This window comes from Coregonus lavaretus, assembly GCF_964263955.1.
Source record: "Coregonus lavaretus genome assembly, chromosome: 24".
In the NCBI taxonomy this organism is placed as follows: domain Eukaryota; kingdom Metazoa; phylum Chordata; class Actinopteri; order Salmoniformes; family Salmonidae; genus Coregonus; species Coregonus lavaretus.
The window spans coordinates 12634033-12778211 of record NC_140011.1 but is presented as its reverse complement, the minus strand read 5'-3'; the positions used below and the strand labels follow the sequence as shown (position 1 = coordinate 12778211).

The 144179-nt window shown below is 43.9% G+C and overlaps 6 protein-coding genes and 1 long non-coding RNA gene across 8 annotated transcripts; 4 read left to right on the top strand and 3 right to left on the bottom strand.

Annotated features, from left to right (window-relative positions):
• Window positions 1–33207: 33207 nt before the first annotated feature.
• On the bottom strand, window positions 33208–34971 carry LOC311099921 (alpha-2B adrenergic receptor-like; the record flags this gene model as incomplete). The annotated part of the gene is made up of 1 exon (XM_084140639.1): window positions 33208–34971. The coding sequence occupies one exon, from the start codon at window positions 34969–34971 to the stop codon at window positions 33298–33300; it is 1674 nt and encodes a 557-aa protein (XP_083996765.1). The 3' UTR covers window positions 33208–33297.
• A 20690-nt stretch (window positions 34972–55661) lies between these two features.
• Window positions 55662–56271, top strand: LOC311099328. The gene is made up of 3 exons (XR_014609719.1): window positions 55662–55746; window positions 55831–55965; window positions 56076–56271. It is a non-coding gene; the product is annotated as an uncharacterized lncRNA (long non-coding RNA).
• Window positions 56272–66549: 10278 nt separating this feature from the next.
• On the top strand, window positions 66550–70434 carry zcchc9 (zinc finger, CCHC domain containing 9). Its single transcript, XM_084140931.1, has 6 exons — window positions 66550–66622; window positions 67058–67548; window positions 67700–67850; window positions 68951–69043; window positions 69137–69205; window positions 69810–70434. Exons 2-6 carry the CDS (start codon window positions 67069–67071, stop codon window positions 69920–69922), a joined length of 906 nt encoding a protein of 301 aa, XP_083997057.1. The 5' UTR covers window positions 66550–66622; window positions 67058–67068; the 3' UTR covers window positions 69923–70434.
• Window positions 70435–70527: 93 nt separating this feature from the next.
• On the bottom strand, window positions 70528–75965 carry LOC311100150 (acetyl-coenzyme A thioesterase-like). Its single transcript, XM_084140930.1, has 12 exons — window positions 75600–75965; window positions 74954–75023; window positions 74812–74872; window positions 74470–74713; window positions 73866–74043; window positions 73160–73279; window positions 72790–73060; window positions 71823–71906; window positions 71578–71708; window positions 71288–71416; window positions 70867–70993; window positions 70528–70742 (listed from the first exon to the last, which is right to left on the bottom strand). Exons 1-12 carry the CDS (start codon window positions 75943–75945, stop codon window positions 70602–70604), a joined length of 1902 nt encoding a protein of 633 aa, XP_083997056.1. The 5' UTR covers window positions 75946–75965; the 3' UTR covers window positions 70528–70601.
• Window positions 75966–77822: 1857 nt separating this feature from the next.
• On the top strand, window positions 77823–87738 carry atg10 (ATG10 autophagy related 10 homolog). 2 transcript variants are annotated; one of them, XM_084140377.1, is made up of 6 exons: window positions 77823–77905; window positions 85344–85450; window positions 86077–86350; window positions 86507–86604; window positions 86768–86865; window positions 86967–87738. In XM_084140377.1, the coding sequence occupies exons 1-6, from the start codon at window positions 77878–77880 to the stop codon at window positions 87103–87105; spliced, it is 744 nt and encodes a 247-aa protein (XP_083996503.1). In that variant the 5' UTR covers window positions 77823–77877; the 3' UTR covers window positions 87106–87738. The 2 variants fall into 2 exon arrangements, with proteins under 2 accessions (XP_083996503.1, XP_083996504.1); XM_084140378.1 differs by lacking the exon at window positions 77823–77905 and adding an exon at window positions 84645–84681.
• An 18919-nt stretch (window positions 87739–106657) lies between these two features.
• LOC311099588 (protein kish-A) lies at window positions 106658–115554 on the bottom strand. Its single transcript, XM_084140282.1, has 4 exons — window positions 115471–115554; window positions 114775–114884; window positions 107850–107884; window positions 106658–107668 (listed from the first exon to the last, which is right to left on the bottom strand). Exons 1-4 carry the CDS (start codon window positions 115471–115473, stop codon window positions 107598–107600), a joined length of 219 nt encoding a protein of 72 aa, XP_083996408.1. The 5' UTR covers window positions 115474–115554; the 3' UTR covers window positions 106658–107597.
• xrcc4 (X-ray repair complementing defective repair in Chinese hamster cells 4) lies at window positions 115544–137528 on the top strand. The gene is made up of 8 exons (XM_084140281.1): window positions 115544–115697; window positions 117101–117294; window positions 117392–117582; window positions 121396–121562; window positions 122191–122322; window positions 123496–123629; window positions 128069–128213; window positions 136316–137528. Exons 2-8 carry the CDS (start codon window positions 117153–117155, stop codon window positions 136416–136418), a joined length of 1014 nt encoding a protein of 337 aa, XP_083996407.1. The 5' UTR covers window positions 115544–115697; window positions 117101–117152; the 3' UTR covers window positions 136419–137528.
• Window positions 137529–144179: the final 6651 nt, after the last annotated feature.

Below are 144179 nucleotides of genomic sequence, written 5' to 3'. Positions count from 1 at the left end.
TTTGGTTTGGATAGGTTTTAATTGTCACAGTGGGAACAACATCCCCTATACACTTCTGGCTGAACTCAGTCACTGTGTCAGTGTATACGTCAATGTTATTCTCAGAGGCAACCCGGAACATATCCCAGTCCGTGTCATCAAAACAATCTTGAAGCATGGATTCCGACAGGTCAGACCAACATTGAATAGTCCTTTCCATGGGTACTTGCTGTTTGAATTGCTGCCTATAGGCAGGGAGGAGCAGGATGGGGGCATGATCTGATTTGCCGAAGGGTGGGTGCGGGAGGGCCTTGTAGCCGTCCCGGAAGGGAGAGTAGCAATGGTCGAGAGTTTGGTGCAGACTTCGGTAGCGTTTTCCTTCGATTTGCTTTATTAATCTCCCCAGCTACAAGGATCCTCAGGATATGCGGTTTCCATTTTGCACAAAGTCGAGTGTAGTTCCTTGAGAGCCGTCGTGATATTAGGATTACTTTTATACTATCCCAGGTATTCCTTAAAGAGGTAGGGTTTCAAGTGTCTCCGGAAGGTGGTCAGTGACTCCGCTGACTCCACCAAAAATACTCCACTAGTTGTATCTGCTTGGTAGGGGAATTAGCCTACCTTTTTTATGAAGCCGGGTATTTTTCAATACAACTTCACATAACACACATTACCTGTCATTGTTGATGAAGCCTTCTGTGTAATCAGGGCAGTAACTCGGGTCACTATCAGAGGCCTCCTGATGGCATGTCCTTTTCGAGGTAGACTCTGGCAACAATGAAGGAGGTGTCACAAGGGTACTTGTGTCACATGACACACTTTTATTCTGAGGTCTTGCCTGACAAGTTGTGAAAATAGCAAGTGAACAGTGAATTCAATTATTTTTGGAGGTCACTATACCATTTCAATTACATTGCTGGACATGTTATGATTCCCACCTTTGCTCCTTCTGGTAGGTCCCGACATTCTTTCATGACCAGGAGAACAGTCCGGCACTCAACCGTGCACTTTGTCTAACAGAAAAACAGGGTCAACCATTGTCATCATCCCTCAATTATAAACATAGCTCAAGAAATAATGTAATCTTGTTTGGAATTCTATGCTTTACAGATGTAGACTGACTGGCTCCAGATTGAATTAGTTTCAGGCCGGTGATGCTGTTACACTATGTAACAAACTGTGACATGTTTTGCGATGGCCCTGGGTTGGTTTGAGTTTGTTGCTGCTAGTTAGTACACTGTTGTAGTCAGACATGAGTTAGCTAGTACCACCATAGCTGCATCCAATATCTATTTGTGCCCTAGACATGGGTTGCACCTCGGAGGCTAATGTGAATGTTTCGTCTAAATTATACTAAGTAGGCAAATAATGATGTCATCAAATTTACTTTAGAGAGATGGCAATGTTGCCATTACTGTTACTAGCAAAGTTAATCAAAAATAGCTAGCTGTGCTAATGTTAGCTAGCTAAAAAACAGTGGTCCCCTCAATCATAGCTAGCTGGCTAAAGTAATACGGCATGTAAAGTCAATCTGGCGACATCACAATCATGACTAAAGGTTTTCCTACTAATTATTTGCCTTCTTTTGAAATGTTATTGTGTTTCCAAGCCAAATCCGAGTTGTATTGAGGTAGGCTAACATCGGCCAGCTAGCTAGGTAGCTAGCGAGCTAGCTAGGTTGTAGCCTGCTAGCTAGCGTCAGCTATGCTAGCGATGATAGTGATAATGATTATCAAAATATACATAACCAGATACATAACCAGCAGTCTATGGTCTAGCTACAGGTATACTCACCACCACTGGGGACCAATGAACTCCAACGAGGTATTCTGCATTATAGTGTCCTTCGGCATGGCATGCAAACCATAGTTGGTGGCCATGCATCCTGCTGGCAGCATGCATTTTGGAATTGGATCTTGGCAAAAGGGGTTGACAATGAGTAAACCTTCATTTACTCGTTGAGACACACTGAGGTTCCAAACTTCGTTTTAGACGAGACTGACTTTATGACCAAAATTATACTATTTACACTTTGTAGTCAATTTTGACACTAGAATAAATGTTTCTGACTCATATCGTGCAACATATGGCGTTTTCAAAGGGATTAGTTGGTTTTTAGGGGCAGTCGCTCTTTAAGTTACTGTTACATCATACACTCTCTTAAAGACAACCTCTTATGCGTGTGTATAAAGAACTGTGTTTGACAGTGTGATAATGCTGTGTGTGTGTGTGTGTGTGTGTGTGTGTGTGTGTGTGTGTGTGCATGCTTGAGTGCGTGCGTGCGTATGTGCATGTGCGTGCGTGTGTGTGTTCTGTGCAGTGAGGTGTGTCAACTGAACAGATGAATAATGCAGTAATAATCTGGAGACTCCAACACCCTCCAAACAAACACACACATCCTCCATCACGCCATTCAGAATCCTCCAGTGCCAGCCCCAACACGATCACTGTAGAATGTGCAGCATTTACATAAAAGACAGAGCACTGCTTTATCTTACTGTGGTTATGGAGCCATTGTTTGTTTGTTTGTTTGTTTGTGTGTGTGTGTGTGTGTGTGTGTGTGTGTGTGTGTGTGTGTGTGTGTGTGTGTGTGTTACAGTTACCAGCTAACTGTGGTCTTACAGTCTTTTTTCACACTTAATCTTTGAGCTATAACTATAACCATGACTAAACAGCTACTGTCCACTGTATATATTAGTCAGCTATAATTATGACTGTAATGGTCTGTGGCAGACATAACTACTATATACCTATCACATGGTGATGCCAGTGGAATAGCTTTGTATAGGAGCGGTGCCACTGGTAAAATAATAGGAATCTTACTTATGCAGCCTGCATGCTTGTGGTGTGTGCTGGAAGGAAATGAACACCCAATCACCTTACAGAATGAGAATGACAGAAAACAGGTTGTACACAAGAGAGAAGCACAAACGAGACTCAGAGGATTCTCTGTTCTAACTGTGTACCAAAAAACTGTAACGTCCCTTAAAGAGCCACTGAGCCAGTATAGCTCTCAGCTAGCAGATGTTGTGCAGGCCCCATGATGGCTCCTACAGTCGCATCGCTCTAATGCGAACAATTCACTATGACAAGGAAACAGAAACATAATGGCAGCCCACATAGGAGACAGACGCCACAGCACCGACATACCCACACACAGAGATTGAAACACAATGGAGGAGCTATGTGGGCAATGACAGTGATTATAGTGTGGTCTTCTCACACTGATTTTTTATTCAGGGGCATCAGGGGTGCCTCTACAGTAGATTCACTGAGACCGAATATCAAGAAAACGGATTGTTTTCAAGATTTCCTTCAGAGAAAGACTAAGGCTAGGATTCAATCCAAGGCTCGTAATAGAGCAATGGACTATAACAGACTTTTAAAGGTAATGTATGCTTGAGCCGACATTCGCAGCATTTACCATGAATGCATTCTATGTGAACTTGCCTTTAAAAAGTGCATTGTCGGCTGTATAGTGTGCTGCCCTATGTAAATGAGCCCCCAGTGCAATTGTGTCAAAGGTGTAATTAGTTGCCTAATTAAGTAATGAGCACTCCCATCGGACAATTAATGTATCATGTGGTTTCAGATGTGTGTATTTAAACCCCCCTCTTTTTGTGTTCTAGGCCAATAGGAAGTGTATGCAGTGGATCCCTGTTTGTAAAGAGCACATGGCTACTGAGGAAATGTGTGAGATTAACTTTGAAAGAAAGACAGATGCCTGCCTCCTGGGCTGCACCACTTTCTGTGCCCCTTTGTGTTTGATTTTGGTATTAGTTTTGATATTTATTTATTTGCATTTGCTGAAGAAACTTGAATTGAACTTCTAAGATGTAACCAACTAAGCCGTTCCCTATTAAATGTGTTATTTGTTTGATATCGTTGTTTGGTCTCTACTTCACTCTGCCTGCTCAACCCAGACTCCAAAGAACCTGTCAATTTTCCACATTTTGACAGCTCCATACAGTAAGCACTAAACCTGGTTTGTTGGTTACTAATGTCCAGAAAGATACAAATCATACGTGAAGTTTACAACTCAAATGGAAGAGAAGAGACTCTGGGCTCTGCAAAACTGTTCTCACAGTCAACAGCACCATTCACTGTTATAATATATTGCCGGGTTATTATAAGGGTATTATGGTTTAATACACACTAGGAACAGACCATTAATTCATGCACATTAGACATATAGCAGCCTAGTCAGAATATTTGCAATAAATCAAGGACCAACATGTACAAAATCTATCAACAACCTTTTTTCTCCTTTTCACCTTTATTTATACAGGGAAGTCAATTAAGAACAAATTCTGATTTACAATTACGACCTGCCTCTGATGCTTGTCTACTAATGAGAGCTACTGAAGGTAACTTAATAAAACCCTGAATGTGTTATCACCACAAGAATTGACATGTGAATGCATCCGTGTGTGCTTGTGCGGGTTAACTGTTGACATTTGTGAGTGTGAGATGTGCTCTTACGACTTGTGTGTTAGCTGTGCATTGATAAGCTCTTACCACCAACCAGGCAGCCAGGTAGATACTGTGTATTTATACGGCCAGCCCAATTCAGTTTTTTTTTCTCCCAGTAATTGGTCTTTTGACCAATCACATCAGATCTTTCACATCAGATATTTTTCAAAGCTGATCTGATTGGTATAAAGACCAATTTGTGAAATAATTATCAGAATTGGGCTGCCTGTGTAAATGCAGCCATAGTGAGATCATTGTCTGAGCTATTCTATTATCAGGTCAACTGTAGTCAGGTGGTGTATAATTTTAGATGTGATAAAGTATCACCTTAAATTGGAGCCACAGTGTCAAATCACAGCTATTAACAACTATGCCTTCCTTAGCATGGCAGCATGGCAGCAAGGCAGCAAAAGCTAACACACAGTCGTGGTTAAACGTTTTGAGAATGACACAAATATTACTTTTCACAAAGTCTGCTGCCTCAGTTTTTATGATGGCAATTTGCATATACTCCAGAATGTTATGAAGAGTGATCAGATGAATTGCAATTAACTGCAAAGTCCCTCTTTGCCATGAAAATGAACTTAATCCCCAAAAAACATTTCCACTGCATTTCAGCCCTGCCACAAAAGGACCAGCTGACATCATGTCAGTGATTCTCTCGTTAACACAGGTGAGAGTGTTGATGAGGACAAGGCTGGAGATCATTCTTTCATGCTGATTAAGTTAGAATAAGAGACTGGGAGCTTTAAAAGGAGGGTGGAGCTTGAAATCATTGTTCTTCCTCTGTTAACCATGGTTACCTGCAAGGAAACACGTGCCATCATCATTGCTTTGCACAAAAAGGCCTTCACAGGCAAGGATATTGCTGCTAGTAAGATTGCACCTAAATCAACCATTTATCGGATCATCAAGAACTTCAAGGAGAGAGGTTCAATTGTTGTGAAGAAGGCTTCAGGGCACCCAAGAAAGTCCAGCAAGCGCCAGGACCATCTCCTAAAGTTGATTCAGCTGTGGGATCGGGGCACCAACAGTGCAGAGCTTGCTCAGGAATGGCAGCAGGCAGGTGCACTCAAAGTGAGTTGAAGACTTTTGGAGGATGGCCTGGTGTCAAGAAGGGCAGTGAGGAAGCCACTTCTGTCCAGGAAAAATATCAGGGACAGACTGATATTCTGCAAAAGGTACAGGGATTGGACTGCTGAGGACTGAGGTGAAGTAATTTTCTCTGATGAATCCCCTTTCCGATTGTTTGGGGCATCCGGAAAAAAGCTTGTCCGGAGAAGACAAGGCTAGCGCTACCATCAGTCCTGTGTCATGCCAACAGTAAAGCATCCTGAGACCATTCATGTGTGGGGTTGCTTCTCAGCCAAGGGAGTGGGATCACTCACAATTTTGCCTAAGAACACAGCCATGAATAAAGAATGGTACCAACACATCCTCCGTGAGCAACTTCTCCCAACCATCCAAGAACAGTTTGGTGACGAAAAATGCCTTTTCCAGCATCATGGAACACCTTGCCATAAGTCAAAAGTGAAAACTAAGTGGCTCGGGGAACAAAACATCGAAATTTTGGGTCCATGGCCAGGAAACTCCCCAGACCTTAATCCCATTGAGAACTTGTGGTCAATCCTCAAGAGGTGGGTGGACAAACAAAAACCCACAAATTCTGACAAACTCCAAGCATTGATTATGCAAGAATGGGCTGCCATCAGTCAGGATGTGGCCCAGAAGTTAATTGACAGCATGCCAGGGCGGATTGCAGAAGTCTTGAAAAAGAAGGGTCAACACTGCAAATATTGACTCTTTGCATAAACGTAATGTAATTGTCAATAAAAGCCTTTGACACTTATGGAATGCTTGTAATTATACTTCAGTATACCATAGTAACATCTGACAAAAATATCTAAAAACACTGAAGCAGCAAACTTTGTGAAGACAAATACTTGTGTCATTCTCAAAACCTTTGACCATGACTGATGCCCTAAATAAGTAAATTGCAACTGTATATTTACTTCCCCCTTAACCACGTCTCAGAGCTACCTGTTGGTGTGACTATGCCTTTGTCTGTACATGCTTGTGTGTGTGTGTGTGTGTGTGTGCGATCATGCTTGATTAGGCATCATCCTCTCCTCTCAGTGTGTGTGTGTGTGTGTGGTTAACCCTGTGTGTCCCATCCTACTCCCACACAGCCACAGAGAAAAAAGTAAATAATATGGTTCTCTATTACAGGATGACTCCAAGTCGAATCAAATCAATCAAATCATGTTATATTGATATTAATGGCCATCTACGGAATGTATTACAGCCATGCCAATGATATTAAATTAGAGGACTGGCAAGACTCAATGTCTTTCTCTCACATTCAATCTTTCCTCGCTCTCTTTGTCCTTCTCTCTCTGTCCTACATCTTCCTATTTTTCACAAGTTTAAGGACCAGACATCAAATGGGTTTAGAATACTTATTGAGTAAATGGAATGGATGTGAGGATGAGGATTCAGTGGGGGAATAAGAATGGACCAGATGAAGCCAAGGGTTGCAGATGAAGGATCAAGAAAGGAGGGAGTTGACTATATAGGGTTTGGCTTGGAGTCTCAGGCAGACATCACCATCAGGCTGAAGTACTTTGGCTGCTGTGGTGAAGGCAATCCCGAAGATCCTTGATGGAACCTAAGTAAAAGGTGAACAAAGATTGCGGCGGAGGGATGTGACACAAAACAGAAGGGAGGACTGACTGTTTGGTCAGGTTTAAATATGGTGGTAGTGGTGATTAAGGAGGGTGAGAACAGGTGTGGAGGCTGATTAGCAGTTAATAGCATCTGAAACTTGTTTGAGGAGCTACGTTCAAGGCAACTAGTTAAGTGTTGCAAACAGTAGGAGGCTGATTGGCAATGGTTAGCAGCTGGTGCTTGTTGAGTTGTTAGGGAGCTGCATTCAAGGCAACTATACTGAAGAAAAAATATAAACGCAACATGCAACAATTTCAAAGATTTTACTGAGTTACGGTTCATAGAAGGAAATCAGTCAATTGAAATAAATTCATTAGGCTACCGTCCTGTAGGTTTTCACTCCAACCCTAATCTAGCACACCTGACTCTAATAATTAGCTGGTTGATAAACTGAACCAGGTTAGTTACAACTGGGGTTGGAGCGAAAACCTACAGGAGGGTAGCTCTCCAGGAACAGGGTTGGAGACCCCTGCCCTAAACTATGGATCTCACATGACTGGGCGCAGCCATGGGTGGGCAAGGGCGCAGCCATGGGTGGGCAAGGGCGCAGCCATGGGTGGGCAAGGGCGCAGCCATGGGTGGGCAAGGGCGCAGCCATGGGTGGGCAAGGGCGCAGCCAATCAGAATGAGTTTTTCCCCACAAAAGGGATTTATTACAGACAGAAATACTCCTCAGCGCACCCCCTCCTTAGACGATCCCGCAGGTGAAGAAGCCAGATGTGGAGGTCCTGGGCTGGCGTGGTTACATGTGGTCTGCAGTTGTGAGGCCTGTCGGATGTGATAAAACTGCACAAGATGCACCTGTGTAATGATCATGCTGTTTAATCAGCTTCTTGATATGCCACACCTGTCAGGTGTATGGATTATCTTGGCAAAGGAGAAATGCTCAGTAACAGGGATGTAAACAATTTTGTGCACAACATTTGAGAGAAATAAGCTTTTTGTGCGTATGGAAAATTTTGTGGATCTTTTATTTCAGCTCATGAAACATGGGACCAACACTTCACATGTTTATATTTCTGTTCAGTATAGTTAAGTGTTGCATTCACCAAGTACAGGTAACTGACAAAATAAAGAAAACACAAACATAAATGTCTTAAATGGGAATTGGGCCACCACGAGCCAGAACAACTTGAATTGGCATAGATTCTACAAGTGTCTGGAACTCTATTGGAGGGATGCGACACCATTCTTCCACGAGAAATTCTATCGTTTGGTGTTTTTTGGTGGTGGAAAACACTGTCTCAGGCGCCGATCCAGAATCTCCCATAAGTGTTCAATTGGGTTGAGATCTGGTGACTGAGACGGCCATGGCATATGGTTTACATAATTTTCATGCTCATCAACCCATTCAGTGACCATTCATGCCCTGTGGATGGGGACATTGTCATTGTCAGCTCAACATTTTTATATACATGACCCTAAGCATGATGGGATGTTAATTGCTCAATTAACTCCGCGGCCTGCTTTAAATATAGCACCTCCTTTCAATACACTTTGTTTTTCCAGTGTTTCAATTATTTTGGCAGTTCCCTGTATCTCTCTTTCTATCTCTCTCTCTCCATTTATCTAGTGAACTACCAAGAGCACAGTAAAATGGAATGTCCTGAAGATCTCCATGACATCAGCCATGGATGATAGTAATCTTTATTCTGCTCCAGACCATTATAATGGATCAGAGTGCATCTCAGTCTGTCTGTTAAGGATCCAATTCTCATAGATGATATGTGAGATTACATAGAACCACTTGCCTCATATTGATCTTATTCTCAAGCATCAATATGGCATGCATACTGTAACATCTTATCAAAAGAGAGATTGATACTATGAAGACCTGATCAAACCACGTTCCGTCATACGATTGAGAGGATAAGATGTAGCGGTCATATGTTTCACTATAAAACGTCAGACGGATAGTTTACAGATGGTGGAAATCTTCCAACTCTATTCCAAGGATATCTTCCAATATCTGCATAAAGAGTAGTTGCTGTTTTAGTAGGAACTTTAATCAAAATGAACGTCAGCTATCAAAACTCTGAACTCTTTGGATTAATCATTCTCAGCAGTTAGCAGTCACCGATTTCACAGTGGGGGTCTGTATCTGGGCAGTCCAGTCTAAATAGGGTCAGCCACCCCACAGAGATACTGTAGCTCAATATTAAAACTGAGATACTGTACAGTAGCATCCTGTTTAATCAGTGCCATTAACCCTAACTGCATGTCCTCTAACATGGGTCTAAATGCTATAGTGATGCCTTCCTCTGTGTGATTGTAATACAGCCCATGTGTTTTAAATACAGTGACTTGCAAAAGTATTCATCCCCCTTGGCTTTTTCCTATTTTGTTGCATTACAACCTGTAATTTAAATGGATTTTTATTTGGATTTCATGTAATGGACATACACAAAATAGTCCAAATTGGTGAAGTGAATATGGAACCACAATAAACCTGCCAAGAGAGGGCCACCCACAAACTCACGGACCAGGCAAGGAGGGCATTAATCAGAGAGGCAACAAAGAAACCAAAGATAACCCTGAAGCATCTGCAAAGCTCCACAGTGGAGATTGGAGTATCTGTCCATAGGACCAGTTTAAGCCATACACTCCACAGAGCTGGTCTTTACGGAAGAGTTGCCAGAAAAAAGCAATTGCTTAAAGAAAAAAATACGCAAAAACGTTTGGTGTTCGCCAAAAGGCATGTGGGAGACTCCCCAAACATATGGAAGAAGGTACTCTGGTCAGATGAGACTAAAATTGAGCTTTTTGGCCATCAAGGAAAACGCTATGTCTGGTGCAATCCCAACACCTCTCATCACCCCGAGAACACCATCCCCACAGTGAAGCATGGTGGTGGCAGCATCATGCTGTGGGGATGTTTTTCATTGGCAGGGACTAGGAAACTGGTCAGAATTGAAGGAATGATGGATGGCGCTAAAGACAGGGAAATTCTTGAGGGAAACCTGTTTCAGTCTTCCAGAGATTTGAGACTGGGACGGAGGTTCACCTTCCAGCAGGACAATGACCCTAAGCATACTGCTAAAGCAACACTTGAGTGGGTTAAGGGGAAACATTTAAATGTCTTAGAATGGCCTAGTCAAAGCCCAGACCTCAATCCAATTGAGAATCTGTGGTATGACTTAAAGATTGCTGTACACCAGCAGAACCCATCCAACTTGAAGGAGCTGGAGCAGTTTTGCCTTGAAGAATGGGCAAAAATCCCAGTGGCTAGATGTGCCAAGCTTATAGAGACATACAACCAAGAGACTTGCAGCTGAATAGCTCAAGTTTTCAGTTTTTTTGTCTTATTTCTTGTTTTTCACAATAAAAAATATTTTGCATTTTCAAAGTAGTAGGCATGTTGTGTAAATCAAATGATACAAACCCTAAAAAAATCAATTTTAATTCCAGGTTGTAAGGCAACAAAATAGGAAAAATGCCTAGGGGGTGAATACTTATGCTAGCCACTGTATATTTCCACACTATGAGGTTGGAATAATACTGTGCAAATTATGATAATGCCCATTTAGTGTAAGAGCTGGTTGAAAAGACTGCCTGAAATGTATGCCTGTTTTGGTGGGATGGAGTTTTGGTCTGAACATTAGCATTAATGTTTTTTGTATTGTTTGGTCACTCAAATTACTTTGCCGTGATCTGTCAACAAAGTTTCTGCGTGTGTTTGAGGTAGTAGCTGAGCAAGGAAATCCAACACTTCTAAATAAAGATCTACACAGAGCTCTACATTACAGAGGGTGACAGTGGAGAGGTCAACGATGAACATGAGGTGAGACAGCATCAAAGAAACCAGCAACACAGGTACAAATAAACTACAATTATCTTTAAACCCTTACCTGGACAAGACAAACCAATCAGAACTGTGCTGACAAAGGGAGTCACTGGCATTGGGATAATAGTCCCTGAGCATAAGTTCATTCTGGACGGGCAGAAGGAAAAGCCAATTCATATTTTCACTTTATTTTCGGGAGATTAACTTGAAGAAAGGGGGACAATACAGTTTGATGGGACTTCTTAAAGGCCCAGTGCAGTCAAAGATGTGATTTTCCTGTGTTTTATATATAAACTCAGCAAAAAAAGAAACGTCCTCTCACTGTCAACTGCGATTATTTTCAGCATTCTTAACATGTGTAAATATTTGTATGAATATGACAAGATTCAACAACGGAGACATAGACTGAACAAGTTCCACAGACATGTGACTAACAGAAATGGAATAATGTGTCCCTGAACAAAGGGGGGATCAAAATCAAAAAGTAACAGTCAGTATCTGGTGTGGCCACCAGCTGCATTAAGTACTGCAGTGCATCTCCTCCTCATGGACTGCACCAGATTTGCCAGTTCTTGCTGTGAGATGTTACCCCACTCTTCCACCAAGGCACCTGCAAGTTCCAGGACATTTCTGGGGGGAATGGCCCTAGCCCTCACCCTCCGATCCAACAGGTCCCAGACGTGCTCAATGGAATTGAGATCGGGGCTCTTCACTGGCCATGGCAGAACACTGACATTCCTGTCTTGCAGGAAATCATGCACAGAACGAGCAGAATGGCTGGTGGCATTGTCATGCTGGAGGGTCATGTCAGGATGAGCCTGCAGGAAGGGTACCACATGAGGGAGGAGGATGTCTTCCCTGTAACGCACAGCATTGAGATTGCCTGCAATGACAACAAGCTCAGTCCGATGATGCTGTGACACACCGCCCCAGACCATGACGGACCAAATCGATCCCGCTCCAGAGTACAGGCCTCAGTGTAATGCTCATTCCTTCAACGATAAATGTGAATCCGACCATGACCCATGGTGAGACAAAACCGCGAATTGTCAGTGAAGAGCACTTTTTGCCAGTCCTGTTTGGTCCAGCGACGGTGGGTTTGTGCCCATAGGCGACATTGTTGCCAGTGATGTCTGGTGAGGACCTGCCTTACAACAGGCCTACAAGCCCCCAGTCCAGCCTCTCTCAGCCTATTGCGGACAGTCTGAGCACTGATGGAGGGACAGTGCTTTCCTGGTGTAACTCAGGCAGTTGTTGTTGCCATCCTATACCTGTCCCACAGGTGTAATGTTCGGATGTACCGAACCTGTGCAGGTGTTGTTACACGTGGCCATATCTGCAGTCCTCATGCCTGCTTGCCTCCTCCGCAAAAGTGGCACTGGAGAAGATGGCTGCCGTTTTACAACCCTCTAACCAATTGTACTATTATGTGTGTTGTTTTTTTCGTTATTTGTAATTTATTCTGTACATAATGTTTCTGCCACCGTCTCTTATGACCAAAAAGAGCTTCTGGATATCAGGACAGTGATTGCTCACCTCGTATTGGACAAAGATTTTTTCCTCAACGAGCCGGACACGAAGGATATCCTACAGACACCCGACAAGGCCCAAATCCCTGTCATTCGCATGAGAAAGTGACGGAGATATCGTGGACGTAGGTCGGTGTCACGATCGTCCAATGAGGGAGACCAAAGCGCAGCGCGTTGAGCGAACATGACTTTATTAAATTAAAGTACTCACTACAAAAAAACAACAAACAACGACGAAACGTGAAGTCCTCCGTTACAATGACTGACAAGGAACAAAAACCCACAACACTAAGGTGAACACTGACAGTTTAAATATGGCTCCCAATCAGAGATAACGAGCCGACAGCTGACACTCGTTACCACTGATTGGGAGTCACACGACCAAACAATGAAACACAACCAAATACAACACAACCAAATGAACACACCCTGGCTCAAAATACACAGTCCCGGAGCCAGAGCGTGACAGTACCCCCCCCTAAAGGCGCGGACTCCGACCGCACCTACACCCCAAATAGGGAAGGGCTGGGTGGGTATTGCTCCTCGGAGGCGGCTCCGGCTCCGGGCTTGACCACCACCCTACTACAATCCCCCCGTAGTGCCCCCAGTCCGATCTGACCCAGTTAGCTGGATCAGGACTGCCGACGCGCACCCCTGGCTTGGCGCGTGAGGCAGGAATGGACCAGACCTGGCCGACGATACGCACCCTTTGCATGGTGCGTGGAGCCGGAACAGGCCTCACCAGGCTGAAGACTCGCATCCCTGGCTTGGTGCGAGTAGCAGGAATGGGCTGAATCCGGCTGACGACTCGCACCCTTGGCTTGGTGCGAGTAGCAGGAATGGGCTGAATCCGGCTGACGACTCGCACCCTTGACTTGGTGCGAGTAGCAGGAATGGGCTGAATCCGGCTGACGACTCGCACCCTTGGCTTGGTGCGAGTAGCAGGAATGGGCTGAATCCGGCTGACGACTCGCACCCTTGGCTTGTTGCGAGTAGCAGGAATGGGCTGAATCCGGCTGACGACTCGCACCCTTGACATGGTACGAGTGGCAGGAATGGGCCGGACTGGGCTGGCGACGTGCACCACAGACCTGGTGAGGAGAGCAGGAACGGGCAGAGCCGGGCTGACGAGACGCACCACAGGCTTGATGCGGAGAGCAGGCACGGGCCGTGCCGGACTGACGACGCACACCACTGGCTTGGTGCGGGAAGCTTGGATGGGCCGGACTGTACTGGGGACACACACCACTGGTCCTACACCGGGATCTGGAACGGGCCGGACCGGACTGGCAACACACGCCAGTACCTCTCGCCGTGCCTCTACTTCCTCCATCCCCTCTTCGACCAGTGGCCCCCGTAACCCGGCGGCCTTCTCCGGCAACCCACTGGGCCGCTCTATCGCGGCCTCCTGCTGGTCCGACGTCGTGAGCCCCCCCCTAAAAAATTTCGGGGCGTCTCTCCTACCCGTGGACCAGGTCTCCATGTCCCTCGCCAGCCTCTCGCCCTTCTGCCATAATGTCAAGCCCTTCTCTTCCTCACTCGGCTTGACCCAGTCCAGGAGGCGAAGGAGATCTGTGAGGGATCTCCCTGGCGATGGCTCCTGGACACGCTGCTTGGTCCCATCTTGGTGGGTTTTTCTGTCACGATCGTCCAATGAGGGAGACCAAAGCGCAGCGCGTTGAGCGAACATGACTTTATTAAATTAAAGTACTCACTACAAAAAAAAAAAAAACAACGACGAAACGTGAAGTCCTCCGTTACAATGACTGACAAGGAACAAAAACCCACAACACTAAGGTGAACACTGACAGTTTAAATATGGCTTCCAATCAGAGATAACGAGCCGACAGCTGACACTCGTTACCACTGATTGGGAGTCACACGACCAAACAATGAAACACAACCAAATACAACACAACCAAATGAACACACCCTGGCTCAAAATACACAGTCCCGGAGCCAGAGCGTGACAGTCGGGGTGCCTTGTAAGGATCCGACGGCGAGAAAGTTAACTGCCTCTTCCATCAATCCTATTAGCCAATGTTCAATCATTTGAGAACAAATTGGACAACCTAAGATTACAGTTATCATACCAACGGGACATTAAAAACTGTAATATCTTATGTTTCACCGAGTCGTGGCTGAACGACGACATGGACAACATACAGCTGACGGGATATACGCTACATCGGCAGGATAGAATGGCTGACTCCGGTAAGACAAGGGGTGGCGGTCTGTGTATATTTGTAAACAACAGCTGGTGCACAAAATCTAATACTAAGGAAGTCTTGAGGTTTTGCTCACCTGAGGTAGAGTATCTCATGATAAGCTGTAGACTACACTATTTACCAAGATACTTTTCATCTATATTTTTCGTAGCTGTCTATCTAACACCACAAACCGATGCTGGCACTAAGATTGCACTCAATGAGCTGCATAAGGCCATAAGTAAACAGGAAAACGCTCATCCAGAGGCAGCGCTCCTAGTGGCTGGGGTCTTTAATGCAGGGAAACTTAAATCTGTTCTACCTAATTTCTACCAGCATGTTAAATGTGCAACCAGAGAAAAAAAAAACTTTAGACCACCTTTACTCCACACACAGAGACGCATACAAAGCACACCACATCAGTCACTGGCTTCATCAATAAGTGCATCGATGACGTCGTCCCCACAGTGACCGTAAGTACATACCCCAACCAGAAGCCATGGATTACAGGCAACATCCGCACTGAGCTAAAGGGTAGAGCTGCCGCTTTCAAGGAGCGGGACTCTAACCCGGACGCTTATAAGAAATCCCGCTATGCCCTCCGACGAACCATCAAACAGGCAAAGAGTCAATACCGGACTAAGATTGCATCGTACTACACCGGCTCTGTCACTCGTCGGATGTGGCAGGGCTTGAAAACTATTACAGACTACAAAAGGAAACACAGCCGCGAGCTGCCCAGTGACACAAACCTACCAGACGAGCTAAATCACTTCTATGCTCACTTCGAGGCAAGCAACACTGAAGCATGCATGAGAGCACCAGCTGTTCCGGATGACTATGTGATCACGCTCTCCGTAGCCGATGTGAGTAAGACTTTTAAGCAGGTCAACACTCACAAGGCCGCAGGGCCAGACGGATTACCAGGACGTGTACTCCGAGCATGTGCTGACCAACTGGCAAGTGTCTTCACTGACATTTTCAACATGTCTCTGACTGAGTCTGTAATACCAACATGTTTCAAGCAGACCACCATAGTCCCTGTGCCCAAGGACACTAAGATAACCTGCCTAAATGACTACCGACCCGTAGCACTCACGTCTGTAGCCATGAAGTGCTTTGAAAGGCTGGTCATGGCTCACATCAACACCATTATCCCAGAAACCCTAGACCCACTCCAATTTGCATACTGCCCCAACAGATCCACAGATGATGCAATCTCTATTGCACTCCACACTGCCCTTTCCCACCTGGACAAGAGGAACACCTACGTGAGAATGCTATTCATTGACTACAGCTCAGCATTCAACACCATAGTGCCCTCAAAGCTCATCACTAAGCTAAGGATCCTGGGACTAAACACGTCCCTCTGCAACTGGATCCTGGACTTCCTGACGGGCCGCCCCCAGGTGGTAAGGGTAGGTAACAACACATCTGCCACGCTTATCCTCAACACGGGGACCCCTCAAGGGTGCGTGCTCAGTCCCCTCCTGTACTCCCTGTTCACCCATGACTGCATGGCCAGGCACGACTCCAACACCATCATTAAGTTTGCTGACGACACAACAGTGGTAGGCCTGATCACCGACAACGATGAGACAGCCTATAGGGAAGAGGTCCGAGACCTGGCCGTGTGGTGCCAGGATAACAACCTCTCCCTCAGCGTGATCAAGACAAAGGAGATGGTTGTGGACTACAGGAAAAAAAAGTGGACTGAGCACCCCCCCCATTCTCATCGACGGGGCTGTAGTGGAACAGGTTGAGAGGTTCAAGTTCCTTGGTGTGCACATCACCAACGAACTATCATGGTCCAAACACACCAAGACAGTCGTGAAGAGGGCACGACAAAGCCTTTTCCCCCTCAGGAGACTGAAAAGATTTGGCATGGGTCCTCAGATCCTCAAAAAGTTCTACAGCTGCATCATCGAGAGCATCCTGACTGGTTGCATCACCGCCTGGTATGGCAACTGCTCGGCCTCCAACCGCAAGGCACTACAGAGGGTAGTGTGTACGGCCCAGTACATCACTGGGGCTAAGTTTCCTGCCATCCAGGACCTCTATACCAGGCGGTGTCAGAGGAAGGCCCTCAAAATTGTCAAAGACTCCAGCAACCCTAGTCATAGACTGTTCTCTCTGCTACCGCACGGCAAGCGGTGCCGGAGCGCCAAGTCTAGGTCCAAAACGCTTCTCAACAGCTTCTACCCCCAAGCCATAAGACTCCTGAACAGCTAATCATTGCTACCCGGACTATATGCACTGACCCCCCCCCCACCCCCACCCCACTCTTTTACGCTGCTGCTACTCTGTTTATTATTTATGCATAGTCACTTTAATTCTACCCACATGTACATATTACCTCAATTACCTCGACTAGCCGGTGCCCCCGCACATTGACTCTGCACCGGTACCCCCCTGTATATAGCCTCCCTACTGTTCTTTTATTTTACTGCTGCTCTTTAGTTATTTGCTTTTATTTATTTTTACTTAACACTTTTATTTTTTTTTATCTTTTAAAAAAATGCATTGTTGGTTAAGGGCTTGTAAATAAGCATTTCACTGTAATGTCTACACCTGTTGTATTTGGCGCATGTGGCAAATAACATTTGATTTGATTTGATTTTCAGCATGCCTAAGGCACGTTCACCCAGATGAGCAGGGACCCTGGGCATCTTTCTTTTGGTGTTTTTCAGAGTCAGTAGAAAGTCCTAAGTTTTCATATCTGTGACCTTAATTGTCTCCCGTCTGTAAGCTGTTAGTGTCTTAACGACCGTTCCACAGGTGCATGTTCATTAATTGTTTATGGTTCATTGAACAAGCATGGGAAACATTGTTTAAACCCTTTACAATGAAGATCTGTGAAGTTATTTGGATTTTTATGAAATTATCTTTGAAAGACAGGGTCCTAAAGGGACGTTCCTTTTTTTTGCTGAGTTTATTTCTACACTATGAGGTTGGAATAATGCTGTGAAATTGTGAAAATTATGATAATGCCCTTTTAGTGTAAGAACTGTTTGAAAAGACCGCCTGAAATTTCAGCCTGTTAAGATGAGTTCAGCCCGGTGGGATGGAGTTCTTGCCTGCCTTGTTGCGGTAAATTAGTTAATAGACCAATAAGAAAGAGAGTTACAAACTCTCTGCCAATAACATCGAATTTTCAGTTTTCCCCTCCCCACTCCCAGGCAGTCCTAGTTAAATTCTTGCTTGAGAAATTGCCCTTTGCTAAGAAGCTATTTTTGTTTATTTTTGACCATTTTAATTCAGAAGTGATTTGATTTTGAGACAAAAAATGGTTGCATTGGACCTTTAATGTTACACCAGCTACTGTAAGACCTTACCTGAGGTTGGGTAAGGACTTTCTGTTATGTGGGTTTCCATAGAATTGGCAAGTAAGTCTTAGAAAGGACAGGATATAGCTGCATGGTTTTGAATGACAATGTCTATTTGATTATACAGACCATTGTATATAGATTTTGATTGATCTATATTGGAATTCAGATGTATTTATAATTTGATGCTCTTCCTGAGTACTTGCATGCGTGCACGGGCGTGTGTGTAAATGTGTGTGTGTGTGTTTGCATGTAGAGGGCAGTCCCAGGCTCCCAGACCTTGTTCTATCCCTCATTAGTTTTCACGGTGATGTGGGTTGACATTTAAACTTATCACAGCGGACCCCCGAGCAGCACTTCCCCTCGATAACCACAGTAACAGGGTAATTTGTTTTAATCAGAGAGAATTGGTTTAGAAACCCCAGCAGACCTGAGCCCTATCGCCTATTCAGGAAACACCTTCAAGGACGTAGAAGGATAGAGAAGGACAACAGGAATGAACACATGCAAGTACGCACACAGACACACACAAACACACTCACATGCTCACTCACACACACATACACACAAACACACTTATACACTCACACACGCACAACAATTAAGGATGCTCTCTCTCTGAAAGGACAATATGTACAGTTGAAGTCGGAAGTTTACATACACCTTAGCCAAATACATTTAAACTCAGTTTTTCACAATTCCTGACATTTAATCCTAGTAATAATTCCCTGTCTTAGGTCAGTTAGGATCACCACTTTATTTTAAGAATGTGAAATGTCAGAATAATAGTAGAGATAATGATTTATTTCAGTTTTTATTTCTTTCAACACATTCCCAGTGGGTCAGAAGTTTACATACACTCAATTAGTATTTGGTAGAATTGCCTTTAAATTGTTTAACTTGGGTCAAACGTTTCGGGTAGCCTTCCACAAGCTTCCCACAATAAGTTGGGTGAATTTTGGCCCATTTCTCCTGACAGAGCTGGTGTAACTGAGTCAGGTTTGTAGGCCTCCTTGCGCGCACACGCTTTTTCAGTTCTGCCCACAAATGTTCTATAGGATTGAGGTCAGGGCTTTGTGATGGTCTCTCCAATACCTTGACTTTGTTGTCCTTAATCCATTTTGCCACAACTTTGGAAATATGCTTGGGGTCACAGGAAGACCCTTTTGCGACCAAGCTTTGACTTCCTGACTGATGTCTTGAGATGTTGCTTCAATATATCCACATCATTTTCCTTCCTCATGATGGCATCTATTTTGCCAGGCCCTCCTGCAGCAAAGCACCCCCACAGCATGATGCCGCCACCCCCGTGCTTCACGGTTGGGATGGTGTTCTTCGGCTTGCAAGGACCCCCTTTTTCCTCCAAACATAACGATGGTCATTATGGCCAAACAGTTCTATTTTTGTTTCATCAGACCAGAGGACATTTCTCCAAAAAGTACGATCTTTGTCCCCATGTGCAGTTGCAAACCGTAGTGTGGCTTTTTTATGGCGGTTTTGGAGCAGTGGCTTCTTCCTTGCTGAGCCGCCTTTCAGGTTATGTCGATATAGGACTTGTGTTACTGTGGATATAGATACTTTTGTACCTGTTTCCTCCAGCATCTTCACAAGGTCATTTGCTGTTGTTCTGGGATTGATTTGCACTTTTTGCACCAAAGTACGTTCATCTCTAGGAGACAGAACGCGTCTCCTTCCTGAGCGGTATGACAGCTGCGTGGTCCCATGGTGTTTATACTTGTGTACTATTGTTTGTACAGATGAACGTGGTACCTTCAGGCATTTGGAAATTGCTCCCAAGGATGAACCAGACTTGTGGAGGTCTACAAATGTTTTTCTGAGGTCTTGGCTGATTTCTTTTGATTTTCACATGATGTCAAGCAAAGAGGCACTGAGTTTGAAGGTAGGCCTTGAAATACATCCACAGGTACACCTTCAATTGACTCAAATGATGTCTAAAGCCATGACATAATTTCCTGGAATTTTCCAAGCTGTTTAAAGGCACAGTCAACTTAGTGTATGTAAACTTCTGACCCACTGGAATTGTGATACAGTGAATTATAAGTGAAATATACTGTCTGTAAACAATTGTTGGAAAAATTACTTGTGTCATGCACAAAGTAGATGTCCTAACGGACTTACCAAAGCTATAGTTTGTTAACAAGAAATTTGTTGAGTGGTTGAAAAACGAGTTTTAATGACTCCAACCTAAGTGTATGTAAACATCTGACTTCAACTGTATACGTGTGTGAGCGTGTTTGAGTGTGTGTTTATGTTACCCATAAAGATTGAGAGTTCTGTGTTGTCCTTTTCCTTTGTTCCTGCTCTGACATTTCTTTATTTGAACCACACACAAGTGGGTCACACACAAAGATGTACCATTTTTGTGTTTTGTGCTCAAACACCACACAACTTTTGCATCATTCTATAGAGAGAGGACAAGAGGGGACTATCACAACATAATATAAACTTGAAACTGCAATGAGAAGACAAACAAAACTAAAAGCAATAGAAATAAACAGGAATGTATTATTCATGTTCAAAACGGATGAAAACACAGTCCTCAAAGTGAGCAACATAACTGGATCTAGTGCTGTTCTTGTGTGGACCACAAAATGATAGTCTTCATTTTGAGCTCTTGGTCTCGAGACCACACACTCTAAGGACTCTATTCAATCTGTATCGCTGAAGCATTACAGATTGCATGATATACATTTTTATTTAATATCCGATTGAGACGACATATGCAGCACTTACTGTGAATGCAGTCTCCGCTAACACTGGAACATTGTCTTTAAATTTCAATCACGCTGAAACGCTGAACTTCCACGATACGGATTTAAAGAGCCCTAAATGCAGCCTTGGACAGGGTCCCGAGGGATCTAGTCTCAGAGGAAATTTCAGGAGTGCATGGTTAGAGGGCCCACACACACACACAGCCTCCTGTGCCATAAAGGTCCAGACCTCTTGGCAGCCTGGAGGCTTCCATCTAATACACTTAGATAACAGGAGGCTACAGAACGTTGTCGACTCACATGGCATGTGTTGATGTGATGAATAACATAGAAGTGTGCTTGGGGAGCTGTGTGTTAGACAACATTAAAGAGTTCCATACCTCTGCTGTGTTTAGCACATGATAGCAGCAACAGTGCCTAGTGAAAGTCTACACACCCCTTGCACAGTCTTCACATTTTGCTGCTTAAAAGGGATTACATTGGATTTTTTTTCCTATAGATCTACACAATCTCCTCCACATTTTAAAAGTGAAGATAATATATGTATATAGAACATTTTCCTAATTAATAAGGAAAAATAAGAAGTCTTGATTGCGTATGTCTTTACACCCCAGAGTTAACACTTAGTGGAAGCACCTTTGGCAGCCATTACAGCTGTGAATCATTTTGCATAAGATTCTACCAACTTTGCACAACTTAGGTCAACATACTGTAATAGTTTTTTTCAAAATTGCTCAAGCTCAGTAAATTTGTTTGGGAGTCATTTGTGGACATCAATATCCTAACCACTCAGGAACACTTAACTGGACCATTCAGGAACACTTAACACCTCTTGGAAAGCCATTCTGATGTGAGCTTTGGCATTTAAATGTCTGTCCCGCTGAAAAATAAAACTCTATCCCAGGGTTAGGTTTTCAGAAGAATGAGGCATGTTTTTGTCTAACTCTTTGCCTGGGCTTTGCTCCTTTCATATTTCTTTTGATCCTGACAAACTCCTCAGTCCCTGCCGGTGACAAGCATACCGATAACATAATTTTGCCACTAAAAACTTGAAAATACAGAGGGTTTCACTCTGTGTTGTATTGGATTTGACCCACACCTGTAGTTTTTAATTAGGCCAAAAAGTAAATTTCTTTGCCGTGTTGTCTTCTAGTATTACTTAACGGCCTTGTTGCAAACAGATTGTATGATTTGGCGTGGATTTTTTTAAACACAAGCTTCCTTCTTTTAACTTTGTCATACAGGCCAGTGATGTGGAGTGAATGCAGTGTTCTTGGTTCTCTGTATTTTCAAGTATTGTGGTGGCAGCATCATTTTATGGGTATGCTTGTCATTTATACACATTTAAATGCCGAAAACATACCAGTGACTTTCCAAGAGGTGTTGAGTGTTCCTGAATGGTCCAGTCTCAGTACTGACTTAAATCTGCTTGAAAATCAAAAACAAGGTTTGAATACCGCTGTCCATCAATGATTCCCAACCAAATTTACTGAGGTTGAGCAATTTTGACAAAAACTATGGATATACACTCACCGGATATTATTAGGTACACCCATCTATACTGAACAAAAATATAAACGCAGCATGTAAAGTATTGGTCCCATGTTTCATGAGCTGAAAGAAAAGATCCCAGAATTTTTCTAAACACACAAAAAGCTTATACTCTCAAACTTTGTGCACAAATTTGTTTACATCCCTGTTAGTGAGCATTTCTCCTTTGCAAGATAATCCACCATCCTGTTGAACGCGGAATGAGGAAGAGCTCGGATTTGTTGTTTTGAAAAGTTTGTTGTTTTGAAAGTGTATTGGGAAGTTCTTAGTAGCTAGCAAATGTTTTGTTTGGATCCCGCAACACAGTTGGCATCAGTTGCTGGGATTGCTAGTCTCTGTCCAGTGATCCTGCCGACCAAGGACGGGTCTGAGGAGCTATTTGGCATTGCAGCTAGCCTCGCTGCTAGCTAGCAGCATATCAAGCTAGCAGGGTTTTCTTAAGGGCTTGAATGCAGCCCGCGACGTGGTTAGTCATTGTGACTGGGACTGCGGATTATCTCGGGTTTGTGGCTGTCCAGATCCCTGCTGTTTGTTGTTTTCAATCTTCCCTGTGACCTGCCCTGTCTGGAACTGTGAGGAGTAACAGCATAACCTACGTTGCTAGCTACCATGACAAAGACCAAAGCCGACGGGAGTACCTTTGTCGAGGACAGTGGTGTCTCTCTATCACACGTGAAGGATATTTTAAACGAACAAAAAAAGTTCTACAAGCAGTTGTTACAACAACAAGAAAATAGCTTCATGTTCTTTGTCCAAATACTGGTGGATTCGACTAATAAAAGAATGGACCTGACCAGAGAGGTCCAGGACCTAAAGAACAGTTTGCAGTTCTCCCAGGGTCAGCTCGATGAGTTGAAACAGGAGAACGGCAAGATTACAGCAATCTGTAAGTCATTGAGAGAGGACATCAGTTCTGTGTGTGAATCCATGATAACAATGATGGATAAATCAGATCTCGAGGGACAATCAAGGCGTAACAACATGGTTGTGTACGGAATTGCAAAATCTCCACATGAGAACTGGGCGGAGGACAAAGTGAGGGAAATTATCTCTGAGAAATTGAAGATGGACCACAGGAAGATTGAGGTGGAGCACGCCCACAGGACTGGAAAACCCACCACCGGCCCAGGTGACAGGCCCAGGCCGATAGTGGTCAAGTTCCCTGAGATTCAAGGACAAGGTAGCTGTTCTGGAAAGAGCCAAGAACATGAGAGGAACGTATATCTTTCTCAACGAGGTCTATCCTGAAGCTGTGCGCCAGAAGAGGAAAGAACTTATCCCAGCCATGAAAGCTGCCAGAGCACGTGGGGACATTGCTTACATCCACTATGACAGGCTCATTGTCCACCCTCCCTCCCAGAAGCCTGTAAGGGATGAGAGAGCCAAGCCTATGGGTTCGTAGCTTCAACCCCGCAGCACACACACACCAACTGATTAATGGACTGCTGAATGTATATATTTTTCTCTTGCTTTGTTTGCTCTTTTCAGTATTGTCTATCTCTGATAATCTACCCAGGAAAGGGCTGAAAATAGCCCATATTAATATATATAGCCTTAGAAATAAGGTTAATGAAATCAATAACTTGCTAACATCAGATACCATTAATATATTAGCCATTTCTGAGACTCACTTAGATCATTCATTTGATGATACAGCAGTAGCAATACAAGAATATAACATCTATAGAAGAGACAGAAATGCTTATGGGGGAGGTGTTGCTGTATATATTCAGAGCCATATCCCTGTGATGCTTAGAGAAAATCTTATGTCAAGTGTTATTGAAGTGTTGTGGTTGCAGGTTCACTTGCACATCTAAAGCATTTTATTTTGTGGTGTTGCTATAGGACACCAAGTGCGAACAGTCAGTATCTAAATAATATGTGTGAAATGCTTGATAGTGTATGTGATGTAAACAGAGAGGTCTACTTTCTTGGGGACCTGAATATTGACAGGTTTTCATCAAGCTGTCCGCTCAAGAGGAAGCTTCTTACTGTAACCAGGGCCTGTAATCTGGTTCAGGTTTTTAATCAACCTACCAGGGTGTTTACAAACACTACAGGAACATGATCATCCACATGTATCGATCACATTTTTACTAATACTGTAGAACTTTGTTCTAAAGCTGTATCCGTACCCATTGGATGCAGGGATCACAATATCCTGGAAAGCCAAAGTTCTAACAGCTGGGCCTAAAATAGTGTAAAAGAGATCATGTAAAATATTTAGCTGTGACTCATATGTGGATGATGTAAAAAAATATTTGTTGGTCTTATGTGATTAATAAGGAGCATCCAGATGCTGCACTTGATGAATTTATGAAATTGCTTCTTCCAATTATTGATAAACATGCACCTGTTAGGAAACTGACTGATAGAACTGTTAAGGCTCCATGGATTGATGAGGAATTGAAAAGCTGTATGGTTGAAAGAGATGAGGCAAAAGGAATGGCTAATATGTCTGGCTGCACCTCTGACTGGTTGACTTACTGCAAATTGAGAAATTATGTGACTAAACTCAACAAAAGGAAGAAGAAACTGTATTATGAAGCCAAGATCAATGATATAAAGAATGCTGGAAAAAAAACTTTTGAGTACTTTAAATGGAATTATTGGCAGAAAGACAAATTAAACTCCATCTTTCATCGAATCAGATTACTTATTCATCACAAAACCATTTGATGTTGCCAATTATTTTAATGATTACTTCATTTGCAAAGTGGGCAAACTTCAGCAGGAAATGCCAACAATGAACAGTGAGACATCGTATTCATGCATAAAAAAACAAATAATGAAACAAAAGCATTGCAAGTTTGAATTTTGTAAAGTTAGTGTGGGAGAGGTGGAAAAATTACTGTTATTGATCGTTAATGACAAACCTCCTGGCTATTGAGGATGGTAGCTGACTCTATAGCCACTCCTATCTGTCATATCTTTAATCTGAGCCTAGAGGAAAGTCTTTGTCAAAAGTAATTCCGCTACCCAAGAATGGTAAAGCGGCCTTTACTGGTTCTAACAGCAGACCTATAAGCTTGCTGCCAGCTCTTAGCAAACTGTTAGAAAAAATTGTGTTTGACCAAATACAATGCTATTTATGTGTAAACAAATGAACAACAGACTTTCAGCATGCTTATAGGGAAGGGCACTCAACATGTAATGCACTGACACAAATGACTGATGATTGGTTGAAATAAATTGATAATAAGAAGATTGTGGGAGCTGTACTGTTAGATTTCAGTACAGCCTTTGATATTATTGACCATAACCTGTTGTTGAAAAAACGTATGTGTTATGGCTTTTCAACCTCTGCCATATCGTGGATTCAGAGCTATCTATCTAATATAACTCAAAGGGTTTTCTTTAATGGAAGCTTCTCTAATGTCAAGCGTGTAAAGTGTGGTGTACCACTGGGCAGCTCTCTAGGCCCTCTACTCATTTCTATTTTCACCAATGACCTACCAATTGCATTAAACAAAGCGTGTGTGTCCATGTATGCTGATGATTCAACCATATACGCATCAGCAACCACAGCTATTGAAGTCACTGAAACCCTTAACAAAGAGTTGCAGTCTATTTTGGAATGGGTGGCCACTAAAAAACTGGTCCTGAACATCTCTAAAACTAAGAGCATTGTATTTGGTACAAATCATTCCCTAAGTTCTAGACCTCAGCTGAATCTGGTAATGAATGGTGTGGCTGTTGAACAAGTTGAGGAGACTAAATTACTTGGCTTTACCTTAGATTGTAAACTATCATGGTCAAAACATATAGATTCAGTGGTTGTAAAGATGGGAAGAGGTCTGTCCGTAATAAAGAGATTCTCTGCTTTGGGCCAGCTTCAGCTTAACTAGGTTCTGCAGGCTCTAGTTTTGTCTCATCTTGATTATTGTCCAGTCAAGTGGACCAGTGCTGCAAGGAAAGACCTAGTTAAGCTGCAGCTGGCCCAAAACAGAGCGGCACGTTTTGCTCTTCATTGTAATCAGAGGGCTGATATAAATACTATGCATGCCAGTCTCTTTTGGCTAAGAGTTGAGGAGAGACTGACTGCATCACTTCTTCTTTTTATAAGAAACATTGATATGTTGAAAATCCCAAATTGTTTGCATAGTCAACTTACACACCGCTCTGACACACACACTTACCCCACCAGACATTCCATCAGGGGTCTTTTCACATTCCCCAAATCCAGAACAAATTCAAGAAAGAGTATTATATAGAGCCATTATTGCATGGAACTCCGTTCCATCTTATATTGCTCAAATAAACAGCAAACATGTTTCATGTTTTGTGTGGACCCCAGGAAGAGTAGCTGCTGCTTTTGCAACAGCTAATGGGGATCCTAATAAAATACCAAATACCAATACCAATACCTGACAGGTGTGGCATATCAAGAAGCTGATTAAACAGCATAATCATTACACAGGTGCACCTTGTGCTGGGGACAATAAAGGCCACTCTAAAATGTGCAGTTTTGTCACACAACACAATGCCACAGATGTCTCAAGTTTTGAGGGAGCGTGCAATTGGTATGCTGACTGCAGGAATGTCCACCAGAGCTAATATCAGACAATGTAATGTTCATTTCTCTACCATAAGCCGCCTCCAATGTCGTTTTAGAGAATTTGGTAGTACGTCCCACCGGCCTCACAACCGTAGACCACGTGTAACCATGCCAGCCCAGGACCTCCACATCCGGCTTCTTAACCTGCGGGATCGTCTGAGATCAGCCACCCGGACAGCTGATGAAACTGTGGGTTTGTACAACTGAAGAATTTCTGCACAAACTCTCAGAAACTGTCTCAGGGAAGCTCATCTGTGTGCTCGTCGTCCTCACCAGGGTCTTGACCTGACTGCAGTTTGACGTCATAACTGACTTCAGTGAGCAAATGCTCACCTCCGATGGCCACTGGCACGCTGGAGAAGTGTGCTCTTCACGGATGAATCCCGGTTTCAACTGTACCAGGCAGATGGCAGACAGCGTGTATGGTGTCGTGTGGGTGAGCGGTTTGCTGACGTCAACATTGTGAGCAGAGTGCCCCATGGTGGCGGTGGGGTTATAGTATGGGCAGGCATAAGCTACGGACAAGGAACACAATTCCATTTTATCGATGGCAATTTGAATGCACAGAGATACCGTGACGAGCTCCTGAGGCCCATTGTCGTGCCATTCATCCACCGCCATCACCTCATGTTTCAGCATGATAATACACGGCCCCATGTCTCAAGGATCTGTACTCAATTCCTGGAAGCTGAAAATGTCCCAGTTCTTCCATGGACTACATACTCACCAGAAATGTCACCCATTAAGCATGTTTGGGGTGCTCTGGATCGACATGTACGACAGCGTGTTCCAGTTCCTGCCAATATCCATCAACTTCGCACAGCCATTGAAGAGGTGTGGAACAACATTGTACAGGCCACAATCAACAGCCTGATCAACTCTATGCGAAGGAGATGTGTCGCGGTGCATGAGGCAAATGGTGGTCACACCACATACTGATTGGTTTTCTGATCCACACCCCTACTTTTTTTTAAAGGTATCATTGACCAACAGATACATATCTGTATTCCCAGTCATGTGAAATCCATAGATTAGGGCTTAATTTATTTTTTTCAATTGACTGATTTCCTGATATGAAATGTAACTCAGTAAAATTGGCATCACAGAGTTGCTGCAGATTGGACGGTGGCACATTCATGCTGGGAACAGCCAGTTCCATCTCATCCCAAAGATGCCTTATTGGGTTGAGGTCTGGGGACTGTGCAGACCACTCAAGTCAACTGAACTCGCTGTTATGTTCCAGGCAATGTATTTCCACTCCTCAATTGTCCAGTGTTGGTGATCGAGTGCCCACTGGAGCCACTTTTTCTTCTTTTTAGATGATAGGAGTGGAATCTAGTGTTGTGCAATAGCCTATCCCTGAGAAGGATCGACGAGTTGTGTGTTCTGATATGTTGTTCTGCACACCACTGTTGTACTGCACCGTTATTTTTCTTTGTGGCCCGCCTGTTAGCTTGCACGATTCTTGCCATTCTCCTTCGACCTCTCTCATCAACGAGCTATTTTCGTCCACAGGACTGCCTCTGACTGGATGTTAGTCGCACCATTCTCGGTAAAACCTAGACCCTGTCGTGCATGAAAAGCCCAGGAGGGCGGCCATTTCTGAGATACTGGTTCCGGCGATCATGCCACGCTCAAAGTCGCGTAGGTCACTCGTTTAGCCCATTCTAACGTTCAATCAAACAGTAACTGAATGTCTCGATGCCTGTCTGCTTGCTTTATATAGCAAGTCACGGCCACGTGACTCACTGTCTGTAGGAGCGATCCATTTTCCTGAACGGAGTGGTGTACCTAATATGTTGCCCTAAGAGTTGTGCAAGATTGGTAGAATCATTCAAAATTATTCACAGCTGTAATAGCTGCCAAATGTGCTTCCACCAAGTGTTAACTCTGGGATGTGAATACATACGCAATCAACACATATTATATTTTCTTTCTCTTTTCTATTTGGAAAGTGTTCTATATTTCTTCTTTCACTTTGAAAATGTGGAGTAGGTTGTGTAGATTGGCAGGAATAAAAATCTATGTAATCCCTTTTTAGATTTATTTTTTAAGGCAGCAAATGGTGGCGACTGTATGCATTATTTAACCAGGTTTAATAATAAAAAACCCATCCTGTGAGATACACACTTTTCAACTGGCAAGGTGATCAAGGGACAGTGTCCACACAGACACACACACACACACACACACACTTTGCCATCTGGTACATTCACACACACATAACATTGAGGCGATCTTGGGCATGTCCTCTTACCCTAGCATCTAGGTCACTGATGCAGAACAACCCTCTGGTTGCTGGCCCATCCTCCTTTTGAACCACACACACACACACACAATTGAATATACTAAGTATTGATGCAGTAGTGAGTACTGTGTAGAAACCAGTGGAGGGAGAGAGAGAGTGATGCTCCTCACGTTCTCATCCCATCAGCACTGTTATTAATATTACAGCCAAATTAAGCATATACATCATGTTTCCACAGCACTGCCAAGACTGAGATGACCATACACCCATGTTCCTAAAAACATGCGCACACACACACACATGCCTATCCCAAAACACACACGCACACTCCTGTCTCTGAACATAAACACACATACCCTTGTCCCAAAACACACACACACCATTTCACACCATTTCAATTCAAGTCTATTCCACGTTGGTTCAGTGTAATTTCATTGAAATGATGTGGAAACAACATTGATTAAACCAATGTGTGCCTAGTGGGTTGCAGTAACCCACACACTCACCTACCATTTCAGTCTTAGTGTAACGTACCCATACTAAGGGATTCAAGGAAATACTCCATAGGTCTTAACCTAAAGCAGAGAGATTTGTAAGATGCACTGAGGCATGGTACTGCTTGACACACACTTAGTGAAACACATTAAATAAACACCTTCAGAGCATTCATTTCTACAAGAATCTGAAAGGCCACACACGTCAAATACAGAACAGCCCGAGACCCTCCCTGACCTATGTCTGAGGGTCGAGAGAGACAGAGGAGAGAGAAAAGAGAGAGAGAAATAAAATTAACAATTTTCCTCATTAATCTAAACACAATACCCCATAATGAAAAAGCGAAAAAAGGTTTTTAGAAATGTTTGTATTAAAAATAAAAAACAGAAATACCTTATTTACATAAGTATTCAGACCCTTTGCTATGAGACTCGAAATTGAGCTCAGGTGCATCCTGTTTCCATTGATCATCTTTGAGATGTTTCTACAACTGTGGTAAATTCAATTGATTGGACATTATTTGGAAAGGCACACACCAGTCTATATAAGGTCCCACAGTTAACAGTGCATGTCAGAGCAAAAACCAAGCCATGAGGTCGAAGGAACTGTCCGCAGAGCTCCGAGACAGGATTGTGACGAGGCACAGATCAGGGGAAGTGTACCAAAAAATGTCTGCAGCATTGAAGGTCCACGAGAACACAGTGGCCTTTATCGTTCTTAAATGGAAGAAGTTTGGAACTACCAAGACTCTTTCTACAGCTGTCCGCCCGGCCAAACTGAGCAATCGGGGGAGAAGGGCCTTGGTCATTGAGGTGACCAAGAACCCGATAGTCACTCTCACAGAGCACCAGAGTTCTTCTGTGGAGATGGGAGAACCTTCCAGAAGGCCAACCATCTCTGCAGCACTCCACCAATCAAGTCGTTATGGTAAAGAGGCCAGACGGAAGCCACTCATCAGTAGAAGGCACATGACAGCCCACTTGAAGTTTGCCAAAAGGCACCTAAAGATTCTCTGGTCTGATAAAACCGAGATTGAACTCTTTGGCCTGAATGCCAAGCGTCATGTCTGGAGGAAACCGGGCACCATCCCTAAGGTGAAGCATGGTGGTGGCAGCATCATGCTGTGGGGATGTTTTTCAGTGGCAGGGGATGGGGGACTAGTCAGGATCGAGGAAAAGATGAACGGAGCAAAGTACAGAGAGATCCTTGATGAAAACCTGCTCCAGAGCACTCAGGACCTCAGACTGGGGCGAAGGTTCACCTTCCAACAGGACAACGACCCTAAGCACACAGCCAAGACAACGCAGGAGTGGCTTCGGGACAAGTCTCTGAATGTCCTTGAGTGGCCCAGCCAGAGCCCGGACTTGAACCCGATCGAACAACTCTGGAGAGACCTGAAAATAGCTGTGTGGCGACGCTCCCCATCCAACTTGACAGAGCTTGAGAGGATCTGCAGAGAACAATGGGAGAAACTCCCCAAATACAGGTGTGCCAAGCTTGTAGCGTCATACCCAAGAAGATTTGAGGCTGTAATCGCTGCCAAAGGTGCTTCAATAACATACTGAGTAAAGGGTCTGAATATTTTTGTAAATGTCATATTTCTTTCTTTTTTTTTTTATAAATATGCAAACATTTCTAAAAACCTTTTTTTGCTTTGTCATTATGGGGTATTGTGTGTAGATTGATGAGGGAAAAACAATTTAATCAATTTTAGAATAAGGCTGTAACGTAACAAAATGTGGAAAAAGTTAAGGGGTCTGAATACTTTCCGAATACAGTGTATATACTGTAGATGTTTTATTTATTGAATTTTGTACAATACACCAGCCCGTTCAGTCAAGGATATGTATGAAAAACACATGATAAATAAAGATGTTATTATGGGTTTGTCGGTTCACAAAGAATTGAAGATTGTGCATTCATAGGCATGCATTCTGTAAAACATGCAACCACACACTTCCGCACAGAGAGAGAGAGGTAGAGAGAGAGAGAGAGAGAGAGAGGACTCAGCATTGTCTTGTCTCCAGGTAGTGCCTGGGCAATAGTCTGTTTTGCATCTTTCATCCATTTCACAGAATAGCTTTTACATTTTTTCCTGCTGTAATTTTCCCATTACGGTTTTCCCATTGTAGCCCGAGGAGTGCACAGTGCTACCATTATGTTCCCAGAGGGAGGCAGAACGTTCCTGGAATCACAGCAGAGGATACTCTCCTCCTCATTGCTCTGGGTGGTGGTTAACTCCACAGGGAATAAAGAAAGGAGAGGACACTCCATACATCACAACACAGAACACACACCCCAGGCTAAAGAGACAGAGAGGGAGATGGAGAGGGAGAGAGAAAGAGAGAGAAAGTGTGTGTGTGTGTGTGTGTGTGTGTGTGTGTGTGTGTGTGTGTGTGTGTGTGTGTGTGTGTGTGTGTGTGTGTGTGTGTGTGTGTGTGTGTGTGTGGTCTTGTGAGTTCCTCATGCTCTCATCTTTATCTCAGATATAAAACACCATTAGTGATTTCCTCTGTTCCAGTAAAACCCGTAGGCCATCACACAATAAACACACACACACACACACACACACACACACACACACTGTATTTAATAACCACTACTGCAGACCTACTCTAACCCAACACATTACATTACGGAGGCCTTGGTCATATTAAAAACCCATGTTTCACTTTTCATGTGTTTATATTAATTTCATACTTATATTAAAACGTAAAGGTGCATTTCTGAAACTGAAAACAAGACACAAATACAGCTGGGAGTCCCCTATAAAACATGCCCTTCAGTGTATGAGTTTATGACAGAGGCCAGTCGTCATCCAAGGTGTAAAACAGCATTTCCCAAACTCGGTCCTCAGGACCCCAAGGGGTGCACATTTTGGTTTTTGCCCTAACACTACAAAGCTGATTCAAATTATCAAAGCTTGATGATTAGTTGATTATTTGAATCAGATGTGCAGTGCTAGGGCAAAAACCAAAACATGCACCCCTTGGGGTCCCGATGACCGATTTTCAGAAACCCTGGTGTAAAGGATGTAATATTCTTTGTCTGTCTGTCCTTGGACAGCTGGACAAACTGCCTTCACACACTACAAGTTCTAGAACATAGAGATCTCTAGGAACACATTCTACTGCACACATTCTACCGCACATTCTCCTGCCCAATCTGTGTCCTTGCAGTGGACAGTACCTGGGAAAGTCTTAAAACATTCTCCCAACACTGTGTCCTTGTAGTTCATAGTGGCCAGTCACAAGGCTAGAGGTAATGGCTGTGGGAATCCAGTTTTACAGCCAGCCAAATTATTCATCAGAGAGCAGCCTTGGTTTCCTTATAGAGAGGAACAACACGAGCAGTGCTCTACTGTCATTTGAGCAACATGTCCTCATGACTGATGGCCCTGTTTTGTTCCGATCACTAAATAAGCTGTAATGATGTTTTCTTTCTTTCAGGTAGATTGCGTCCCTCCCTCCCTCTTCTCCCACTACCCCCCAATGTGAACATCAGAGCATCTTGATCTATTCCAGAATTCCATAGTTTAGCATTTTGTTATCTGATCTAACAGAATGTTCAACAAAGGACGGACTCAGCAGTTTGTCTGTGGTTCCTTACACAGGAAAGCTAAAAGCTATCCTTACAGTTTATTCACTCTAGAAGTTATTCTCCTTGGTGTCCCTACACAGTATCCACTCTAGAAGTTTGTCCCCTTGGTGTCCCTACAGAGGATCTTCTTGAAGGCCTTCCTGAAGTCCTGGTTGAAGATGGTGTATATGACAGGGTTCAGACAGGAGTTGCAGTAGCCAATCCAGAAGAAGAACTTGAAGAGGGGATCAGGGAGAGAGCAGGTCTCAGGACAGATGGCCTGCAGCGAGTAGGAGAAGAAGAAAGGGAACCAACAGATGACAAACACCCCAATTACCACAGCCAACACAAAAGTGAAGCGCTTCTCTCGGTTCACCATGGCCTTGCGCCGAGACATTGGCGTGGCCTGGGGCTTCCCTGGCCTATCAGAGGCCAGCGCTGTGCTGGTGGGTGTGGCAACAATCTTTTTGAACTTGTGAGAGGTCAGAGAAGAGAGAGGTTGAATTTTTAACCCTGCACCCCCAGACTTTGACTCTCCATTATTCTTAACTGTCCCGTTCCCTCCCCCTCTCCCTCCCTTTCCTCTTCCCCTCGTCTCTGCCTCTGCCTCGGAGCCAGAACTGAAGCTGTCATCATTGGTGGTGTTTCTCTGTCTCTCCTCCTGTCTCTCACCCCGTCTGTGGGTCTCCTCAAGTTGGCTGTCTGGAAGGGGGAGTGTGGGGGAGAGAGCTATGGTGGGTGAGGGAGGCTGGGGTGAGGTGGGGACAGGGGTTGATAAAGAAGGCTGGGTCTGGGGTTGTGGTTGACTCTGTGGGTCAGTGGGGGTCCTGGCCTGGGTCTCGCTCTGGGGAGGAGGAGACGAGGGGGAGGAGACAGGGAGACTCTTCGAAGGTATGGCATCCGTAGATTGTCCGTCTGCTTTCCCTCCCTCCCCTCTGTTGTGCTGTGGTTGGCTAAGAGGCTTGGGTTGGGGGGTGATCACAGGTCCAGGTGCGTGGGCTGTGGGGTTGCTAGGAGTGTTGCCAGACGCGTTGCCGGGAGTTTTTTTAGGGTTGGGTTTCTCCCCTGGCGGACATCTTGTGTGTTGCTTGGCGATCTGGTAGATCCTGATGTAGACCCCGATCATGATGAGACATGGGGCGAAGAACGAACCGATGGTGGAGTAGAGAATATACCAACGCTCGTTGTTCAGCTCACACACCTCCACCCCTCCCTCGCTCTTATCCAGGGAGAGGAGGGGAGGGAAGGAGATGGCGGCCGAGAGAAGCCAGACGACCACAATGGCCGCCTTGATGCGTGCGGGGGTCCGTTGGGCACCATAGGACACGGGCCGGGAGATGGACAGGTAGCGGTCCAATGAGATGGCACACAGGTGAGCAATGGAGGACGTGCAGAAGAGGACATCCAACGCCAGGTAGATCTCACACCACAGTGAGCGGAACGCCCAGTATCCCTGAAGCTCATTGGCCAGCGAGAAGGGGATGATGAGGGTAGCTACTAGGATGTCGGCTGCGGCCAGCGAGACCAGGAAGAGGTTCTGCGGGCCGTGGAGCGAGCGTGAGGTCAGCACGGCGATGATGACCAGGATGTTGCCCACGATGGTGAGGATCATCATGAGGGTGATCGCGGTGGCGAACAACGCAGTGGCCTCTGGGGAATAGGGTAGGGTTCGCAGCACCGTCTGGTTGCAGGGGGTGGGGCCGGAGGTGATACTGATGTTCAGGTCGGTAACCCCATTCACCCCTGGCCCTGACAGGCATGTCATATCTGGGGCCATGGCCATGGTGATGGCAGCAGAAGTAGATTGGAGAAAAATCCAAAACTCACAGGGACTGTGAATTCTGTTTAGAGTGAGTGAAGGCGAAAAAAGAGATAGGTTTCTGTTATCTGCTAGCTTAATCCCTTGAGGAAGACTTGTTGTCCAGTGAGAGTGCAGTAAATGGAGGGTCTCTGACGCAAAAAGAGAGACATGGCTGTTGGGCTCAAGAGGTGTCCACTTAGAACTTTACGCACGATTGAATTTAAATGAGAGAGAGAAGAAAAGCTTGTGCTGCTTTGTCCAAGGCGTAACGGAGACTAGCAACTTTGCCAGTTGAAAATATCATTTTACTCCTCCAGTCACGCACTTTCTCTTTTCATGTCTCTTTTCAACATTTAGGTGTGGATAGATCCACGAAATCTTTATTGGATATTCAAATAAATAATTACATTAATCTCATTCAATCAGTCAATTAAATTACTAAATATCTATTAACTAACACACACACCGCTGATGCTTGGATAGTTATTCTTCTGGGGGAAATAAATGATTAATTGCTTGAACAAATGCTAGAAAAATGTGTCATCCAAACGTAGTCCTTCCAGCAGTAACAATCCTTCAGGCAATCCATAGACCATGTTCTATGTAAATGAAATTCACTGAAGTAAAACGTCCTTAATTATAGACTAACATGAAATCGGAACACTCCCCGAATCTCACCAGCGCAATGAAGGGCACCAGGGCGCAGAGAAGCATGGAATAATACTTGAGCGGATTAAATGCCTTTTAAAAAGTTGCTATTCATTCACATTCGTGGTATAACCATATCACGCATTAGAGACAGTTTGAAGATGTAAAAAGTCGCCCAACAATCTGCGCTCTTCAGCTTCCATCTGTCCAAAAGGACTAGATGCCGAAACGAGTCCCGCACTGAGCTGTCATCGTCAACAGATAAAGGATGGGTCCGAGAAGACTTCAGCCACAAACATCAAATCAGTTCAATTGCAGGAAGAAAAAAACATATTCCTTTGTCTTTCGGCTGTTTGATATAGGATATATGCTTTATAGTTCCTCTGAGCGCTGTGAAAGACTAAAAAGGACTAAAAAGGGTGATGACAACACCTCACTGATTACATGATGATAATGTCATCATAATTATCCCCATTATTTATATCTTTTTCCCGGTCTTTGATTATGCGCAACTCGACCAGGTCCACTTTCTATCAATGACGCACCGATAACAATAAAGGCGCACTTATTTTTTATTCAACTTCATTTTTTCTTCAATAGTGGTTGAATAATGGGCATCTCTTGCGCATCCAGTTGTTGTTTAAACCTTTGTCGAATTTGTAAGGATAGTAGGCCTTATAGGTTACTTTTTATTTCACAAGACGCACCTGCTTCTCTTTCCGTCCGACTGAGCCCGGTTAACTTCCCGAGCCGGGTTAATAACCGCGCCTCGATCTCGGCCCGTCTAACAGGAGTGACGTCACGCAGCGTCAGGCAGTGGACCCTGTGACAGTCACCGATACATACACTCTACACAAACACACCGCTATACATACACGCCTACGATGCCAATTCAACCAGTGCGACACAGCCTGTTGAGGTGTAGTGGTGTGATAGCTGTATTGATGGGATGGCAGCAGTGGAGGCTGCTGAGGGAAGGAAGGCTCGAAAATAATGGCTGGAATGGAATTAAATGGCTGGAATGGAGTGAATGGAATGGTATCAAACACATGTCGATACCGTTTGATACCATTCCATTTACTCCATTCCGGCTATTATTGTAAGCCATCCTCCCCTCAGCAGCCTCCACTGGATGGCAGAGGGCATGAGAAAAAACATCACTTCTCCTCACATCCCCTCACCTCTCCTGTCTTCCTCATTCGTCTCTGAGACAGAGAAGTGTGCGTGTGTGTGTGTGCGTGTGTGTGCAGAGAGTAGAGGGCAGACAGAACCATTCGTCAAACTCAGCAAACACCCAAAATCACCTAGCGTCTTTACTGGACCAGGAAATGATCAACTGACAGAAAACTCACACACAAGGTTTCAGGTAAGGATGGTTTATATTCAAAGACCAATAATACAGTGTAGTGCAGAGAAACGTCTTAATCATTAAGCACGAAGACAATGGCCATGACTAATTTCACCAAAGGGACAAAATAATAATGCCTAACAAAGTAAAATAATTTAGAATATACAGATATTATCGGCCCAAGTTATACATCCAGTTTCCATCTCTCCTCTCCTCTCCTCAAATTTCCCAATGGCAGAGAATAATATCGGATATTATGCTCAATACAGTCCATCTGAACCTTCTACAAGGTCCCCCAAGCACCTGTTCAGTTTTCCTTCGTCTGTCTATTTTCATGCTGGTGCTCCTCTGTCTCCTAGTGGCGGCAGCAGTCTCCTGCTGCCTGCGAGACAGGGTGGAAGACGTGGGATTGCCATACACTTTAAAGCTAAATTCCTTATTTGCTACATACATTTTTGGATTTATAAATTAATGATATACAGTATACCCATTGATTCTTAAATAATATAACTTATAAATACCTCATGAGCTTAGTTCAACTGTCGTACCCCATCAGAGCCCAAGATATAGGTTTGTTTTACTCCATTGTTTGTACGCAATGTAAATGAAACAAACACTGTATAGCCTCAAAACATGGTTAAAACTATACTGAACAAAAATATAAATGCAACATGCAACAATTTTAAAGATTTTTCTGAGTTACAGTTCATATAAGGAAATCAGTCACTTTAAATAAATAAATGAGGCCCTATTCTATGGATTTCACATGACCGGGAAGGAGCGCAGTCATGGGTGGGCCTGGGAGGGCATAGGTCCACCCACTTGGGAGCCAAGCACAGCTAATCAGAACAAGTTTTTCCCCTCCAAAGGGCTTTATTACAGACAGAAATACTCCTCAGTTTCATCAGCTGTCCGGGTGGCTTGTCTCAGAAGATTCCGCAGGTGAAGCCGGATGTGGAGGTCCTGGGCTGGAGTGGTTACACGTGGTCTGAGAACTTGGGAAGGTTGAACACCAGACGGGCTGCAGCGTTCTGGATGAGTTGTAGGGGTTTAATGGCACAGGCAGGGAGCCCAGCCAACAGCGAGTTGCAGTAATCCAGACGGGAGATGACAAGTGCCTGGATTAGGACCTGTGCCGCTTTCTGTGTAAGGTAGGGTCGTACTCTGTGAATGTTGTAGAGCATGAACCTACAGGATCGGGTCACCGCTTTGATGTTAGCAGAGAATGACAGGGTTTGTCCAGGGTCACGCCAAGGTTCTTTGCACTCTGGGAGGAGGACACAATGGAGTTGTCAACCGTGATGGCAAGATCATGGAGCGGGCAGTTCTTCCCTGGGAGGAAGAGCAGCTCCGTCTTGCAGAGGTTCAGCTTGAGGTGGTGATCCGACATCCACACTGATATGTCTGCTAGACATGCAGAGATGCGATTCGCCACCTGGTTATCAGAAGGGGTAAAGGAGAAGATTAATTGTGTGTCGTCTGTGTAGCAATGATAGGAGAGACCATGTGAGGATATGACAGAGCCAAGTGACTTGGTGTATAGAGAGAATAGGAGAGGGCCTAGAACTGAGCCCTGGGGGACACCAGTGGTGAGAGAACGTGGTGCGGAGACAGATTCTCGCCACGCCACCTGGTAGGAGCAACCTGTCAGGTAGGACGCAATCCAAGAGTGAGCCGCGCTGGAGATGCCCAACTCTGAGAGGGTGGAGAGGAGGATCTGATGGTTCACAGTATCAAAGGCAGCAGATAGGTGTAGAAGGATGAGAGCAGAGGAGAGAGAGTTGGCTTTAGCAGTGCGGAGAGCCTCCGTGACACAGAGAAGAGCAGTCTCAGTTGAATGACCAGTCTTGAAACCTGACTGGTTTGGATCAAGAAGGTCATTCTGTGAGAGATAGCAGGAGAGTTGGCTATAGACGGCACGCTCAAGAGTTTTGGAGAGAAAATAAAGAAGGGATACTGGTCTGTAGTTGTTGACATCGGAGGGATCGATTGTAGGTTTTTTGAGGAGGGGTGCAACTCTCGTTTTCTTGAAGATGGAAGGGACATAGCCAGCGGACAAGGATGAGTTGATGAGCGAGGTGAGGTAAGGGAGAAGGTCTCTGGAAATGGTCTGGAGAAGAGAGGAGAGGATAGGGTCAAGCGGGCAGGTTGTTGGGCAGCCGGCCGTCACAAGTCCCAAGATTTCATCTGGAGAGAGAGGGAAGAAAGAAGTCAAAGCATAGGGTAGGGCAGTGTGAGCAGGACCAGCAGTGTCATTTGACTTAATAAATGAGGATCGGATGTCGTCAACCTTCTTTTCAAAATGGTTGACGAAGTCATCCACAGAGAGGGAGGAGGGAGGGGGAGGAGGAGGAGGATTCAGCAGGGAGGAGAAGGTGGCAAAGAGCTTCCTAGGGTTAGAGGCAGAGGCTTGAAATTTAGAGTGGTAGAAAGTGGCTTTAGCAGCAGAAATGGAGGAAGAGAATGTAGAGAGGAGGGAGTGGAAAGGTGACAGGACGCAGGGAGTCTAGTTTTCTTCCATTTCCGCTCAGCTGCCCGGAGCCCTGTTCTGTGAGCTCGCAATGAATCGTCAAGCCACGGAGCAGGAGGGGAGGACTGAGCCGGCCGGGAGGATAGGGGACATAGAGAGTCAAAATATTCAAAGAGGGAGGAGAGGAGGGTTAAGGAGGCAGAATCAGGAGATTGGAGGGAGAAGGATTTAGCAGAGGGAAGAGATGATAGGATGGAAGAGGAGAGAGTAGCGGGAGAGAGAGAGCGAAGGTTGCGACGGCACATTACCATCTGAGTAGGGGCAGAGTGAGTAGTGTTGGAGGAGAGCGAGAGAGAAAAGGATATGAAGTAGTGGTTGGAGACTTGGAGGGGAGTTGCAGTGAGATTAGTAGAAGAACAGCATCTAGTAAAGATGAGGTCAAGCATATTGCCTGCCTTGTGAGTAGGGGGGGACGGTGTGAGGGTGAGGTCAAAAGAGGAAAGGAGTGGAAAGAAGGAGGCAGGGAGAAATGAGTCAAAGGCAGATGTAGGGAGGTTAAAGTCACCCATAACTGTGAGGGAAGAGCCATCCTCAGGAAAGGAACTTATCAAGGCGTCAAGCTCATTGATGAACTCTCCAAGGTAACCTGGAGGGCGATAAATGACAAGGATGTTAAGCTTGAATGGGCTAGTGACTGTGACAGCATGGAATTCAAATGAGGAAAGACAGATGGGTCAGGGGGAGGATTCCTGTGCCACCGCCGCGCTAACCAAATGCTCTCGGGGTATGCGAGAACACATGATCAGATGAGGAAAGAGCAGTAGGAGTAGCAGTGTTTTCTGTGGTAATCCATGTTTCCGTCAGCGCCAAGAAGTCGAGGGACTGGAGGGTGGCATAGGCTGAGATGAACTATGCCTTGTTGGCCGCAGAACGGCAGTTCCAGAGGCTACCGGAGACCTGGAACTCCACGTGGGTCGTGCGCGCAGGGACCACCAGATTAGAGTGGCAGCAGCCACGCCGTGTGAAGCGTTTGTACGGCCTGTGCGGAGAGGAGAGAACAGGGATAGACAGACACATAGTTGACAGGCTACAGAAAAGGCTACAATAATGCAAAGGAGATCGGAATGAAATTAACTAAGCATCTGGGAAAGCGAGAGAGCGGGGCCTCCCTCACGTTTCACTGAAACACTCAAATATAACTCTCCCAACTTCCACTTTAGATTAATAGACTTTAGTTAGTGTCTGGTCTGTTAGCGATGTTACCAAACAGACTAGTTCTGTCTCTTACCTCTAGTTAGTGTTTGGTCTATTAGCGATGTTACCAAACAGACTAGTTCTGTCTCTTACCTCTAGTTAGTGTCTGGTCTATTAGCGATGTTACCAAACAGACTAGTTCTGTCTCTTGCCTCTAGTTAGTGTCTGGTCTATTAGCGATGTTACTAAACAGACTAGTTCTGTCTCTTGCCTCTAGTTAGTGTCTGGTTTATTAGCGATGTTACCAAACAGACTAGTTCTGTCTCTTCCCTCTAGTTAGTGTCTGGTCTATTAGCGATGTTACCAAACAGACTAGTTCTGTCTCTTACCTCTAGTCAGTGTCTGGTCTATTAGTGATGTTACCAAACAGACAAGTTCTGTCTCTTCCCTATAGTTATTTTCCATGGGGTGTCGCCATTCACAGTTTCCTGTTTCCCTCCTGTGACGTTTTTCTTCCCCTCTTTGGCATCTGATGGGAAGATAGAATCAGAGGGAGGGATGGGACTGAGCCAAGGGAGGGGACTATGGTACAGACTGCTGGTTGTCAGTAGTGTGTCTGTCCTAGAGATATCTCCAACACATAGACAGACCGTAATAGAGACAGACAGACAGATGGAGAGAGAGAGAGAGAGACACACACACACCGCTCACCACAGATGTAGAACAGTCAGACTTTCTCGATGTCTAGTTCAGTCGTGTGTTCTATCAGCTAACCTACTTCCACATTTGCTGGAAAAATGTATACAGTGAGGGAAAAAAGTATATGATCCCCTGCTGATTTTGTACGTTTGCCCACTGACAAAGAAATGATCAGTCTATAATTTTAATGGTAGGTTTATTTGAACAGTGAGAGACAGAATAACAACAAAAAGATCCAGAAAAACGCATGTCAAAAATGTTATAAATTGTTATGCATTTTAATGAGGGAAATAAGTATTTGACCCCCTCTCAATCAGAAAGATTTCTGGCTCCCAGGTGTCTTTTATACAGGTAACGAGCTGAGATTAGGAGCACACTCTTAAAGGGAGTGCTCCTAATCTCAGCTTGTTACTTGTTTAAAAGACACCTGTCCACAGAAGCAATCAATCAATCAGATTCCAAACTCTCCACCATTGCCAAGACCAAAGAGCTCTCCAAAGATGTCAGGGACAAGATTGTAGACCTACACAAGGCTGGAATGGGCTACAAGACCATCGCCAAGCAGCTTGGTGAGAAGGTGACAACAGTTGGTGCAATTATACGCAAATAGAAGAAACACAAAATAACTGTCAATCTCCCTCGGCCTGGGGCTCCATGCAAGATCTCACCTCGTGGAGTTGCAATGATCATGAGAACGGTGAGGAATCAGCCCAGAACTACACGGGAGGATCTTGTCAATGATCTCAAGGCAGCTGGGACCATAGTCACAAAGAAAACAATTGGTAACACACTACGCCGTGAAGGACTGAAATCCTGCAGCGCACGCAAGGTCCCCCTGCTCAAGGAAGCACATATACATGCCCGTCTGAAGTTTGCCAATGAACATCTGAATGATTCAGAGGAGAACTGGGTGAAAGTGTTGTGGTCAGATGAGACCAAAATCGAGCTCTTTGGCATCAACTCAACTCGCCGTGTTTGGAGGAGAAGGAATGCTGCCTATGACCCCAAGAACACCATCCCCACCGTCAAACATGGAGGTGGAAACATTATGCTTTGGGGGTGTTTTTCTGCTAAGGGAACAGGACAACTTCACCGCATCAAAGGGACGATGGACGGGGCCATGTACCGTCAAATCTTGGGTGAGAACCTCCTTCCCTCAGCCAGGGCATTGAAAATGGGTTGTGGATGGGTATTCCAGCATGACAATGACCCAAAACACACGGCCAAGGCAACAAAGGAGTGGCTCAAGAAGAAGCACATTAAGGTGCTGGAGTGGCCTAGCCAGTCTCCAGACCTTAATCCCATAGAAAATCTGTGGAGGGAGCTGAAGGTTCGAGTTGCCAAACGTCAGGCTCGAAACCTTAATGACTTGGAGAAGATCTGCAAAGAGGAGTGGGACAAAATCTCTCCTGAGATGTGTGCAAACCTGGTGGCCAACTACAAGAAACGTCTGACCTCTGTGATTGCCAACAAGGGTTTTGCCACCAAGTACTAAGTCATGTTTTGCAGAGGGGTCAAATACTTATTCTGTCTCTCACTGTTCAAATAAACCTACCATTAAAATTATAGACTGATCATTTCTTTGTCAGTGGGCAAACTTACAAAATCAGCAGGGGATCAAATACTTTTTTCCCTCACTGTATATTGAAAAGATGATCCCTTATCATTGTGTTGATCTATTTAAGGAAACCAACAGCCTGGATTTTGTCCATTGAAGAAGAGGTGGTGATGGGGCCACATACCAACTTTGTGTATAGGATGGCTGCACTCTTTGCAAGCAACTACAACTTCAATCTGCAGTATCTGGAGGACTCATGCACACTTCAGTTTTTTCAAAGGTACTCTAAAACTCGAGCCAACTACTTTATGTCTGGTTTACACAGGCAGATCAGATCTTCTGCCAAATATTGGGCAAAATATCTGAATTGGGCTGCCTGTGTAAATGCTTTATATACAGTGCATTCGGAAAGTATTCAGACCACATCACTTTTTCCACATGTTGTTACGTTACAGCCTTATTTTAAAATTGATTAAATTGTTTTTCCCCCTCTCAATCTACACGTAATATCCCATGATGACAAACCAAAAACATGTTTTTAGGAATTTTTGCAAATGAATTAAAAATAAACTGAAATATCACATTTACATAAGTATTCAGACCCTTTCCTCAGTACTTTGTTGAAGCACCTTTGGCAGCGATTTGAGCCTCAAGTCATTTTGGGTATGACGCTACAAGCTTGGCACACCTGTATTTGAGGAGTTTCTCCCATTCTTCTCTGCAGATCCTCTCAAGCGCGGTCAGGTTGGATGGGGAGTGTCGCTGCATAGCTATTTTCAGGTCTCTCCAGAGGTGTTCGATCAGGTTCAAGTCCAGGCTCTGGCTGGGCCACTCAAGGACATTCAGAGAGTTATCCCGAAGCCACTCCTGCGTTGTCTTGGCTGTGTGCTTAGGGTCGTTGTCCTGTTGGAAGGTGAACCTTCACCCCAGTCGGAGGTCCTGAGCACTCTGGAGCAAGTTTTCATCAAAGAGCTCTCTGTATCTTGCTCCGTTCATCTTTGCCTCTATCCTGACAAGTCAGTCCCTGCCGCTGAAAAACATCCCCACAGCATGATGCTGCCACCACCATGCTTCACCGTAAGGATGGTGCCAGGTTTCCTCCAGACATGACGCTTTGCATTCAGGCCAAAGAGTTCAATCTTGGTTTCATGAGACCAGAGAATCTTGTTTCTCATGGTCTGATTGTCCTTTAGGTGCCTTTTGGTAAACTCCAAGTGGGCTGTCATTTGCCTTTTACTGAGGAGTGGCTTCCATCTAGCCACTCTACCATAAAGGCCTGATTGGTGGAGTGCTGCAGAGATGGTTGTCCCTCTGTCAGAGTGACCATCGGTTTTTGGTCACCTCCCTGACCAAGGCCCTTCTCCCCCGATTGCTGTTTGGCCGAGTGGCCAGCTCTAGGAAGAGTCTTGGTAGTTCCAAACTTCTTCCATTTAAGAACGATGGAGGCCACTGTGTTCAATGCTGCAGAAAACTTTTGGTACCCTTCCCCAGATCTGTGCCTTGACACAATCCTGCACCGGGAAAGTGTTGTAATAACAAAGGGTAAACAAATACGTTTGCTTTACAGACCTTTTTTTGTTGTTGTGGTTTTACAGCAAATGTCCTGCAATTCTACACATTTTGCCATGACTTATGCCATGTTAATATAATATCTGAGTGAGAGTGACTAACAAAATCAGTGGGGGGCCCCTGGAGGTCAGGGGCCCAAGGCACGTGCCCTGTGTGCCCGGTCGGTCATTTGGCCAAGGGGTCTGTGGAAGATGTTTAGAGGGTACAATACAATAAAATGTAATATTATTAATTTACAACAGGGGTCTCTGACCCTGTTCCTGGAGAGCTACCGTCCTGTTCATTCCAAACCAAATATAGCACACCTGATTTTAAATATTAGCTGGTTGATAAGCTGAATCAGGTTAGTTACAATTGGGGTTGGAGCGAAAACCTACAGGAGGGTAGCTCTCTGGGAACAGGGTTGGAGAGCCCTGATTTATATACCCTTAGATGCACAACAGGGCCTGGGAGGCTCACAGAGATCAACAGTACTCCATCAATGATCCAGTTTGCAACTCAGTTGTGTTCCCTAAAACGTTTGTTTTGAACATAAATGCACTGTAATTTTAATTGTCTCTCTGCCCCATGGGAAAATGTGTAGAGTTGCAGGAAATTAGCTTAAAACTGCAACATTTTCTCTCCGATGCCAAGAGGGGGGCCTTTAAAATGTTATTTCCCAGGGCCCAAGACTTTATTAGTCCAGCCATCAGGGCTGGTTCCAGGCTTAAGCGACATAAGCGGCCCCCAACCCAAAATGATAATATACACTACATGACCAAAAGTATGTGGACACCTGCTTGTCGAACATCTAGTTTCAAAATTATGGGCATTAATATGGAGTTGGTCTTGCCTTTGCTGCTATAAAAGCCTCCACTCTTCTGGGAAGTATTTACACTAGATGTTGGAACATTGCTGCAGGTACTTGCTTTCATTCAGCCACAAGAGCATTAGTGAGGTCGGGCACTGATGTTGGGCGATTAGGCCTGGCTCGCAGTCGGCGTTCCAATTCATCCCAAAGGTGTTCGATGGGGTTGAGGTCAGGGCTCTGTGCAGGCCAGTCAGGTTCTTCCACACCAATCTCGACAAACCATTTCTGTATGGACCTCGCTTTGTGCACGGGGGCATTGTTACCACAAAGTTGGGAGTACAGAATCGCCTAGAATGTCATTGTATGCTGTAGCATTAAGATTTCCCTTCACTGGAACTAAGGGGCCTAGCCCAAACCATGAAAAACAGCCCCAGACCATTATTCCTCCACCAAACTTTACAGTTGGCACTATGCATTTGGGCTGGTAGCGTTCTCCTGGCATCCGCCAAACCCAGATTCATCCATCAGACTGCCAGATGGTGAAGCGTGATTCATCACTCCAGAGAACGCGTTTCCACTGCTCCAGTCCAATGGCGGCGAGCTTTACACCACTCCAGCCAACGCTTGGCATTGCGCATGGTGATATTAGGCTGGTGTGTGGCTGCTTGGCCATGGAAACCCATTTCATGAAGCTTCCGACGAACAGTTATTGTGCTGATGTTTCTTCCAGAGGCATTTTAGAACTTAGTAGTGAGTGTTGCAACCGAGGACAGACGATTTTTACGCGCTACGCACTTCAGCACTAGGTGGTCCCGTTCTGTGAGCTTGTGTGGCCTACCACTTCTCAGCTGAGCTGTTGTTGCTCCTAGACGTTTCCACAATAACAGCACGTACAGTTGACTGGGGCAGCTCTAGCAGGGCCGAAATTTGATGAACTGACTTGTTGGAAAGGTGGCATCCTATGATGGTGCCACATTGAAAGTCTCTGAGCTCTTCAGTAAGGCCATTCTACTGCCAATGTTTGTTTATGGAGATTGCATTGCTGTGTGCTCGATTTTATACACCTGTCAGCAACAGGTGTGGCTGAAATAGCCGAATCCACTAAAGGGTGTCCACATACTTTTGTGCATACAGTGAATATTGATTTTTTTAGGAACTCAGTCGGGGTCTCAGCTTACTGTTGAGAGTTAGGATAGTAGAATACACAAGGTGCAAGTTCGAAATGTGGTTGTGCATCAGCAATTTTTCTCTTGTTATTTCAGTCACTAGCTAGGTTTCCATCTTACAGATTTTCATGCGAATATTCTAAAATCCGCAAAATAAAACTTGGTGCGGGTAAAAATCAGTACGTGATGACGTAGTGCACACAAAAATAAAAATGTTGCTTACGTTTTCATGTACCAAAAAACAAATCTAAAGTTCAATGTGTTTCCCTCGTATTCCACTCTACCGATAGTTTTGTCACAAAAACTGTTGCGTTAAATAGCAAATGTGTCTGGTCTTGGCACGTGCGATCTAACACAGCAGATACAGTGCGGGTAGGCTGTGCGGGTCTACATGATGAGATTTTTATGGATAGGAGAGATAATATTTTTATTTGTCAAACAGCAGTCAAGCATCGATCATCATGTCACCAGAATAAGACCCTCAATATTTATCAGAAAGTAGTATCAAGCTCATCACCGTGCACTTTCACCATCCTGTGAAGTTCATAAGTTATTTTATCTGTAGCCTAATAAATTGCATGGTTTCCCGAGTTGTAGTGGGAGGACCACACACCATATCATAGCGTGACTCCAAGTTTACTTCGATATCATGGTTATTATATCAATATTTGCGCATAAAGGCGTTTCCACCGCCATTAATTTTACAGACACAAAAAGATCCCCCCCATGTCGAACAAACATATTATCTGTCATATTATCTACATTTATACAGTTGTACCGAAAGCTGTCATGATTTTTTTTAAATACGGTATAAATGTACACGCATAAAAACTGTGGATGGAAACGTGATCACTGACAGTCACTCAATTAGCCATGTCAGCTAACAATTGTTTTATTGGTAAATTAGTCTAGCCATTTACCCAAACTTGCAGTAATCATGGCCGAATACCGACCAGTCACGCAGGGCACGCGCCCAGGGGCCCTGACCTCCAGGGGGCCCCCCATTTGATTTTGTTAGTCAATCTCACTCAGATATCATTAATATGGCATACTGTGGGTCATGGTAAAATGTGTAGAATTGCACTAAATCTCGTGTAGGGACCCCTGCCAGCCATGCACTGCAGTAGTCATAGTAAAAAAGCTTTTTTTTATCGCACTCTAAAGTCAGAGTTGTGTTCTGTTTTTGAGGGGGCCCCTGATGAATTTGCTGTCACAAAAGGGGTCTCTGGTCCCAAAACGTTTGGGAACCCCTGTGCTAATGTATTGGTGCCTATGGAAGAGCCACCCCTTAAGCAGACCGGAACTGTGACCATTTTTTCCATTGGTAAATGGCCTGAGTGGGACATCTTCATTTATCCACCATCTTTGGTACCAACTCTCCATAGTCCTGACCAGTGGTGTTGCGCAAGAGGGTATCCCCCTGATTCTCCTGCCTGCATAATATCTGAAACAATTTATGCTGCAAAAACTATTTATACTCAGAGATACTGGTAAAATTTCTAAGAAAATCCTTTAAGAAAATACTGATATCCAGATATAATTTTCGTTCGTAATTTAGAAGAAGATTTTACTTGCATTGAGTGTTGTTTTACCACTCAATGCAAGTAATACCCATCCACGACCCATTTTCAATGCCCTGGCTGAGGGAAGGAGGTTCTCACCCAAGATTTGACGGTACATGGCCCCATCCATCGTCCCTTTGATGCGGTGAAGTTGTCCTGTCCCCTTAGTAGAAAAACACCCCCAAAGCATAATGTTTCCACCTCCATGTTTGACGGTGGGAATGGTGTTCTTGGGGTCATAAGCAGCATTCCTCCTCCTCCAAACACGGCGAGTTGAGTTGATGCCAAAGAGCTCCATTTTGGTCTCATCTGACCACAACACTTTCACCCAGTTCTCCTCTGAATCATTCAGATGTTCATTGGCAAACTTCAGACAGGCCTATATATGTGCTTTCTTGAGCAGGGGGACCTTGGGGGCGCTGCAGGATTTCAGTCCTTCACGGCGTAGTGTTACCAATTGTTTTCTTGGTGACTATGGTCCCAGCTGCCTTGAGATCATTGACAAGATCGTCCCGTGTAGTTCTGGGCTGATTCCTCACCGTTCTCATGATCATTGCAACTCCACGAGGTGAGATCTTGCATGGAGCCCCAGGCCGAGGGAGATTGACAGTTCTTTTGTGTTTCTTCCATTTGCGAATAATCGCACTAACTGTTGTCACCTTCTCACCAAGCTGCTTGGCGATGGTCTTGTAGCATATTCCAGCCTTGTGTAGGTCTACAATCTTGTCCCTGACATCCTTGGAGAGCTCTTTGGTCTTGGCCATGGTGGAGAGTTTGGAATCTGATTGATTGATTGCTTCTGTGGACAGGTGTCTTTTATACAGGTAACAAGCTGAGATAAGGAGCACTCCCTTTAAGAGTGTGCTCCTAATTAGCTCGTTACCTGTATAAAAGACACCTGGGAGCCAGAAATCTTTCTGATTGAGAGGGGGTCATATACTTATTTCCCTCATTAAAATGCATATCAATTTATAAAAATTTTGACATGCGTTTTTCTGGATTTTGTTGTTGTTGTTATTCTGTCTCTCACTGTTCAAATAAACCTACCATTAAAATTATAGACTGATCATTTCTTTGTCAGTGGGCAAACGTACAAAATCAGCAGGAGATCAAAAACTTTTTTCCCTCACTGTACACCTAGAGGAAAACATTTCTGGAACATGCTTATTCCTGACATTGTCTGGAAAAAAGCTTGGTTGATGCCTTACAAATATTGTATACCAAACAAATTTAAGGAAGTGCACTTTAAGATTCTACACACAGTGCTATGAAAAAGTATTTGCCCCCTTTCTAATTTTCTCTACTTTTGCATATTTGTGATACTGAATGTTATCAGATCTTCAACCAAAATCTAATATTAGATAAAGGGAACATAAGTGAACAAATAACACAACAATTACATATTTATTTCATAAACAAAGTTATGCAACACCCAATTCCCCTGTGTGAAAAAGTAATTGCCCCCTTACACTCAATAACTGGTTGTGCCACCTTTAGCTGCAATGACTCCAACCAAATGCTTCCTGTAGTTGTTGATCAGTCTCTCATGTCGCTGTGGAGGAATTTTGGCCCACTCTTCCATGCAGAACTGCTTTAACTCAGTGACGTGTGGGTTTTCAAGCATGAACTGCTCGTTTCAAGTCCTGCCACAACATCTCAATTGGTATTAGGTCTGGACTTTGACTAGGCCATTCCAAAACTTCCAATTTGTTGCTTTTTAGCAATTTTCATGTAGACTTGATTGTGTGTTTTGGATCATTGTCTTGCTGCATGACCCAGCTGCGCTTCAGCTTCAGCTCACAGATGGATGGTCTGACATTCTCCTGTAGAATTCTCTGATACAGAGCAGAATTCATGGTTCCTTCTATTAAGGCAAGTCGTCCAGGTCCTGAGGCAGCAAAGCATCCCCAAACCATCACACCACCACGTGGTCCTCTGTAGCTCAGCTGGTAGAGCACGGCGCTTGTAACGCCAAGGTAGTGGGTTCGATCCCCGGGACCACCCATACACAAAAATGTATGCACGCATGACTGTAAGTCGCTTTGGATAAAAGCGTCTGCTAAATGGCATATTATTATTATTATTACCATGCTTGACCTTTGGTTTGATGTTCTTACTGTGGAATGCAGTGTTTGGTTTTCGCCAGGCATTACTGGAACCATGTCGTCCAAAAGGTTATACTTTTGAATCATCTGTCCATAGAACGTTCTTCCAGGAGTCTTGATGATCATCCAGGTGCTTTTTGGCAAACATGAGTCAACTTTTTGGACGAGATGGGTCCCATTATGCCTGGCGAAAACTAAACACTGCATTCCACAGTAAGAACATCATACCAAAGGTCAAGCATGGTGGTGGTGGTGTGATGGTTTGGGGATGCTTTGCTGCCTCAGGAACGGGACGACTTGCCTTAATAGAAGGAACCATGAATACTTATCTTTTTTAACACTACCCATGTTTTTGACATGAAGGATATAATGTTTTACATTTTAGTCATTTAGCAGACGCTCTTATCCAGAGCGACTTACAGTTAGTGAGTGCATACATTATTTTATTAATTTTTTCATACTGTACCCCCGTGGGAAACGAACCCACAACCCTGGCGTTGCAAACGCCATGCTCTACCAACTGAGCTACATTCCTTCCGGCCATTCCCTCCTCTACATGGACGACGCTGGGCCAATTGTGCACCGCCCCATGGGTCTCCCGGTCGCGGCCGGCTACGACAGATAGCACTGCGATGCAGTGCCTTAGACCACTGTGCCACTCGGGAGTTAATATGCAGAGCTGCCAACTCTCACGCTTTCGCCGTGTGACACACGTTTTTGCCTGTTTTCACACTCACTCATCCAATTTCTCATGCAAAAAAAAATCGGCCGAGACGCGTTCGTTCCTTTTTTCAAACTCCCTGATGGTAGATGGCACTGATGAGCGCCACTGAACCATATGCGCTGCACCCCGAAGTTAGCGACAGAAGAAGAGATACCATTGCCGCGAAAGACAACAGAAGAAACGGTCACTACCTCAAGAAGTCTGATAAGAAGCTGAGCTGAGACTAGGTATGTAACAATGAAATGTCGTCCAATTTAGTACTCACTCTCTTAAACTTTAAATCTTGAAAGAAATTATTTGTTTGTGCCTGTGAACATGATTTAGTGTGGTGAATGTAAACTCAGCTGATTTCGAACAGGTAAGATGTATTCCAAAGAATTTAACATAAATACAGGAAATGTGTGCAATAGAAGTAGTATGTTTTTGTAACTGATAGTAGAGTTATTAAACCAACATGACCATTTGAATTGTTTAAGGTTTCAAAGATGTCCTGTAAGAGACCTTTGCCAGGACAAAAGCAAAACCTTTTATTTTATTTAAAGAACCAGCCAAGTGAGAAAAGACAGACAAACACACTGACAGAACAGCCAGAACGATTGATAGAAACGGCAGGACAACAGACAGAGGAGCAACACAAAGGACAGAGAGAGCAGGAGACAGGACAGACTGACAAACAAGCAGAGGAGCAACAGACAGGACAGATTGACGCACATGCAGAGGAGCAACAGACAGGACAAACAGAACAACCAAAAGGGCAGATGGAAGTAGACACAGAGGGACAGACAGAAGAGTCCCCCCCAATCCAACAGCAGGGCCAGAAGAGTCGTGCTCTGGCTGGAGCAGCAACATATAGATCCATTTTCAAAAATGAGTGGACCTCTTCATGGCCATTTATTACCAGAGGGAGCCTCAACACGCACTACTGGTGTGCAGTCTGCCGTATTGAAAACTCATGTTGCCACCAGGGTGTGACAGATGTAGTGCGCCATATAAAAAGCAAAGGCCACCAAGATAAGCAACGAGCTCTCCAGTCCACAGCCACAATATCCCAATATGCAATGGCCGTTCCATCTGTTGGGGGTATGTCTGCACAAGAGGTTAAGGTATGATATGTGTAATGATTCTGTCAAGGTTCAGTCAAGAGTTTTGTGTTCTAGTTGATCACGGTAAAGTCATGGTTGATAGTTTTGACTAATTTGTGGTTTGTATTTCAGTGTTACACAGTCCAGTTTTCTTAATTTGAGATCTTAGTTGCTGAATGTGTTTTTTACCTGTGCCCTATTATCGCAGGCATCTATTTTAAATAAACTATGGTCTTTTGGGAGGATTAATCATTTTTCATTTCTTACAGACAAGAAGGGCTGAGGTCAAAATGACAGCTGGGTTGGTAGTTCACAACGTCCCCCTAGCCTTTGCGGACCACCTGGGGCCTCTCCTAAAAGAATGTTTCGGAGATTCGAAGACAGCGCAGGAGTACAGGTGTGCCAGGACTAAGTCATCCTGCATTACCAATGAAGCACTCGCACCATATTTCACACAGGAGCTTGTGAAGGAGATGAAAGAATCCCTGTACACCTTTGTTACGGATGGGTCGAATGACACTGGTATTTCACAAACTATTTGAGATTTTTCTCCTCTGCAAAACATGTGCTTTGTGTATTTTTAAACATCTAATAACATGAACATCTGTATGATTCTAACATTATAGGAGTGGAAAAGATGAACCCGCTTACTGTCCGGGTCTTCATGGGCAGCAAAGTTGTCCACCAGTTTTTAAATATGTGCACAACAAGTGGGACAGCAAGTGAGATCTTCACCAAAATTAACTCCACCATAGAGGAGCATGGCATCCCTTGGGAGAACTGCATTGGTCTCTCAGTTGACAATGCAGCTGTGAACATTGGACCACGTAATTCCATTGCCTCTAGGGTGCTCCAGAAGCATCCCAACACCTATATTCATGGTTGTCCTTGTCATGTGGCACATATCACCGCCAAAGCTGCAGGAGTGGGATTTTTTAAAGTGAGTTAAGGCCTGATTTATCTTTACATGTAACTTTTTATTTGTATCCTTGTTAACATATAGACTAATATGTTATAAATTGTGTTCTTACACTGGTACAGTCATGCCCTATGAGAGATGTACAACTGCGCATGTGCGAAAATAAACGAAAGGGCATTCCCGCGTTCTGGTTAAAACACCAATGATGAACATGTGTGTTTATTCCTCCGTTAAGTAAGCCGGTATTCCTGTCCTGAAGATGACAGCACCAACAGGTTATGGGCCCAGGAGGGAACATGGAAGCCGATGGAATAGATTATGTTTCGACGGAGATGAAAAAAACTACGAGTTATGGGAGACTACGTTTTTGGGGCACTTGCGTTTGCTAGGGCTAAAGGCCACCATATTGAGCGTGGATGAAGATGAAGAAGATGGAGAGAAAAATGAAGAAGCCTACGCCGAATTTATACAGGTTTTGGATGATAAAAGTATTTCCCTGATAATGAGAGAAGCAGCAGATGATGGGAGAAAAGCGTTGAACATTTTGAGGGAACATTATGCAGGTAAAGGGAAGCCACATGTGATTAGCCTCTACACTGAGCTAACTTCTCTTCAGAAAGCCGCTGATGAAAGTGTTACGGATTATATCATTCGTGCTGAGACGGCAATTACAGCACTGAGGAATGCTGAAGAGACATTAAGTGACGGGCTGTTGATTGCAATGATTCTGAAAGGTTTGCCCGAATCATTTAAGCCGTTTGCCATCCACATAACGCAGAGTGACGAGCCGACAACTTATGGCAAGTTCAAAACCAAGTTGATGAGCTATGAAAGCACCGAGAAGTTTAGCGCCATTTCCACTGACGACAACGTGATGAAGGCAAGTAACATTAAAGTTAGCTGGCCAAGAGGAAGAGATAAAGGGACCGAGATAACCTGCTTCAACTGTGGCCAGAAAGGGCACAAGGCCCGGGAATGTACCGTTACTGGAGAGCACAGAGAACGGAGACAGTGGTGTAGTTTTTGCAAGAGCTCCACTCATACTGACGCAAATTGCAGACGAAAAAGAAGAGACAATGTGAAACAAGCAACAGATGCTGAAGGCCACACATTTGCATTCAGAATAAGTGACTGTCAGGTTCGTGGACTGAAACAAAAAGGGCTGATGGTTGATACGGGAGAAACGTCACATATAGTCACGGACATCGGGAAGTTTAAGGAGTTTGACGAGACTTTCAAACCGGAAAAACATTCAGTGGAGCTTGCTGACGGAACAAGAACGAATGGTGTCGCGGAGAGGAGAGGTGCAGCGGAGGTTTACCTGAGAGACAACACGGGTCGTCGGGTGAAAACAACGCTGACGAAGGCGCTGTACGTGCCGTCGTTTCCACAGGACATTTTCTCTGTTAAAGCAGCGACAGCCAACGGAGCTTCAGTCAACTTTCGACAGGGGTGTAACAAGCTCATCCACAACAATGGTACCACTTTTGACATCGAGGAGTACGATAGACTTTACTATCTTAACACTGTAAGTGATGAAAATGATGATGGATGTCATGGGTGCTATGATATTCACACATGGCACAAAATTCTTGGCCACTGTAATTTTGAGGATGTGTCAAAGTTAGAAAATGTGATAGAGGGAATGAAAATCACAGGTAAGATTGACAAATCTACCCTCAACTGTGAAATCTGCACACAGGGAAAATTTGTTCAGAGCAGAAACAGAGAGCCTGATGAAAAGGCAAAAGCAGCTCTTGAGCTTGTGCACACTGATTTGGCTGGCCCTATTGAGCCAGAGGCAAAAGATGGGTTCAGATATACTCTAGCATTTACGGATGATTATTCAGGGGCAGTTTTTGTGTATTTCCTAAAAGCAAAGAGTGATACTGTAAAAGCTACTGAGAAGTTTATTGCTGATGTGGCCCCTTATGGAAAAATAAAGTGTGTCAGGTCAGATAATGGCACAGAGTACACAGCCAAAGAGTTCCAGTCACTGCTCAGTAAGAATGCCATAAGACATGAAACTTCAGCCCCTTACTCACCCCATCAAAATGGGACCGCTGAGAGAAATTGGAGAACAATGTTTGAAATGGCAAGATGCATGCTACTTGAGAGAGACCTACCAAAGAAATTGTGGACATATGCTGCTGCTTTATCTACATGTGAAGCAGAGTACATGGCACTGGCTGCTACTACACAAGAAAGTTTGTACCTTGTACAGTTATTGGGCCAGATGGATAGTGAGTGCCAATATGCACCAGTAACAATCTTTGAAGATAACCAAGTTGCAATTGCTCTGTCAAAGAACCCAGTATGTCGTCAGAGATGTAAACATGTCGACATCAGATATCATTTCATTCGATCTGCACTCAGTGATGGCAAAATAAGTATTGAATATTGTCCAACGGCAGACATGGTTGCAGATGTTTTGACTAAACCTGTAACGAAGTTCAAAAATGAAAAATTCTTGGGTTATATGTTTGGAATGTAAACTGACATTTGTGAGATGTATAACTGTAAGCAAAATATGTTGATAGTTAGGTTGAATACGACTTGTACAGTATAAGAGCAAGTGGGGGTGTTAACATATAGACTAATATGTTATAAATTGTGTTCTTACACTGGTACAGTCATGCCCTATGAGAGATGTACAACTGCGCATGTGCGAAAATAAAAGAAAGGGCATTCCCGCGTTCTGGTTAAAACACAAATGATGAACATGTGTGTTTATTCCTCCGTTAAGTAAGCCGGTATTCCTGTCCTGAAGATGACAGCACCAACAATCCTAATTACGTGCATTGACTGAATGTGTTATGATTGATTTATGCATTGCAGGTGTCCGGTTTTGATTTGGAGGATATGGTAGTGGACATCGGTTACTGGTTCAAGGGTAGCACAAATCGGAAAGGATACCTGACAGGTATGCATGTTTGATACTATTACGTTTAATACTGAAATGCTGAGCTGTAGAAAATATATGATATGGATTTAATGTCTAAAACAGAGTTTTGTGAGCTCCATGAAGCGGAGTACATGGAGGTCCTCCTGCATATCTCGGTCCGTTGGCTAAGCCTTGAACGTTGTGTGACCAGGATCCTGAGGCTGTATGAACCTCTGGCCAGCTACTACAAATCTGCTAGTATGGTCATCAATTTTCAATTTCATTATGCAGCAACTACATGGATTATTAGTCACATACTTGTATTAATGACAACCTCTTGTTTTGTGTTATTTATTGATTGATTCAAGATGAAAATCAGGCCAGGTTCAAGAGACTTGTGCAGACATTCACTGACCCCATGACAGAAGTGTACCTGCTGTTCTTCCAAGCCACCGTACCAACTTTCACTTCTTTCAACTTGCTGCTTCAGAGAGAGCAGTCATCAATATTTTTGTTACATGATGAGGTGGGATTGGATTTTGCTGTTTTTTTCCATTCTGTGTTTCTTGCTGATATCTGCAGTGATCCTCTAAAACAGGTTTCACCTACTATTTTTGTAAATGTCTGTTATAGATGGTGAAATTCGTACGCAAGCTATGTTCCAAGTTTATGGTTCCAGCAGCTCTGCAGTGCCATGAGGAGCCTTGTGAAATTGCCTTTAAAGAAAAGGCAAACCATTTACCAGGTTAGTATTTGACTATTATTATGATCAAACACTGTGATATGTGATATTTAGCCTTGTACCTTATACCAATATGCTGTATCTGTGACAGGAAGAAAGTTGAACATTGGGTTCACAACCAGTGCTAAATTTAACAGATTACTCGACGAGGGTGACATCACACCACAGCAGGTGGATTCATTCCATGAAGCTGTGTTGTGTTTCCTGACAAGTGCTGTGGACTATGCACTTAAGAAGCTGCCACTGATCAAGCACGCACAATTTGTAGATGTACGGCAGAGGGCTGAAAGTGACATCGAAGATGTCCTGTACTTTGTTGAAAGGTTAGTTTTTTTTCTCTAATTATTGTCTATCATCTTAGCTAAAATACCCTGTGTTTTATGATGAGGTGTGTTCACTCCTAAACTGCACATGAGATATTCTTATGTGGCTTCTCCTCAAAGATGTGTATGAACTGCTGCTGGTTGATGACTATATACAGTGAGGGAAAAAAGTATTTTCCCCTGCTGATTTTGTTCGTTTGCCCACTGACAAAGAAATGATCAGTCTATAATTTTAATGGTAGGTTTATTTGAACAGTGAGAGACAGAATAACAACAACAAAATCCTGAAAAATGCATGTCAGAAATGTTACAAATTGATATGCATTTCAATGAGGGAAATAAGTATTTGACCCCCTCTCAATCAGAAAGATTTCTGGCTCCCAGGTGTCTTTTAAACAGGTAACGAGCTGAGATTAGGAGCACACTCTTAAAGGGAGTGGTCATAATCTCAGTTTGTTACCTGTATAAAAGACACCTGTCCACAGAAGCAATCAATCAATCAGATTCCAAACTCTCCACCATGGCCAAGACCAAAGAGCTCTCCAAGGATGTCAGGGACAAGATTGTAGACCTACACAAGGCTGGAGTGGGCTACAAGACCATCGCCAAGCAGCTTGGTGAGAAGGTGACAACAGTTGGTGCAATTATTCGCAAATGGAAGAAACAAAATAACTGTCAATCTCCCTCGGCCTGGGGCTCCATGCAAGATCTCACCTTGTGGAGTTGCAATGACATTGAGAACGGTGAGGAATCAGCCCAGAACTACACGGGAGTATCTTGGCAATGATCTCAAGGCAGTTGGGACCATAGTCACCAAGAAAACAATTGGTTACACTCTACGCCGTGAAGGACTGAAATCCTGCAGCGCCCGCAAGGTCCCCCTGCTCAAGAAAGCACATATACAGGCCCGTCTGAAGTTTGCCAATAAACATCTGAATGATTCAGAGGAGAACTGGGTGAAAGTGTTGTGGTCAGATGAGACCAAAATTGAGCTCTTTGGTATCAACTCAACTCGCCGTGTTTGGAGGAGGAGGAATGCTGCCTATGACCCCAAGAACACCATCCCCACCGTCAAAATTGGAGGTGGAAACATTATGCTTTGGGGGTGTTTTCCTGCTAAGGGGACAGGACAACTTCACCGTATCAAAGGGATGATGGACGGGGCCATGTACCGTCAAATCTTGGGTGAGAACCTCCTTCCCTCAGCCAGGGCATTGAAAATGGGTCGTGGATGGGTATTCCAGGATGATAATGACCCAAAACACACGGCCAAGGCAACAAAGGAGTGGCTCAATAAGAAGCACATTAAGGTCCTGGAGTGGCCTAGCCAGTCTCCAGACCTTAATCCCATAGAAACTCTGTGGAGTGAGCTGAAGGTTCGAGTTGCCAAACGTCAGGCTCGAAACCTTAATGACTTGGAGAAGATCTGCAAAGAGGAGTGGAACAAAATCCCTCCTGAGATGTGTGGAAACCTGGTGGCCAACTACAAGAAACATCTGACCTCTGTGATTGCCAACAAGGGTTTTGCCACCAAGTACTAAGTAATGTTTTGCAGAGGGGTCAAATACTTATTTCCCTCATTAAAATGCAAATCAATTGATAACATTTTTTACATGCGTTTTTCTGGATTATTTTGTTGCTATTCTGTCTCTCACTGTTCAAATAAACATACCATAAAAAGTATAGACTGATCATGTCTTTGTCAGTGGGCAAACGTACAAAATCAGCAGGGGATCAAATACTTTTTTCCCTCACTGTACCTAAAACGTAACAACTTGTAACTCTACTTTCATAAATAGGTTTCCCCATCTCCTCCCATACCATGGGCCAGAGGAGCATGACCTTCTGGGTGAGGAGTTTCTAAATTATCAGACCATGCCAATGATATCCCTGCAGGACGAAACTGAAATGGAAAGCTTCTGGGCTGAAATGGCAACCCGGAAGCATTAGGTAACATTTTTTTCCTTTTTTGTCTTTCCTTTTGGCAGGTGTGGCTTGGCTACATCTGTTGCTTAAAATTGTTGCATGCATATATGTGTCATGCATGTTGCAAATTATGCATGTTTTTATCTGAACTTTGTTCATGGATCAACCTACAGTATACTTACAGTGTCAAAAGGGTGATGTGTACGCGGCAGTGAAGTCAGGCGCAGGACACAGAGAATCAGGATGACTACTTTACTTAATGCAAAAACGCACAAACAAAAGTCTCCACAACACTGGAGGAGAAAAACACTCTGTGCGTAAAGAGGCGAAATAGCTATGCCGAACATCAACGAGACAAATATACAATAACACACAAAGGCCAAACATAAAACAAGGGAATTTATATGTTACACAATCAACACAAATAAGCAACAGGTGTAATAAACTAGACAACACAAGACAAACACCGAAAACATCGATCGGCAGTAGCTAGTACTCCGGGGACGACAAACGCCGAAGCCTGCCCGAGCAAGGAGCAGCCTTGGCAGAATCCGTGACATACAGTATTAATCAATCAAAAATCAAGGTATGTTTTTCCATTGTGCTTTGGTGCATTTTCCAAAGGTGACAGGAGCCAAAGAATTCGAGAGGCTTGCTGCCGTCGCCAAGCTTGTCCTGGTGTTGCCCCATGCAAACGCAGATGCTGAGAGGGTGTTTTCAGTTGTGGGACTGAACAAAACCAAGAGAAGAAACAGCCTAGCATTGGATGGCACCCTGTCCTCAATAATGACCATAAAGATGGCCAATCTGGAGCCCTGCTTCAAATGGGAGCCCCCCTCCGATATCATCAAGGCCTCCAAGAAGGCCACAGGCCAGTATAAACATGCCGACAGATCATAGACAAGAGGCTCATTTGAGATGAGCCAGGTCTGCGCAGAATCGATCACCGGCGATCACCGCCCAATGCATGCTGGTTTGATTTTTTGTCCGACTTGATCCCGATTTTCTCTGACGTCATGCACATGTGGGCAACGATAACCTCATGAGATCAAGGTGGCCGCAGTTCTGAGACGCAGGCAGTGCAATTGCTTTTCACCGACTGCAGGACCCAGGCGGACCCAGGACAAAATCTCACTCCAAGGTTTTTTGAAAAGTTGGCAGGTATGAATATGTTACTATTGCAATGATAACAAGAGCATTGAAATGATTGTGAATTTGTTTATTCTTGTAGGCAAATACTTTATACACAAACAAAAATTCCAGAATTCTATACCAAATGTACAAATATTTTTGATTTCTTTTAATCATCTTGTTAAGACATTATCCACAGTGAATAACAAAAAAAATCTTCCTGAATCATTATAATTAGATTTTTTTCTGAGTGAATACAATTGCACTTACATTTTTTCATATTTAGTTTGTTTTAAAAAAAATACAGTATATTGTTTATACCTGTGTTTTGTTTTGTTAGACATGTTTGATGTAGGGATGTAAGTTGTTGATTGCTGATAATTTTGTATAATAATGAAAAAATATATATATATAAACAATTATATATAAATATATATATATTTTTAAATAAACAGTAGGAATACGTGGATAATGTCAGCACTATCACTGTGGAAAACAAAAAAATGTATGGCTTATTTGCTACGTGAGGGTTATTTGATTGAATAGAAGTTTCGTAATGCTTAAGTTAGGAGTGTACTGACATAAGTAGGTCACGTGACATCCCGGCAACTTTGCGAAAAAACACTTTCTAACGGAGTTGTCTCGAGACGTATGACTGTTGTCGATGTGTGCAGAGGGTCCCTGGTTCAAGCCCAGGTAGGGGTGAGGAGAGGGACGGAAGCAACACTGTTACATATGCATATTCATGAATTGAGCCTAGTAGCATAGCATCTCTCTCCATTGAATAAATGCGGTTGACGTCAACAACCCTCATCGAATATTCAAAACAGTATTACAATAATGAGATATATCCACCAAATCAAAGAAAGGAAAGGCGGGAAATTTTTTAATAATTCACCTTGGTGATCGAACATGATCATAAAAAATTAAATAAAAAGAGGCCTTTTAAAAAGAAAATTGTTTGTCCGTTCTGCGATCATAATTTACCTAGGCTTTCTAGGGCTTTTGGCACAGCTAGGTCAAACATTTTTTTAGAACTAACCCAAGATAGACCACAGCCCGTCCTTTACAACGGGTTCAAATTAGTCATAGTAGGCAGAACAAGCAAGAAGGGGGGCAGAGGCAAGCACGAGCTAGCGAGATTATATATTATATATTTATATATTATATCCTATTGGCGCGGTCTAGCATGTATTTGCATATTTCCGTTAGGGAACGCCTACTCTGTGAAGTACGTGTGTGCAATAACTCAATTCGCCTTTGCACTCCTAAACAATGCCATTTTTTTTTACTTTGGCACAGGGTAAAATCTACAAAACATAGTCCACTCTGTTCATAACCGATTCTAGTTTTGGAAACAGAAAACTTTGAGCTCAAATGATTCCTGTCGCTAAGACATTTTGCATAATGTCGGCCAAAATCCATCTCGCTCCGTCTTCTCCCACTGCCAGCCACTGGATTCCTCTCATCACCATATTTGGTAGTGAGTGGAAACGCCAAATGGATGCTTCACACTTATACATCCGGTAAAATATCTGGCTCATTGTTCTGTGGCTAAGATGTTCCGACCGGACCCTGGTGGCCTGGAAGACATCACGTAACTATAAAGCTCCACTCCACTTTTTTTTTACTATAAAAATTGTTTTTTGGCAGGACAAGGATTGTCCTGACTTTCAAGAATGCCTGAATTGCTTCGCCTTGCTTTTCTGGTTGGGTGAATGCAAGTTTCAACATCCAATTATTTCAGATCTACATGAGTGCAAGTTTCACCATGGAGATACATTGGCACATTAATTATTAGAATATGGCAAATTAGTAAATAAAATTGCATTCTATCCATGCTGGCTGTTGGAGACATGAAACAGATAGGTGGGAGGGAATACAGGCTGTCGCCAAATAATGTGCAATTTGCCCAAATGGGTAATGGAAACACTTCAACCACTTAATTTTTATTCAACACCGTGGTGTGACGTCATTACGTTCAGCAGTTTTTTAATCGACACAAGATACTTAAATTGAAATGCACCGTAGCAGGCAATAGTTGCATCCATTTTCTTTGTGAACTTTCTTAAATGTCGACCCCCCCCCCCCCAAAAAAAATGAATATCTCTGGACAAGTTCATGGCAATATAGCTAATGTGTTCTTGCAGACATTGATTCAGCTTTTATCTAACTTTATTAAACCAGGACAATTCGCTAGAGTAGCCTGTTCTCTAGGAGTAGAGCAGACTGTGCGTAAAGTAGAGAATACAGCACATGCGCAGAAGCCTTGGGATCTTTAGATGTCGGGAACAGGGGTCCAAAAAAGTTGTCTCCTTAGCCACTTACTTCAATACTCTGAATGTACATGTTTATTCATTATTCACATAACGTAGAAAACATGGTAAAATACACAAAAAAAGGTATTTATCGGTGAACTTTGTTCAGATCTTTGTTGAAATCAACATCACAGTAAACAGATTCATTTCAGTCCAGGTAATTGTATTTATCAGCAAGAGTAGTGCAGTGGTATAGGCCTAATGGCAGGCAGCAACCGTTACTGCCTGCAGCCAGACAGATGACAGTACATAATCATCATCATCTGAAAGCTTTGAGGCACGTGTTGTCTAACTTATTCATTGTGAAGAGAAGTGAGATGGCGGTGCTACTTGGGTGGGAAATTTGAGTCGACATCGGTGTTATCAGACCTGGAATCTTCACTGTTGGTGTCATCAGTGTGTTGTTTCTTCTGAGAAAGACGGGACAGGAACATGGTGAGAATACAGTGTGATAATAGCTGCGTTTACACAGGCAGCCCAATTCTGATATTTTGCCTGTCTGTGTGTGTGTGTGTGTGTATTTACCACAGTGGTAGAGTTCGTTAAGGCGTGTTATGTCCAGGGAGCTCAGGTCAGTTCTGTCCCATATGGACTCCACCCTTCTTGGGGACAATGGTGGGGTTCCGGTCTGCTGAGAAGAAATACCTGCCAGGAGAAACGCAACAAGGGAGGGTTAGAGGACTTGCTACTTTAACACACGGCATGCGTCTCAAATGGCACCCTATATTCCCAATATAGCTCACCAAGTTTGACCAGAGCCCCATTGGCACTGGTCAAAATTAGTGCACTAAATAGGGAAGTCATTTAGGACACAAATGGAAATGTTACTGGAACTGCATACTGTACACACAGGCCCAGGAAAACTCATATTTACTTACTGCTGGCAGTTTATAAAAACAAGGTGAGTAAAATGAGGACTTTAGCGGGAATAAGGAGAGGAATATAGGAGTGTGACTGACGGTCCGTATTGAATGATGGTATTGTAGTCATAGGGCAGGTTCTGAGTGTCTCCTTTTTTCACCTTGAAGTTCATCTCTTTTCCTGGAAGACAAAGCAAGAGTAACAGGAGGCAGATCTCAATAGTCTCCTATACGGTCTTCAATCTAGACAACAAAAAGCTGAATCAGGTGTGTTAGTTCCGGGCTGGTACAAAAGACAACACACTGCAACGCTCCATGGGTATGCAGAAGCTCATGGCACAGGTTCCCCACCTTACAGGTGCTACCGAAGTACACAGGCTGGACCCCGCCCTGAAAACCTACATACGACGCAAAGCTAGAGGGGTAAGCAAAGGAAGACAAAAAGTTAGAAGGGGAAATTAGAGGGGAAGTAGAGAAATGAAAAGGAGGAAGGGGATAGAAGGACGGGAAGAGTGAAAAAAAGAAAGGATTGAACACAGAGGAAAAGATCGGGGGAAGTTGTGGGTTAATTGTAAACTGCTGGGATGTAGAGAATTAGTTAACGATCCCATTTTGTTTCGTATCAGTCTTCTGGACTCATCCTCTCCCAGAGAGGATCTGTATGTAGTTCATCTCGTTGGTGTATTCGTGGATGCGGATACATGTCCGGTCTGAGATCATCTTGAATGCTGCTTGGATAGTTCTTTCTGCCTACTGTGTGGCTCACAGACAATCTACCATTAAACGGTGCATATCTTTCCCACTGTATTATGCAAATGTTTTTTGTTTTTTTTACAGCGTTCATCTCGCCTACTGTATTAGACACTCAACCCAGACTGTCGCAGATCTCGTATAGGATAGAGATGATGCCATCCATCTTCGGCCAGTGTGACTGCACAGCTAATCTGTCTTCCTGTAAGACAAATCAACATCTCATCTTAAATCCAGCTGTCACTAGAGAATAGGCTTCAGAGACGCATTCAATTGTTATTCTACTCTATTTACTTCTATGATAGTCCTTCTCAGCTATGCTCATCATACAGCCTGAGGTGAGATCAGAGATGTAGTAGGGCAAGAGATAGCAGGAGAGACGACTTCAATTAATGGTGATTTATACCTTTAACTTGGCCAAATAGCTAGGCAGCAGAGCAGAGGCAACAAATTCTATGGTATTTCAAAACAAAGACGCAGTAGCACAGGACCTAGACAGCACGGATCATAGACTCACCAAAATCAGAATGTCTCCCTCCTGGATAGTCACAAAACTTGGCAATCCCTTCAATTGTGTAGGCAATGCCACGCACATTGCATAGAAAAAAAACGAACCTTCCCTCATCTGTCACAAATGTTGAATAAAATTATATTTGAACTTACTCTGCCGATTGTCTGTGCCATTGGTCCTTCAGCTGGTTGAAATTTGAGAAAATATCCACAGGAAAGTATCATTAAACAGACTTCAAAACATGGGTCTGTGTGTGTGGCAATCAAGATGTTTGCTCATGACCGAAGGCACATGCACGCATACCAACAGGTGTTTACATGGTTTTGCGCATGTGCCAGATGATAGAAATTTCAACTTCAGTACAGGCACTCTAAACAGTTGGGTCAACAATACTTTCTTTCCTGTGGGTATTTTTAGAGTAAGTTCAAATGTAATTTCATTCAACATTCTGGCTTGTAAGGAAAATATCCACAATTTTGCAGTGTTTTGTTTGAGACTGTATACCAAGAATTGGTATCAGTCTGATTTATTAGGTAACCTCTTGGACAGCATGGTCAAAATTCCTCTAACAGGAAGAGTAGGTCTATAACAACCACAGACACTACGATGCGCATGGGCTGGTTTTTCTAAACTTTTGGGGATCATCATGATCCAATTTCTGTAATCCTCTTTTGCTATCCAGGGTCAGCTCAATCTGGCTGTTTGAGCTGTTTTTTCAGAAAATAAATCAGATAGGATCATTCTGATCTAGTTACCGCAATGTCAAGAATCCAGATTTTGTTGCTTTGGAAAGGTCTCTATATTGCCATCTACTGGGCGAGTTATGTTACAACATTTTGTTTAGCAAATAAGACAGCCTGGTTTTTCAAAACTTGTTATCTGGATCCGAATGAGCCGGATTCTGTAATCCTCTTTTTTTTGCCTTTTCCAGGATCAGATCAACCTGGCTGTTTTTGAGCTGTTTTTTCAGAAAATAATCGGGTAGGATCATTCTGATCCAGATACCACAATATGAAGATCACAATCGAGTTTCAGTGTATTGAACAGGCCTCCAACTTGCCATCTACTGGACAGGTTGTGGTACTACTTCTACAATGTCAGATTAACGGATAAATTACATTAATAAAAAGGTACCTTGGTTAAAAATAGAGACTGCATATCACCAATAAGCAGTGGCATCAGTTCAGCTAAACCTATACATGCAATCCTTTATTATAAAGGTGAAATGTATGGTTATAAAAAAAGTGCTTCCACAAAACATGAAACTCACACCCTGCCTATGGATGTCGGGACTCCGGTGACTCCGACAGGTGAGTGTCTGTCATCATGACATGAGCCACTTTGGGGTGGACACCCACCTGTCTCAATGAGAGAAGGTTTGAAATAGACAAGATGGCGCCATTCACATTGTTGGATTACTTTATGGAGCAAAACATGTATTTAATTTAATAAAGGCGCATTTTATGAATTCAAACGAATTCCCTATAACTAGACATTGGTTGTCTTCCAATTAGGTTTGAGTTAGTATCGACAAGTTAAGGTTGGTCGAAAATTCCCTGTGTTATGTCAAACAGAACATATTTAACAACGCCCATCAGCCAGCTGGAACAGAGTAATGTCTGACTAGGCAATCTTTTTTTATAGCTAATTACAGGCCTACCTGTGGCAGAGAGTAGCGTTTGTCGAATTGTTGGGGTTTGTAGAATTGTCCACTGAAATACAGAAATAAATGTACAGTACAATAACATGGTTTTGCAGTGGGGTTGGCCACAAATTGGAAAACTGATAATAGACCTACCTATCACATAACGAAATGACTGGTCCCCAAAGGAGGCCTACCTGTGGCAGGGAAAGTATTTGTGGAATAGTCGATGGGAACACCACCCACTGAAATACAGAAGGGAAACACTACATCAAAAGGGACTGCACAATAACATGGTGAACCAGTGGGCGTTTGCAGGGCTGGCCTACATCAAATGGAAAACAGTCAAAAGAGAGAATGTAACAAATGAATCTGGTCCTACTTTGGACAATCCAGATACAAATCAGACGCCAAAGCATGGTGCAACAACGATTGCACACCAGGATTTGGGAGAAAAGAACCAAAGCAACTGCACAAACAAATTCGTGCACTTGCTCTACTTCCCGTCAAAGAGTGGGCGGGGCAGCAATCACGAAAGAATAGGTGCAGGTGTGATCACTTGCTATTATAAGTTCTCAACCTCAACAACAGATGGCGCTAAGCGTCTCTCGAGTTATTTTCCTGTCATTTCCACCCAAGGAAGAAGAAGAAGAAGAATGTGGCTTCCGATTAAACAGTAAACACATGTCGCAGCGATAGCTTTGCGCTTTAGGTGAGTGTATAAGAGATAAATATATTATGATCACATTATTTAACTGAATTAATCAGTTTCTGAATTTCTGCGAATATATTTCGCTACAGATTTTGTTCATAACTCCGCTAAAAAGGACTCTTAGAGCAATGCTAACCACTGTCAACTAGCCATGCTAGCAACTATTCACGTTATCTAGCTAGCAAATGTATTTGTAGCCTCAATCCTATCCAATATTTTTATAGCTGAGCAGTTAATGTGTATACATGAAACTGAAGTTAAAGGTATTAGATACATATTTATATTTACCAATCTGTATTTTGAGATGAATGACCACTGCTTTTGTTAGATCAGTCTAGGGGCAATTTCACCATACTCCCGAGTCCCTAATGGTTCTTTCTCTCCTTCCATCTCTCTCATCTATCTCCCTCATATCTCTCAATATGTGTACCCCAGGTGTTCCAGCAATGACGCGATGGGCCAGAGCCAACAACGTTCAGAAACACAAACCTGCTGAGGCAACACCCTGGAGCCAGCTTAGAACAGGAGGGGGCAGAGGACGAGGGGGAGGTGGAGGAAGAGATGGAGGAGCAGGCAGAGGGAGTGGTCGTCCAGGCTCTTTTGGAGGTTCAGGAGGTGCTAGCCATGGTCCTGGGGGTTGGGGGAGAGGGAGGGGAGGAGGGGGAGACCCTCTGAGGCGAACGCAGCTTGGCGATGCTGGGATTAAGAAGCCCTGTCGGAAGAAGAAAGACTACGACAATGAGGATGTGAACGGCTTCATGGAGTACCTTCAGAGTGGCGGGGCGGGAACGTCCAGGCGAGGTGGCGGAGCAGGGATGGGGGGAGGGATGGAGGGACTCAGGGAAGAGGTAGAGACAGCCCTGAAGAAAGACAGAAGGAGAGAGGACAGGAGGATAAAGAGACAGGATGACAAGAAGAGCAACATGGTGAGTAAGATGGGCAGAGATCAAGGGTAGAGTGACTAAGTTTCCAATGTTGCTAATAATAGTGACACTCAACCTTGTGATGTTGTCTTACTCTCATATCTCTTCCTTCTTTCCTATCCCTCTCTCTCCCCCTGTCTCTCCCCCTCACCAGGTGTGTTTTAACTGTAGGAAGCCTGGCCACGGGTTGGCTGACTGTCCGGAGGCGGACAGAGACGAGGAGATGGGGAGGGATATTTGCTACCGCTGTGGATCCACAGAACACGAGATCCAACGCTGCCGCGCTAAAATCGATCCTGCTCTAGGTGTGTGTGTGTGTTGTCTGGTGTCCTGACTCCTGGTTGTGTTCTCTAATTCGATTTAGATTCGTTCCGATTGTTTTTATTTCTGTACTGAACAAAAATATAAATGCAACATGGAACAATTTCAACGATTTTACTGAGTTTCAGTTCATATAAGGAAACCAGTCAATTGAAATGAATTCATTAGGCCCTAATCTATGGATTTCACATGACTGGGCAGGGGTGGAGGGCATAGGCCCACCTACTTGGGAGCCAGGCCCACCCACTGGGGAGCCTGGCCCAGCAATCAGAATGAGATTTTCCTCACAAAATGGCTTTATCCGGGTGGCTGGTCTCAGACGATCCCGCAGGTGAAGAAGCCGGATGTGGAGGTCCTGGGCTGTGTGGTTACACGTGGTCTGGGGTTGTCAGGCCGGTTGGACGTATATTTGCCAAATTCTCTAAAACAACATTGGAAGAGAAATGAACATTCAATTCTCTGGCAACAGCTCTGGTGGACATTCCTGCAGTCAGCATGACAATTGTGCACTACCCCTCAACTTGAGACATCTGTGGCATTGGGTTGTGGGACAAAACTGCACATTTTAGAGTGGCTTTTTATTGTCCCCAGCACAAGGTCCAACTGTGTAATGATCATGCTGTTTAATCAGCTTCTTGATATGCCACACCGGTCAGGTATCCAGGCAAATGAGAAACGCTCACTAACAGGGATATAAACAAATTTGTGCACAAAATTTGAGATAAATAATATTTTTATACATATGGAACATTCCTGGGATCTTTTATTTCATCTCATGAAACATGGGACCAACACTTTACATGTTGCATTTATATTTTTGTTCTGTGTGTGTATGTATGTGTATATATATATATATATATATATATATATATATATATATATATATATATATATATATATATATATATATATATATATATATATATATATTGATTATTTGTGTACCTGTTTGACATTATACTGCATTGTTAGGAGCTAGTAACATAAGCATTTCGCTGCACCCGCTATAACATCTGCTAAACTGTGTACACGACCAATACATTTTGATTTGATGTGTGTTTTTTTTTCTCTCTCTCTCTCTCAGGTGAATACCCGTATGCAAAGTGTTTCATCTGTAGTAAGACTGGTCACCTGTCCAGGTCCTGCCCTGACAACCCCAAAGGACTGTACGCCGCAGGTACAACACACAGATGCACGCTCACAATACTGAACTCTGCTAATAAATCAAACTGAGAATCCATAACATTGTCTCCTCCCTTTCTGTCTGTAGGAGGTTGTTGTCGTGTGTGTGGTTCAGTAGAACACTTCCAGAAGGATTGTCCTGAGCACCAGGCTGCATGTGAGTAACCAGGATCCATCTCTTTATTCTACATCAGGATTGTCTGTTCAACAGACCCATTTCCCTGCCGCGTCATGAAAAGTTGCGCACGCATTACAGATTCAGAAAAAGCTTTGTTTACCTAACAGTGGATTCGATCACATGCAACTTCAAATGCAGCTCATGCAAGTTAACAAATAAGTTAACAAATCAGAGGATTTATTAACTAGCAAGCCAGTGAGGCATGGTAAAATATCACAAATAGAGCTAGATAAATACAGAAGAACAATAAACTTGAACATAGCTATAGCCATCAGTTTTATGTGTTTTCACGGTCATCATTCACTCACTGTTAAGTTTGTCAAGTTCCTGACTTTAGCGTTAGCTATCCTGCTACAGAGCTTTTTGGCCTGCATCACTCGAACGTGACGTCTGTTTGTAAACCAAAAATTGTTCAATACACTACATTTCTGTATGAACATCCCTCTTGTCATTTCCATTCAATATATTTATATCTGAACATCCTTGTATGTTCTATTTCTATCTGAACGCTCTGTACAGTTAGTCTTTTATGCGGTCCAAGATATTATTTGACTGACGTGTGTTTGTCCAATTCCCCCTGTAGCTAACCAAGTGACCTTGGGCTGGCTGTCCAATAACATGAGTGCTGACCACGAGGAAGTGCATGTGCCTGTGAAGAAAGCCCCGCCCAAACAGGCCAAGGTAGTGGTCTTCTGACCTGCCAATCCACTCAGAGGACTCACCAGATTGCTCTTTGGTTGTCAGTATTGTCCAAACTACACATCCCAAGACTTATATCCATGAAGGGCTTTCAATCTGTCATTGTTTTCTCTCAGAGCTATGAAAAACAACATCCATAGTCAGGGAAAATGGAGAGCTTCTCTTGACTGCCATATTGGAAAGCGCTCTCTGTGGTCTCACACCATGGACTCTGTGTGTAGGACTGGAAATGATTCGTATGGATGGGACTAGACTAGAATGGACTGGAGCCTAAAGATGTGTGTTTATATCTCGGTAGCCCTGTATCCTGTGTGTTTAGTGGTATACTCTATCCATCCAGCCATCCATCCTCAGGTGTCAAAGAGAAACAAAGGTAAAAAATATAGGTTTATTTGCTATTTACAGAATACGTTGTCATTGAGTATCATTATTACTGCACATTCACTCGCATCAACATCTGAAACATTTATAGCAACATTTAATAAATAAGACCTACATTACATACATGAGCTACATTTGTTGTTACATAAACATCAGACATTTTGGGTTATTCAGTAACACCGTTGTAAATTTAACACCTGTATTAGCAGCCACTAGAGACATGTTTTGTCTCGTTAGAATCATGAGTCTCCAGACAGTATCAATTCATCCATCATAGGCTCAGGGTTAGTGTGTGTCAGAAGACGCTAGTGATGAGATCTCTCTCAAGGAAGGTGGTACATGCACTAGCTGTCTCCTCCATAGACTTAGACCAGCCTGCCAGGTTACCTGCTACATACGGCAACACACCTGACGTCACCTGGTTGTAGTAACACACCTGGAACACATGTACACATGGTTAACACATTTTATATGAATTGTGAGGGCTAATGAAGACAATGAAAGCTAAAAATATACTGTGTGTATTAATGGCCTCTGCAGTGTTTGTGTGTAAGCCTCACCCTGCAGCTGTTGAGTCCCAGGCTGTGGATAAGGAACCCGGCACACTTGGCCTCGCTACGTAGGAAACCCTCCACAGGGGGAACTGTTTTCACGGTTACAGACCTCAGGGCCACCACATAGGGGTCCCTGTAGAAGACAAAACACACACATATGGTTAACAGAAATCAGAAAGATCACAGAAATCTCCACTATAGAACAGGAACACACACATTCTTCTAAAGCAGTCGTGTCGAACTCATTCCACGGAGGGCCGAATGTCTGTGGGTCTTTGGTTTTTCCTTTCAATTAAGACCTAGAAAACCAGTTCCTTACTAATTAGTGACCTTAATTCATCGATCAAGTACAAGGGTGGAGTGAAAACCCACAGACACTTCGCCCTCCGTGGAATGAGTTTGACGTGTGTTCTGAAGGAAACCTTACCCATCTTTGCAGGGTTGTCTCTTTGACAATAGGAACACAAAGTCTCGGCTCTTGCCTCCATTGATGGGGGGGCATTTAATGTGGTACACCGTCTCCTCCTCATCGGCCCTCTCTACCTCCTCGCAGCTCCTACAGGGAGAAGGGGGTGTGAAAGGTTAAAGGTTAAGTTAGTTTAATGAACATAAAGCTCTGTCACTCATACATAATGTGGCTGGTGGCACCTTAATTGGGGAGGACGGGCTCATAGTAATGGCTGGAATGGAATGGTATTGAATTTACAGGTGACTTACAGGTAGTGTGTGTCCCAAAGAGGTCGCAGTGTGAGGTCAGCCAATAGGGTGAAGGCATGGAGGGCAGAGGTCATGACCTCCATCTGAACTTGGACACAAAGCAGCTCCTCCTCATGGACATACACACAGATCTGGGGACACCAACACAAAACAGGGTAAGGAAACTAAAAGCAAAAAAAGACAGAGAATCTCCTTTACAAAATTGCCATATAATGTCTCCATTCATGCATTAGTGTGTTTCTCACCCTGTCACAGATGCTGCTGGCTTCCCAGTCTTGTTTCCCAGCCAGTACAGTCAGAGCTGCTACATTGTTATAGCCCAGATACACCTGCAGGGGACGATAGGAGACAGACAGTAGTGATGTGTGGGTTGACTCATAACCCACAGTCCCTGTGGTTCTATCCGTGGGGCGGGTGGGTTTAGGGTCATGAAATATTGTGTGGATGAAGGGCGGGCGGGGTTGTATAAAAAGAAAACAATGAATATTAAAATCCATAGTTCTTGTGTTTTTCATATCTATAGGCTATATTGAGTTCTTTCATTTTTTAAAAATCTGCCCATTAGCGCATAAGTCTAAGCTTTACGGCCTACTTTGGGCCAAATAGGCCTACACACCAATCACCAAATGCTTTTGGGAACTTGGCCAGAAAACATTAACGTCGATTCACCTAGGCAAAAAGGACAATGTCGGAGTTTAATTCAATAAGAGAAAAGCCGCAAAATTGAGTGTTGAAAATAAAGATAAAGGAGGGCCAGAAAAGCAATGTTTCAGAAAGATGTGGTGAACTGGTAAAAGAGGATGATAGCTGTGTGATGATTGTGAGGCGCTATACAAATGTGTCTGTCAGGAGACGGGGACTTCAAATATGGCAAGTCATAAAAGGGAACTGTACAGCACATTTTCTATATTTGCTGGTTAGGGTAGGGTGCGGGCCTCAGATTTTCACTTCAACACATATAGTCGGGCGGTTGCAGATGGGTTATTAGCAATAGCGAGTGGCTGCGGGTGAACAAATAGCTGACCCGCGCATCACTAGCAGACAGTCAGTGGGGAAATAATAACAATGAACTAAAAGTGTATCTCAGCTTTAGCCAACTTGTCATCTGGCAAGGCAGCAATGTGGTTGAATGCAAAAACAGTCAGGTACAAGGCTATCTTAGCTAGAATGATGAGTGCTCATAGTGTCATGTCCATTACATGGTTGTAGTACCTGGTTGCTTTTATCCCAGGGGACAGAGATAGGAGCCTCCTCCTTACAGGACAGGATGTGCTTTCCAGCCATACGTATTCTCTTCCTTACGATGGCAGACATGTATCTCCTCTCCCCGTCCTGGCTGGTGTATGTGACTTGGGGGAAGGCAGGTGCGTCTCCAGGTGTGTTAGCCAGCTGGTAGATGAGGAAGGCACTGTTGATGTGACGCGGTTTGTTCGCGGTCCACTCCTCACAGTTGTAGGCCTCCACTCGGACACCTACCTCGATACTACACACACAGGCACACACACATTTTAAATACTGTGCTAATAACATTTCCATAGGATTCCATTATCTGAAAGGGAATTCATATGACTAGACATGTTACCTGTTGTTAAATGTGTTGTTGACCACAGCCTTAAAGACCAGTCTGTCTCCTACAGAGGAGGGACCTCTGAAGCGGAACATGTCTACAGACCTCAGAGAGGGGAAGCAGCCACACAGACGACTGAAGAGAGAGAGAGACAGAGAGAGGGTTAGTAGGGTGTGTGTACCTACACTCTTAGAAAAAAGGGTTCCAAAAGGGTTCTTCGGCTGTCCCCATAGGACAGGGGTGGTCCTGGAGTGCCGCAGTGTTTTTGATTTTACCAACCTGGAAGACCAGGTGTGTTGAATTTAGGCAATCACTGAACTGATCAATTAGCTCAGTTGGTCAGGTGTGGTGCCTAGTTGGAACAAAATCCTGCAGTACCTGCGGCACTCCAGGAACAGGGTTGCCTCCCCCTACCATAGAATAACCCTTTTTGTTTCCAGGTAGCCTGGCGGGTAGGAGCGTTGGGCCAGTAACCAAAAGGTTGTTGATCGAATCCCCGAGCTGACAAGGTAAAGATCTGTCATTCTGCCTCTGAGCAAGGCGCCGATGATGTCGATTAAGGCAGCCCCCCGCACCTCTCTGATTCAGAGGGGTTGGGTTAAATGCAGAAGACACATTTCAGTTGAATGCATTTCCCTAGAACCCTTTTGGGTTTCATGTAGCACCCTCTGTAGAAAGGGGGACAGCCATAGGACCCTTTTAGGTTCTAGATAGAGGGTACCTGGCTGCCACTGTGGCTGCATTCTCCATCCAAGCCATGATCTGTCCTCCAAAGGTGTTGCCATGGTGATTAGCATGTGGAGGCAGGACCAGCTCGATGCTCTCTGCACGCGTTAACTCTGTGGACACGGCAGACAACTGGTCTCTCCTGCTACACACACCTGGGGCAGAACCGTTTCCTGGGGAGGAACAGGTACAGACATGGGGATTCAAAAAATATGCAATTACACATCTAGTACATCTAATCACCAACTCAGCTATAGCCCTCAGACAGAGATGTAAGTTGCCTCATCATGTGCATCTGACAAAGAGCATTACACGCCAGAGACCTGTAACAAACAGACTCTCTCGATCTCTCCTCTATATCAGCAAAAAATGTATTTATTTGTTTATAATTTCCCCTTGAACATGAGTCTCAATATGACAAAGATCCTTTCAGGACAAGATAAATCAAGTAAAGCTACAGATTAGGACACATAATCCTAGGCTGAGACACACACACACACACACACACACACACACACACACACACACACACACAAGATGAGAGTGAGAATGAGATGAGAGAGAAAGAGAGAGAGGGTTAGAGAGACAGAGAGACTGACCGTTGGCTAGTGCGTGGTAGTCTTGTAGCAGGGAACTGAACGTCTGTTCGTTGTAGAGGCGGAGTCTTCGTCTCTCTGTGGCCAGAGAATGCTGCAGCTGCTCCTCTGCAGAACACAGATTTTCCACTGGCTGCAACACCACCTTCTGTGGTCCCGCTGGCTTTCCAACAAAAGTGGAGTAGGCCACACATACCAACCTCTCCACACGTTCCCTCACATCCTGCACCGACACACGGATTCCCACCTACATACACACAAACACAATTTTTATATTGTACCTAAAAATGTAAAATAAACATTGTGTACAGGCATGCATGTGTAAATGCGTATGTGTAGTCTTACCTCCATGCTAGTGGTGAACGCTCTATTGACTTTGGACTTGATGGTGATCACCTGACCAACCCTGCAAACAACATTCTAAATATTTAAAACATTATATATGAATTTGATTGATTTATGTATTGATTGATTGATTGATGCGTACCTGCCAGTCTCCTCAAACTGGATGTCGTCCATGGAGAGTGTCACACACGCCATCCCAGCATGACGTTCAGCTAAGGGACAAACACATACACACACTGTTTATCTATATATTTATCTATATTTAATCTCTCCAACTGGGGCAGTACCACGATTACAGCGACATGACAATCATTAACATCCTCCATGGGGGATAACACAAATCTCTTATGTGTTAATGTGCATAGACATACACACACACACCTCTAGGAGAATGCTAGTAGGTGAGGGGTCAGTGCACTGCTGTTACCCTGTCTGTCCAGTGATGGCCACTTAAGGTCAGCTCTGTCACACACCCCTTTGTGTAATGGAGTCGGTGTGTGTGTGTGAGGTGGCAGACACTACCCCTGACGTCTTTTCCGCTTCTATTCCTGTATGTTTGTCCTCTAACACTGTTCCCGGGCTCTGTCTTCTTACACATTCACATTTACTCAGCATTTACACCAGAGAAAAAAACTCTCCACCTGATACATGTATTTAGCTAAAGATGGGAATAGCAGACCAAAAACTGTCTGAAACTTCAGACTCTCCATGCACTTTAGGTCTACTCGTCTATCTTTTTTGCAAGGCACCACAGACACACACACACACACACACACACACACACTGACCAGCGAGGCATGCGATGGTGTCCATCCATTTGAGTAGCTGCCCAGCACTCAGGTCTCCTTGGTGATCGGCATGGCATGGCTGGATAGACTGGCACATCTGGACGTCTATAGGAGCAGGGGTCTGCCCACGACATGAGCCCAGGAGAGAATCACCCTGAGCAGGTACGGTGCCAGACCAATGCCTCTGGATCTCTTGGTCCTTATGGGGCTCCACAGGGCCTGACCCCCGGCGTACACCCAGGATCTGAGCACCCTGAGCAGGCAGAGGGACAAATAGAGGCCCCTTCAGATCCTGGAGGTAGCGGTTCTCCAGACTGAAGCCATTCTGGAGGGTTTGGGTCATCATTACCCTGTTGCTTCTGTGTGCAGAGAAAATGAGTAGCCTATGTACAAGCCTAATTGAGTCCCTGAGTGTGAGCAAGTGAGTGAAAGGGCAGTGACAATCACATACACTTTAAGTAAAAGTAACCCCACCTTGTCCCTCCCTCCCTCCTCCTCTCTATCTGTAAACCTTATCTGTGGCTTAGAGCCCTATAATGATGTAACACACACACTGGTTCACAGTGTGGCAATGAGTTCTGATAATAACCTCTGTCTGTTTGATGACACACACCCCGGCATTGCGGGGTCTGGCAAGGGGGATGGAAAACTGGACAGGACACTGTCAACAAACAATGGCAAACTCAGTCATATGATATGACACACAATCCTCTACATTCCTGACACTTGGCTGGTACACACACACACATACTGCAGGTGGACTCTAACTGGCCAGTGTGATGATAGTACTCGCGACCCCAGAATAGACCAATAATATCTATCTGCAGACTGCAGTAACTACAAGAGATTATTAAACAGTATCAAAGCGTTTTAGGAGTGATAGATAAAATGTTATCATAAAATGTTATCATACAGCTTCACAAACATTTTTAATTTACATACAACTTTTGAAAGCTAGCTAGCAAACAAATCTCCTTGAAGATAGGAGGATTTTGTAATAGGTTTGAAAAAATTGAATCTGACTATCTGGTTTGTGAGTGGTGTTTTTCTGCATTCATATACTTTTTTTTTTTATTTAATCAAGCCTAACCCAGCTACGGACAGAAGTGACTTTACATAGGAGGTTACTTAGGAGAACTAACGCAGCAGGTTAGGAGAATTATCATAGCAGGTTAAAAGAATGAGGTGAAGGTTAGGATCCAGGGTTAGGGTTATGCTTAGCTAAAATGCTACAGTTGTCAACTGTTATCACCCAATGCGACAACTAGATGGACATATACCGGTAGCCACAACCGTACAAACCATCACAGTCTCGACAAACCATCAGTATAACCACTGAGGTAGAATAAGAATTGTTTGAGCCCTGAATGCGTCTTTGCGTCGTGCCTAAGAACAGCCCTTATAGCATATACCACACCTCCTCGGGCCTTATTGCTTCATTATAAACCAGGTAGTTTGGCTCCTGGATGCTGATTGGCTGAAAGCTGTGGTATATTAGACATTATAAACTGGATGGTTCGAGTCCTGAATGCTGACTGGCTGAAAGCCATGGTATATCAGACCGTATACCACAGTATGACAAAACATTTATTTTTACTGCTCTAATTACGTTGGTAACTAGTTTATAATAGAAATAAGGCACCTCGGGGGTTTGTGGTATATAGCGTTGCATCGCGCTTAAGAACAGCTCTTACCCGTGGTATATTTGCCATATACCACACCCCCTCGGGCCTTATTGCTTAACTAGAGACTGCCTCCAAGATGGCCAACCTTTGTTTTCAACGTAATCTACTCACGTTCGCATACGCCATTTCTTACTGGGCTTGCTCCGGATGCGCTCAGTGCGCACTAGACACAGCCATATCGCGCAAACATGCTCCGGGAACTCTGTTAGAGCACGTGGACAGCTAAACAAGCCAACCGGCACTTCCCCTGGCTGGCTGGGGTCATCACCTCAGAGCATTAATATAAAAATGTTATATCTTCAGCTGTGAGTGATGAAAAAAACAAAAATCAGCCTCGGCGACAATAATTTCAATAATTCAATGGATGTTTTGTGGACAAAGGTGATGACTAAAGTGTCTTATTAGGAATTTTCAAATTTGACTTCTCTATGGGGCCATCAAAAGGAATTGTCTTTCTCAGCCGTTAATCAGTTAAACTGCAGTACCGAAGCAATACTGTAGGTGTAGTCAAAAGCGTGCTTCCAAACCGGAACCCTGTCCGGAGAAGGCGAAAGAACAGCGACCGAGAGCCCGAATAGTTGTCGGATTTGGAGATGGAGTCAGAGGAACCCACAGAGATCGGTAAGAAGGTGGGCAGGGAAAAAAGGAAGAAAGGGGAACATATTAAGAGTAAATATGGAGTGCTGCAGAAGGAAAATTAACATGACGAGAGTGCGGATGAATTAACTGCGGTGGCAGGTGCGGTGAAGACAGCCGAGTTTGAGCCTCATCCCGATGGTGATAAATATGATTTTGGCCCAGTGGGAGAGGTTTTTGGAGAGAATGGATCCTTGCCTTCTGGCTAATCCATATGGGGTGTCAGTTTGGGTGGAGAGGAGGAGGTTGGGGAATATTAGGTTGGTGAAATTGACTCAAAGTGGAATCGTGTAGATTATTTTCGTTTCTGCCGTCCAGAGGGAGAGTGCGCTCCGCACGCACCACGTGACTGGAGATAAGAACTGTGACTTGCTTTCCTCGCCGGTAATGATGGGAAGTTCGGCTCTTTTCTGAGAGCCGGCTCTTTTGACTCGGCTCCCAAAGAAGAGCCGGCTCTTTCGACTCCCGAACGGCTCTTTATTTAGGATCTTTTGTAGCCTATATTTTACCTTAACTTTGAAAAAAAATCATGGTTTATGTGTTGAAAACCCTTTTGCTTTCAGTGTTTTTATGAGAGACCTTATAATGCCTAATTCTGTGCATTTATTCTGTGACAAAACCACTCTTACATTTGTTTATTTCAATTAAACTTTTTTATTGCACAAATTAACAATAAACTTCAAACAAATCCACAGAACAGAATCAAAACCAGAACCAAACTCCAGCAAACAGCATTAGTCCTCAGGGCAGGTTGGCATTCAGGAAGATCAGATGCCTCAGCTTGGATGGGCTGATAGGCCTGATACGATTTCGCCTCTCCGTGAGTATCTGCCCTGTTTTGGAGAAGATTCTCTCAGAAGGAACTGATGTGGCAACAATACATAGTCTCCCCTCCATCACCTTCACCAGGAGTGGAAAGACTGAGGCCTTGGCCTGCCACCAGCTCAGTGGGTCTTCTGCTCTCTGGATGAGGGGCTCCTCAAGGTAGCTCCTCACCTCCAGGACGGCGCAGACCTCTTTCACCAGCTCCCATTCCTCTTGGCTTAATGGCTCAATAGATGCGTTGATGAGGGCCAGGGTGGAGATGATGGCATCTTTTATTTCAAGCATTCGTTTCAACATATCAAATGTTGAGTTCCACCTGGTGGCACACTCTTGTTTGGGCCTCAGTTCAGGAATCCCCATTTGGCGCTGTGTGGACTTTAGCTTCTGTGCTGCTACTGTGCTTTTGTGGAAAAACTCCACAACAGCCTTCACCTTATCCACGGTTGTTTTGATCACCTTCAGAGCATCTCTAACCACCAGGTTTAGTGTATGCGCCAGACATGGGTGATGGGTCCACTTCAAAACTTTTATGGCTTTGGTGATGTTTGCAGCATTATCACTCACACAGCACACCACTTTGTCCTCTACTTGCCACTCTTTTGCCACTCTTAGTAGCTCCACTGCCAAGTTTTCTGCAGTGTGTCTGTCGGTGAACTCGAAGCAGTCCAGAAGGCAAGATGTCATCTTGTAATCTTCAATAAAGTGGCAAGTGACAGACATGAAAGAGCAGGTTGTTCTGGAGGTCCAGCAGTCAGTTGTCAGGCAAACTGATGGAGCTTTTGTCACCCTTTCTTGCCATAATGCACGTTCTGTGTCATATAGTTTTGGGATCATTGTTTGGGAAAGTGTTTTTCTACTGGGTAGAGTGTATGTGGGATTTAGGGCTTTGACAAAGTTTTTCATTCCTTTGTCCTCCACAATGGAAAAGGGTTGAAAATCAGAAGCTACCATTTTAGCCAACTCATCATCAATACTGTGCTGTTTGGCTGGGGTCATCAGTTTAGGTAAAAACTGACTTATTTTGCTTTGAGTTGCAGTAGGAGAGGTTATACTTGCACGCATGGGGATGGCAGTAGACGTTACAGCAGCTGTTGTTCTGGTATGAGACACACCAGGATCAGTAGATGGTGAGCTGGCTTGCCCTCTCTCCTCTAACTGCACTGTAGGATGGACAGTTCTTGTATGTCTATGCAGGTTTGTGGTGGAACCTGCTCTTATAGTGACCTTCGTTTTGCAGTGAAGGCACTCTGCTTTCTTGTTCCCAATATCTTTAAACTGCAGCCAGATGCTGCTTCGCTTTCTAGTGTCACTCATAGTTAAACGACACGACAATGCAAGACGCACACACGCTCCTCAGTCCGCTCTGTCTCTCTCTTCACTTGCAGTGGAGTCAAGTGGTGTGTCTGCCCCGCCCCCTCTCTGTTTACACATCCTTAATTCTCACGTGAATGCCGCATGCTGGTCGCCATGCTGGCCAATCATAACAGACCTCTGTGAAAGTGAAACCTAAGCAGCGAATGGGCAAAAAACTGGGAGCCGGCTCTCACTCGATGCGAGCCGGCTCTTCTGATTCACTACAAAGAGCCGGCTCTCAGAGCCGATGCTTGTGCGCATGACCCATCACTACTCGCCGGAACAGGGTGCCGTTGAAAGGAGTGATTACTGGAGTGGCATTAAGAGCCGTGAGAGATTTAGTCCCGAATCCATTACGGTGTCAAGCTTATGGTATTGTGGCAGCATTGTGTAGGGGAGAGATTCCTAGATGTGAAAAGTGTGCAGGAGGACATTAGACAAAGGAATGTGTAGTATCAGTGGGGAAATGTGTGTGTAAACTGTAGGTCACAGGAGGTTGATGGCACCTTAATTGGGGAGGACACGTTTGTGGTAATGGCTGGAGCGGAATTAGTGGAATGGTATCAAATACATCAAAACACATTTTACATTTTTACATTTTAGTCATTTAGTAGACACTCTTATCCAGAGTGACTTACAGTTAGTGAGTGCATACATTTTCATACTGGCCCCCTGTGGGAAACGAACCCACAACCCTGGCGTTGCAAGCGCCATGATCTACCAACTGAGCTACAGGGGACTACATGGTTTGATGCCATTCCATTTACTCCATTCCAGCCATTATTATGAGCCGTCCTCCCCTCAGCAGCCTCCACTGCTGTAGCTGTACCCATGGTGTTGGAGATCAGAGGTGTCCTGTGAGAGAAAGGCAGGTTGAGGTTGCCAGGATCAGAGTAGTGCAGAAGGTGTCATATGCTGAGGCAGTGAAGAGAGTAGTAGAGGAAGATGGGTCCAGGGTGAGGGATCCTAAGAGGATCCTTGTGAGTAGGCCGAGACCAATAGAGAGTGATAGGAATAACAGGAAGGTTGTTTTTTGGGGCGTTCATGGCCATGGTTGTCAATTGCTACAGACCCCCCTCAGCCCCCAGATGTGCCCTGGACACCATATGTGAATTGATTGCCCCCCATTTATCCTCAGAGTTCGTACTGCTTGGTGACCTAAATTGGGATATGCTTAATACCCCGGCCATCCTACAATCCAAACTAGATGCCCTCAACCTCACGCAAATTATCAACGAACCTACCAGGTACAACCCTAAATCCGTAAACATGGGTACCCTCATAGATATCATCCTGACTAACATACCCTCTAAATACACCTCAGCTGTCTTCAACCAGGATCTCAGCGATCACTGCCTTATTGCCTGCGTCCGTAACTGGTCCGCGGTCAAACGACCACCCCTCATCACTGTCAAACGCTCCCTAAAACACTTTAGCGAGCAGGCCTTCCTAATTGACCTGGCCCAGGTATCCTGGATGGATATAGATCTCATTCCGTCAGTAGAGGATGCCTGGTTGTTCCTTAAAAGTAATTTCCTCTCAATCTTAAATAAACATGCCCCATTCAAAAAATACAGAACTAAGAACCGATATAGCCCCTGATTCTCCTCAGACTTGACTGCCCTTGACCAGCACAAAAACATCCTGTGGCGTACTGCATTAGCATCAAATAGCCCCTGCGATATGCAACTTTTCAGGGAAGTTAGGAACCAATATACACAAGCAGTCAGGAAAGCAAAGGCAAACTTTTTCAAACAGAAATTTGCATCCTGTAGCACTAACTCCAAAAAGTTTTGGGACACTGTAAAGTCCATGGAGAATAAGAGCACTTCCTCCCAGTTGCCCACTGCACTGAGGCTAGGAAACACTATCACCACCGATAAATCTACAATAATCGAGAATTTCAACAAGCATTTTGCTACAGCTGGCCATGCTTTCCATCTGGCTACCACTACCCCGGCCACCAACTCTGCACCCTCCGCTGAAACTTGCCCATGCCCCCCCCCCCCGCTTCTCCTTCACACAAATTCAGACAGCTGACGTTTTGAAAGAGCTGCAAAATCTGGACCCCTACAAATCAGCTGGGCTAGACAATCTGGACCCTTTCTTTCTAAAACTAGCCGCCGAAATTGTCGCAACCCCTATTACTTGTCTGTTCAACCTCTCTTTCATAACGTCTGAGATCCCCAGAGATTGGAAAGCTGCCGCAGTCATCACCCTCTTCAAAGGGGGTGACACTCTAGATCCAAACTGCTACAGACCTATATCCATCCTGCCCTGCCTTTCGAAAGTATTTGAAAGCCAAGTTAACAAACAGATCACCGACCATTTTGAATACCACCGTACCTTCTCCGCTATGCAATCCGGTTTCCGAGCTGGTCATGGGTGCACTTCAGCCACGCTCAAGGTCCTAAACGATATTATAACCGCGATTGATAATAGACAGTACTGTGCAGCCGTCTTCATCGACCTGGCCAAGGCTTTCGACTCTGTCAACCACCGCATTCTTATTGGCAGACTAAATAGCCTTGGTTTCTCAAATGACTGCCTCGCCTGGTTCACCAACTACTTCTCAGATAGAGTTCAGTGTGTCAAATCGGAGGGCCTGTTGTCTGGACCTATAGCAGTCTCTATGGGGGTGCCACAGGGTTCAATTCTTGGGCCGACACTTTTCTCCGTGTATATCAATGATGTCGCTCTTGCTGCTGGTGACTCTCAGATCCACCTCTACGCAGACGACACCATTTTGTATACATCTGGCCCTTCATTGGACACTGTGTTAACAAACCTCCAAACGAGCTTCAATGCCATACAACACTCCTTCAGTAGCCTCCAACTGCTCTTAAACACTAGTAAAACTAAATGCATGCTTTTCAATCGAACGCTGCTGGCACCCGCCCACCCGACTATAATCACCACTCTTGACGGGTCTGACCTAGAGTATGTGGACAACTATAAATACCTATGTGTCTGGTTAGACTGTAAACTCTCCTTCCAGACTCACATAAAGAATCTCCAATCCAAAGTTAAATCTAGAATCGGCTTCCTATTTCGCAACAAAGCCTCCTTCACTCATGCTGCCAAACATGCCCTCGTAAAACTGACTATCCTACCGATCCTTGACTTCGGCGATGTCATTTACAAAATAGCCTCCAACACTCTACTCAGCAAATTGGATGTAGTCTATCACAGTGCCATCCGTTTTGTCTCCAAAGCCCCATACGCTACCCACCACTGTGACCTGTACGCTCTTGTTGGCTGGTCCTCACTACATGTTCGTCGTCAAACCCACTGGCTCCAGGCCATCTATAAATCACTGCTAGGCAAATCCCCGCCTTATCTTAGCTCATTGGTCACCATAGCAGCACCCACCCGTAGTTTGCGCTCCAGCAGGTATATCTCACTGGTCATTCCCAAAGCCAACACCTCCTTTGGCCGCCATTCCTTCCAGTTCTCTGCTGCCAATGACTGGAACGAATTGCAAAAATCTCTGAAGCTGGAGACTCTTATCTCCCTCACTAACTTTAAGCATCAGTTGTCAGAGCACCTTACCGATCACTGCACCTGTACACAGCCCATCTGAAATTAGCCCACCCAACTACCTCATCCCTATATTGTTATTTATTTTGCTCTTTTGCACCCCAGTATCTCTATTTGCACATAATCTCTTGCACATCTAGCATTCCAGTGTTAATACTATTGTAATTATTTTGCACTATAGCCTATTTATTGCCTTACCTCCATAACTTGCTACATTTGCACACACTGTATATATATTTTCTGTTGTATTTTTGACTTTATGTTTTTTACCCCATATGTAACTCTGTGTTGTTTTTATCGCACTGCTTTGCTTTATCTTGGCCAGGTCGCAGTTGTAAATGAGAACTTGTTCTCAACTGGCTTACCTGGTTAAATAAAGGTGAAATAAAAAAATAAAAAATAAAAATTGTACTGCAGGAATGGAACGTAAATCACAAAGGATAGATGCTGTTGTGGCAGCTGCAGAAAAGTACTTGGGTGTACAAGATGTTTTGAATGATAGTGTCCCTGGAGTAGGATCAGATAGGACCAAAGTAGTGGAATAGTGGTGAGGTTTTGGTAGCAGGGTTGGTTAGTCCCAAAGTGTAACGAATGAATACTACAGAATAGTAGGCGGATACACAGCCAATGCAGTAGGTGGCAGCATGCACCAATAACATTTACTTGTGAACCGCCATAATACAGAACAAAAAGCAGAAGAAGAAGAAACCCTAGCCCCTTGAGTATAACACCAGCACCATATCAAGATGGTATAAAACGAACACAGCTGAACTGGAATCACAGCAAACTACGTGTGACATAATAATCATCAATATTCATATAAATGAAATTATCCAGACAAATAAATACAATCAAGAATTCAATTAATTCACTTGAAACCACCTGTGAGGAACATACATTAACTCAATGGTAAGGGTTATGTCGCAATGGTAAAGGATCGTGCAATTCCGTCAGTGTAGCAGAAGGGGCGGTTTATAAGCGCCAAATCTGATTGGCTCTTTCCTCATTCTCCCTCCGCAAACGAGATCCCGGAAGTTGCCCCGGTAAGAAACGTGTTTTGTTTTCAGAGTGCGCTTTTAGCTTGTTATACATTTCCTCGGGAACATTAAACATTGAAAACCTTGAACAGTATGGGCCTATTGTATTAATCGATAGCCACCAGATTATCGACCGCTGATCTCTCGTTTAATGCATCAATATGCACCAAAATCACCCACACATCTGATGTCAATTGCAACCATTGGCCATACTGCACCCTAAAGCTGATGTTAACTTTTAGTCCTGCTTTCAGCCAAAATCAACGTGATAAAACATACTTGCAACGAAAAAAAATACAAAATAAACCAGCAGATCCCTTGATCTCATGTTGTTACCGTGTCAAACGAGGCTATTACGTGACAGCTTTCATGTACAAATATCGCCATCTCACTTCCAGGAATGTTGATAAAACATTCGAATGTTAAATGTTTAAAACTAGCTAGCTATCTACATCACTGTAGAACTGCAACATTGCGACCTGAATACGCAGACGTGTGTTAGTTAGCTAGTTTCAGTCAGCTACCAGCCAGTAGATCTGTGTTCATTCAAACGACCTTGGTGCATTTAGACTGACTTATTTTCATGAATCTGGATTAACATATGATGCTCTCTTGTCCTCTTCCTCATCTCCTCCTGTTCCCCATTTCCTTCATATCTCCTCCTCCAGAGATGAGTAGCTGTTTTCTGGATGAGGAGACTTTCTGTCAGTGCAGTCAGCTGTTCCTCCAACACTCCCACTCCCTCTGTGATGGCTGGAGCTGGGAACAAGTGAAGGTATGGGGTGGAGGAGGGAGAGGGGCTGGTTTGGGTTACACAGAATTAGGGTTAAGGAAAGGTTAGAGGCCTTTTTTGAGGCTGCTTGACTACCCCAGCCACCTGAAGAAGCTCAGTGCTGAATGATTGGCTGTCTGATTAGAATCGGATGTGTGTGAATCTGTAGAGCAGGGGTATGCAACTAGATTAAGTCATGGGGTGATTTTTGTCGGAGTGGATGTTCAGGGGGCCGGAACATAATCATTTACACTGTAAATTCACCAGAACTAACCCCAAAAGAGATTGTATTTGAACATAAAAATAATTTCATACCTTAGTTACATTGAGACACAAGCACATCTCTTTTTTTAAATTATTTGTGGGAATACTTGGGAACAGATTTGAGCTGAATTCCTGGTGAGTCGTTTTTGACCAAAAACTAAAATCCCAAAATCTTTGGGTGGGCAAAAAGGATGGGCCACCACTAAGCCGGCTTCCTCTCTAGGTTTCGTCCTTCTGGCCACTGTGCTTTCACTTCTGCTTTATTTGCTCTTTGGGGTCAAGGCCGGGTAAATGTAAAGCACTTTGACTGCTAATATGAAAAGGTCTTTATAAAATGCGATTGATTGATAATGTTTCCATTCCAGGGTTCTGAAGAGGGCTACCTGAGGAAGACTGCACTGGGGACCGGCAGAACCAGATGTAACCGGGAACAGCAAGGCACCAGTTCAGACCAGCACCAGGAGAGGACCTCCTCCCTCTCTCTCCATAATGATGATGATGATGATGATGATGATGAAGGAGCAGTGTGTTGTAAACAGGAGGAGGGCAGTAGTAGTAGTGTGGTTCAGTATGAATACCACATCCTCTACTCCTGCAGCTACCAGACTCCTGTCCTCTACTTCAGAGCCTCAACCCTGGGTATGTAGCCAGACAGTACTGGCTGAATGGTTATTTGAAGTAATATATTGCAAATACAGGACTCGCATCGTCTTCAGCAATCCACTTCATTATACACTTACTGGTCTCTCTCTTCCTCTCACTTGTTCTTTCTTTCTCTGTCTCTCTCTCTGTCAGAGGGTAGGAGTCTGTGTCTAGAGGAGGTATGGGACAGTGTTCATCCTAACTACAGACAGAGACTACAACACAGACCCTGGGACACCATCACACAACAGGTTGGTACCACTCCTCTCTCTCTTCCCTCTGTCACTCTCTTTATCTTTTCCCTTTAAGATTGTATCCCTCTCTTAATCTATTTTTCCTCCATAAATCTCCCACTTCCACTCTCCTACTCAACACCACACTCAATCTTCTGTCCATATTTCTCTCTCTCTCTAGGAACACCCGTTGCTAGGCCAGTCGTTCTTTGTGCTCCACCCCTGCAGGACAGAGGAGTTTATGAGGCCTGTTCTAAAAGCTGCCCTGGAAGAACACAGGTGAGTTTGAGACTCAACACGTGTATTCTATCTGAAAGTATTACACCTGTGTGTGTGTTTGTGTTCTCCTGTGTAACCTTTGCCCTCTGACCGCTGTGCAGACAGGTGAACTACATAGTGACCTGGCTCAGTGTGGTGGGTCCTGTTGTGGGACTGGATGTTCCTCTCAGCTACTGTACACAGGTACCTGAACCCTCCAGCTCTCCACAGCCCCCAGCCCTAGGGACAAAGCCAGGCTGAATGGATCTCACAGACAAGCATCACATCTAGCGTGGACAACACGTATTGCCAAAGCGAATTTGACATCAGCTTGAGATGTGTTGATGAGGTCTGTCCAGTGGGCATGAGATGGAGGAGAGGGCAGCTGTTTTTCACAGCAAGTCTGTAGAGAGAACTGGAACATGAAGCACTGCTGGCACCTAGTGGTGAAAAATACATTACTGCAACTTTACAGGCCTGTCAGAACTGCTAGGTTGAATCAGCCCAGGTGATGGATCTAAGAAGTGGGAGTGGGGTGACAAATAGATGTGGGACAGGGCCCACTATGAGTGCTGATATCTGTGAAAAGGAAACACACTTCTCCTTTTGTCAGAACAGACCTGGTCTTAGGAGACTAGACAACCATGGAGCAACCAGAGATATCTATTAATTTCTATGGGAGCAACTCTATCCTTGTCAAAGTTGTTTTGGAATAAGACCATGAAAGTCTATTTTATCCCTGGATGGGGGACTGAAGATGAAGTCAGACGTAACTGTTATGTTTCCCATGACCTCAAACTTTTAACTTGAAATACTCCTCTCATTATCACCTAACATGTCCAACAATCATGTTGTAACTTTTTGATTTCTTGGGCATAAAGTTGATGACAAACACACTGTTTTCGGCCTGCATTGTGAAGATGTTTAAACAGAAACTCCATATGTTTTTCAGTTTCAGGTTTCGTAAGATTCCTGTTTATATCTCTAACAGACTGTTCATATCTGAAGGGGCCTCTTCTGTGTGAATGTCATTGTGATCCATGATAGTTTGTACTTTGGCCAGACTCTTGTCTGTTGGCAGAAGAATACTTAATTTATTGGTCAACTGGGAGAAAAGTTTGTGTGTCTATTCTTGCAGTAGAATAGATTAACTTTCCTAATTTGTCTAACATCTTGTCTCCATTGACTGAGAGCCTGTGAGAGTTTCATACCTCCTCCTCATAGGATTTAACATGGTCGATTTGCTTTAAATTAGAAACTGTTGCATGTTGAATGTATCGTAGGTTGTAACACCAATGTTGGCTGTTAATAATGGCAACTCTCCCACCTCAGTCCTGATATAACACAACACATGTATATGATTGTATCTATATTTAAGTTACATGCCAGTGAATACAGATACAGTATGGCCATTATAGCTAATGTAAAGATGGTTAGGGGAAACACACACAATTCTAGTGTATGATTAAGAAGGAGCAGAAGAAAGTAATCAGTTAAATACACATTGTATACATCAGCCACTCTTATGGTAATGACTACGGGGACCATACACACACACACAATCTGTTCACACAAGCAACCCTAACACAGAAATACTGATATAAATGTCCCAAGGGAGTGCTGACAATGTCAGATTAAAGTGTGTGTAATCCGTTATCCCTGTTTTAAAAGAAAGCATTGTTAGCTGAAGTTGCTCAATGCCAACCCTGGATAAACAACAATTGGAAACACATGGCTGTTTGACACACACAAACACACGCTGAATATGAACTTAGCGAGAGGCCCCCCCCCTCCTCAGTTGACCTTTAGGAAATAGCAAATAATCACACTCCTCAGTTTCCTGGTTCCACTCCAACCTCTACTGTGGGAAATAAACTACTGGGGCTGATAACACTGCTGCTGCTGCTGCTCGCACACCGAGATACAGACTACACAGTGAGATCAGTGTGTGTGTGTGTTACTCCCCTGGAGAGCCAGAAAATAGTCCCACGTAACTGATTATGTCAGAGCTTTTATACAGGACACTCACTGCCAGTGGAAGTCTCTCCATCTTTCTCTCCGCCTCTCTCTTTCGGTCCCTATTTTTCCTCTCGATCCCCCTATTTCTTTGTCTTTCTCTCTTGGTCACAACATACACACAGTGGTTTACAGGAGGTTGGGAGTCATGCTGGTCGTGTTAACATGCCCCCCTCTGATCTAGACCCCAGCACCCCTGAAGAGACCGATCTGGAGAAAGTTACTGACACACATGCAAACACTACTGGCACTGACCACGTTATCCACGGATGGTCCTTTCACAAGTTTATTGCACTTCATTCCACATGGCCATTGCCAAATCATCATCTCTCCCTTTGTCTCTCTCGTTCTCTGAGTCTCTCAGAAACACCAATGGCTTTGTACTAGAAGATAGATTTACTACAAACACAACAGATATATCATGCCAGACTGCACTGGGAGCGGGCTGGATGTCAGAGAGAGACGGATGGTATCTCAGTGTTTGTGAATGTCAAGCCAGAATGGTTTACCTGATGTAGCCATTCATACAGCTCTGCTTCCAGGCAACATTTCACTGTTTCACACTGTCCAATATAGGATTCAGTAAGTGTGTGAGTGACCTAGTGGGTATTACAATTGAAAACCGAATTGACCCTCAACTCTGGAATACAGTAATGGCTTCAGATGACTTAAATAAGCAGTAAAGAGGTGTGAGCTGTTTAGTGTTGGCCAAATGACATCTTACCTCCCCCAGCAGCTGGCAGAATCACCCTTTGTGGGGAAAAGTGATTGGTGAAATCAAAGGCCAGGCAACCTGAGAATTCTTCAGACCCCTCAGTTTCAATTGTGCGTTTCTGTGTGTGCGTAAATACAAGAGACAGCTTAAAGCTCTTTTCCATTCCCATCTCTCTATCTGGTAGTCATTTTCTCCATCATCAAACAAACTATTGGTTCAGAGTCAAGATGGAGTCCTGGAGTGCACTCTCAATATGCACCACTGTTGAGTTTCATCAGGCCTGGAGCCAAGCCAGAGGTCCCTGCCAGCACAAATCTCTGATGTTGATTACGCAACTCACCCAAATGTTTTATCCAGGGGGTGGTGGGGTTGTTGGGGAGGGTCCAGAGGGGGTGAGGAGTTTGGGGGTGGGGGGCTCATAACAAAAGCACAGAGAGTCCATTCACTGAGGAAGAGGCCTTGTCAGGTCTCCTGGTTCCAATTTAAGAGAAGCTGCAGTACCCCCAGATGTCTCCCCAAAGCCATTGTCTTTCCCTCCTCTCAATCTCTCTTTCTTTCCCTCCATCCATCTCGCTGATTTATCTTTATCATGGTGAAAACGTACTAGATGTTTTTTTATTCCTAGAAACGAGGCCAGTCTTGACGAACTCCATCGCTTCAGTATATAGACTCTGGTTTAACTAGTTTCCCCCTGAGAGAGAGAGAGAGAGAAGACTGGCGTGTTTATGATGGAGATGATCATCTGCTGAGTAGGCCAAACTTCACAGCTTAGTCACCTTGACCCAGATTCCTCCTATAACATCAGCAGACTTTAGGGAAGCGTTAGGGGAGCATTAGCTAGCATTGTGTTTGTGTTTCAAGTTGTATTAGTCGTATGTACGGGATACAAGGTATACAACAGGGGTATTCAACTCTTACACTACGAGATCTGGAAACTGCTGGTTTTCTGTAATAATTAATTAATTATAACCACTTGGTGTCCCAGGTCTAAATCAGTTCCTGATTAGAGGGGAACAATTAAAAAAAACACAGTGGAACTGGCTTCGAGGTCCAGAGTTGAGTTTGAAGGGTTTACACCATCCAACCAAATGCTTCCTTGTAGGTTCCTTCTCGACGATGCAACAACAATAAGAAATAATAAAAGATAAGAATACAAACGTAAAGTAAATGGCTCAGTAGAATAAAATAAACATTTTAGCATAAGTATAATGCAGGAAGGCACAGTTGTGATGTGTGTGTGTGTGTGTGTGGATAGAAACAGTCTCTGAGCCCGACGGTAAGGGAGTGAAGAGTTCGTGGATGGGGTCTTTGATGCTGCTACAGGCCTTCCTCAGGCACCGTTTCTAGTAGATGTCCTGGTTGGGTGGGAGCACGGTCCCAGTGATGTACTGGGCTGTCTTCACCACCCACTGGAGGGCCTTGGGGTCGTGGACAGAGAAATCCCCGTACCAGGCCATGATACAACCGGTCAGGACGCTCTCAATGGTGCAGCGGTAGTATTTGGAGAGGACTCTGGGTGGCATGCCAAATTTCTTCAGCCGCCTTAGGAAGTAGAGACGATATTGCTCCCTCTTGACAAGAGTAGTGGTGTTGTTGGTCCATGTCGAGTCCTTAGTGATGTGGACACCGAGGAACTTAAAACTGCTGACTCTCTCTACTGCAGTCTTGTTGATGTGGATAGGTGCATGTTCCCTCCTCTGCTTCCTGAATTCAACAATCAACTCCTTTATTTTACTGACGTTGAGGGAGAGGTTGTTGTCCTGTCATCACAATGCCAGTTCACTTACCTCCTCCCTATAGGCTGACTCATCGTTGTTGGTTATCAGACCTACAACCGTGGTGTCGTCAGCAATCTTGATGATGGAGGAGTTAATGTCGTGCAAAGCCACGTAGTCGTGGGTGAACAGGGGAGTACAGCAGAGGGCTGAGGACACACCCCTGGGGGGTCCCTGTTTTAAAGGTCAGTGTACAGAAGGTGTTCTTGCCAATCCTCACAGCCTGTTGTCTGCCCGTCAGGAAGTCCAGGATTCAGTTGCAGAGGGTGGTCCAGACCCAGGGCTCTGAGCTTGGTGTCAAGCTTGGAGGGAACAATAGTGTTGAATGCTGAACTGTAGTCAATGAACACAATTCTCACATAGATGTTCTTCTTGTCCAGATGTGTTTAGGCCGTGTGAATAGCGATGGAAATGGCATCTTCCGTGGATCTGTGGAGCGGTAGGCAAATTACTGTGGGTCCAGTGTGCCTGGTATACTGGCCTTGATGTGGGCCATGACCAGTCTCTTGAAGTACTTCATGATGACCGGGGTGAGGGAGACAGGGAGATAGTCATTTGGGCATGTCACCTTGTTGTTTTTGGGCACTGTGAGGATGGTGGTCTCCTTAAAGCAGGTGGGGACTACAGCCTGGAACAGGGACATGTTGAAGATGTCAGAGAAGACGCCCGCCAGCTGGTCAGCACACACTCGGAGGACGCGGCAAGGGATGCCATCTAGGCCAGCGGGTTTGTGAGTATTCACTCTTTTGATAGTTTTCCTCACGTCAGCCTAGGAAAGCGAAAGCACCTGGTCGTCCGGAGCAGACAGTCTTCCTGGATGGCTCGGTATTGTCTGCCTCGAAGCAAGCATAGAATGTGTTAAGCTCGTCTGGGAGGGAGGCTTCGGTGGGCACGACACAGCTGGATTTTCCTTTGTAGTCCGTGCTAGTCTGTAGTCCTTGCCACGTGTCTGAGTTATCGAACATCAATTGAAGTTTGAGTATGTATTGTCTTTTTGCGTTGCTAATGGATTCGCAGAGCTTGTACCTGCTTGTCTTGTACACGTCGCACGCCACCACGTCATCGGGGTTCGTTCTGCTGACATTGAATGCTGCAGTACGGGCTCTCAGCATGGTACGGATATATCCGTTCATCCAGGGTTTTTGGTTGGGGTATGTCCGGATTGTTATTGTGGGTACAACATCATCAACATAATGAAGCCTTTGACTGACAACGTATATTCCTCAATGTTGATGGATGAATCCTGGGTGGACGATTTTTGAACATATTCCAATCAGTACTCTCAAAATAATCCTGCAGCATTGAGTGAATTTTACAACAACTTAATATGTTATCACTGTGCTTCATCTAATCGCACAACGAAATTACCTGGATTGTGGTTAAGATTACATTAAAAGTACAGTGCTTTCAGAAAGTATTCACACCCCTAGACTTTTTCCACATTTTGTTGTGTTACAGCCTGAATTTAAAATTGATTAAATTGAGATTTTTTTTGTCACTGGCCGACAGACAATACCCCATAACGTCAAAGTGGAATTATGTTGTTAGAAAGTTTTACAAATTAATTAAAAATAATAAGCTGAAATGTCTTGAGTCAATAAGTATTCAACCCCTTTGTTATGGCAAGCCTAAATAAGTTCAGGAGTAAAAAAATTAAATAAAGGTGCTTACTCAAGTCACATAATACGTTGCATGGACTCACTCTGTGTGCAATAATAGTGTTTAACAAGATTTTTGAATGACTACCTCATCTCTGTACCCCACACATACAGATAATTGTAAGGTCCATCAGTCGAGCAGTGAATTTCAAACACAGATTCAACCACAAAGACCAGGGAGGCTTTCCAATGTCTCGCAAAGAAGGGAACCTATTGGTAGATGGGGGGGGGGGGGGGGGAAGCTGACATTGAGTAACCCTTTGAGCATGGTGAAGTTATTAATTACACTTTGGATGATGTAGCAATACCCCCAGTCACTACAAAGACACAGGCATCCTTTCTAACTCATTTGCCAGAGAGGAAGGAATCCGCTCAGGGATTTCACCATGAGGCCAATGGGGACTTTAAAACTGTGATAGGAGAAAACTGAGGAAGGATCAACAACATTGTAGTTACTCCACAATACTAACCTAATTGACAGATTGAAAAGAAGGAAGCCTGTACAGAATACAAATATTCCAAAACATGCATCCTGTCTGCAACAAGGCACTAAAGTAATACTGCAAAATAATTTGGCAAACCAATTAACTTTTTGTCCTGAATGTAAAGTGTTATGTTTGGGGTAAATCCAATACAACACATTACATTTACATCATTTAGCAGACGCTCTTATACATTACTGACTACCACTCCATATTTTCAAGCATAGTGGTGGCTGCATCATGTTATGGGTGTGCTTGCAATCATTAAGGACTGGGGAGTTTTTCAGGATAAAAAAGAAATGGAATGGAGCTAAGCACAGGCATAATCTTAGAGGAAAACCTGGTTCAGCCTGCTTTCTACCAGACACTGGGAGATGAATTCACCTTTCAGCAGGACAAAAACATCTAACAAGGCCAAGAAGACAGTGCATGTTCCTGAGTGGCCGAGTTACAGTTTTGACTTAAATCTACTTGAAAATCAAGACCTGAAAATGTCTAGCAATGAACAACAACCAATTTGACAGAGCTTGAAGAATTTTGAAAATAATAATGGGCAAATGTTGTAGAATCCAGGTGTGGAAAGCTCTTAGAGACTTACCCAGAAAGACACACAGCTGTAATCACTGCCAAAGGTGCTTACATTTTAGTCATTTAGCAGACGCTCTTATTCAGAGCGACTTACAGTTAGAGAGTGCATACATTTTCATACTGGCCCCCCGTGGGAAACGAACCCACAACCCTGGCGTTGCAAGCGCCATGCTCTACCAACTGAGCTACAGGGACCTACAAAGTATTGACTCAGGGGTGTGAATACTTATGTAAATGAGATTTCATTTTCAATACATTTGGGGAAAAATATCTAAAAACACCTTTTCACTTTGTCATTATGGGGTATTCTGTGTAGATGGGTGAGAGAAAAACATCTATTAAATACATTTTTAATTCAGGCTGTAACACAACAAAATGTGGAATAAGTAAATGGGTAGGAGTACTTTATGAAGGCACTGTATACAGTCGTGGTCAAAAGTTTTGAGAATGACACAAGTATTGGTCTTCACAAAGTTTGCTGCTTTAGTGTTTTTAGATATTTTTGTCAGATGTTACTATGGTATACTGAAGTATAATTACAAGCATTCCATAAGTGTCAAAGGCTTTTATTCACAATTACATTAAGTTTATGCAAAGAGTCAATATTTGCAGTGTTGACCCTTCTTTTTCAAGACCTCTGCAATCCACCCTGGCATGCTGTCAATTAACTTCTGGGCCACATCCTCACTGATGGCAGCCCATTCTTGCATAATCAATGCTTGGAGTTTGGAGAATTTGTGGGTTTTTGTTTGTCCACCCGCCTCTTGAGCAACCCCACACATGAATGGTCTCAGGATGCTTTACTGTTGGCATGACACAGGACTGATGGTAGCGCTCACCTTGTCTTCTCCGGACAAGCTTTTTTCCGGATGCCCCAAACAATCGGAAAGGGGATTCATCAGAGAAAATGACTTTACCCCAGTCCTCAGCAGTCCAATCCCTGTACCTTTTGCAGAATATCAGTCTGTCACTGATGTTTTTCCTGGAGAGAAGTGGCTTCCTCGCTGCCCTTCTTGACACTAGGCCATCCTCCAAAAGTCTTCGCCTAACTGTGCGTGCAGATGCACTCACACCTGCCTGCTGCCATTCCTGAGCAAGCTCTGCACTGATGGTGCCCCGATCCCGCAGCTGAATCAACTTTAGGAGATGGTCCTGGCGCTTGCTGGACTTTCTTGGGTGCCCTGAAGCCTTCTTCACAACAATTGAACCTCTCTCCTTGAAGTTCTTGATGATCCGATAAATGGTTGATTTAGGTGCAATCTTACTAGCAGCAATATCCTTGCCTGTGAAGCCCTTTTTGTGCAAAGCAATGATGACGGCACGTGTTTCCTTGCAGGTAACCATGGTTAACAGAGGAAGAACAATGATTTCAAGCACCACCCTCCTTTTAAAGCTTCCAGTCTGTTATTCTAACGCAATCAGCATGACAGAGTGATCTCCAGCCTTGTTCTCGTCAACACTCTCACCCGTGTTAACGAGAGAATCACTGACATGATGTCAGCTGGTCCTTTTGTGGAGGGGCTGAAATGCAGTGGATACGTTTTTGGGGGATTAAGTTCATTTTCATGGCAAAGAGGGACTTTGCAATTAATTGCAATTCATCTGATCACTCTTCATAACATTCTGGAGTATATGCAAATTGCCATCATAAAAACTGAGGCAGCAGACTTTGTGAAAATTAATATGTGTCATTCTCAACACTTTTGACCATGACTATATAGTGCAAGTGATCAATGCTGTTCAAGATTCTGCACAGATTACTATAGCAATTGTGAAGATCTCCACAGACCTGCAGTCTTTGCATGCTATCTTGAATATGCACACTTTCTATGATTACGTAAGTAGTCCCGTGTAGCTCAGTTGGTAGAGCATGGCGCTTGCAACGCCAGGGTTGTGGGTTCAATTACCACGGGGGACCAGTATGAAGAAAAAAAAATGTATGCACTCACTAACTGTAAGTCGCTCTGGATAAGAGCGTCTGCTAAATGACTAAAATGTAAAGACATTTATAGTTACAGTAGGCTAACCTCAAAATGTGGCCATGGATGTGTTACTAATTTAAGTTTGAATAAATACTGTTACATTAGTTTGTAAGATAGCCTTAACTTTAGGCTATTTACTGTATTACAAAAGTATTATTGAATTGTGTTTGGTTGACAACGCAGCCAAATTTCAACATTTAAAGGATATCTAGTGCTTGGATAGTTTGATCTGAGCCACTGGCTTAATCATATTATTTAACTTTTATTTTTTGTTTAGTTGGAGACGTGAATCCAACATATCATTTGTTAACTTGTCGACAAGTTAATATGCTATTTACTGTATTTCAAAAGTGTAATTGAATTGTGTTTGTTGTCAACGCAACCAAATATCAACATTTGAAGGAGATGTATATTTTGTGCCACTGACTAGTTAGTCTGGCTTTAATTCCAATTTGTCTACAAATTAGTAATGAATATGTTGAATTCAGATCTCCATTTCAACCAATAATCAAAGTTAATGAATAGGACTAATCAAATCAAACTTTAAATGCATATGATTTAGTCATTTTCTTTAACTTAGACTTTTGGTTGAGATGGAGATGTGAATTCAACATATAAATTATTAATTTGTAGACAAACTGGAATTAAAGCCAGACTAAGTCAGTGGCACAGATGGAACTATCCAAGCAGAAGTTCTCCTTCAAATGTTGATATTTGGTTGTGTTGACAACCAAACACAATTCAATATCCAGTTTGTCTACAAATTAATAATTTATATATTGCATTCACTTCTCCATCTCAACCAAAAATATAAGTTAAAGAATAGGACTAAATCCAATCTAATCAAACTTTAAATGCACTTTAAGTAAAGTTTAATTTAGTCGTATTCTTTAACTTTGATTATTGGTTGAGATGGAGATGTGAATCCAACATACAGTATTAATGATTAATTTGAAGATACAATTTTAAAAATCAACCAAAGCTTGAAACCCTAGGCCAATATGTATTGTCTATTTGGATTTAATTGAAACAATAGCCATTGATGACTTTGCAAATGCTATGTAGCCCTAAATAGTATCATTGATGATATGACTTAAGTATGGTTACATTGAATTTGCTCTGGTAGACCTACCCTTTGTAATGACTTCGATTGCAACAGTGAATATATTTAGTTATTACGAGATCTCTCAATAATCATTCTCATGATAGCACATTGGTAGTAGTCAGTGACAAATATAAAAGCTAAGCAGGGCTGGGCTTGGTTAAAACCCTGGATGGGAGACCAAATCAATAGTTGTCCAGACATTTTTTTTCTGATAGTGGACGTTACAGATGGGAGACCATTGATTTGGTCTCCCATCCAGGGCTTTAACCAAGCCCAGCCCTGCTTGGCTTTTATATTTGTCACTGAAGGTCTGACGTTGTTGAAGGTTGAAGGTCTGACGTTGTTTTAAAGGTACAAATTCAACATATTTTATACAAGGTTTGTCTATGTTGAAAATTGGTTATAATTATGACATAATCCTGTGGATAATAATTCCTACGGAAAATGGAAAAGCCGTCTGGTTGTACACTAGAGTCGAGTGTAACGTCCGTAAGCCATGTCTCTGTAAAAACAAAGACACAGCATTCCCTGAAGTCCCTCTGTGATTGAAGCCTTACTCTGAGTTCAAGGTTTATTTTCCAGGGCTTGGACATGGACAGTAGGCAGAGGCTGTGTAGCCTGTTTTATCAGCCTAGTTTGGAGTCCCGCTTTCCATCCTCTTCTTTGTCGCCGGCGTTGCCTTGGGTCATTATGGTCAGCAGCAACAGGCAATCCCGCTGTGCGGAGGAGTGGATGTAGTGGATGTAGTATTCCAGATCTGGGAGGCTGAGAGAGATACAGGAAGTGTGTAGCTTCTGTTTTACATTTACATTTGTCATTTAGCATACGCTCTTATCCAGAGCAACTTATTTGTCATACGTAGGAAATTATTGTGGCAAAATTCGGAGCAAACAAAGTAATAACGTAAAAATAGCCATAAAAAAAAGCAAAGTCGAGCAGGAACCGGCAAGACGCACACCCTCCTCAGCGCTGCCATCCTCTACTGTGTGTGTGTGTGTGTGTGTGTGTTAGCCAGCAGAGACCACTGGGGCTGGGGCAGAGAAGGCCTCTGGGGCTCCATCCCAGGCCTGTCTATGTGTTAAAGCAGGATTAATAAGGAAGTGGACAGAGACCTGCTTAGAGAAACTCACTGGGCAGATAAAACCCAGTGACTGGCTTCTCATAAAGGAAGGTTTTTATAGCGTTCCATAGAGTCTCTGTGAAACCTTTAGTAGCAGTCTGTTAGAGACTAGAGGGGGGACAGAGCCAGAGGTGCTAGGTCAGCTTCATTCCTCCCAGCTGTTTAGCTAGCTGCCTAAAACCCTGCCTGGCCTGGTGTTTGGAGGATATATTGGCACGGGTGTTGTTTGGCCCGAGATGAAGTCGAGGACCGGCAAACCGTGCCAATATATCCTCCAAACACCTGCTTCGAGGGCATTATCACTTTTATACAACAGGTTACCAACATATTCAAATAATGATTGACATATTTTCATTAAAAACATTATTTGGATGTATTTATTCATCCCATTTCATCCTTCCACAAGATATAGTCCCGACACAGATGATCTAGGGTTGCTTGCTACCCAAGCCGGCTGGTCGTTCGTTCTATTGGTTCGGTTGCCAGAGACGCGACCCAGTCGTTCAGTCTTTCTGTTCTATATCTATGAACGCGACCCATTTGTTACAGTGAGGGAAAAAAGTATTTGAACCCCTGCTGATTTTGTACGTTTGCCCACTGACAAAGAAATGATCAATCTATAATTTTATGGTAGGTTTATTTAAACAATGAGAGACAGAATAACAACAAACAAAAAAACAGAAAAACGCATGTCAAATATCTTTTAAATTGATTTGCATTTTAATGAGGGAAATAAGTATTTGACCCCTCTCAATCAGAAAGATTTCTGGCTCCCAGGTGTCTTTTATACAGGTAACGAGCTGAGATTAGGAGCACACTCTTAAAGGGAGTGGTCCTAATCTCAGTTTGTTACCTGTATAAAAGACACCTGTCCACAGAAGCAATCAATCAGATTCCAAACTCTCCACCATGGCCAAGACCAAAGAGCTCTCCAAGGATGTCAGGAACAAGATTGTAGACCTAAAAAAGGCTGGAATGGGCTACAAGACCATCGGCAAGCAGCTTGGTGAGAAGGTGACAACAGTTGGTGCGATTATTCGCAAATGGAAGAAACACAAAATATCTCCCTCGGCCTGGGGCTCCGTGCAAGATCTCACCTCATGGAGTTGCAATGATCATGAGAACGATGAGGAATCAGCCCAGAACTACACGGGACGATCTTGTCAATGATCTCAAGGCAGCTGGGACCATAGTCACCAAGAAAACAATTGGTAACACACTACGCCGTGAAGGACTGAAATCCTGCAGCGCCCGCAAGGTCCCCCTGCTCAAGAAAGCACATATACAGGCCCGTCTGAAGTTTGCCAATGAACATCTGAATGATTCAGAGGAGAACTGGGTGAAAGTGTTATGGTCAGATGAGACCAAAATGGAGCTCTGTGTTTGGAGGAGGAATGCTGCCTATGACCCCAAGAACACCATCCCCACCGTCAAACATGGAGGTGGAAACATTATGCTTTGGGGGTGTTTTTCTGCTAAGGGGACAGGACAACTTCACCGCATCAAAAGGGACGATGGACGGGGCCATGTACCGTCAAATCATGGGTGAGAACCTCCTTCCCTCAGCCAGGGCATTGAAAATGGGTCTTGGATGGGTATTCCAGCATGACAATGACCCAAAACACACAGCCAAGGCAACAAAGGAGTGGCTGAAGAAGAAGCACATTAAGGTCCTGGAGTGGCCTAGCCAGTATCCAGACCTTATACCCATAGAAAATCTGTGGAGGGAGCTGATGGTTCGAGTTGCCAAACGTCAGCCTCGAAACCTTAATGACTTGGAGAAGATCTGCAAAGAGGAGTGGAACAAAATCCCTCCTGAGATGTGTGCAAACCTGGTGGCCAACTACAAGAAACGTCTGACCTCTGTGATTGCCAACAAGGGTTTTGCCACCAAGTACTAAGTCATGTTTTGCAGAGGGGTCAAATACTTATTTCCCTCATTAAAATTATAGACTGATCATGTCTTTGTCAGTGGGCAAACGTACAAAATCAGCAGGGGATCAAATACTTTTTTCCCCCTCACTGTAGTTCTAAGTGTTCCATTGCCATACTGGCTGGCAATGTTCTTATCCCTTGCTTGCTAGCTAGCCAACTAGGCTAGCTTACAGTCACGTCTAACAGTGCAGACAGAATAACAACAGTAGCTGCATTTGCATAAGCTGTTTTCTAGTGACATTTATTTGGATACACGTAATCCAAATACACGACACGTTCATTACTATGGGACAGCTGGAGATCGAATTTTAATATTGAAACAATGTTGCAAATGTCGGAGAGACAGACAGCAAGGTTTATACAAATCTCCGCTGTTGGAAACTAAATGTTAGTCTAAAAGAAATTTGAGGTAATGTCTAAATGCTTTTGATAGTGGAGATCAATTTGATAAATTGCCTGGCTGGGCTGATGAGACAGTGGATTGCGCAGTCAGATGGAACAGAGTAAATAGACATTTTAACGTCATAGATTTAGCCGGTTGTAACTTGTGGAATAGACACCAGCTGGAATGCGGTTTTAACCAATCAGCATTCAGAATTAGAACCACCTGTTGTATAATTTTGACTAGAGCACTATGGGCCTGGTCAAAAGTAATGCACTACATAGGGAATAAGATGCCATTTGGGACGGAGCCCCATTTCTCTTTACAGATCCCTCTATGTGGTGTCTGAGGGCTTGATATACCAGATCTGCTGAGCCAAGGGCTTAGTCTGACTCCAGTTCTGTCACCATAAGAGACCATCACTAACCCTTAACAGTAGGAACACACACACAAACACAGAGCTGACTCTAGTGCTGTTTGTGCCCATCACTCTACCCCCACACAGCACAGTAGGGCTAACGACACTGGACAAACAAGGCCGTTAATGCCAGCAGAATTGATCCTCACAGCGTAGCGGTAGCCAAGGTGGTGTGTCGTGTTCTGGCCCACTAATTCTGTCCTGTTGTTTTTGATCACAGTAACAAGTAGCTGTGTTCTAACTCTAGCTCCAGAAATGGTCCTGTTTCACCACAGGGAACTCTTAAATAAACTTAAACCAGTATAGCCAAAACAGAAACATTAGACCTGGCCCCTGGAATTAACAATGTGGAAAAGTACATTATAAGTCAGTCCTATTCACCATCAGTGTAAATAGTCATGGAAGTGTATGTTTCCTCTGAGTCAAAGGAATAAAGGACCAGTGTGCCACCAGGTGGACCAGAACCAGCGAGTCAGTTCTAATAAAAGGGTTGGCAATGCATCAAAAAGTAGGCCACTGTACAGAATTATCGCTGCTGCTGCTTCTAACCACAAATGCAATTACATTGAGAACAGATAGCTCTTACCACACTTGTTTATCAGCTCTGATGATATGGCCCGTTTGGCCATGTTTATGCTTTCTAGAATGGCTTGATAGTGACTGTCCATTCCAGCTAGTCATAGTGAAAACTACAGGAGGGACCAGTTGCCTGGGCAGACGTCTGGAAGTCCTCATTACCTCCAGCTCGACCTGGAAGCCATTAGGACCAGTCAGGGTTTAGGTCCTGGGTGACTCAGTGCGGTGTATCCAGTGGTGATTTTAGCATGAAAATCTTGGTGGGGCAAACCAAAAAAAACAATTGGGGAATGCATGCCAGCAAAGCCACTACACAACACAACACTAAACAATACATGAATTGCACTATAACGGTGACAAACAGTGCCCACAAACGGTTAGGGCCTACATAAAGCTGTCCCAACAGCAGAGTCCCAACAGCAGTCCCAACACCTTACCACTGCTACACCTGGCTATCAGCAGCGCTTTGTCTGCCAGCGAAACAGTTCATTCAGCCTCATTTACTGCATAAAAAAAAAAACATACACTACCGGTCCAAAGTTTTAGAACACTTACTCATTCAAGGGGTTTTCTTTATTTTTACTATTTTCTCCATTGTAGAATAATAGTGAAGACATCAAAACTATGAAATAACACATATGGAATCATGTAGTAACCAAGAAAGTGTTAAACAAATCAAAATATATTTTATATTTGAGATTCTTCAAATAGCCACCCTTTGCCTTGATGACAGCTTTGCACAATCTTGGCATTCTCTCAACCAGCTTCATTAAGGTAGTCATGAAGAATCTAAAAAAAATAACATATTTAGATTTGTTTAAAAAAGTGTTGGTTACTACATAATTACATATGTGTTATTTCATAGTTTTGACGTTTTCACTATTATTCTACAATGGAGAAAATAGTAAAAATAAAGAAAAACCCTTGAATGAGTAGGTGTTCTAAAATCTTTGACCGGTAGTGTAGCTGATATGGCTGACTTCCTTAAACAAATGTGGTGTCAACTGACAATTGAGATGTACAAACTATGGCATAGGGGGACGACAAGCGGATAAGAGGCAATCCGTAATTTCGATTAAGACATTAATGAGTGAGCTAGGACGGACGTAGTCAATATAACTATTTGTTCAGCACTTTTGAAATGTACAGCAACAGAATTCAGAACATGGGCCGTTTTTACAGTATTCTCCCTGTACACCAAGTCAAAACCGTAGGATAAATAAAGGGGGCATATAAGCAGACAATGAAAGCTCTTACAATATTCGATGATTACATTTCTCTAAAACGGGTTATAGGCTACATGTGCACCACCAAGTCAGAACAGTAGGTGAAATTAAGAGGGGAAAATAGACCAAATTAATGGGCTAAGGCACATGGGCTACTAACAGCTTACTACACAAAATACACTTAGTATTACTTTCTTAGCTACAGTATACATATCTCCCTGGCATATTACATCCTTTATGCAGCAGCATACAATACATTTTTTGACTCACCTTGTTGTGCTGTGCTCACTTGAACAGGAAGGTGGCGCGGCAGTCCTTTGTGGGCAAATTTTGGCATTCTCTGGATTTATGGTGCTTTCGAGACAACTGGGAACTCTGAAAAAAACATGGCCGAATCATGATGACGTCAGTGATCTTCAGGTCGTAGCTCTAGAAAGAGGCCCGAGTTCCCGACTTGACCGTTCAAAACGTATTTTCCGTCAGAGCTAGTTTTTTCCTGAGTTCCAGTTGTCTTGAACTCACTGAAGTCAGCTTTCCCAGTTCCGAGTTAACAGTTGTGGAGTCTTTGAAAAAAGTTTGGGCCTTCCTCTGACACCGCCTAGTATATAGTGAGGGAAAAAAGTATTTGATCCATGTCAAAAATGTTATAAATTGATTTGCATTTTAATGAGGGAAATAAGTATTTGACCCCTCTGCAAATCATGACTTAGTACTTGGTGACAAAACCCTTGTTGGCAATCACAGAGGTCAGACGTTTCTTGTAGTTGGCCACCAGGTTTGCACACATCTCAGGAGGGATTTTGTCCCACTCCTCTTTGCAGATCTTCTCCAAGTCATTAGGGTTTCGAGACTGACATTTGGCAACTCGAACCTTCAGCTCCCTCCACATATTTTCTATGGGATTAAGGTCTGGAGACTGGCTAGGCCACTCCAGGCCCTTAATGTGCTTCCTCTTGAGCCACTCCTTTGTTGCCTTGGCCATGTGTTTTGGGTCATTGTCATGCTGGAATACCCATCCACGACCCATTTTCAATGCCCTGGCTGAGGGAAGGAGGTTCTCACCCAAGATTTGACGGTACATGGCCCCGTCCATCGTCCCTTTGATGCGGTGAAGTTGTCCTGTCCCCTTAGCAGAAAAACACCCCCAAAGCATAATGTTTCCACCTCCATGTTTGACGGTGGGGATGGTGTTCTTGGGGTCATAGGCAGCATTCCTCCTCCTCCAAACACGGCGAGTTGAGTTGATGCCAAAGAGCTCCATTTTGGTCTCATCTGACCACAACACTTTCACCCAGTTCTCCTCTGAATCATTCAGATGTTCATTGGCAAACTTCAGACGGGCCTGTATATGTGCTTTCTTGAGCAGAGGGACCTTGCGGGCGCTGTAGGATTTCAGTCCTTCACGGCGTAGTGTGTTACCAATTGTTTTCTTGGTGACTATGGTCCCAGCTGCCTTGAGATCATTGACAAGATCCTCCTGTGTAGTTCTGGGCTGATTCCTCACCTTTCTCATGATCATTGCAACTCCACGAGGTGAGATCTTGCATGGATCCCAAGGCCGAGGGAGATTGACAGTTATTTTGTGTTTCTTCCATTTGCGAATAATTGCACCAACTGTTGTCACCTTCTCACCAAGCTGCTTGGCGATGGTCTTGTAGCCCATTCCAGCCTTGTGTAGGTCTACAATCTTGTCCCTGACATCCTTGGAGAGCTCTTTGGTCTTGGCCATGGTGGAGAGTTTGGAATCTGATTGATTGATTGCTTGCTTCTGTGGACAGGTGTCTTTTATACAGGTAACAAGCTGAGATTAGGAGCACTCCCTTTAAGAGTGTGCTCCTAATCTCAGCTCGTTACTTGTATAAAAGACACCTGGGAGCCAGAAATCTTTCTGATTGAGAGGGGGTCAAATACTTATTTCCCTCATTAAAATGCAAATCAATTTATAACATTTGTGACATGCGTTTTTCTGGATTTTTTTGTTGCTATTCTGTCTCTCACTGTTCAAATAAACCTACCATTAAAATTATAGACTGATCATTTCTTTGTCAGTGGGCAAACGTACAAAATCAGCAGGGGATCAAATACTTTTTTTCCTCACTGTAGGTCATGGATGGCAGGAAGCTTGGCCCCAGTGATGTACTGGGCCGTACGCACTACCCTCTGTAGTGGTCGGATGCCGAGCAGTTGCCATACCAGGTGGTGATGCAACCGGTCAGGATGCTCTCGATGGTGCAGCTGTAGAATTTTGAGGATCTGGGGACCCATGCCAAATCTTTTCAGTCTCCTGAGGGGGAAAGGTGTTGTCGTGCCCTCTTCACGACTGTCTTGGTGTGTTTGGACCATGATAGTTTGTTGGTGATGTGGACACCAAGGAACTTGAAACTCTCGACCCGCTCCACTACAGCCCTGTCAATGTTAATGGGGCCTGTTCGGGCCCTCCTTTTCCTGTAGTCCACGATCAGCTCCTTTGTCTTGCTCACATTGAGGGAGAGGTTGTTGTCCTGGCACCACACTTACAGGTCTCTGACCTCCTCCCTATAGGCTGTCTCATCGTTGTCGGTGATCAGGCCTACCACTGTTGTGTCATCAGCAAACTGAATGATGGTGTTGGGAGTCATGCTTGGACATGCAGTTGTGGGTGAACAGGGAGTACAGGAGGGGACTAAGAACGCACCCCTGAGGGGCCCCAGTGTTAAGGATCAGCGTGGCAGATGTGTTGTTGCCTACCCTTACCACCTGGGGGCGGCCTGTCAGGAAGTCCAGGATCCAGTTGCAGAGGGAGGTGTTAAGTCCCAGGGTCCTTAGCTTAGTGATGAGCTTTGTGGGCACTATGGTGTTGAACGCTGCGCTGTAGTCAATGAACAGCATTCTCACATAAGTGTTCCTTTTGTCCAGGCGAGAAAGGGCAGTGTGGAGTGCGATTGAGATTGCGTCATCTGTGGATCTGTTGGGGCGGTATGCGAATTGAAGTGGGTCTAGGGTTTCCGGGATGATGGTGTTGATGGGAGCCATGACCAGCCTTTCAAAGCACTTCATGGCTACCGACGTGAGTGCTACGGGGCGGTAGTCATTTAGGCAGGTAACCTTCGCTTTCTTGGGCACAGGGACTATGGTGGTCTGCTTGAAACATGTAGGTATTACAGACTCGGTCAGGGAGAGGTTGAAAATGTCAGTGAAGACACTTGCCAGTTGGTCTGCGAATGCTCTGAATACACGGCCTGGTAATCAGTCTGGCCCCGCGGCCTTGTGAATGTTGACCTGTTTAAAGGTCTTGCTCACATCGGCTATGGAGAGAGTGATCACACAGTCGAGGAGGAGAAAATGTCCTCCTTGAAGAAGATTTTTTACCTCCCCATCTCTCCCTCCTCTCTCTCGCTCTCTCTGCTGTTGGGCCAGGCATCAATGGGAGTCCAATCTATAACCTGCCAATTTCAAAGATCCAGACCTTGGCTGGAGAGAGTTCATTTGTTGACCCACTCCAACGCAACACAGTCTAGTGCCAATCCCTCCACACCAGTCTCCCTGACACCAATTCCTCTTACACCAGTCTCCCTGACACCAATTCCTCTTACACCAGTCCCTCTAATGCCAATCCCCCCTCAGCCTTCCCCAGGTAGAAAAAAACCCTCAAGATCTGTAAATACAACCATTATTCTAGGCTACCGGGCTTTGGATAAGGGTGGGGCTCCAGTGTGTGTGTGTGTGTGGCCATTATGTAGTAATGGGGATTTGGCCTGATCTCCTAACACAATCTCTGTGTTAGGAGATTTCCCGACTGCTGTACGTACAGCCAACAAGTCAAACAGTAAGAGAATCCCTCAGGAGATGAGAACAGTTGTCTTCACTTCAGATTTAATGACAGTTTGGCTGCAGTGGTGTCATTACAGAGATAATGGGCGTTTCAAGTCGTACTGATTGCAGTCACGTTGCACAGATCATCAGATCTCTCATATCACGACTGCAATAAAGACAACCTGTAACGCAACCACAGGGTCGTGTTTCACCAAGCAGGATCAATCAGCTAGCTAGCTAACACTAATCAAATACTTATTTTCTGAATGAGAAAGAGAACATTAGTTGAATACAGGGTTAATATTTCAATAATATTTTGGAAGGTTAGCTGGCTAGGCTAACTCATTAATCCTGCTTTGTAACATACACCCTGTGAACAATGATAAAAAAACAGACTCCTGTGCTACAGAAAGGCACAAGTGGGACCGTCAACAGCGGTTCAACAGTCTCATCCATGGGGTATTTTATGTACAGAAAAACACAAAACACTGTCAACTATCAAACACTACTCTCCAACCTCTGTCCATCTACCACATGGCCCTCATTACAGATCAGAGTGGAGGGAAAGACATGGGGCGATCCCTACGGGATAATATCACATAGGACACGACAACAGCAGAACATATAAAAAACAACTGTCTGTTTACAGAGGTCCAGGAGGCCATTTTAACAACTGATTGAGGCTGAATTGTGAAATGGCCACCCGGAGAAGAGAACGATAAAAGGAGAGATGGAAGGAGGGATGGAGAAGGAGGGATGGAAGAGGGAGGCTTGTGTTGTTCTCCAGAGAGGGTCCCTATGTGTTACTACTGTCCGTTATCTGCACCCCACACGACACCCTACCAAAGAGAAACTGGTGGAAACAGCTGTGTCCCATACAGGCCTCCTCTGTGATCGTGGTCTCATACCGCTGGATGACTCCATCTTCTTTAGACCTCCACTAGAAAGCCCACAGTGCTTAGTGTGCGGGGCAGGGCAGGCTGTTAGTCGGAGAAGAGGATGGAGAGGGCCATGATGACACAACAAACCGCCACGTATGGGCTCTTCCTCTCACCTGGGGGGAGGGGATGATGGGAGACTTCAGAAGTTAACATGGAAATACTCAATGCTTTCACCACACTAAACCAACACTGACTACTAAAAGAGCAAGCACCTTATACATGGGCATCATCACAAGTCTTCGGTGTTCTAGATGATAAAACTATTGATTATATAACAAACACCAAACAGCGTACCTATTCTGGCACATTTCCAGAAGATACCCAAGAACCTGAAAAGAGGGGAAAGATATGTTAATTAGCTACATACTGTTTTAAGTACTGTTTTTACATAACCATCAATGTTTTAAAGAAGCAATCATCAGTTTAAACAATAACGTGTTTTAGCCGCCCGTTTCGGTAAAAAGCTGAGGAATGGGGCTGGAGAAATGTAACGTATGGATGCAAGGACTGACCATCCATTATATCAAAAGTATAGTTTTAACCATGTTTTGACGCTAAACAATGTTTGTTTAGATTTGCTTTGGGGTTCTGATGGGGTGCGACAGTTGAACTAAGCTGATGAGATGGGGCGGCAGGTAGCTTAGTGGTTAAGAGCGTTGTGCAAGTAACCGAAAGGTCGCTGGTTCTAATCCCCGAGCCGACTAGGTGAAAAATCTGTCGATGTGTCCTTGAGCAAGGCACTTAACCCTAATTGCTCCTGTAAGTCGCTCTGGATAAGAGTGTCTGCTAAATGACTAAAAAAAAGAATCAATGGGTCCATATAATTAATTTATATGTCCAAAAATTTATGTAGCAACTGCAGATTGCCCCTTTAATGAGCAAACTTGCAAAGAGTAGCTCGAGAGAGATTGAGAGGCACAGATCTACACAGTGTACAAAACATTAAGAACATCTTCTCTTTCTATGACAGACTGACCAGGTAAATACAGGTGAAAGCCATGATCCCTTATTGATGTCACTTGTTAAAGGAAAGGTCGACCCATTTTGAATGTTATATTGTTTTTGTGCATCTCTGAGTGATGTTCTATCGATTCCCTGGGTCAGTTCATGTTTTCATGTGTATTTGAGTTATTAGAGTTCAAGCAGGCAGAAATCCGGCCGGTATTACGTAGCACCGTGAGAAAGTCGCTCTCACTACACTAGAAGTTAATAGGAATACGACTTTTAGATCACAAAAATGTCTATCATACATGTCAGATTTCAATACTGGCCGACATCATAACTCGGGATGATGTCTTCTTATTTTTGCGATATTCCTACCTCGAGAAATGTGTAATTTAACAGAGGGTCTTGCACATTTTTCCTATTTGTCTGCCTCTTTAGTCCAGGGTGCATTTGCATGGTTGCAGTTGCCAGAGATATTATAGAAATTGAGATAGGAATCCAATGAATAAAGGAACGTGTAACGCCCCACCCAGCAGACTGATCGACCAATCGCGTTCACGTTATGCTGCGTCACGCGGTTGCTAAAGCTAATCGTCACGCGGTTGCTAAACTAATCGTCACGCAATCCCTTCTCAAAGTCAGTGCAGATGTCGAGAAACATGCTTATTTTCCTTGAAAGTACGTAATGTCCAAATTCCAAAACTATACGAATACTACAGACAGCAAGTTAATTATCTCACATCTCAGAAATAATATTTGTAATGTTGTACTTCTTGTTCACGAAATTCATGCTAATGTTTGGTTTTTGAGCTAGCGCCCAATAGACTCTGGGCAATGTATCAAATTCATTTGATGAATTCAAATGTATGTTTTTGCGCGATATTCCAAATGCCTGTATCGCAAGAATCAAGGTTTCGTAATTTTTCGTTTTTAATGAGCGTTTATGACCGCTTGTTCTCATGTTGTATTTTTGGTCTCGTCTCCTTCGCTCCTCTGTGCACCTTCCCATTTACACCAAACATCTTTATATAATGACAAGATGCACGTCTCCGCCCTAACACTGGGAGTCTTTGTCCCAAAGGCGGGAAGGCAGGTGACAAGCTTTAGGACCAAAATAAGCCCATAGAAACGCATTGGCCTTATTTTTGACAGATTTTAGCGGGAGTGAAACCTTCCTCTATGGTTTACACACACACACACCAAGCCCCACCCCCTGCCTCTCTCGCCAACAAAGTTGAGCAGAGAGTCACATCTTCCTCTCTGAAAAGCAGTTTCAACTCACTATTTGCATTTGAGGTTTGGTTCAACAGAATCGCTCATATGGACACCAAAACACATTGAGACATTCTTTTACTATAGAGGAGAAGTTCACTTTTCTAACGATACCATTTTTATGTCAGACCAGACACTACTAAAACGAGAGTATCAATGAACATTGATTCTGGACAATGAATGCTCAGTTTGTTGCGCGCGGGATTGGGATACTGCTAGACATGACGCTTGGCATTCAGGCCAAAGAGTTCAATCTTGGTTTCATCAGACCAGAGAATCTTGTTTCTTATGGTCTGAGAGTCCATTAGTTGCCTTTTGGCAAACTCCAAGCGGGATGTCATGTGCCTTTTACTGAGGAGTGGTTTCCGTCTGGCCACTCTACCATAAAGGCCTGATTGGTGGAGTGCTGCAGAGATGGTTGTCCTTCTGGAAGGTTCTCCCATCTCCACAGAAGAACTCTGAAGCGCTGTCAGAGTGACCATCAGGTTCTTGGTCACCTCTCTGATCAAGGCCCTTCTCCCCCAATTGCTCAGTTTGGCCGAGTGGCCAGCTCTAGGAAGACTCTTGGTGGTTCCAAACGTCTTCCTTTTAAGAATGATGGAGGCCACTGTGTTCTTGGGGACCTTCAATGATGCAGAAATGTTTTGGTACCCTTCCCCAGATCTGTGCCTCGACACAATCCTGTCTCGGAGCTCTACGGACAATTCCTTCGACCTCATGGCTTGGTTTTTGCTCTGACATGCACTGTCAACTGTGGGACCTTATATAGACAGGTATGTGCCTTTCCAAATCATGTCCAATCAATTGAATTTACCACAGGTGGACTCCAATCAAGTTGTAGAAACATCTCAAGGATGATCAATGGAAACAGGATGCGTCTGAGCTCAATTTCGAGTCTCATAGCAAAGGGTCTGAATACATTTACATAATTAAGGTATTTCTGTTTATTTGTAATACATTTGCTAAAATTTCAAAAAAACGGTTTTTGCTTTGTCATTATGGGGTATTGTGTGTTGATTGATGAGGAAAATGTTTTATTGAATCCATTTTAGAATAAGGCTGTAACATAACAAAATGTGGGAAAGTCAAGGGGCCTGAATACTTTCCGAATACACTGTATAATCGTGAATCATTGTCGTAGCATGGGCAACTTTTCCATCTCCTCAAAAGTATATCTGCCGATGCGAAAGTTAGACTCCACTCTGTGAGGCATATCGATCTGCAGGTTGAACATGGTGAGATTGTAGACACCTAAATTGATAGCTGAAAAAGATTGCCTAAACAAACTGCACTAACTAACTACGTTACATGCTGATATTGTTTTTGGTATTATTGTGTGTAGCTACGTTTGCTAGCCAGCCAGCCCATAGAGAGCATTGCATTGGGGATTTTGTAGTCGACTTGAGCTGCAACAGATTTCCACAATGATTTTCCATGTTGCTACCAACCTTATTATAACACCAAAATGAAACATTTGTTCACAAAAAATATTGTTCTCATATATTAGTGTTATTTAACATGGACTCCCGAGTGGCGCAGTGGTCTAAGGCTGTGCCACTAGAGATCCTGGTTCGAATCCAGGCTCTGTCGTAGCCAGCCACAACCGGTAGACCCATGGGGCGGCGCACAATTGGCCCAGTGTCGTCCAGGGTAGGGGAGGGAATGGCCGGCAGGGATGTAGCTCAGTTGGTAGAGCATGGCGTTTGCAACGCCAGGGTTGTGGGTTCGATTCCCACGGGGGGTATGAAAAAATAATAAAAATAATGTATGCACTAACTGTAAGTCGCTCTGGATAAGAGCGTCTGCTAAATGACTAAAATGTAAAATGTAAATTAAAGGAATGAGTGGTTTTGGGTGGATTTTCCCTTTAAATCCACTTCAATCAGTGTAGATGAAGAGGAGACAGGTTAAAGGATTTAAGCCTTTTTACAATTGAGACATGGATTGTGTCTGTGTGCCATTCATAGGGTGAATGGGCAAGACAAAAGATTTAAGTGCCTTTGAACATAGTATGGTAGTAGGTGCCAGGCGCACCTGTTTGTGTCAAGAACTGCAACGCTGCTTGGTTTTTCATGCTCAACAGTTTCCCGTGTGTATCAAGAATGGTCCACCACCCAAAAGACATCCAGCCAACTTGACACAACTGTGGGAAGCATTGGAGTCAACATGGGCCAGCATCCCTGTGGAACACTTTCGACACCTTGTAGAGTCCATGTCCCGACGAATTGAAGCTGTTCTGAGGGCACTGTACACAGTGTATAGGTCCATATACTGTAAGGAAGGGGACAGTCAGTGAACTGACATAATGGGGTCCTGAGTTTATTACACACACACGTGGCCTGAGTGAGTGAGAGGTGCAGTAAGGTGATGCTAGAGGCTCCTAATTACCCACTAGCCCTCAACTGAACCGGCAGAAGGAAATTGGGTTTGTATGTGTGTGTGTGTGTGTGTGTGCGCGTCCATATCTTGATGGGGATGATTAGGGGGATCAGACAGTTGAATTCACTTCCTTCCCCCTCAGTACCAGCCACAGAGGAGGAGGGAGAAGGGGGAGTCAGAGTTAACTATTGGTCGTAGAAGACAGAGCGCCAACCAAGTCTCAAGTGGCCCTGACAGGCTTGATGGCTCCTCCAGACTACGCACCCACTGTCTCCAAGGTCAAGCCCCAACCACCTCAAACAGCTTCCTTTATTTTCTTGTCTCATTTCCTTCTTAACATCTGATCTAAAAGCAGTTGATATGTGAAAGCAGGGCAGTTTAATAAATCCATCCAGGCAGTCCCACGTATCTATGAGGGAGAGGAGATGATAACAGGAAGCCATGTAAGAGAATTAGGACAGAGCCCCCACTCTGTGAATGAGACAACACAGAGAGGTCAGGGGTTAGAGCAGGGTTTCCCAAACTTGGTCCTGGGACCCCGGGTGCACATTTTGTTTTTTTGCCCTAGCACTACACAGCTGATTCAAATAGCCAACTAATCACCAAGCTTTGATTATTTGAAATCAGCTGTGCAGTGTTAGGGCAAAAACCAAAACGTGCACCCAGGGGCATCCCCATGACCGAGTTTGGGAAACCCTGGGTGAGAAGTCAGAGTGTAGACGGCATGTAAGCGCTCCTCATGGAGTCTGTCTGCACTGGAGAGGCTTAAACCCACAACAAACACACTATCCCTCTCTATTTAGCCCTCATCGCTGTCTGTCTGTCTGTCGAAAGGGTTTAGCTTCCGCAGAACAGCTACTGGAGACAGAGCGTCACAATGGTTCAGCCAGCACTCATCCCCCCCGATCCTTTCTTCCCTTCTCTTCCTTTAGCCAACAGAGGATCACTGGCTTGTCTAAACACACACTCAGCACCAGATCACTGCTGATACCAGTCCCCGTGGAAAATAGGTATTCATAAAAAAAAAACGATATCCAACGTTTGGGTTAGTAGAACACACTTAGAAAGCGGGACAGATTGGCTTTTTGTCTTTGACATAATGACGGATAGCATATCATGGTGCTTTTCCCTAGGTTTCAAAGTACTTACATTCCATGGGGGCATTCCATCCACCACCAGTGTATAACAACATCCAATTTCCCAACATGAGAAATGAGACCAATGGGAAATGAATAATTACCGCTAGTGGCCACAAACAATTCCTGTCGTCTTTATTGGAAAACATAACACACAAAGTTCCATTCTCCTTCCCAGAGCATTACATGAATGAAGTGGAATACAGTCAACAAAGCCAGAGGACCTGAGTAGAGAGCTACAAATCTGAAGAGTAGTCTCTTGAGGTAGTTAGCTGGCTACCTAGTGTGAGATTTGGTTATGGGTTCCGAGAATAGTGAGAGTGCTTGGACAGGCATGATGGGTTGAGCAATGATGTTAGTGTATCAGAGTTGGATTGCTGCTGGGGTTGAAGTTGTCAGTTGGGGTAACATCGCTTTCCTTGAATGTTGTCTTTCAGAGCTAACAAATCTAGGCTATAGCTCAGTGGATGAACAACACTGTCTGTGTAGAGGTTTTAGTGTGTGATACAGCCAGTGTACCCAGTTTTTTCTTCTCTAGCAGGCTAAGAGTCCAGAGCCCTATGCTGCAAATCAGGTTTGAGGAGTTACCGAGGTAACTTTGGTCAACTCGGGATAACCAGTACCGCGAAAGTGGCTCACCTTTTAGCCAGGTACATTTCTATGGCAACGAATCCTTCAGATCTAACCTGCTCCGGGGCAGGCTAACTTGGGGCTAACTCCATTTATCCTGAATGAAGTGTCTGAGCCACAAGTTGAGGACCATCATCCCCTTAATTTGAGGAAGACGACTGATTCAATATTTTATTAATCAAAGTTGTTTTGCGTGTTAAAAATAGTAATTAGTAATGTTCTGATGACGGCCTTGAGGCCAATACGTAAAGCTTAATAAAGAGCAGTGATACTAGCAAGAGCAGTGTGCAGGTTTCTTAATTTTTTCTCAAAAATAGTCATGTTAAAATACCTGTCACATTACACATTTTGTAATGACACAATACATTTGACACTTCATGCACAGTAAAACGTTTGTATGACTTAATAAAATTATTTTATTGATAGGAGTGGGGGAAAAATGCTTGTGCATTGATTTCGGCACATGAAAATGTGGCACTGACTCGCTCATGGATTGATGTTTCAGCATTGTCTGAATGAAGAGTTCAGCTTTCGACTAGCTATGTGCAACATGCACGCGCGGTTACAAGCCTGCTAGAGTTAGCGGCAGGCGGACAAGCAGTGTCCACCGTCTCGGTACGGATGAAGCCTGAGTTGGAATGTGAAGCTAACTGAAGCTGGCTAGCTTTAGAAAACCCTGAGTAGATCTAGCTTCCTTCGCAGTATACCCCTCTGGGCTGTGGAAGGGTAGCTACCAACTAGGACCTTAACTCTGTGGGATAATCCTGTCAGTCATATTCTTCTCTGGCAGGCTAGGGGCCAGCTAAGGTTCTGAGGTAAGACCTTTAGCCCAGTGCGATAACACTGTCAGTACATACCCGGTCTTGTTCTTGTCCAGGAGACTGGGGGCCATGGCTCTGAGGTAGGCACAGGTACATATGAGCAGTAGGATCACTGTTAACAGGCTCTGGAAGTTAAATATGGCAGACTAGAGAGGGAATGACAGAGGTTATTACTGGTTCAACATCCATCGTCTCTCTAGGATGCATCTATGACTCCACATAACCAGGGTAGCTAAATCATACTGTATGTAATGTAATGTAATGTAATAGCTATTGCAAAGTCATCAAATAAGTTTCAATCACAGCTAAATACAAATAGGCTTCTTCACGACTGTTAGTTGAAGGCTTTTTAGATTGTCAACACAAGTTTCCAGGTTTATTAGGCTCTATATCTTTCAGTTGGACATGTTCCTGACTGAATTTGAGGGAAACCTTGTCTTATCAAGACCTGTAAAAGACAAAAGAATGAACTATTCTGGATGAATCAAGCTAGCTAGCTCTGCTGGCTACAACTAACTTTGCTATCTACTGTAGCTTGCAATAAAAACGTCTAAAACAGGGATACCACTTCCATTTTAGACACAAAACATGCATTTATTTGGAGGGTGAAGTTAGTTAACCTACTTCTTCTTCGATGAGGTTTGATGGCGGTTGGCATCCAATAAATGTTGCATCACCGCCACCAAGTTATTTAATCAAATGTTATGTTTAAGACTTTAATAAACAACTTACCATGTCGGAGCTAGGTCTGCTAGCTAACTAGCTGCTACCGTGCCACCTCACACTTCTGTAGCGTCGCAGACAGATGACGTATGTGGAACAAGGAAGAGACTGAACCGCGGGGTCTGGCGATTTAAACTAGATTTAACACAGGTTGTAGGTTTAAATATCAAATGTCGACCATCGGATATTAAAAGACATACCCAACTATCTAACAACGAAGGCTGGTGCAGTTTGAGGTAGGTCGGACTCTGACGTACTTGATACATGTTGATATGGCCACACGTGTGCTGTGCTACATTGCTCGAGCTTTGTTTACAAACAAGCCTGATGCATGCAAACACAACACTCTAACAATCAACTGAGAACTGGGGTGTAATCATTCATCTAAACAACGTTTGCCACTAAAACGAGAGTTTCTATTGAACAAATGCAGGTATACTCCCCCCCCCCTTCCATTAAGAAAAGTTTAGCAACAGAATGAATATACCCATGGCATTCAGTAATAATGGCAAATGAAGTAGGCTACTATGATAATCTCATGTCAGTGGATCTTTGTCATGCATTCTGCTCGCACCATGTAACATTGCCCAGTCCCAAATCAACCCCTACCTCACCTCAGACACTTACTGTAGGCTACATGCTGGTGTCAATGCCTGTCTGTCAAAACAAAATAGAACCTAATAGACAAGATAATTCCTGAAGCCAAGATCGGTGCATCTACATTCTCCATCTCTATTTTAATGGTGTTGTTTTAGTGACTGAATCCATGACTAAGAAGAGAGGAATTGAGGAAATTCTGAGAACGAGGTTTCAGCACCAGTGTGAACAGGAAAGAGAAGTGACAGATGAGTATGAGTGTGGAGTTTTCAGTTTGTGGCACTCAGTGGTGAGATTTTGTTACTTAACTAGGGGGGGTAGGAGAACTACATGGGTGTGCTGGCTATATCCAGTTATTACATAGAGTTTTACATAGCTGTGGTGTGTGTTGTGGCTGGAATGAAAGCACCTGTGTTTAGTGTTTTCACCATCTTTCTGGTGGAATTTCTCCTGTTCTTTTGAAGTTCCCGTGCTCTCCCTGAGTCTGACCTTGTGTCTATCATTACTCTAAGGTTGTGCACACAGGTGAGTGTGAGTGAGTGTGTCCGTGTGTGTCATTACGGATCTTCTCTATGTGTGTGTGTGTCATTGCTGGCCAGCTGGTGTGTAGGTGCAGATGGTACAGGTGTTACTAGGTGTTATTGAATGACTATCCAACAGGGTGGCAGATGGGTGGGTTAAGCTCCATGGTTCTCCTCATTTAGAGTGCTGCACATCTGAACTCGCATCACGGTCACTGAGCTCTAATGTGTGCAACTTCTTGGTGTTACTGACTGTCACTGTGCATGAGTATAGTGAGAGTCTGAGTGGAACAGGTGTGAAAAGGATGTTGTGAAGGGAAGGCATTCCACTCTGACTATAGTCATTAGTTTAACTGAGGTAGGCCTAAATAGCGGATAGGTAGAATTTTGAGCAAGGCACTTAACCCTATTTGCTCCTGTAAGTCGCTCTGGATAAGAGCGTCTGCTAAATGTAAATGTAAACAATGATCACAATTGTCACAAATATCACAACTTTGTTTTATTTCCAATATATCGTTTAGATACAAACAGAATTGCGGACGGAAAGACCTCACGTGCGTGTGCAGGTGTGAGATGCATGTGACGGTGCGTGAGGTCCGTATCTCCTCGGAGTCAGAGACTTCCTACTTCCTGCGAGTGGAGTGGAGGGGGCGGGACTTAGGCTCTGGCTTCCTGTTACTGCTGACTGACGGACTGAACGCATGGAGAGGAGAAGGTAAACACACACACACCTGACGAACACGCACACACAAACATGACCACACACCTGTCTAAACTCTCACCTGAATCTTCCCTCCTTTCCCTCCCTGTAGTATCAGAGGATGGAGTGAGGGAGGAGGCTGAGGAGTTGGAGATGCAGACAGATCGTTACATCCAGGATCTCCAGCAGGCCCTGACTGGGACTGAACCCTCCTCTACTGACTACAGCTTCACCTTGACCTATAACCCCGGCCCAGTGACCAATATGACCCTGGCCTACGAGAAGGTGCAGAGGGACATCTCGGTGAGTGGCGTGGCGTGTCATAACATAGGCTGTGTTTTTTGGCCCCAACAAGTTTAACGACTATCCCTAACCTTTACCATAGCCCTAACCCTATCAAATATTTTACTTGTAGTGTTTATTTGAGTAAGTTAGCCATCCATCATGTGATATCTGATCTGTGTACAGTGTCACATACACTTTGAGGTTCATGTGAGGACGTCATTAGAATTAACAATGATGATGTTTGTATATGATGTCATCCTTAAGAGTTCATGGAAGTGAGAGTGAACTGTGTCTCCAATAACCTCATGTCGTATCTCATATCATATCTCATGTCCCCATTTCCTCTCAGGACCCTCTCACTAGCACTAATTGAGCTAATGAACCCAGGAAGACATTAATGTAGTGAAGCGCCGCTCTAGGAGGTTACCATGCCTTAGAAGTGTTGTTGTTATGTTAGTAACTGTAATCTTCTCTTCCCATAGCTGTTATAGGCTAGTAGTATTAAGCCCTCTATAGGATTAGTGTCATATAACTGTAAAAACAAACAAAATGGAGGCCAGTGGTGTGATGAAATACAGGTAGTTATTATTATCCCAACAGTGGGATATTCGTCTTTCAGCTTCACAGTATATTAAAACACACAAGTCAGTCAGGCAGTCATATCAACAGCAGGGTTATATTGGATAGTTCAGGAGTGCGTTGTTGTTTCCCAGTGGTAACGTCATCCTAATATTAGCTGTGTTCGAATACTCATACTAACCTTACTATTTGTGACGTAAATTGAGTATGTAGTATGCTTATTGGTCATAGTATGGATATAGTTAGTATGCCAAAAGTTCCCAGATGTCTACTAAATTCGTATACAAGCAGTGGACACTATTTCCGTGCTATTAGGGCCCATAATGCAATTCTTCAGAAAATGGGCGTGGCTTCACAACGTTTTCAGATTTGAAGAAAATTGTGGAAATATGCAGCAGAAGAGCAGATACAAATTCGTTGCTTTAACTAATTATGACAAATGTTAAGAAAATGTCGAGCAATGTAATAAAGTAATTACTTTTCAAATAAGTTACCTTACACGTTATGTTGGCTGACAATTTGTTAGCTACACTATCCTTACGAACCGCATAGCATTACAGTATGTACCAGTATGTTAGCTAGTTACCATCCTAAAGTTAGTTGGCTACTAATACATCGAACTTGCCAGGCAGTATATTAACTATATGCTATCTAACTAACTACCCAACGTTTATTTATTTGATTATTCAAGTCATTCTTAGCTAAGTGGTATAGTCGTTGAGAGTTCTCAATGGACATTGTTAATTCTGGCTATCTACTCCGACTTCAGAGCACTCTCGTCTGAGTGTGCCAGAGCGCAGAATAACTGATGGATTTACTAACGCTCAACACCCGTTGAATATGGCCGGTGTCAGTAAACGTCGGCAAAAACAAGCGTAATTCAATTGTTGCCAGCAGCACAGTTACAGTCACCAACTCTCTGGATAACATGAAAACAGCCTAACCAGCCCTGCTAGGGCGAGTAAAATGGTCAGAGTGAGGTGTTCTCTCATTTGTTTTCTGGAAGTAGCTAGCAAGCTAGCCAACGTTAGCCAGTTAGCTTGGGTGCTTGACTGCCGTTGTGAGGTCCAGTGTACGCTCCGAGAGCGAAACGCTTTGAATTTACGAACGGACAATCTGACAACGCTCTGGATTTGCGCACTCTGGCACTCCAGATTGAATTTACGAACACACCCGAAATCGTAAAACATCTAGCTAGTCATTTGTTATGCTAACAAGCTAGCAAGAGGTTGCATAGCAACAGCATCAACTTCCGGTAGACAGGCTAGTACGCTCAACTGAAAAGATACTGTTCGTTTACAGTACACTAAAATGAACTAATAGTATGTAGTATATACTCATTAAGTATGTAGTATACATTATGTTAATATGGGTATTCGAAAACAACTATTGTCTTCCTCCGACTCCCTGCTTTGACAGGAAAATTATCCTCATGTTGTACTGTAGAATACTATCACTATGGAGTTTAAACACACACATAGCCAGCTTAGTGACAGTCAGTGTGCTCAGAGGTCAACCACACACACACAAGTCTACTTTGTGCTTTGTTGCCATAGTAATAGGGTAATGACAGAATGGAAATCCTAGTGCATGTGTTTCAGGAGAAAAGGGAAATGAATAGAATTGACTTCTTCAGAAACGAGAGTTTTGGACCAGGCCGTTTACAGAAGTTTCTGTGGTGCATCATCCCAGAGGAAGAAGTGCCTAGCATTTTCTGTTGCTCAACAGTTTATAAAAATATGAAATTATTCATCATAGAGATATGACTCATTATCAAATGATCCAAGTCTGATGTCTGGTCATGCAACAGCAGTGTGTGTATGCATGTGTGTGTGTTTGTGCATGCCTGTTGTGTAATTTCTGCCGAGAGTGAGATTTTATTGACACCAGCTGTAAGGAAAGGAAGAACCTTACAATAACCTTGTAGAACCGTATACTGTAGAACCATATAGAACTCTGTAAAACAGACCTGGACAGGGAGAATTAGGAACACCTGGGTGGATGTTGTTTGGTAAATGTAAAGATGGGAATGAGATCTTCCTGTTTTTACTGCACGTCACTGGCCCATAGCATCAGCCCCAGGAAGGCTCCCACATAGCTGCGAGGGTATTATCACCATTACCATACCAGCAGTGATCAGTGTATCATCAAACAGCAACATGTATTTGACAATAAACAGTCATAGTATGGCCCACGGGGCAGCCATTTTCCACTAGTCAGTGGGTTTCCTCAGATCAGTGATATTGTGCAACTTTACATTTGATTTTAATTTGGGAGAACCATTCCAGTATTTTTATAGTATGTGAATAACTGAGTATTGTTGACTTGTCATCCTTTCCCTCTTTGATTTAGCTTTTCCTCTGTCGTTCTTCTCTCTTCTTTATCCTCTTTTTTTCATGGTGTTGATTTTATGCAGTCTAATGTCTCTCAGATCTTGTTGAGTAGCTTTGTGTGTGTGAGGATGTGTGGTCTCTATTCTCTTACTGTGTGCAGGTGGGTGTGTGTGTGTGTAGAGTCACAGGTCTAAACTACCCCCTGAACCCACTGATCATTCCCTCTGAGACCTGCTTTGAAAACCAACTCCAGAACCAGCATGTGGATCCATTTACACCAGGACTGTGTGTGAATGTGTGTGTGGCTGGGCTATGTGTGTGTAAATGTGTGGAGGTTAATGGTTTTCATCACTAGTAGATGGACCAGTGTAAAGAGAGTCCCTGTATGGCCAACGTGGGGCACAAACCAAGGTTCACAACAACACCATTATCTGGTTGCCGGTGAACTCACCACCAATACACTACCACTGAATCCCTCACAGCAGAAGCAGCAGTGGTTGTGGTTACTTTAGGAGCGATCCAGTACTTTAGGAGTGATCCAGACACCACAGTGATGTAGTAGCGACAGTTTCTACCCAAATAGATTCTAATTCTCTCCATTAGTTAATAATTGAGTCTGAGTCACAAGGAGAGAGAGGCAAATCCAGAGAGAGTCTGAAACAGTAATGTTTCTATGACGACTAATGGAAGCTCTGCCCGAGTCAACATTTCATAGCCAACCTGGTGGCGATCGATCATGATACCGGCCAATAGTGTTCGGGGCCAAATCATTATTGACCAATCGTTTTACTGCCCGTGTCTTTACCGGCCAATCAAGTAACTGTCCAACTCGTTAAGGTGGGCACAAGTATATGTGTGTTACAGGTGCATAGATTAACTCTCTCCCTTCCCTAATCCCACCCCTGTCTCTCCCCTCCAGTTCCGCCTGGGTTCTGTGTTGCTGTGTAAGATTCCAGAGCCAGTGGAGGAGGTCAGAGCATTACTGACTCACGGTCTAGAACGTGGAACCGCACTGCAGAACCACAACCACTTACTAAAGGAGGAGAACCACAGACTCAAACAGGAGCTACAACACATCAATGCAGAGTAAGACTTTGTGTCTGTGTGTGTGTGTGGGTGTGTGGCTGCTGAGAATGGAAAATAGTGCTGAAAGGGGGCCTTAATGACGCACAGACCTGAGAACTCAACACAGAGGCCAAGATCAAACACACACACACAAAGGATGAGGGAATCCCTCGCAAGTGAGTTTTGAGGGCAGCTCCCATCACCTAGACTGAATCCATGTGTTTCTGATCATCTCATTGCTGTAGTTTCTCTGATTCTGAAATAGAATATAGAGGTATTGTGTTGCGGAGGGGGGGGGGGGGGCGGAGATGTGTCAATGTTCCCTGGCAACCAACACCAGACACAACAAACCTAAACACTGACTGGATTCAGAGGGAAAGGCTGCGTCAGGGCTGGAGAATTAGACTGTCCCCTTAAGTTATCTTATGACATAAATAAATGGCACAGTCCCATTTCTATCCATACCAATGGAGGGATTGTTGGTGTAAATGCATTTTCTTCCATCCCCTTGTAACTAACTTTAACCCTGATTTCCTGCTCTGTTTCGGATAAATCCGAGCAGTATGTTGGGGGTTTGGAGAATCTCGAGGTTCTCTAAACTCTAACACGACCTGTGTGTGTGTACGCGTACGCATCTGTGTGTGTGTAGGTTGCAGCGGTATGTCAGTGGCAAGGAGACACTTGAGTCAGAGCTGTACTCTCGCTTCATCCTGGTGCTGAATGAGAAGAAGGCCAAGATACGCAGTCTACAGGAGAACCTCACACACCTGCAGGAGACCAGGTACATAGTACACACACATCCCCCATCGTTGACCTAACCTAACGTTACCCCACAGGGGGATGTCTGACCATGAGGAACCCCCTCAAGGTCACAGGATATCACTCATATTATTTCCACACCCCTCTGTAATGAAGGGATATGATCTGATTGACCAAGAGGGTTTGACTTATCAAGGTAACTTCCTTTGATATGTTTATCATCTATGTGGTAACCCCTTGTGATATATCCTGATGGTTTGGTGTTGGTGATTTGGCCATCTGGTGGCACATGCCAGTATGTAAGTGATGAAAGGTGTTATTAAGGTGATGAGGAAATATACAACCTGCCGGTACCACATTTAATCCCATACTGTTCAATATAAACAGATTACCAGGCAAATATACAGGTAACTGCCAAAATAAAGGAAACACCAACATAAAGCGTCTTAATAGGGCGTTGGGCCACAACGAGCCAGAACAGCTTCAATGTACCTTGGCATAGATTCTACAAGTGTCTGGAACTCTATTGGAGGGTTGCGACACCATTCTTCCACGAGAAATTCCATAATTTGGTGTTTTGTTGACGGTGGTGGAAAACGCTAACTCAGGCGCCGCTCCAGAATCTCCCATAAGTGTTCATCTGGGTTGAGATCTGGTGACTGAGGCGGCCGTGGCATGTGGTCCTCTGTAGCTCAGCTGGTAGAGCACGGCGCTTGTAACGCCAAGGTAGTGGGTTCGATCCCCGGGACCACCCATACACAAAAATGTATGCACGCATGACTGTAAGTCGCTTTGGATAAAAGCGTCTGCTAAATGGCATATTATTATTATTATTATATGGTTTACATCGTTTTCATGCTCCTCAAACCATTCAGTGACCACTTGTGCCCTGTGGATGGGGGCATAGCCATGGTAGCCAGAATAATGGCCAAAATAATGGCCTGCACAGCATTTTTATACATACATGAACATTAGCATAATGGGGTGTTAATTGCTTAATTAACTCAGGAACCACACCTGTGTGGAAGCACCTGCTTTCAATATACTCTGTATCCCTCATTTACTCAAGGGTTTCCATTATTTTGGCAGTTACATGTGTGCACAGTATACAAAACCTCCCCAAGTTTTGATCTTTAACACGTGCACGTGTGTGTGTGTGTTTCAAGCGTCTGTATATCTCTGGTCTCTCTAACAGGGAAGAGGGAGAGAGCAGCAGTCCAGGGAAGAGAACGAAAAAGACGACAGGACAGACCAGAGAGGAGGAAGATGAATATGAAGCGAGCACTGATGAAGACCAGTCCCAGCCTGCCTCTTTAGAACCCACCCAGGGTAGGGTATACAGATGTAAACTCATATAAAGAAGAAGCACACGTTCAAGTGTCCTTAAAGCTTGTTAAAAGTAATCTTGTCACTGGCAGTGTGTTTGCGTAGTGGTCTCGTAGTGATGACAGAGCATGTGTGATCTCCATCCTGGAGAGAGTGTTTAGAGCAGATTTACTCTGGGTTACATTAGAGCTGTGTGTGTGTGCGTGTGTGTGTGAGCGATAGAGAAAATAGTGTGTGAGAGTTGTGTGTGTGTGTGTGTGGTCCCCCTGATTGTAGTCTCTAAGCACTGTCTCAGAGGAGGTGGCTCTGAGGGAAGAGTTGGAGGGTGTAAGGGATGGTTGACTAGGAATGATAATAGCCCCCGCTACACTACAATCATGGAGCTCAGAAGACCCCCCCCCCCCCCCCCCCGTTTGTGTCCAGTCCAGTATATGAAAGCATTTATCCTGTACAGTCTCATCATGAACCCTAACCCATAAATGTGAACTTAACCTACTGCAGTTTGTCTATCTAAATTCAAAATGTGAGGTGAAGCCCCCAAATAATTATAATAGCACCCCCCCCCCCCCCCCCAGGTACCATCATGCAGCTCAGAAGATCCCCCTGTGTATGTCCAGTGTATGAAAGCATTTATCCTGTACAGACTCATTATTAACCCTAAATTAACCCACTACACTCTGTCTCTGTCTAAATGTAAGGTAACACGGGACTTAATGTAGCATAAGTTTACCTTATCTTACCTTATGGTTAAGCTGTTTATTATCTATGCATAGTCACTTTACCCCTACCTACATGTACATATTACCTCAATTACCTCAACTAGCCTGTACCACAGCATATTGACTCGGCACCGGTACTCCCTGTACTGTATATAGCCTTGTTATTGTTATTTCTATTGTGTTACTTATTTTTTTACATTAGTTTATTTAGCAAATATTTTCTTAACTTTTATTTTCTTAAAACTGTATTGTTTTTTAAGGGCTTGTCAGTAAGTTTTTCACGGTAAGGTCTACACCTGTTGTATTCAGCGCATGTGACAAATACAATTTAATTTGATTTGAAGTGTGTGCTCAAAGAGGGAAAAACCAGCCGTATTCCAAGAATCATGTAAGCGTACATTACACATGGCATGACGGGCAGTCATGGTAGCGCGATGTGTGGTGTGTGTGCACTCGTGCCTGTGTGTGTGTACGGAATCTGTCTGATTCTGTCTATATGACTGGTGTTATTCCAGCCCAGCCAGGCACCAGCGACGACGTCAGTGAGTGATGATTGCGTAACCCTCTGTGAGTGATTAGTGTAGCGGGCCTCTCTGACCTGCCTGGAGCACCTACCGGGTCAGACACCACTTATAGAGTAGACTGTGCTGGTATAGTGGGTATGGGGCCCTTTGGGGAGGTGGGTATAGGGCCCCTAGGCCCCCTTTCTCTCCCAGCTGTGTGTTGTGATTGAGGTGGTAAATAAGGGTTATTGTTGGGGTAAATGGTAGGTATAAAGGTTTATTTACTTTACGTACAGTACTAGTCAAAAGTTTGGACACCAACTCATTCCAGGGTTTTTCTTTATTTTTACTATTTTCTACATTGTAGAATAATAGTGAAGATGTCTATGAAATAACACATGGAATCATGTAGTAACCCCAAAAAGTGTTAAACAACATATATTTTATATTTGAGATACTTCAAAGTAGCCACCCTTTGCCTTGATGACAGCTTTGCACACTCTTGGCATTCTCTCAACCAGCTTCAGGAGTTAGTCACCTGGAATGCATTTCAATTAACAGGTGTGCCTTGTTAAAAGTTTTTTTTTTGTTGTTGAGCCAATCAGTTGTGTTGTGACAATTTAGGGGTGGTATACTGAAGATAGCCCTTTTTGGTAAAATACCAAGTCCATATTATGGCAAGAACAGCTCAAATAAGCAAAGAGAAACGACATTCCATCATTACATCAAGACATGAAGGTCAGTCAATCCGGAAATGTCAAGAACTTTGAAAGTTTCTTCAAGTGCAGTCGCAAAAACCATCAAGCGCTATGATGAACTGGCTCTCATGAGGACCGCCACAGGAAAGGAAGACCCAGAGTTACCTCTGCTGCAGAGGATAAGTTCATTAGAGTTAACTGCACCTCAGATTGCAGCCCAAATAAATGCTTCACAGAGTTCAAGTAACAGACACATCTCAACATCAACTGTTCAGAGGAGACTGTGTGAATCAGGCCTCCACTACTAAAGGACACCAATAATAAGAAGAGACTTGTTTGGGCCAAGAAACACGAGCAATGGACATTAGACCGGTGGAAATCTGTCCTTTGGTCTGATGAGTCCAAATTTGAGATTTTTGTAGGTGAACGGATGATCTCCGCATGTGTGGTTCCCACCGTGAAGCATGGAGGAGGTGGTGTGAAGGTGTGGGGGTGCTTTGCTGGTGACACTGTCTGTGATTTATTTAGAATTCAAGGCACACTTAACCAGCATGGCTACCACAGCATTCTGCAGAGATACGCCATCCCATCTGGTTTGCGCTTAGTGGGACTATCATTGGTTTTTCAACAGGACAATGACCCAACACACCTCCAGACTGTGTAAGGGCTATTTGACCAAGAAGGAGAGTGATGGAGTGCTGCATCAGATGACCTGGCATCCACAATCACATGACCTCAACCCAATTGAGATGGTTTGGGATGAGTTGGACCGTAGATAGTAAAAATAAAGACAAACCCTTGAATATGTGTAGGTGTGTCCAAACTTTTGACTGGTACTGTGTAGGGGAGGTAGGTAAGATCCCTAGAAGTCTCTCTGTATCTCCCAGATGTGTGCTGTATTGAGATGGTGGATTAGGGTTATAGCAGGGGTATTTGGTAGGTAGGTAATGGTTGTGTCCCTCCCTCTAACAGCTGTATTTTGTAAACTGATGGGCAAATATTCACAGGTTCCTGTGTTGCTTTGGTTGCCATGACAATGAATCAGTTTATTAGTGTGTTGCCAGGAAGGGCAGAGAAAATGGGGAAGGGGCAAAGTGGTTATGTTTTCAGTAATGAGTTTGAGATAAACTGTGTGTGTGTGTGTGTGTGTTATAACACACTTGACAAGTTTATTTTCTTTCTGCCAGTCTGGTCTTGGCTAGCCCCATACCAAGCTGTGTGGCTTGTAGCCTATATGTCGTTAAATGTGTGTGTGTGTGTGTGTGTGTGTGTGTGTGTGTGTGTGTGTGTGGCTGTGTCGTTAACTGTGTGACGGCGGTTTATAACGACCCAGGTGTCACATTATGGCTACAGGCACCATGGATTGACCCCCATTTACCCAATGTCTCACCCACTCCAGTTGCTTTTTATTGTATTTTATTTACCGGCCTGCCTGCCTGCCTAATGTGATGAATGAGGCTATTCATTTTAACACAGTGTTTTTACAGACTGCCAGCCTGAGTGACCAGAGACTCATGTTACTGTTACACACTGAATAGAACTCTATTAGTCTATGAGTAATAATGCTAAAGCAAGAATATGACCTCCCCTGTACTTGGTTTAATGGAATAATAAGCAAGCAGTTTTGATGCTGGTGATGCTGATGTATCCCCCATCCATGTGTCTATTTCCTCCTCCCTCCTCCACTTGTCTACTGTGGGCACGTTTCTCTGTCCTCCCATCAGTCAAATGGGCTGATCTGTGGAAGGAAGGGGACACCTGTGAGAGGGGGAGAAAGGGGGAACCGGGAATGGAGGGAGAGAGGGAGGGAGGGAAGGAGAAGCACACAACTCCTTCCTTCCTGGACAGACCAGATGTGGGTGGCTGCAGACCCAAACTCTGCTTGTGTTCACTGTGTTTCAGAAGCTGAGAAACATGTAGCTATGTAGCTAGCAATGTAGTAGATGTTTCTAACATCTTTCATTGTAGAGTCAACTAAATTCAGTTTACGACCAAATCTTACAATTGGACTCCGTATTGACTCTGTGTGACTCAGTAGCACAAAGGTTAAATTAATATACCTTCAGAAAGTATTCATACTCCTTGACTTATTCTACATTTTGTTGTGTAACAGCCTAAATTCAAAATTGATTAAATCGTTTTTTTTCACACCCATCTACAAACAATAGTGAAAACATGTTTTTAGAAATGTTTGCAAATGTATTGAAAATATCTAATTTACTTAAGTATTCACACCCCTTTGGCAGTGATTTGAGTCGTCTGTATCAGCTTTGCACACCTGGATTTGGGAATTTTCTCCCATTCTTCCTTGCAAATTTTCTTAAGCTCTGTTAAGTTAGATGGGGAGCGGCGGTGTACAGCAATCTTCAAGTCTTTCCACAGATTTTGTCTGGCTTTTGGCTGGGCCACTCAAGGACTTTCACATTATTGTTCTGAAGCCATTCCAGCGTTGCTTAGGCTGTATACTTTCTGAAGGCACTGTATTTTGACTCTGTACTGACTCTTGTGTGTTCGCTCCTCAGGGACGTCACGTAGCCGCAGCCCATTGGACGACAGTCTGAATGACATCACAGATGTGGCACCCTGCCGTAAACGCCGCTTCCGCCACCTGCAACCTCCTGACACCGTTGCTAAGAGACCGACCCTGGAGCCAGCGCAGAAACAGAGGTACGGATACAACACACACCCCACACACACTCCACATTTCCTTCTCAGATGTCTCTACTGCCAGACTCTAAATCATTAGGTAATCCTCATATATGTGTCTGTGACACCTCTGACCGAAAATAGCAGCTTTACACACTCACACACAAATAGTGGCAAAGGTGGCTGAGAAACACACAGGGCTATGACGTGATGATGAGTTTCCCAACATGGTCTCCTGTGTAGATATGTGTTGTAGATCTGTTGTCCTGACTCCTGAGTGCTGGTTTCTGTCTGCCAAACACACGTCCACTGAGCTTTGGTCTTTCTCTGTATTTCTCTTCTCTGAAATGGGAATGTCACTTCGTTCTTCCCCCCCAGCTCTCTCCATCTCTCTTTCTTGCTGTCTCTCTTTCTTCCTCCCTCCCTCCCTCCCTCCCTCCCACCCCAGCCACTCTCACGATGTCTGAGACTTTGTCATAGATATGTAAAAGGCACTTGCCTTTCCACTGATAGTCTGTCTCTGTCTGTGTTTATGAATGGGAAAATAACTTCATGTTATGTAGCGCTGCTACAGCTTTACACTCCTAGCAACAGGTGAGCTCTCAAACAAGACTGGATCACAACATAGGGAAATACTGTAGCTTTGAAAACCAATGTATTTTAGCCAAATTACGTACATGATTGTGCGATTTACATGGAAGCTGTCATAAACTGGTCCACTCTGGCCACCTCACAATGGTGACAACATGTCTATTAACACGTGACACCATCTCTCAGAGCGTGTGTATGTGTTCTTGCGTGCGCACTTGCGCGTATGTGCGACTGCGTGTATGAACATGTGACAGAGCCTCTCTCCCTGCTCTAGTCCATGAGTCACACATGACAGGCATAGAAAACATTTAATCACTAGACCAACAGTGGACCGACCAGAGAGGGTTGGAAGAGCCTGGGATTTTAAAATTCCCTTGAGTAATCCCTATAAATAAAAGAATCACCCTAAAATACAGATAGTAGCTTGGCGTGGTTAAACGAACCTGGTGTTTGAAGAGGGGAGGAAAGGAGGATAGATGTGAGGAGGAGACAGGAAATGAAATGAGTGGAGGGGAGAGAGGAAAGCAGGAGACAGGAGAGAAGGAGATGGGGACAAAAAGAGGATCATGATGTTAAAGAAGCTAGCTCGTAAGGACACTTAACTGTGTGACATTGTTCCTGGTGTCATGGATCTGCTTGTGGCTGCCATGCAGTGACAGAGGAAGACATAATGACACTACCTCCTAGTCCTGAGGAGAGGAAAGGAGAAGAGAAGAGAAGAGAAGAGAAGAGAAGAGAAGAGAAGAGAAGAGAAGAGAAGAGAAGAAACGGGTCGGTCCGCCTCGAGGAAGAGGGGTCATTCCACCTCAAAAAGCACAAGAAAGAGGATTGACGTCCACCATCTCAGATTGTTCTGATATTGTTTCTGTTGTTAGAAACAGATAAGATTAGCATTCCTGCAACATTATTTTGTTGAAATATAATTTGATCTCTGAGAAATTAAGCTAATTGATTGCACCAAAATTGGCTATTTTAATTATTCAATAAATATAGTACCTAACGTCCGATATGGACCAAACTATTTTTCTAACAGTAACCAGGTTTCCATCCAACCTTGTTTTGCGAGTAAAGTCCATAACAATAATCTCATGTAGGCTATATGTGTGCTCTCGCTAATAGCGCTGTTGGCTAGAGCGCACATGCCAGTTTGCACACTCGCTATATAACACCATTTTGTTGGTGAGAAAACCATCAGTAGAGTTAAAAATGCTAGGAAACCCATTTGACTTGTATTTTTTATTCGGTACAAGGGAATTTAACCGCCAAAGGTATTTTATGTGCACTACGTCATCACGCACAGCCTTTTAACGGCAACAGGTACATTTGATGGAAACACATATCTGGTGGGAAAATTGACTTTTTTTTAAATGCAGATTTGAGAATATTCGCATGAAAATCTGTCGCCAATTGGATGGAAACCTAGCTATTGAGTTAGACATGAGGAATCCAAAGGAATTGTCAAAAAGTTAGCATTTGAAACAGTGGCCAGGTAAACAAAACCAAAGCATGGGTTGCTGTCATACCTGGTCCATAGACTGCTTACAGGGTAAGAAAAGCAGTATGTACTTTTATAATTTGGGTGAACTATCCCATTAACAATGGGATTCTTAAAAAAAGTATCACCTAATAGCAGGAACAGCACCATCTAGTGGTCAGAACCTGGTAATATCAGGATGCAGGATGGGACATAAACCCAACAACTTAAATTACTAATTTCTGTGAACAGGGGGAAAAACATGGGTGTCATGGCTTGCTGAAATGACATGGAACAACCAGGAGAGGACAAGAGAAGGGAGGAGAGGAGAAAGAGAGGAGATTCAACAGAACGGAACAGTGTATTTGGTGGCCCATAGTGTCTCGATGTTGTAGCTGCCCACTCGGACGTTCCTGAACTTACCCAACCAGCTGACCTCACACTTTCCACTCCTGCTGTGTGCTAGAGGACAACCTGTGGAAAACACCACAGCTGGCCACCCGAAGGCCCTATCACGTCTACACTGAAGCTCACTTTATTAGTGTTAAAATGCCACTGCTCTCCTGCAGTCTCTCTGGCTTTACGGTACTGCTGATTGTGTTTTAGACTACAACGCACACACAACAGGTTGCTGCAGGCGGTCCAGCTGGTCATGGGAAGATTGGTACTGTTACTGTACATCAGCCGCAGGAGAAATAACTCTTGACACGAGAAGACCCGAAGACATGTTTTAGCTGCTGCTCTTTGTTCTGAAAGCTGTTGTTTATTTCTCAGCGTTCTTGTTGGATGTTGATATAAAAGCACAGTGTGGTCTAAATATCCGATCATATGTCTGTTGATTAATAATGTCTTGTGGGGACATTGGATATTAAGAGAGGATTCTGGGTAAAGCTAAGGAGATCAGGCACAGACTGACAGTCCAGTAGGGGATCTGATTAGAGAAAGTCTTATACTGAACAAAAATATAAACGCAACATGAGCTGAAATAAAAGATCCCAGAAATCTTCCATATGCACAAAAAGCATATTTCTCTACATTTTTTTGCACAAATTGGTTTACATCCCTGTTAGTGAGCATTTCTCCTTTGCCAAGATAACCCATCTACCTGACAGGTGTGGCATATCAAGAAGCTGATTAAACAGTATGATTATTACACAGGTGCACCTTGTGCTAAGGACAATAAAAGGCCACTCTAAAATGTGCAGTTTTGTCCCACAACACAATGCCACAGATGTCTCAAGTTTTGAAGAAACATGCAATTGGCATGCTGACTGCAGGAATGTCCACCAGAGGTGTTGCCAGAGAATTGAATGTTAATTTCTCTACCATAAGCCGCCTCCAACATCGTTTTAGAGAATTTGGCTGTACGTCCAACCGGCCTCACAACCGCAGACCACGTGTAACCACGCCAGCCCAGGACCACCACATCCGGCTTCTTCACCTGCCTGAGACGAGCCACCCGGTGAGCTGATGAAACTGTGGGTTTGAACAACCAAAGAATTTCTGCACAAACTGTCAGAAACCGTCTCAGGGAAGCTCATCTGCGTGCTCGTTGTCCTCACCAGGTTCTTGACCTGACTGCAGTTTCAACTGTACTGGGCAGATGGCAGACAGTGTGTGTGGTGTCATGTGGGCAAGCGGTTTGCTGATGTCAACATTGTGGACAGAGTGCCCCATGGTGTCGGTGGCGTTTAGGTATGGGCAGGCATAAGCTACAGACAACGGAACACAATTGCATTTTATCGATGGCAATTTGAATGCACAGAGATATCGTGACGAGATCCTGAGGCCCATTGTCGTGCCATTCATCCACCGCCATCACCTCATGTTTTAGCATGATAATGCACAGCCCCATGTCGCAAGGATCTATACACAATTCCTGGAAGCTGAAAATGGCCCAGTTCTTCCATGGCCTGCATTCTCACCAGACATGTCACCCATTAAGCATGTTTGGGATGTTCTGGATCGACGTGTACGAGAGTGTGTTCCAGTTCCCGCCAAAACCCAGCAACTTCGCACAGCTATATAAGAGGAGTGGGACAACATTTCGCAGGCCACAGTCAACAGCCTGATCAACTCTATGTGAAGGAGATGCATGAGTCAAATGGTGGTCACACCAGATACTGACTGGTTTTCTGATCCACGCCACCTACCTTTTTTTTAAGGTATCTGTGAACAACAGATGCGTATCTGTATTCCCAGTCATGGGAAATCCATAGATTAAATGCTTTATTTATTTATTTCAATTGACTGATTTCCTTAAATGAACTGTACCTCAGTACAATCTTTGAAATTGTTGCATGTTGTGTAATTTCTTTATGTAAAAGGCATTATACTCAGTGGGACTTGAGTTGTAGAGATTGTGGATCTGTCCGTTTACTGTTCTGCTGTGCATCGGCTGATTTTCCCAAATGGACCCTTTCTGATCTAGACCATACTGCAGTTCACACACACACACACACATACACAAACGCATACAAGACAAGGTATTGACACAGCGCTGTATGTGTACTTGTGTGTGTGTGTACTCGTGTGTTTCCGCATGTATGTGTGGTTGCATGGTGCTGGTTTGCGTAGGTTTATAAACAATACTTGGCACAAACTATTAAAGACTGGCACATCCATACTCCCACACACACTAACCTTCTCCATCTGAGGCTCAGAGACAGGGATCTGTGTTTACATCAGTCAGCTCTACCTTCTGCTTCATACAGAAACATTACCCTTGGGGGGTTGCTGGTATGTCACAGGACCACCTGTGTGTGCGTGCGAGTGTGTGCGCTTCCAGGAGTGTAACTGTTTTCTCATATTGGTGATAACGATTGAAAACAAGTTGGATGGCTTTGCTCTCTACATACACCACACCACACACACACACCACACTGTGGCCTGTCAGTCAGAGGCCAAAGGTCAGAGGTGAGCCTTGTTAATGAGATGATTTACTTGGAGCAAGTGGGTGAGGTCAAATAGAGCTCCTCAAAACGAATACACCTGAGGAAAGAGAGCTAACCACCCACCTACTTTATTCTTTCTCTTCCTCTCCATTTCTCAACTTTCTCTCTCTGTTTTACCGGATAATTTGTGACTTCAGTTTTCCGTCTGCATAGGGAAGTACTGACAACGCAGTAACCATGGTCATATTTCCCTCCTTCCTTCTGTACTTTCAGTAGGGAAGAAATCAAGAGTGCGGATTTCATCTACACACACACATTTACGACATTGCCAGTTCTGTCTAGATTGTTAGCCCTCATTAATATTGCGGCTGTGTTTAACGAGGGGACTGCTGGATGGTGGAAGGACGTGAGGAGTTGATTGTGTTAAAGGGATACTTCGAGATTTTGGCAATTAAGCCCTTTATCTACTTCCCCAGAGTCAGATGAAACCGTGGATACCATTTTTATGTCTGCGTGTGCGGTTTGAAGGCAATTGCTAACTAGTGTTAACGCAATGACTGGAAGTCTATGCTTATCTGCTAGTATGCTAGCAGATTCCCATAGACTTCCAGCATGGTAGCAGATTCCCATAGACTTCCAGTCGTTGCGCTAATGCTAGTTAGCATTGGCTCGCAAAACTACCTCTAACTTCCTTCGTACTGGACACAGAGACATAGAAATGGTATCCACAAGTTCATCTGAATCCTCATTGTCAAATGTATCCCTTTAATGTGTTTCAAGGTTCTTCTGTCAGTTCAGTATATGACTAATAGCTCTGTTAAAGTGGTGTGTATCAAACCTGTTTACTCATTAGCAGTTACTGTAGTATGTTACAGTGGAGTATCTCAGCTCAAAGATGCACACATACACACACACACACACACACACACAGTGCCACAAACCTGCTCCCAACTATTGACACACTGTTTCCACAAAGGAGAGAGCTTGGCGTGTGTGTGAATGGTTTATATGTGTTGTTTGAACTTTTGGGGGGGGGAGTGGTAATGGGTTGTGTGTGTGTGTGTGTGTGTGGGGGGGGGGGGGTGCCTGCGTGTGTGCACTTTATAATGGAGTCCATATCTCCCTGTGTGTGTTGCCTCTAGGTAGGGTTGCAACTTGCAAAACTACCGATTAATATATCAAAGTTACCGGAACTTTCGGTAGTTTTGGTAATAACAGGTAATCTATGGCAATCTATGGTAACTTTGGTAATTTATACTTAAATAACTTTAGAAAAATGTATTAATATACAGTATATAGTATAAATGTTTTATATCTGTCCATATTGTCCATTTGTTTATAGTAGAAAGACCATATGGTTCAAGAGAAAACAGCCAAATTATTGATAAAAGTATATAATCAATAATGGCATTATTTTCAATTAACTCTGCAACTCTTCCAACTATAGATTTTTTTCACAGCTGCCACCATTTTGACGCCGAAACAACATTTACAACAAAAACATATTGACATAGTAAAATCAATGTGTGTCAAAAAATATACAGTATATTTCATGTTAAAAGCGTCATAATAAACACCAATGGTATTCACTAAGTTGATGGTTTATATTTAGGATAATGTTTTACAGCTTTGCCAATCTATTTTTTTATTTTAATATCGTTTTATGATTATTTTATATATTTTACATGTGATAAGGCCACACAGATTGCCCACGGGGGGCAAGTATATAAAAAATTAAATACATGTATGCACTCATTAACTGTAAGTCGCTCTGGATAAGAGCGTCTGCTAAATGACTAAAATGTAAAAGAAATTGCCAGAGATAATTAGACAGCTGTGATCATCTGAAATACCCCAAAAGGCCACTAGATGTCATGTGATAAAATTCCAAAAGATAACTAGGAAGTTACCTAAATGCTGATAGTTTACTGGTAAACTTTTTACAAATGTCCAGTAATATACCCTCCCTTTGCAACCCTACTTCCAGGTTTGTTATGAGGAGTGTTTGAGAATGAAAGCAACACTATGCTGGAAACTGTCACCCCTAATCAGGATAATAGGTAATTTATTGATTTGTAGAAACTACAGTACTTTGGATTGAATAAAGAAACACACCTTTTTAAACGTAGTGAAAACCTGATATAAATGTGTAAAAACATATAAACGTTTTAACCCTTTAACAAACCAACCTGCAGTGTCAGGCTGATTGTAGTCAATCACTCTTCTGTTTGCTGTAGGTCATTCAGCAGGTGAGTGGAGCAGACCTAGGCAGAAAATAGTTGTTTTTTTGTAGTTTATTTGAAAATACGAATTCAAATACTCAAGGTAGTTGAATATAGTTTACTGTAATCCATAGAAGGGTTTTGGAACCTCTAACCTTGGCAATTGGACTGTTAAACTCATGTACACTAGCAATGGCTACCAGTCTTGACTTGAGTGGGAACTGCCATCTATGGATTATATGTCTATGGTTGGTTACGGCTGTCAATTTGCCTTTTGCAAATTTCAAAATACAATCGCGCGAAAAACGTACAGTTTGGAAAGCAAATGCTGTCATTACTAAATGTGTAATGTGATAGACATTACTATTTTCTTATACACAAAACATTTGATTAATAAAATATTGAATCAGTCTCTCCAAATGAAGGGGATGATGAGACAATATTTGTGAGAGGGAGGGTATCGGATTTCATTGGTCCTCAACTCGCAGCTCAGACACTTCATTCAGGATAAATGGAGTTAGCTTGCCCCGGAGCAGGTAAGTTCTGAAGGATTTGTTGCCAAAGAAATGTAACTGGCTGAAAAGTGAGCCACTTTCGTGGTACCGGTTATCCCGAGTTGAACTCAGACCCAAAGTTACCTCGCTAACTCCTCAAACCTGATTCGTAGTATAGGGCTCTTCTCTCCTCTGTGTTTGTGTGCGTGTGCGTGCATGTATGTGTGCGTGCGTGTCGAAAAGTGCAGACAGCCCTAGGTTTGAATATCAGTGGTATGCATTCAGTGTGGTTTTCCATACAGGAAGACAGCCATTGGTTAGAAAACAAATGAAAAACCCTGCACACTCCGATGGCTCCGACGCAATACATGTAATAATCAATTCAATCAACAACAGTCATTGCTTTACTGCTTGGGTTAGACTGACATTTTTGTGTGTGTATTGGCAGGAGGGATCCCCTGCCATCGTCCAGAGCAGCAGCCAATCAGGACCAGGCTCCCCAGCTCCCTGATGTCAGTCCTGATGCTGAGGACCTGTTTGAGGACATCTGAGTTCTAACCACTCACTCCTCAATCAAATTATTTCTATCCCTCACTCCTTATATCTCTCTCTCCTCCATCACTTACGTCTGTCACTCTATCAGCCGGTCCCAACTCTCTTAGAACCCCTTCCCCTAATTAACCCCTTTCATGTTTGTAAATCTGAAAGATCAGGATAGGTATAAACAGTGTGGTGATGGAGCTTCCACCCTATTCCTTACAGATCCAAACTTAAAAGTGTATTATTGATATCATGAATTTGGCATCCTATTTATAGTGCTCCTTGTCCCAGTCTATAGGGCTAATGGTAACTACTTCTAAACTTACAAAAATCCAATCAACCATGGATGAATGATAGTATACCTAGTTTCACGCTGAAATTATGGTGTCCTTTGGGCAAATCAGATGTCAATGTAGCCTACATAAACCTAACCTCAGTCGGAATTTACTTTCACATACACTTAAAAAAATAAAATACAAATTATTCAGCGTACAACTGTAAAGCAGCTAGCCAGGCACGGCTCGAGGATGACATGCCTCCACTCTGAAGCTACTGATCTGCACCCCGGTGTCAAACTTGTCCTCCGTACGTATAGGTGCGTTGAAAAACTGCAATGTGATGCTAATTTGGAAAGCTTTGGGAGGCATGCCAGGAGGGCACGAGCACACCAGCTCCAAGGAAACGATGGAGACAACTCTGCAAGAGTATGTAGTTGAAAGCACGGTTTGCTCAACAAACATTTTGTTAAGAAACTCACATAAAATGTCTGTCCGAAAATGTTGTTCTGGCAAACTCACAATCCGATTGCAGCTGGTTGCCTTACAATTGTACATTTAATCAACATCTTTTTTTTAAAGAAAGGTTAGAGGAGTTACTTTCAACTAGTCAATGGTAGTCTACGCAAATGAGTATAGAAGTTGATCAATGTCTAAATGTGTTGACATGATAGCTCAGCATAAACAAACATAAACGAGCTTGTTTCCGATGCTAAGCAGGATACATAGCGGGAGGCATCTGGATGATAGACTCGTTCTCACTGAAGTGCATTACCCCTCATATACCAGTAGGAGTCACTGTTCAGGCAGGAATCTTTGGACTGTGGCTTCACATTTTATTTCAATATACACTATATATACAAAAGTATGTGGACACCCCTTCAAATTAGTGGATTTGGCTATTTCAGCCACACCCGTAGCTGACAGGTGTATAAATCGAGCACACAGCCATGCAATCTCCATAGACAAACATTGACAGTAGAATGGCCTTACTGCAGAGCTCAGTGACTTTCAACGTGGCACTGTCATAGGATGCCACTTTTCCAACAAGCCAGTTTGTAAAATGTCTGCTAGAGCTGCCCCGGTCAACTGTAAGTGCTGTTATTGTGAAGTGGAAACATCCAGGAACAAGAACGGCTTAGCCACGAAATGGTAGGCCACACAAGCTCACAGAATGGGACTACCAAGTGCTGAAGCGCATAGCGCGTAAAAATTGTCTGTCCCTGGTTGAAACACTCACTACCGAGTTCCAAACTGCTTCTGGAAGCAACGTCAACACAAGAACTGTTCGTCGGGAGCTTCATGAAATCTGTTTTCATGGCCGAGCAGCCACACACAAGCCTAAGATCACCATGCGCAATGCCAAGCGTATGCTGGAGTGGTGTAAAGCTCACCGCCATTGGACTCTGGAGCAGTGGAAACTCGTTCTCTGGAGTGATGAATCACGCTTTACCATCTGGCAGTCCGACAGACGAATCTGGGTTTGGCGGATGCCAGGAGAACGCTACCTGCCCCAATGCATAGTGCCAACTGTAAAGTTTGTTGGAGGAGGAATAATGGTCTGGGGCTGTTTTTCATGGTTCGGGATAGGCCCCTTAGTTCCAGTGAAGGGAAATCTTAACGCTACAGCATACAATGACATTCTAGACGATTCTGTGTTTCCAACTTTGTGGCAACAGTTTGGGGAAGGCCCTTTCCTGTTTCAGCATGACAATGCCCCTATGCACAAAGCGAGGTCCATACAGAAATGGTTTGTCAAGATCAGTGTGGAAGAACTTGACTGGCCTGCACAGAGCGTTGACCCTCAACCCCATCGAATGCCTTTGGGATGAATTGGAACGCTGACTGCGAGCCAGGCCTAATCGCCCAACATCAGTGCGCGACCTCACTAATGCTCTTGTGGCTGAATGGAAGCAAGTCCCTGCAACAATGTTCCAACATCTAGTGGAAAGCATTCCCAGAAGAGTGGAGGCTGTTATAGCAGCAAATGGGGAACTAACTCCATATTAATGCACATGATTTTGGATTGAGATGTTTGACGAGGAGGTGTCCACATACTTTTGGTCATGTAGTGTACCTCTTTATTTAGGTTGATTGCATGACGTTGAAACGATGACATTGATTCAAACATAACGTTTTACTATCAACATTGAAACAAGGTCAAATAAAATATGTCTAATCAAATATGAAATTCAACATAATTTCAACCACCCATATAGGATGAAAAAGATTTTTACAGTTTCTACGTGGAATTTTCAACATAATTTCAACATATACATAGTTCTTATGATGATGTTGAAATTAGATTGATGTATCAACCTGTTAGTCATGTTAAGTCATTGTATTTAAGTTGAAGTTTTACCCTAATTTCAATGTTTACAACGTTTGTTGAAATTAGATGAAAACCATACTAGTTTACTTTTTGCAAATCCAAATGTGTTTTCCACATAGATTCCACATCACAATAGGTTGACAAATGACGTTGAAACGTTGGTTCTACCAGTGTGTGCCCGGTGAGTTGCTTATCTGTCTTTCTAGCCCTCTACACAGGGGTGGCCAACACTTGGTTCTACTAATCAGCCTTGTCAAGGTCCTGACTCGCTTCCTACCCCTTCCCCTAATTAACCTAAGGACCATCAGGACCTTGACATGTTGAATCAGGTTATAGCAAGGCTGGAACAAAAGCCTGAATACCTAGCTCTACAGCTCTGTACAGCCACCCTTTCTCTGCCATCATTACTTCCCTCTCTGCTCTACCCTCTATCTCTCAACCTATAAATCCTCCACCACTGCTCCTGTATCCTGCTCTATCACTGACAATACTATACAGAGGATGTCAAGGAGAGCATTATATAGAAAGAAGGGAAGTATAAGTATTTTCTATATACTGTTCCATTGTTTACAAGGGGATCATTTATAATACTGTAACAAGGGGATCTTTTTATACTCAACATGGACAAACATTAACTGTGTAAAGCTCAGTCTTTGTGCTGTTTTTAATATGATGAAGAGAAGTGTTGGTTCTTTATGTAATGTTTAAACAGTAGGCCTATATTGTATGTGTATGAAACCCTAATAAATAATAATCAAATAAAGTGTAGGTTAAAAACAAAGTATAACAAACGTTGTTGTGGTCTTTAGTATGTTAACTGTAGTTTGATACTGATCGGTTCTGGCTAGGCTATGCACAGAAAATGTATGTTATAACTACAATTGTCTTTTATCGCATCCCGGAGGACACTGAAAACATTGTGAAATGATTACCGGAGCATGGGATTCCGCCGGCGAGCTACTGAGTCATTGAAAGTTATAGTGCATAAATTGGGTTGGGCAACCCCATCTCTCTCTCTGTGTGTGTGTGTGTTTTATGATACGGGGCGGTATGAACATTGGGGTGTAGGACATGTGCGCCCCTCCTCTTGCTTGTGACAGATAATAGTAGCGGGTGTGAGAGAAGGATTTGAACTTGCAGCCGGGGCAGAGTGGAGGAGACACCTAGCTGATGTCCGAGCAGACTGCGCTCTGAGGAGAGAGAGAAAGAGCTCTATAACGCTGTGACCAAAACATCTGTGCGGTAATCTACTCTTCTGGACTGGTTCTGGGACTAGAGACTAGAGTTCTGGTTCTGGGACTAGAGCCCGGGCTCTTTGGAAACTAGATCGAAAACTTACTTGGTGGATATCAGGACCCAAGGTATGATATTATACTTTTTAATTGGATTGTTTTTTTTATGTATTTTATCATATACTAAGGTTTGTCTTATTATGACTTTACAACAAACTGCGGTTTGTTGTACGAGTCGATTTGCAGTTTCACATCGATCTCTGCTCATTGACATGTTTTGACGCGTTGCTTGCTGTGATTTACCACCAGAGAGATGTCAGTCAGTCAGTGTTCTGGTGGTCAGGTTGAGTAATGTTCTCACACTATCCATGGCCTACAACAGCTCCATTAACAGACCTCACACCAGGGGTTATAGCGCCTTTTATGGCCAGGCCATTTACAGTCGACAGCTGATCACAGTTATCCTTATCAGCACAGCTGCTGAGGCTGAGCGCGAGGCGAGCGAGTTTATCAGTTCAACTTCGGCGACACCTCCGAGTGGTAAGCGTCACTGACACATTTCGCGCGGGAACATCTGTAGTAAAATTGTCCAAAGCTTCAGCCAGGTGTGTGTGTCTTAATCCAGTCTCCACGGAGCTGCTGGACTGATGTTGTCCCTGCTTGTCAATGCGGTTGTCACAGTGTATAATTTCACTGATTGTTCCAATACTACACAATTAATCAAAGCAGTGCCCCACCATTTATTCTTTATAACACATTTCATGCAATTCTACTTATTTTGTAATAGGGCACAGATTGCGTTTTAAAGCAAATTTCCAGCCATTATACCCATTTCCCATGGGGTGGAGATACATTTTTGCAGTTTTAAAGTTAATTACCTGCAATTCTACACATTCCCATGACTTATGCCATGTTAATTTTATTTGAGTGAGAGTGACTAACAAAATCAATGGGGGCCCCCTGGAGGTCAGGGCCCCTGGGCACCTGCCCTGCCTGGTCGGTATTCGGCAATGATTACTACATGTTTAGATAACTGCCTAGACTAACTTACCAAGCAAAAAATTGTTAGCTGACATGGCAAATTGATTGACTGTCAGTGACTGACAAAACAAGAAAAAAACTCCTAATGCACAACCAAATTTCGAACTTGCACCTTGTGTATTCTACTATTCTAACTCTCAACAGTAAGTTGAGATCATTCAAGGGTTTTTCTTTATTTTTACTATTTTCAAAATTGTAGAATAATAGTGAAACCATCAAAACTATGAAATAACACGTATGGAATCATGTAGTAACCAAGAAAATGTTAAACAAATGAAAATATATTTTATATTTGAGATTCTTCAAATAGCCACCCTTTGCCTTGATGACAGCTTTGCACACTCTTGGCATTCTCTCAACCAGCTTCATGAGGTAGTCACCTGGAATGCATTACAATTAACAGGTGTGCCTTCTTAAAAGTTAATTTGTGGAATTTCTTTCCTTCTTAATGCGTTTGAGCCAATCAGTTGTGTTGTGACAAGCTAGGGGGGGTATACAGAAGATAGCCATACTATGGCAAGAACAGCTCAAATAAGCAAAGAGAAACAACAGTCCATCATTACTTTAAGACATGAAGGTCAGTCAATATGGAACATGTCAAGAACTTTGAAAGTTTCTTCAAGTGCAGTCGCAAAAACCATCAAGCACTATGATGAAACTGGCTCTCATGAGGACCGCCACAGGAAAGGAAGACCCAGAGTTACCTCTGCTGCAGAGGATAAGTTCATTAGTGTTACCAGCCTCAGAAATTGCAGCCCAAATAAATGCTTCACAGAGTTCAAGTAACAGACACATCTCAACATCAACTGTTCAGAGGAGACTGTGTGAATCAGGCCATGGTTGAATTGCTGCAAAGAAACCACTACTAAAGGACACCAATAAGAAGAAGAGACTTGCTTAGGCCAAGAAACATGAGCAATGGACATTAGACCGGTGAAAATTTGTCCTTTGGTTTGGAGTCCAAATTCGAGATTTCTGGTTCCAACCGCCGTGTCTTTGTGAGACGCGGTGTGGGTGAACAGATGATCTCTGCATGTCTATTTCCCACCATAAAGCATGGAGGAGGAGGTGTTATCGTGTGGGGTGCTTTGCTGGTGACACTGTCTGTGATTTATTTAGAATTCAAGGCACACTTAACCAGCATGGCTGCCACAGCATTGTGCAGCGATACGCCATCCCATCTGGTTTGGGCTTAGTGGGACTATCATTAGTTTTTCAACAGGACAATGACCCAACACACATCCAGGCTGTGTAAGGGCTATTTTACCAAGAAGGAGAGTGATGGAGTGCTGCATGCGATGACCTGGCCTCCACAATCTCCAGACCTCAACCAAATTGAGATGGTTTGGGATGAGTCGGACCGCCGAGTCAAGCAAAAGCAGCCAACAAGTGCTAAGCATATGTGGGAACTCCTTCAAGACTGTTGGAAAAGCATTCCAGGTGAAGCTGGTTGAGAGAATGCCAAGAGTGTGCAAAGCTGTCATCAAGGCAAAGGGTGGCTATTTGAAGAATCTCAAATGTAAAATATTTTTGATTTGTTTAACACTTTTTTGGTTGCTACATGATTCCATATGTGTTATTTCATACATTTGATGTCTTCACTATTATTCTACAATGTAGAAAATAGTACAAATAAAGAAAAACCCTTGAATGAGTAGGTGTTCTAAAACTTTTGACCGGTAGTGTATATATATATTTTGTTTTGGGTCGGGGGCCCCCTAGCGGCCAGGGGCCCGAAGCAAACACTTATGTCGCTTATGCCTGGAGCCTGCCCTGACTAGGGCTCCCTAGCTCTGAAAGCCTAAACAAAAATAATGCCACGTCTCCTCCCGTTGCTCCCCTCCGGCGCTCTGATTCGCCGGTCTACTGAGCCACCGGTCTGAGCGCACCACCTCGGCAACACCGGAATGGAAACCCAACGCACCCTAATCACCTCCAGCGCACCTGCACCTCATCAATCATCATCACCACCTCTATTTAGCCCTGGACTGTTCTGGATGATGTTGTGTGTGATTGTTAAGTTTTGTGTCATTTACTCTATCTTTGTTATTTCTCTTGCTCATTGTTAAGTAAACCTTGACCTTGTTCATTCCTGCGTCTGTGTCCTGCCTCTTCGTATACTCAGTACGCGTCACAGTATCACACACCAAACAAAAATGGAGTCAGCATGAGTGTCCCAGTGCCTCGACCAGCAGCAGCTTGCCCAGTTGAACGCCGCCATGCAGGAAGTGCTCCAAACTCTGCATAATCTGCCCAGCGCTCCGGTTCCACCTCAGGGAGCAGCGAGTGCCCCCAATCCACCTATTCCCGTGCTATCACCCGCTCCTGCGGGAACCCTCGCCTTACCGGAGCGCTATGATGGTAAAACTACTAAATGTAGTGGCTTCCTGCTACAGGTTTCCCTTTATCTGGCGCGTCAGCCTGGGGCATATCCATCTGACCAAGCCAGGATAGCGCTGGTGATTCCGCTTCTTAATGGAAAGGCGCTGTATTGGGCCACTGCTGTCTGGGAGGCAGAGGAGGCAGTGGCACTTCCCTACCCCACCTTCCTCGCTAAGTTCAGGGCGGTGTTCGATCATCCCACGGAGGGAAAGGACGGGGGTGAGCGTCTCCTACAACAGAGAGAGGTGGCCCGCATCCGAGTATGCTCTGAGCTTCCGGCTGAAATGAGCGTGCTCTGCGAACGGCCTTCAGGAGAGGCTTACGGGAGGACATCAAGACGGAACCCATGGAGGTGGGCAGCACCCCCTTCATCACCACGGACCACAGATCTCCTGGCGGCCCCCTATCTAGGCGGTATGACTCCCGTCGCCGCTTCTTGAGTGTTACGTCAGCTCCTATCACAAAACCATTGTTTTTAGTTCCCATAACGGTGACTGGTTATTCCTTCTC

Coding starts and splice junctions, on each gene's coding strand:
- zcchc9 (XM_084140931.1), top strand. CDS start 67,069: ATGACGCGATGGGCCAGAGCCAACAACGTTCAGAAACACAAACCTGCT. Junction 67,549..67,699: donor ATGACAAGAAGAGCAACATG/GTGAGTAAGATG, acceptor CCCCCTCACCAG/GTGTGTTTTAACTGTAGGAA. Junction 67,851..68,950: donor TAAAATCGATCCTGCTCTAG/GTGTGTGTGTGT, acceptor TCTCTCTCTCAG/GTGAATACCCGTATGCAAAG.
- LOC311100150 (XM_084140930.1), bottom strand. CDS start 75,945: ATGATGACCCAAACCCTCCAGAATGGCTTCAGTCTGGAGAACCGCTAC. Junction 74,873..74,953: donor CAGTTTGAGGAGACTGGCAG/GTACGCATCAAT, acceptor TGTTGTTTGCAG/GGTTGGTCAGGTGATCACCA. Junction 74,044..74,469: donor CTACCACGCACTAGCCAACG/GTCAGTCTCTCT, acceptor GTTCCTCCCCAG/GAAACGGTTCTGCCCCAGGT.
- atg10 (XM_084140377.1), top strand. CDS start 77,878: ATGGAGTCAGAGGAACCCACAGAGATCG. Junction 77,906..85,343: donor AGAGGAACCCACAGAGATCG/GTAAGAAGGTGG, acceptor CTCCTCCTCCAG/AGATGAGTAGCTGTTTTCTG. Junction 85,451..86,076: donor GGAGCTGGGAACAAGTGAAG/GTATGGGGTGGA, acceptor TTTCCATTCCAG/GGTTCTGAAGAGGGCTACCT.
- LOC311099588 (XM_084140282.1), bottom strand. Junction 107,885..114,774: donor CTGGACAAGAACAAGACCGG/GTATGTACTGAC, acceptor CCCTCTTTTCAG/GTTCTTGGGTATCTTCTGGA. Junction 107,669..107,849: donor CTGGAAATGTGCCAGAATAG/GTACGCTGTTTG, acceptor CCCTCCCCCCAG/GTGAGAGGAAGAGCCCATAC.
- xrcc4 (XM_084140281.1), top strand. CDS start 117,153: ATGCATGTGACGGTGCGTGAGGTCCGTATCTCCTCGGAGTCAGAGACT. Junction 117,295..117,391: donor GAACGCATGGAGAGGAGAAG/GTAAACACACAC, acceptor CCCTCCCTGTAG/TATCAGAGGATGGAGTGAGG. Junction 123,630..128,068: donor CTCTTTAGAACCCACCCAGG/GTAGGGTATACA, acceptor TTCGCTCCTCAG/GGACGTCACGTAGCCGCAGC.